Source organism: Lepisosteus oculatus, chromosome 12 (genome assembly GCF_040954835.1).
Source record: "Lepisosteus oculatus isolate fLepOcu1 chromosome 12, fLepOcu1.hap2, whole genome shotgun sequence".
Taxonomy (NCBI): Eukaryota; Metazoa; Chordata; class Actinopteri; order Semionotiformes; family Lepisosteidae; genus Lepisosteus; species Lepisosteus oculatus.
The window spans coordinates 18,707,272-18,851,450 of record NC_090707.1 but is presented as its reverse complement, the minus strand read 5'-3'; the positions used below and the strand labels follow the sequence as shown (position 1 = coordinate 18,851,450).

The 144,179-nt window shown below is 35.0% G+C and overlaps 3 protein-coding genes and 1 long non-coding RNA gene across 6 annotated transcripts in view; 1 reads left to right on the top strand and 3 right to left on the bottom strand.

The window, feature by feature from the left end:
* Positions 1 to 41,840: 41,840 nt before the first annotated feature.
* Positions 41,841 to 49,938, bottom strand: LOC107078784 (uncharacterized). Of its 2 annotated transcripts, none has more exons than XR_001479757.2 (3): positions 49,870 to 49,938; positions 48,447 to 48,558; positions 41,841 to 43,869 (listed from the first exon to the last, which is right to left on the bottom strand). It is a non-coding gene; the product is annotated as an uncharacterized lncRNA (long non-coding RNA). The 2 variants fall into 2 exon arrangements; XR_011191308.1 differs by lacking the exon at positions 49,870 to 49,938 and adding an exon at positions 48,992 to 49,328.
* Positions 49,939 to 50,028: 90 nt separating this feature from the next.
* Positions 50,029 to 88,126, top strand: itga4 (integrin alpha 4). The gene is made up of 28 exons (XM_015358987.2): positions 50,029 to 50,389; positions 50,738 to 50,853; positions 53,041 to 53,144; positions 53,965 to 54,094; positions 56,896 to 56,963; positions 57,082 to 57,211; positions 58,961 to 59,046; positions 62,902 to 62,967; positions 63,066 to 63,203; positions 64,045 to 64,153; positions 65,100 to 65,194; positions 65,642 to 65,732; positions 66,746 to 66,791; positions 67,183 to 67,337; positions 68,799 to 68,953; positions 74,146 to 74,298; positions 74,622 to 74,698; positions 77,628 to 77,778; positions 78,109 to 78,207; positions 78,975 to 79,051; positions 80,611 to 80,700; positions 82,374 to 82,455; positions 83,790 to 83,897; positions 84,190 to 84,318; positions 84,560 to 84,685; positions 85,314 to 85,409; positions 86,325 to 86,444; positions 88,034 to 88,126. Exons 1-28 carry the CDS (start codon positions 50,145 to 50,147, stop codon positions 88,124 to 88,126), a joined length of 3,135 nt encoding a protein of 1,044 aa, XP_015214473.2. The 5' UTR covers positions 50,029 to 50,144.
* Positions 88,127 to 90,256: 2,130 nt separating this feature from the next.
* On the bottom strand, positions 90,257 to 138,823 carry cerkl (ceramide kinase-like). 2 transcript variants are annotated; one of them, XM_015358989.2, is made up of 13 exons: positions 138,286 to 138,823; positions 124,536 to 124,775; positions 112,636 to 112,767; positions 109,096 to 109,159; positions 102,757 to 102,899; positions 97,464 to 97,538; positions 94,781 to 94,958; positions 94,446 to 94,514; positions 93,761 to 93,795; positions 93,563 to 93,671; positions 92,632 to 92,728; positions 91,283 to 91,479; positions 90,257 to 90,518 (listed from the first exon to the last, which is right to left on the bottom strand). In XM_015358989.2, the coding sequence occupies exons 1-13, from the start codon at positions 138,632 to 138,634 to the stop codon at positions 90,437 to 90,439; spliced, it is 1,770 nt and encodes a 589-aa protein (XP_015214475.1). In that variant the 5' UTR covers positions 138,635 to 138,823; the 3' UTR covers positions 90,257 to 90,436. The 2 variants fall into 2 exon arrangements, with proteins under 2 accessions (XP_015214475.1, XP_015214474.1); XM_015358988.2 differs by having other exon boundaries at positions 124,536 to 124,778; positions 138,286 to 138,822.
* Positions 138,824 to 144,054: 5,231 nt separating this feature from the next.
* neurod1 (neuronal differentiation 1) overlaps positions 144,055 to 144,179 on the bottom strand; it is a 3,466-nt gene continuing 3,341 nt past the window's right edge. Inside the window, exon 2 of the mRNA XM_015358864.2 lies at positions 144,055 to 144,179. This exon is cut by the window's right edge and continues 2,311 nt beyond it. The gene's annotated coding sequence lies outside the window, so the exon portion shown is untranslated.

Here is a 144,179-nt window from a genome sequence, read left to right as displayed (position 1 = left end):
TTTTCTGACACTTTCTTGCTTAAATGAACAATTTTTTGGACACTTACTTCAATTGTAAATTTGAGTTTGCAAAATTAATTGTGTTATGTTGCTAGAAACCAGCATTCTAGCATCTCTACTAAAGTGAGAAAACAGGGTGGAGGGTGAGAGATAGTATAAATACATTTGAGCATGTTATAACATTGTAGCATGCGAGATACAGATGCAGCCATTCAAAATGCGCGGGCGATACCGCATTATTTTCCGGTGCACTTTACACAGTCTACCGCGAGTTACCGGTAAATACCGCTAGTTACTGTAAATTCTCCTATAATACCGCAAGCAAAATAATAGTATCTGGAATTTCCGCAAGGTGGAGCTAATAAAGCTCAACCTCTCATGTTTTAGCTGTCGCCATCAAAGTCTTTAACGAAGATATTACTAATAGTATTAATAATGAATGACCTTGGACAAGCTGTAAACTCAAAGTATTGCCCTGGTCCACATTATTTTTTTCATTGACCGTCTTTGTAAAAGTAACACCACAGCATTTCGCAATCACGCATTTGTTTCCAATCATGCAAAGTACAGTGATTCACCATGCCTTTCACATGCTCATAAAAGAGATTGATTTAGGAACATAAACATATTACCGTATGCAAACTGTACTGTATACAGTATGTATATGTATATTTAATGTCTTAACTGTGCCCGTTTAAGTATTGAATATTTATATGGAATTTTACCACTGAAGAGAAATCTTTTGTACCTGAGCATAAAAAGAATAGGAGCATACTGTAACGCGTGTGAAGGCCATAAACGATATTAATTTTGGAACTTAAACATACAGTATATGGCTGGTCTCTGTACGTTAAAGAAAACATACACACCAGTATTCCATTTCTCCCTAAACATTTTAAGCATCGAAGTCTAACTAACGTGATACCGGAGTCAACAAGCATACTTTTAGAATTTGATTAAAAGGGAATATAATATGGAATCGCGTATCTAAAGAAATTAATAACGATATAATTCTATTCATGTACCGCAACACAAGAATAGTACACGCGATACATTGTCTGTTGATGATGTTTCTGTAGTACTATTTCAGCACTCTGCATGTGATCTTGTTGGTGGTGCTGTGGGTTAGGTTCCTGACTCCCATGTCACGTGGTCTGTGATTGAATCCCACTGTGGAACCATGACTTTTTTTTTAACAAACATTTCTTTGAAAAAATGAAACGTTTCTCTTATTCCCTTAAGTTTAGACTTATTTTAAACTGTATTGCAGCACAATGGACAATGCAACGTAAATTGCAAAAATGCACTTGGAATCTGTCCAAGCCCTACTTTGTCAGGCATTTTCTTTTACTGCAACGGACATAAAAACTCCCTTGCTTTTAACAGAGCGTTTCATAATTTCTAACTCCGAAAATTATTTAAACTGCGACACTTATCATTCATTCCATTCCATTCCATTATCAGTCTTCCATTTCTCCCTAAACATTTTTACTTTTAGAATTTGATTAAAAGGGAATATAATATGGAATCGCGTATCTAAAGAAATTAATAAATTATATAATTATATTCATGTTGCAAAAAAACTGCAATGGACATAAAAACTCCCTTGCTTTTAACAGAGAGTTCCATAATTTCTAACTACGAAAATTATTTAAACTGCGACACTTATCATTGGACCAGAGCTCGAAATATCACAAGGGTCCTCTAGAGCACAGCAAAGACTGTATTAAAAAAATCGCGTATCTAAAGAAATTAATAAGATATAATTATATTCGTGTACTGCGACAGGGCTGTGTAGGGCTGATTCACCTCTCTCTTCATGTGACTCAAAAGCCATTTAGCAAAGAGGGGATGAGAAGAGTGACAAACTAGTATACAGTACAGTACTTTAGATCTTTTTTTCTGAACCGGGGAAAATCTGATCATGTTTCTGTATAACAATAAAAAACATTGCCACACTGTTAAACCGGACTGTTAAACCAACACATTAGCACGTCAAAGCCCATTGAGGAGCCGGGCGCAATAACTGTTTTGTCCCTTGATTTACTGATCTGCGTTAATTACAGAGTTCCTGCTCTTTGCAGACGACCTGGTCCTGCTGTCACCCACAGAACAGAGGTTGTGGCAGAACCTGGCGCTGCTGGAGCAGCACTGTCAGACCTGAGCGCTGACAGTCAATCTGGACAAGACCAGAGTTATGGTTTTCCAGAAAAAAAGCCAGACCCCCATTAGTCTTCCTGAGATCGTCAGATTATGAACGGATAAAAGCATCTTATTTAAAACAGATATGCGTTTGTTTGGGAGCTATATTATGTATTTTTCATATGTAAGATATAATGATGTGTTCCTGCTTACACATCGCACGACTTTAAAAGCTAGAAAAACAGTTTTCGATTCACATTATCTGGTGAGCCTTGTTTTGTCAAAGGACAGCACAAAAAAACAGACAATACATGGGGGGGGGGGCAAGCGAGAGGGAGAGTTTTTTACCCTCTGTCAAAAAAACCCAAATCACCCGGGGCAGAGACTCTGGGGGGATCATTGTGTGGTACAGAACGGAGCTCAGTCAATTCAAACAAGTTCAGCGCTGCTTCAGTTTAAAAAAAACTGCAACGGACATAAAAACTCCCTTGCTTTTAGCAGAGCGTTTCATAATTGCCAACTACGAAATGTATTTAAACAGCAACACTTATCATTCAACCAGAGCTCGAAATATCACAAGGATCCTCTAGAGCACAGAAAAGACTGTATTAAAAGTATACTAGTGACAAACTAGTATACTTTAGATGTTTTTTTCTGAACCGGGGAAAATCTGATCATGTTTCTCTATAACAATAATAAAAACATTATTTTACATATCACCTTTATGTGATATCACCTTAAGGACAGCACATACAAGGGTTAATTGCACAATGGACCACGCAAAGAAATTTAAAATAGTCTTCTTTAGGTGTGAGGGCAGAAGTGGATCGCAGAAGGCATAATCAGCAAATTAGGAAAACAAAGAACAGGACAGGTGAGACGTTTATCCAGAGAGCGAGTGATCAGAAAAAGGAACAGCTGTTACGCCCAGGTTTTACGCTCTCTCTCTGCTGAATAAATTTGCATTTGTCTGGGTATTTACTTTGTAATCTGTGGTTTACATCTACTGTATTGCTTTGAGATGCCACTTTTAAAGGTGATATGTAAAATAAAGTTTTTTATCATTGTTATAGAGAAACATGATCAGATTTTACCTGGTTCAGAAAAAAGACAATTAAAATCTGTAATCTTTCCATTTGTATGTCATCGGAAAATACAAGAAGTTTCTGCTTTGTGTAAGGATGGTATCAAAAAGTAATCTAAGAGGTGAGAAAGCTGTGCTCCTCAAAGCGCTTAACAGGATAAAAACAACAGCAATAGTGTTAAGCTGGGCAAACGATTTTTTTTTATAGAAATAGAAAATGAGATATAATGATGTGTTCTGGCTAAGACATTAACGAGTACAACCCCCCTCTCTGCGGGAGTGCTGGCTGTGACGAATTAAACCGGTTTCACAGGTATTTTCAAAGTAGAAGGGGGCGAGATTTCCAGCGAAAGACACCTCCCCCCCAAAAAACCCAGTAAGTACAGTACAGTACTTACTAGTTAAGAACGTTAGGCTTCTTAATGAAATCGCTTTAACATGCTAATGCATTGGTGTAACAGTCCAGGCGTGGCAAGCTTCTAATGTCAACTTGAGTCGATTGGAAGACAATGAACATATTCTAGCCCTAAATGAATTAATAGCAAACATGGTTTACATAAAAGACATTTTTCCAAGAAAGTTTATAATAATACGATCTATAGTTGAAATCTGAGCCTAAATAAAAAGAAAAACCATTTTCAGAGAGCAATCACACTGTGTTTATATAGAAAAAGCAATTAGGTTTATGAGCAATCCAATTACTTATTCGTTTAAAACGCTATGTAAAATAAAGTTTATTATTAATTTGCTGGACAGAGCGGTGAACATTATTATGGATAAGACAAAGATAACGATCCTGATCAGTTTAGAAATCTGTGTACGCTGTAAGGTTTTTACTTCTTAAACTTTTAAAATACACATTTCGAATAGAAAGAAATCACCTTCCTGGTACAGTATGTATAGCAAACCAGCACGTCTTTTTTCTCCAATCAGAGGGGTTAGACGCTCGGTTAAAAGCAAAGGAGATTGTCTGTTATAGTGGACATAAAAACTAGAGTTCGCTGGCATTATATCCTAGAAGACACAGATCGGCGCCAGACCAGGAGAATGCCCGCGGCGTAAAAGAAAATGCCTGATGAACTAGGGATTGGACAGTTTCCAAGTGCTTGTACAATCTATGGAAATGTTCAAATAAATGTGCAAAAGAAATAAAATAATCATTTATTTCTTTATCATATTGGCTAGCTAATGTCCTCTCTTTGCTAGTTAGTGGCTGTGTTTCTGCGTTGGGTAGCAACGGGTGACTGTTCTTAGGCAGAAGATGTAAACAGCTTAATTTTCGTGTTAAATAATTTTTTTAAATTAAAATTAATTCCATACAGCAATTACATATTAGGGTACCTTTTCATTAAACTTTCATGCATAAAATGTTTAGGGAGAAATGGAAGACTGATAATGGAATGGAATGAATGATAAGTGTCGCAGTTTAAATAAGTTTTGTAGTTAGAAATTATGAAACGCTCTGTTAAAAGCAAGGGAGTTTTTATGTCCATTGCAGTACAAGAAAATGCCTGACAAAGTAAGGCTTGGACAGATTCCAAGTGCATTTTTGCAATTTACGTTGCATTGTCCATTGTGCTGCAATACAGTTTAAAATAAGTCTAAACTTAAGGGAATAAGGGAAACGTTTCATTTTTTCAAAGAAATGTTTGTTAAAAAAAAAGGTAATGGTTCCACAGTGGGATTCGATCACAGACCATGTGACATGGGAGTCAGGAACCTAACCCACAGCACCACCAGCAAGGTCACAGAAACATCATCAACAGACAATGTATCGCGTGTACTATTCTTGTGTTGCGGTACATGAATATAATTATATCGTTATTAATTTCTTTAGAAACGCGATTCCATATTATATTCCCTTTTAATCAAATTCTAAAAGTATGCTTGTTGACTCCGGTATCACGTTAGTTAAAGACTTCGATGCTTAAAATGTTTAGGGAGAAATGGAATACTGGTGTGTATGTTTTCTTTAAAGTACCGAGACCAGCCATATACTGTATGTTTATGTTCCAAAATTAATATCGTTTATGGCCTTCACACGCATTACAGTATGCTCCTATTCTTTTTATGCTCAGCTACTAAGATTTCCCTTCAGTGGTAAAATTCCATATAAATATTCAATACTACAACGGGCACAGTAAAGATGTTTACTGTAAATCTTTCTACGACAGACCAACGGACCACGAGTGCCCCTGTCGGTCAACCAATCACGTACCGCGGTACCGCGCATCATTGTGCGTCACAATGCGCGACGCCGTAGCCAATTACCTCCGGTACGTGTGTGTACCGCGCACTTTGAATGGCTGCATCTGTATAAAAGCTGGAGGAAACCAGAAACCCACAAAATGACTCACAAGTACAGCAGTTGTTTTTTCAATGTATTACCATGCTTATTCAGTATAACTCAAGTCTCAAAATAACACCTTTCCATTTTTTACCTTTTTGTTTCCTAAAGTTCTTGAAATTTGTATGCTTTGTTGAAGTTAAGTAAATAATAAAATTATATATAAAGAATTATAATGTTCATGGGTGTTGTGCATGTTGACATACTGAAATAAAGCTTTCAGAATGGTTTCATAATACATTAAAAGGAGGTCTTTAAATATACAGTGCTCGGAAATACTGTATTTTAAACTTGTGGTTGTGCAGTTATGAGAACTAAACCATTTCTCACCATTTATGTTCAATTTTTTTTTTCAAAGAGAAATTATCCAAAACGTGTTACTAAACTTCCCATATATTATTGGAACGGAACAAATTTAACATGGCTTTCAAGGTTTCATGTTCTGCACTTTATTGTGCAGTATATTGCACAGTATACTCAGAAAAACAACAGCACAGGAAAGTGACATGTTCTTAAAAACATATTGTTGAAGAACAGTACATACAGTATGTCAACAATAATTTAAAAACCGGAGGAAACTGCAACAGAGCATTTTCAGAGCTAATGAGTTTAGTCTGAGCTGTTCTGAGCTCATACGTCAACCGAGGAAGATTTCTGATGAGAAATGTGTAAGCTTCCCAAAATAGTCTAAATCTAACGCTTTATTAAGTCATTGCAATGCCATGGTTGGCAAAGGCTGAGAAGATTCAAATCCTCACATAGAGATGCACAGTTTCTGCTTATCTACAAGACAATTCTATTGTCCTTAATGGGTGGCATTTCACCATCTTGCATGACAATAATCCAGACTTTACTGTTAATGAAACCAAGGATTTTATCAGGACAAAAATGAGGAAAACCATTGAATGGCTCCAAACATAAAGGCAATTAATCACATATTTTACATGAAGAGAATAAATAATCAGGACACTTGAGTGAAGGGCTCTTCTTGAGGGAAGAACTCAAATTAGCTGCCTAAAAGCATCTCAATTGATAACACAAAGAGTTGATGAGCTCAGCAGATTGCAGACATCATGCATTATTGCCTCAAAGAGATACTGTTTGTAACAAAATCAACACCTTTACACTTTTAAATTTCCTTAAATTGAATGTGTGCCAATAACTAAGGCCACTTGAAATCTCTAGGTTGAACACAAAGTATTTTTTTGCTCTAATATCACCAAATCTATCAGCAGAATTTGGCATAAATTAAATATGATATTATGCTCATCATTCATATTAATCTCATGTTCACAAATGCAAATTTCCTGACTGTAATAAATGTTTTGACTGTGCTGTTCCAATGCAGCAAATTTTCCACTTCTAAAATTGTCATTCTTACACAATTTACACACTTACACAACTGTACAGTAAGTGACATATATTGTGAAGAAGAGTTATAGTATCTGTTGCTCATACTGAAATGTTGAAATTTCAGTAAAAATAAAACCTAAGGAGTGCTTCCCTAATGTAAATGACAATATATAATTATTTATCCAAGGTTATCTGGGTTGTATCTGCTGCTATGTGAACAGAAAGAAAATGTATCTAAAATTATATCATACCAAGTCATGATAAACCTCTATTTTTAAAATAGATGCAAGATTGTATAATCTGTTTGTCAGATCATGGCAGTGTATTATATCACATTGCTAATGTTGCTTGTCACAGTCACAGAGCAGAAGACATTGTGCTACTCTTTGATGTGTTCATTGCAGCACTAATTGAACTGGTCATATATAGTGATATTCCCTGGCAAGGTTGCAAATGTTTACAACCCAAGATAAAGCACAGGACTCTCTCATTCTAGGTCTGGTATGTGGTGAAAATCAAGACAAAGTCACTTTGATCCCAGCATCATATCTAATTTTCCACTTCGATTCCTTCCTCCAGAGGACAAAGCTGCGCCTCTGAACATCAGTAAACAAACAGCTGCAATTTTGCTCTCTTCAGGCTTGAATGAAGCCTCACATGCTCTGCTCTGCAAGTATGCTGTAATGCACATGCTGCACTGATTTAGAAATCAGCTTCTATTTGGAAAATGAACATTTTTAAATTACTGAGGTGAAACATGCTGCAACTGAAATGTACAAGGTCTTGTATAATATAGATCATTTACGCATATACTGTTATATTCTAGAATACACATTACACCTAATATCAGTTTACTGCTATTTATTTAAAAAGGATTTGATTGTTTCAAAACATGAAGCTGGTTTAATTCATTATGCATAGATTAAGCTTTTAATTTAGAAAAAAACACTCACTAGATCTAGACATTTTACAGATTTCTCTTTCACACTGTGTGAAATTACACAAAAGGAACCACAAAGAAGACGGATTTAATTTACAGTCAGAGATTGCATCACCAGGGAGGGACTGGGCTATCTAAAGTTTATCTAGGGTATAGTCACTGTGGTGCTTTACTGTATGCAACCCACCTTTTGCCAGGAAAAAAACAAAAACTGCAGTTTTCACATCTTTCAAATTATATTTTGCTAGTGTCATATTTTCTATGCCATGTCACAGTACAATCTCACAATGAATGTTAGACAAGGAAGAATTTATAAACTGCATGTTAACCTTGCAAATACTAGGCATATATTTTCAGAGCAGAAACACAAAAACCTTTACCGTTTATGGTCAAAACTGAGTGTCCATGTTCCTCCACGCTACGAGAAACAGAATTAGAAACACTTTTGTTGTGGAGAGCTGCCAAGCACACACTATATTAAAATAAATTTAACATAATTACGTCATTATGTTAGATGCTGTATCTAGAAAGCCAAAGTGAAAGTATTTGGTGTCCATTTAAGCCAAAAGTGAGATTTGATTGGGAGATTCATCTGATACTTATTTAAGACTTATTTAAGATGAACATGGGGTGGCATGGTGGAACAGTAGCTAGCATTGCAACACCCCTGGGTTCAAGTTCTGTAGTGCTATCTATATGGGGTTTGTATATTCCTCTAGGTACTCCAGTTTCCTTACATTTTATTGGTATGTTAATTGGCTTCTGGAAAAATTGGCCCTGGTGTGAATGTGTGGATGTCTGTGTCTGTGCTTTGCAATGGACCTGCATCCTATCAAGGCTTTATCCTGCCTTGCGCCCATTGCCTGATGAACATGCAGTAAATGTATTCACAGTGGATGTAAGGACATTCAGTTAATTAGTTCAGCTGTATTTTTATAGAATAATGTCATGATGTTGTTTTCTAAAGTAGGTAAAAAGAACCAATTCCAGGAACAGGAAGGGTGTATTTCTTTAGCTGCACAATAAATTAAACTTGACTTAAAATCTCATCTTTTCTTTACTACAGTACATTACATTTATCTTATTTAAAACACAATATATATTTAAGGACTAATGAAGGGTGTAGTAACCTGGGAGTTGGGTTAGCTCCTTATTTTCTATTTTTTTATAACAGTTTTGAAAAAGTGAAAAGATGGTCAACACTGAAACACAGCATACTTTGTATCGGTATTTCCAATTCAATATGCATTTATCTACATCTTTATTTGTTGAGATTCTGCTCTAGGTGTGTTTTGTGCATTTGCTTAGCATACATTAGAATACACAGTCATTCTGTGTGTTATATGCCATTGTAAATGCAGATATAGAGTGTCTTAAATTTAAATAAATATTTCAAAACATTTTTATTAAATCATATGCTGTCTATACTATACTGTAAATCAAATTGTTATGGCATTTTAAAAATAATACATACACCTGATGAGTAAGAAAAACATAACATGGAAAACATTAGTAAAAGAAGTGAGAGTTTGAGAATACTAAGTTCAAAAACAATAGCTGCATTTCTGAACATCTTTTTAATCTGGCATCATCTCCACAAAATGCAATGTTTTGCATCCTGTCTTGAATTTGGAGATCCTCTGAGATTAGATTCATGCAAAAAGGAAGGAACAAATTAAAAGAATTATAATCCAGTCCAGCGATATTTGAATGGCTACCCTAGTTTGGCAATGCTCTAAAGAGAGATCATTAAAGCAGTGCATTTAACTAAACGTCAGAGTCTGGGAACTTCCTGTCTGTGGTTTAAGCCTATCCTTTTAGAGCTTCTTCCTGTGGGGATTCTACTGTTTCATAATGGTAAAAGACCCAAAAATGTAGTGTAACATCACATTCACATTACAACAGCAGAGGTTTTTGATTTCTTGAGCCACAAATGTGTAATGTTTAAAATTGCGCCTAAGAAAAATAACATTATGTGAACACTCCTTTAGTTCCCATGGGAAGCATATTTCTGTGATGAGAAAAGCCTTTTGAAAAAAGCCTTCGAAATCATTACAATTATATGTTGTGTCTTTTTCATTCAAACTGTATGAGATCAGCACATAAACAGTACATCTTAATTTGATGTGCTCAACACACACAGCAGGCAACACACATTTTACAGCTCAGAACATTCAGGATATTCAGGCTTGCTGATGAGTGGGGAGATGGGGATCCTCATATCCCCTCTCCATGTTAATTATTTTCATGACCATGATAAACTCATACTTTCAGAGCATTACTTGTGGTACTGAAAGCCCAGTCAGGATTTACAGTATGCAGACGAAGGATCATATGTGTTGGAAGCTTTGGAAGCTTTCTGATATCATGGGATGATCTGTAACCAGGTTAGAGACATTAAAGAAAGAGAATCTGTGGGTAGACTAGAAAAAAATAAGATGACAGAGTCTTCTTTGCGTATACTGTATTCATGATTTAGGTATTTCTAAACTTGGTTGCATATAAACTCATTGCATTTTTAGTGTCTAATTTCATTAATCATCTTGTGCCATATAAAATCAGGCATAGGTATTAGACATGGAAAAGTCAAATTCAGAATACATTATGTTATGAATAAAGTGAATATTTCAAATTTATCGTCAATACCCAGAAGTTTCAGTGGCCACCAGTCCAATGTAATAAAAACATTAAAATTTTGATTTTGATCACTACTAACCTGGAAGTCTGTCATACTGAAATTAATGACACTATAAAATATATATAAGTTGTTACTTGGCAAGACATTTCCTAAACATAGCTGACTTACTGTATACTGTATGTCTCATATGTGAAACTTGGACCCTGAGACTTTTGGTGATTCATTGTTGTAGCTTGGACCCTAAGAAATATGTTAATGACTGATTACTCATAAATACCTCAGTGTTTAATAGTTGAACAGATAGAAATATTATAGTAGTACTTTTCCCAGAGTTGTACTTATTGGATATAAATATACTTTTAATGCTCCTCTCTCGACAGTTTACCTTAGTTAATATTCAATATGTTCTGTCAATTCTGTTGTGTGTTCTTTGTATATCTCAATTTTATGTTCTGTTTCTGTTCTATGTTTAAAAGGTGCACCTGGTATACTCATACAGATAGCACATCTTTACTATGAAAGTGCATTTGAGATTTTTTTATATTAAAAAAAAGAAACTGTGGTGGTAAACAGATTTTTAGATTTTTGATGCTATGTCTTTGCTTAAACTATATCCTGTACGGAAATCTGCCTAAGTTTGACATTTGCTAGAAAAAAACACAGATCCTTTGTGATTGCAACTAACCTTGTGGTTAAAATGCAGTGCACATAACAGTTTCTTTCTTTTCAGATCTAGAAACAAAAACACATTTAACAGTGTTACCCACTGGATAACTTTGTAAGCTTTCTTTAAAAGCTGAAAGGTCTTGAAAATAAAAATAAAATGATAAATGTAAAAGATCTATGTGATTATGTAAGAGACATATTTATACACGGAAAGACCATGTGTCAGGTAGGCAGTGCATTGTACTACACATTAAGCTTATTTAGTGATGTAGTGAAGTTTTAGTTATGTACTGTATAAGAATGTTTTATCTTTTTGAGTCCTGAAATGCTTACATAACAAATGTCAGAGGTAGACCTTTGGTTCAAGACAAAATTATTAATCGTAAAAAAATCCCCAATTTATTCTGAGTCAGTAATAGCTAACAATTACTGAGTGAATATTACCAACCAGGATATTGATTACTTATGGATACTTTCTCATCTCAGCCACTTAGTTTCCATTGGCCTTACAGTGGCACCCCTAACCAGTATCCCCCTTGCCTGACTGAACATATTGGATGGACATCCTAATCTAGACATTGTCTGGGTGCCTCTTACTTTTTAAGTCAACTTCATCCCTAAGGTGTTTTGAAAATTCCATGGTCTTCATTGTTAAATCCTTGCTTGAAATACTCTACCTCTCTAAGTGACCTTGCAGTGATAAGTGTATTTAATCTGAAATCATGTGAACCACTATTATTTTGCACAGACAGAAGCCACTCAACTAACTGTGTGGCTTGTGTGCACCTCATTTAATTTTCAGGTTTACCACAGCAAAGGGTTTTAATATTTACAGTTTACAGTTATTAGTTTTCCATTTCATTTCCTGCATGGTTGTGCATTGGTCAGTATTGCTGCCTCACAGTGTTGATTTAATTTCCACACAATGGGTGCTGTCTGTGTAGAATTTGTATGTTCTCCCCATGTTTAAGTGGGATTCCTCTGGGTGCTCTGGTTTCCTCCCACAGTCCAAAAACATTTCTGGTAGGTTAATAGGTTTCTGGGAAAATCAGCCCTCGTGTGAACATGCGTGTGTTCTCAGTTTGTGTCTGCCCTGTTGTGGACTGGTGTCCCATCTAGGTTGTTCCCTACCTTGCCCAATTAATTGCCAGGATAAGCTCTGGCTCCCCAGCAATTCTGAATTGGAAAAGTGGTTAGAAAAAGGATGGATGGATAGATCTTACTGATATTTCTATTTTCCACATTCTCTTGTACATTTCTGCACTAACCTTCATATCTAGTTGTCTGCTAAAATGAAATGTACCAAATAGTGCACATAAAAAACGTAATAGAACATTTTATAATAAAATAAACCAATTTCTATTTCTATTTCTATTATTTACCAATTAAAAATAGTAAATTGGAATGAATTGTGTCTTAGGCATCTTATGGGTATTTGGTTAGTAATATTTTGCCATAACTTAAAGTACTTTCTATGCTTCTAATATTGATTTTTTTTCCAATAATATAAGCACAGTGCAGCTACAGTGTACTTTCTCTGCCTTTCATGAAAAAGTTCAAAGTTTAGTTAAGAAATTCAATTATCACAAATTCTAGTAAAATAAGAATAAATGGAACATTTATCCTGCTGATTATTGCTTGTCTATTTTTGTTGTCTGTATAATGCTACTCTTTCATGTTGTGCATTTTTTAATGCTAACACAAGAATAAGAACTGCCAAGATCTCTGAAGTGTTTCATTAATTATCCTTAGAATACTTGAACAAAACTACAAAGAATAAGAGAAAGGAATTGAACATTCAATGCAGACACTTAGCATAAACAATTTACCAAAATTATAAATTCATTTCATAACTCTCCCACAAGCACGCAATAAAGCTTAGCATCCTTGGGTTAGAATATTATTTCCTAAAATATGTGTATTTCAGTGTGAACACTCCTAAATTTTGAATAACTATCACTCAGTTGCTAATTGAAATATGCCAATAGAATCTGCAGGATTCAGGTGGTTTGATTCTGGGCTTGCGTGGGTTTGAATTTTTTATTAGTCATTAGGCTTTTCTTAAATGGCAGCATGCTTAATGTCTTTTCCAAATGGTTAAAGAAAACCAAAATGGTATCATTTAAATTTTAACCAGATCGATCTTTACCAATGAGAAAATATTGTATATTGTGGCAAACCCAGGTCTGTCTAGGCAACATAGGGAATAACTGTCTGGAGATGACTGCTTCAGGCTCACTGGCAGTTTTATTGCCCTTCTCTTTACAGCGGAGCATGCTAATGGAGCAGGAAAGTACTTGGAAAGGCAGAGGGAGACAGAGAGATTAGACATCCGCTGGATGCACATGAGGAGAAAGAGACACAAATGGGACCTCACCCGTTTTTATAGAGGAAAAGGCGGGAAAGGTGAGCCTTTGAGGGGTAAAGGGCAAAGGTCATAAGGACAATTCAGTTCCTGGAGATGTGGAATTCTACAGTATCAACACAATAGACACTAGTCCATTGTATCAAGAAGTATTGCAGCACAATTTATACAAACATTTCAGTTTCTCAGTTATAGGAGTTGTCCTATAAATATAGGAGTTGTGAACATTGACAATTCCATTAAGGACTTAAATCCTACTAGTGTTCTAATTGAAACTTACTTATAGATTTGAAACTGCTTTGAAAATCCAAAAATTACTTACATCATTCAGAACTTAATGGAAAAAAAGATCTGCAATATCAGGAAAATACCAAGATTTCCTACCCCTATATAAGCAGTAATGAGCATCTTGTAATGTATCTGAAAACAAATGTTCTCTGTGTATGCCAAGAAATGCTCAATGTTATGACCATATTAAAGTTAATCAATGAAGCTGTACAGTACATGTAGAAGAGAGGTTATTCAATTCTGTAGCAGGCAAACAAACAATGAAATACTTACTATGTTCAAAGCATTCTACAAACATTAGATAAAGCTGCAGAGGTTAAACATAAACAAGAGAAGAATTTAATTACAGGGCTCTCTGTATGTGTGTGTGCTCAGTGTTAGAAACTTATCTGCTGAACTTCTTACAACTTCTCTTTGCCTCCAAGTGCTTTTGCCTGCTGTGACCTACATTCTATCACTCAGCACATTAAGTGATGTGATCACATTCTTCTGGATCTTTTCTCATTTCCTGTTAGTGTTTCATCCTGTCACAGTCTCATACTGACTTCAGCAGTCGTTCCCCACAATCAGTGTATTATGTTTGACTTCCTTTAGGTTTACAAGGATACTGACTAATCTTTGTTCTGTGACTTCAGCGTCACCCTTCTGAAGACTTCAGCCTGCTGCTTGCATGTTTCTTGAGTTTTCCCACTTTTTGTAAACTTGACATGACACAGAAACACACTTGATATACACATTCCTGTCATCCAGGTCGCATTGTAGGATTAAGGAAATGTCTTTCTTTTTAGTTGAGTTAAAACATGTTCTGTTAGTTCTCACAGTTTTGGAACGTTTTCATCCTCCATTTTACAAAATAAATATCTTTTAACATTTGCATTTGTAGTCTTTACTTGAACAACGTGACAAATGTTTAACCTTTTTTTGACATTATGTTCACTAATTATTATATGTTTGGAATGGGAAAATAAAAAAGGGAACATAAACTATACTGTAGAATTATAATTATTTACTCTTTTATTCTTAATAATCAGGGTCATAATAATGTAGACTCATGCAAATAAATTGTATTAAATAAATTATAGTAAATATGCACTTTACGTATAGCCAGTGGTGGCTGAATGGGCTTTGTTTTTTACCCTGTCTCCTGTCATACTTATGCAAAGAGACTAGAAACAACTCACAATTAATGTAAAAAGTCACTGATCATGTAGTTGTTTATTAAGAGTTTGGTATATTCCATTAGATGTACTACTGTTTTGCATTTGTCCCTCTTGTTATATTCTGTATCTGGGAAATTCCTGCTTTCAGGGTTAGGGTTAAAAAAAAAGCTGTAATATATTCTAACATAAAGGCCAATTGATTTCTTCTGAATACGTGTCTAATTCGTTTTTCATAGTTTGTGTAACAAAAAGAATGTTTTTGAAGTATGTTATCTCCTTGTACTTGAATATTCTGTAAGCCAATAGTTTCACTTGAGTCCTTGGTAGCTATTTTCTGGGGTGTATATCAAGACATCAGAATTAATTTAGAAAGATTCGTACAATTATTTAGGAAGGTAATCAAGATTTTATCAGTGATAAAGGCAGTACATTCCTTTTGAAATGAGTTTATTTAGAGGTTTGTTGGGACCAGTTAATTAGTTTCTCATGGTTCAGAGTTTTCTCTGAGTCTTGCGAAAATGAATTTTATTACAAATCAAAATTAGCAAAAGCTAATTAGCTAAAACATGTTGGATGTGGTGTTGACAAATAACATAGATGTGAAGGAATTGATCAAATACCGTTCAAAAACAATATTTTGTGTTTTTATCCCAAAAATAAAGTGGCATGCCAGTTATTATATGAAAATTCTTGTCCAAGTGCATCAGAGAAAAACTTTCAAGATAACAGATTACAAATTATATTTTTGTTACTAAATATCAATAATTATTATCCAAAGTATTGATATGTTGATATATATAAGGATATATTAACATGGCTAGTACAGTGGATTGTGCCCTTGCAATTTATATATTAAAGGACATGCTTCTATAGTTGTGATTTATGGTTTTATAGAATACAGAAAACTTTTGCTGTCTTGTTTGCTTTGTTCTTATAAACAGCATTTATCATTTGTAATTTTTTCTCGTGTCACAAACACTAAATATGATATGATTTGTGAATCCTGTTAAATTTACGCAAGATATGTGAAGATTTCACAGGGATAGAAAGGAAACATTTGGATAATTGTATATCCACTGATCGGGTCAGTTTTTGTCAGGCCTAGACACAGAAATACTGGATGTGAAGGTACAGCTGGCTCCATACATTCTTTGATTCTTTGACTGCGGTATACAAATAGATGACAATCTGCATGATGCCCTAATAATAATAAGTAATAATGAAAACACAATACAAGGTCTTATTAATTACTGAGGGTGATGAAGGACCATAATATGAGTTGTTAACATCATGTACAGACCAGATTTTCAGTTTCATTTTGGCACTCAGACAGAAACTGACCATTTATTTGAGATGTAAAGAGGCTGACTTTAGGTGGTGAAAAACAGGATGTTAACTGTTAATAGTAGATATGTTTATTTCCCTTTTGTGGTATCCACAGGTTAGGACAAACCTCTCTGAGTTGTATTTTGATGCATTCGTGCAAAAGGTTTCCTGTGTTTTAAACCTTTTAGAAGGATGGATTTACTGGACCTTTCTTTTACTAAATTTGTATCTCTTTCAAGTGGCCTTGGAATGTATTTGTCAACTGACGTGCCCATGTGGTTAAGTGTGGGCTCTGAGAATGGGTGGGCCCAGGTTCTCATGTTTCTTGCAAATATTTGCAAAAATAACCTGTGTGTTTCGTGTGTAGCTCATTAGTCCTATAATTAAATTTTGAGTCTTTTAAGTTGTCGCTTATTTATTTACTCTGAAACCATGCTGTGCCAAGGAACAAAGGAGCCATGTGACCATATTTGACATTTTCAGACTGTAGGAGGGAAGCGCTATTATCTGTTATAAATTTGCTTGTTAGGCATGATATCAGGACTCAGTCTCTCATTTTAATTTTACCTCATTTACACAATCACCCACCTAAATTAGTACTATATAAGCACAATAAAAACACAGTCATCCTAATTTAATTTTGTATTGTTCTTATTAGTACCACGATTGGTGTAATCATCGAGGAAAACAACTGCTTACATTGTTCAATGCCTCACCTTTAAATCTAAAGAAATTGCACTTGGGTAGGCACTCTCAATAGAGCTAGTGCACATTAGACAGACAGTTTTGCAGTCCACCTACAGTATCCATCCTCACTGCAGAACTGGGTAAGGAGTAATTTAGAGCTAAGAAAGGGCTCCATAAAATGCTATTAAAATTCCTACATCTCGCAAACTTAGTAAATAATACTCTGTTAACCGGGTCCTTAATAATAATAATAATAATAATCATCATCATCATCATCATCATAATCATTCTGCTTCCAAAGTACAATTCCCCCTTAATAGCTTTCTGTATATAAGCACTAAAAAGTGTAGTACAGTATGTAGATTTTAATTATTATCCACCTTAACTGAAACCAGCATTTTTTAACCTCATAATCCTTATCAGTTCTGTGATCACCTGAATGTGTAACACAGGAAAACATGTTAACATTCAAAGGAAATACAAAAAAACAATAGACAGATATGATGTCTTTTTTAAATACAAGAACAGAGAATGGTTCATTTCAAGGATCTGGTTTTTGTAAGTTGTACTGTGGATGTATGAGAAATAAATTTTATATGAGAATAAAAAATACAATTAATTTAAAACCAAATAAGCTTCACTCTACTGAACACAAGAGGACAGAAAGCAATGATGAAAATGCATTAACTAATTATGAAGAAAGTCAAGCAAACCTTTAAGATCCAAGTAAAGTGTAAACAAACTTGAAGTCTTATTAGCATGAGCGTTAAGTACACTTATTAAAAAAATTCTACATGCATGGATAAACACAAGGCAGATTGTGTCAACTGCAAGGTTTTATTACAGAATGGTAGTTTTTGCGTTGTGCAGTACTGAATAATTTGGTGATTAGTATACACTAATATAAATTAAATTGATTTAAATATTGTTTCAAATAAAATATTAAGGATATTGACGAGGTAGAGGAAATTTTGAATTTGATCATTTCTTTATTGAATTTATCTAACCAAAAGCAGAAATAATTAAGAATAAAAAAGTCAGATCTGGACATCTTTTGTAAAAGCTGCAATTTAATAGATCGAAATATTTTTTTAAATCTTTCCTTTTTTACATGCTTTAATAATGTATTGTAACGCTTACGGCCGACAAGCACTGTGTAAAGAGCCGGCGTACCAGAGCAGGTGACGTCACCGCCCTTCCCTGTGATAGCAGGACTACAGCTACTGGGCTGCAGAGAGATCTCTCTTTAGCTCACGGGGCTAGGTCTCTGCAGAGAGACGCGGAAGTCCCGGGTTCGAGCCCCCAGTCGGGATGGGGCCAACCAGATGCGGCAAGGGCGCCCGCCGGAGCCCCCGTTGCGTTACATTGGTGTCAGAAGCGGGGTGGGATAGCCCTTCGCCGGGGACGGCGATTTAAGCGGGGGAGAGTGTAACGCTTACGGCCGACAAGCACTGTGTAAAGAGCCGGCGTACCAGAGCAGGTGACGTCACCGCCCTTCCCTGTGATAGCAGGACTACAGCTACTGGGCTGCAGAGAGATCTCTCTTTAGCTCACGGGGCTAGGTCGCTGCAGAGAGACGCGGAAGTCCGGGTTCGAGCCCCCAGTCGGGATGGGGCCGACCAGATGCGGCAAGGGCGCCTGCCTGAGCCCCCGTTGCGTTACAGTATTATTACTTGCAGTTTTCATTTCCCATCACTGTTCTTTCAGTATTAAATACTCAGTTATTTTTAGGCCCGCAGCATAATACATTTTCATTTTAGGGCTTTTTCACATGTAGAAAAGTAAAAAGTAATTACATTAAGTTAATTACATGATAAAAAGCAAAAAGATAAAAACAGCCTGGAATGTTCCCCTTCTTGTTATTATATTTATATATTTTTCTATAATGAACTGTTTGAGTGGTTTACTGAGTTTTGTACTTAAAATAGAATAATAAAAACAAAATAATGTTGCAAAAGCAAATTAATTTTAAGGGAATTTAGCAATTATGTTAAGAACTTACCATCCATTTTCTAACTGCTTTATCCAGAACAGGGTTGCAGGGGAGCTGAACTGTATGTCTGCAAGCAATGGGCACAAGGTGAGATAAATCCTAGACAGGACAACATAGACTGTAGGTCATCAGAGGGCACACACAGACCCAGAAACCAGTTAATCTATAGAATCTTAAATCAAACTGGTAGAATCTGAAACCAGTAGAATCTAAAATACCTTTACATAGAGTAAATATGTCATTGTTGTCTTTTTAAAAATAACATCAATTACATATTAACTCTATGTTAAGGTATTTTAGATTCTACTGGTTACAAATGCACAATCAACATTTATCATCCTCCACAACCACAGAATTAACAAGAAATTGTAAATCGTTTGCATCCTTTATGGGTAAAAAATATATTTTTTAAATGTATTACATTCATTAAATTGTTTACTTCAGAAATGTCTTGGAAGCTGCAAGTGATGTCTCCAATTGATTATTATTATCCTTGGGCCACAGAATATACTACAGTATATTAAAAACTCTAGTAAGTGACATGATCCAGGCTCAAACTAGTGATGTTTTGATCATACATCTTAATTTACATTCCTGGCTGTGATACTTGGTAGCCCCCACATACTGTATGTACATTTTTGAATAAGAGAAAGACATGCTTCATTTTTTACTTTTTGAATGCTCACATAAAACTTTATGAAAAAGCTCATAAACAATACACTGGTACTTTTACAGCAGTTGAAACACTTTAAATTAAAATAAAACATCCCCTGTGCTATGGAGTCTCAAAGTTGTCAAGTTGGGATACATTTTCTGTGTCATTTGTAGATGGTCTCTCACTTAAAAATACTAATAAAAGTATACAGTAATGTGATCATAATAACATATAATGTGTAAGTAATTAGCATTGCACAGAGCACAATCGTGTTTGTTATAAATAATTTAATTGAATTCTAGAAAACAAGAAGGCCACATTTGTACATATATTAAATAAAATTAAACAAAAACAGAATTCAGCTCTTTGGAAGTGCAATGGAATCCTCCAGCACTATATAAATAATTCTGAAGGTTTCCTGTTTCCCTGGAGTATAAAAGGAAGTAGCAAACAGAAAACATTCAGTAGTAGCATGCATCATTATGCATCATTGTGGTCAAAGTTCAAGTTCAAGTTCGTTTGTCGTTCCAGCCATATAAAAGTATGGAACAAAATATCGTGCCTCCTGGTCCACGGTGCAATTACAGACAAGACACTTGACATAGACAATGTAGACAGGACTAATAATACTAATATTAATAAATTAAATCATGCAAACTAAGAACAGAGGCAGTATACACAGAATCTACTGTATACATAGTGCAATTTAACTGTTACAGAAAAGTACAAAAAATACATCATACAATATACACTAAACGCTGGGGGAGTTTAAACCTTGTTTCTGGAATTAGAGTGGGTGCAAGTAGGTACCGGGGTGTTGAGAAGCCTAACAGCCTGTGGGAAAAAGCTGTTACAGAATCTGGTGGAGCTAGCCTGTATACTGTACTATGATATCTTTTTCCAGATAGTAGGAGGGCAAAGAATTTATGGGAGGGGTGGGAGGGGTCATCTACTATACTTGAAGCCTAGTGCATACAGAGTTTGTGATAGATGACATGAATGGAAGGAAGGGATGCTCCAATAATGTTTTCAGCTATTTGCACAATTCGTTGCAGTGTCCTGCGGTCTAAGGTGTTGCAATTCCCAAACCAAACAGTGATACAGCTGGTCCCAGTGCTCTCAATGATACCTCTGTAGAATGTGATAAGAATGGGGGAGGGAAGGTTTTCCCTCCTCAGTCACCGCAGAACATTGAGACCCTGCTGTGCTTTCTTGACTAGGGAGGTGGTATTGAGGGACCAGGTGAAGTCATCTGTAATATGCACACCAAGAAACGTGGTGCTTCTAACTGTCTCCAAAGGGGAGCTGTTGATGTACAGTGGGGAGTGATCAGCATGGGCCCTTCTGAAGTCAATAATCATCTCTTTTGTCTTATCTACATTAAGAGACAAGTTGTCGTTTATGCACCAGTCCACTAATTGCTCCACCTCTCTGTACAGTGATTCATTGTTGTTATGAATGAGGCCCACCACCGTTGTGTCATCAGCAAACTTGATGATGTGATTTAAACTGTGCTTGGCAGTACAGTCATGAGTTCATCGATGTGAACAGCAGTGGGCTAAGCACACAGCCCTGCTCAGTATGATGGTGGTGGAGATGTTATTACCAATCTGAACTTTCTGAGGTCTCTCGTTCAGAGAGTCCAGGATCCAGTTACAGAGGGAGGTATTGAGATTCAGTAAGCTCAATTTTCCTATCAGCTTCTGGGGAATGATTGTATTAAATTCTGAGCTGAAGTCAATGAACAGCATTCTTACATACAGTAAGTGTCTTTCTTATCCAGGTGAGACAGGGCCAGGTGAAGGGCAAGAGATACAACATCATCAGTAGACCAGTTAGGGGGATATGCAAACTGGAGTGGGTCCAGAGAGGTAGAGAGTCTGGACTTTATGTGGCCCATGACTAGCCACCTGAAACAATTCATGATAATTGGTGCCACGGGGCGGTAATCATTGAGGCAGGACACAGCTGACTTCTTCGGCACTGGTATAATAGTGGTGGATTAGAAGCATATAGGGATAACTGCCTGGGAAAAGGACATATTAAAAATATCAGTAAGGATGTCCGCTAGCTGATCTGCACATTCCTTGAGCAAGTATATTGTCAGATCCTGCATCCTTACGTGTATTAACTTTGCCTAGTGTCCTCTTCACATCAGCTGTGGACAGGTAAAGCACCCAATCATCAGGAGGAGGTATAGTCTTCCTCGCAGGCACAACATTCAGTGCTTCGAACCGTGCATTAAAGTTATTCAGAACATCCGGGAGGGAAGCACCGCTGTCACTGGCACGTGGAGTAATCCTGTAGTCAGTAATGGCCTAGATGCCCTGCCGCATGCCTCTGGTGTCCAGGAAGTAGCCATGGATTTTCCGTGCACGGGTGTGTTTTGCCTCCCTGATGGCATGGGACAGGTTGGCCCTTACTGTCCTAAGGGGTGCCTTGTCACCTGATCTAAATGCAGCATCATGGGTTCTTAGCAGTCCACGGACCTAAAGACAGGAAGATCTTCAAAGACTGCAGATCATTGAACTCCGCAAGTTGGGGCATTTCGACAAAAGAATCCACAAAAAGCTGAATCAACCCCTTTCCACTTTAGTGTGCATTATTAAGAAATTAAAAGCTATTGGTAGAGTAGCTATCTTGCCTGGAATGGACACAAGTGTACCTCGTCAGCACAGACTTGGGATGCAACTGTAAATCCAAAGGCAACAGCTGGAGATCTTCAATAGAGACTGGAAATCTTCTGGAAACAAAGTGTCAAAATCTGCTGTCTGAAGGCACCTGCATGAATGTGGCCTTCATAGCTGGGATGCAAGGAAGTAGCCTCTTATGACAGCAAACCATCAAAACATTCACCTGAAGCTTGCCCAAAAATGGACATTCCAACATGTGCTGTATGTATATATATAAAACTATTTCTAAGTATGTATTCAAATCAACAAAGAAATGACTAATTGCATACAAAAACATATTCTTACCTGGCTGTATCAATTTAATTTGATTTGTTTCAATTTAAAACAATGTATTCATTTCCAATTTAAGAATTGTGAGAAGAATTTAGTGATAATTTAGTGCCATTTAAGGGTGCTATTTAAAAATTTAGTGATAAACCAATATCCTAACCTTGATCTAATTGAACATTTGTTGAACATTTGTGATTGTAACTAAAGATGGCAGTTCACTAATGGAAATTGAGGTGTCTGAATGACTTTACATGGAGTAGTATTTATTAATTTCCCCTCTGAAGTGCCAGAAAAACCCTACAGTGACATTTAAGTGTATACCCTGCCAGAGGAGGATTGATGAAATGTTAGCTACAGGGATGTGAATAAATGTGATCCTCATTTGTTCTATACTTAAATTATTTATGACAAATATGTCTATGCTCTGTGCAATGCTATTAACATTTTTGTAGAATTTCTTGAGCAAGAAACATTATCCAGTCAGTAAATCTTTCCGTTATTTGATGTTTAACATATGCAACTGTAAATCCAAAGGCAACAGCTGGAAACCTCCAATACAGACTGGAAATCATCTGGATACAACGTGTCAAAAGCTACATTTGGAGGGCACTGTATATAATAAATAAATATAAACCTGTTTTGTTTTTTACATTTTTCTCTTCAGTAAGTGTCTACTACAAAAAGATTTCAGCTGATTATATTGAAAAAGATAACAAGTCTCATAATGTCACAGTCTTTGTCTACTGCAGTCTCTGCACAGGTAAAAAAACAAAGCACCCTATTCAATTTTCACCCCAAAAAGACCAAAAAATACATAAACACTTTCAGAGCCTCTAAGGCTAAAAGGCCTGCTGACTGTCAACTGCTTGAGTTCTATTCACCAGGTGTTGGCATTTGCTGAAACTAATCGCATTTCCATTTTCTTTCACAATTATTCCATTGCATGTTTACTGTGTGATACTGAAAAAAGCAGATCACCATGAAAAGAATTAATTGTTAATGAATAATCATCAGTAGGAAGCCAATTTAATTATCTTCAAAGGCGTTTTCAGAGATTAACCATAGTGGTAACTCCCCTACATGATGTGCATAGCTGTAAAGTAATCACACCCTCTTAGTCTATCAATTATTTTCCATTACAGGGGGAATGATACCCCCATTTCCCTATGCCGTTTACTGGTAATGGAAGGATTCGTACTGGGGAGAGTTAATTGGAAGGTGTTAAGATTGGAAGGCTGTGGGTTATGTTTAGAGCATCTTCATTAGCACATTATTCTGTGAGTGAGATAGCATAGTGTGTGTGCTAGGAAGAGAATAGCTCTGTGAATTTTTATCAGCCCTTTGCTTGGAATGAATCTGTTTGGCTCCTAAAAAGTTTTTCTTTTCTATTTATAGTGAAAAATAAACTATTGGTAATTGTAGCACTGCATGTAGTTTAGCTGCTTTTACCTTCAATAGTAATTTTCTAAATTTCATTTACAACATTTTTAATATTTCTTCAAATTATTTTCTGTTTGCCTCTATATGTTTTTTATTGTGGGTAAATATTCTTTCACTTACTTCTCTGATAACATTTTATCTTTCTTAGAAAAAACAATTAAGTAAGTAATTAAGTAATAAATAGTTTTCTGGTGACGTGTTAGGAATAATGTATTCCTATACAGCATTAGAAATATGTTAACTGTGTTTTTGTTATATTTCAGAATATAACATAAATGCAGGAATTATAGTCAATCACACATGTGTTTAAGACATATAATTACAAGGGTTTGTCCACTGTAAGGCTTTTTTACTTTTGTTTTTGACTACTATATAAGCTAACTTACAGAAAAGATAGATATTGCACTCCTGCGTTGGTATGCAGTGAAACACGCATTCTATTCACTTCTGTGCATCCTTTCATCTTAGAAAGCTTCCTTCCTGTCTTACAGCCTTCTCCTGTGTATTTAAGTTTGTGCCTGCTTAGCTCTAGTGTTAGTGCCAGAAATGGTTACATTTACAAAAGTTAGTTTCAAAATGGTTTCCTTTGTTGAAATGCATGCTTATCAGTCATACGAAAAATGTAAAAAGTGAAATTTGTATAACAGCTGTTTAGCCCTCTTCTCATTGTAAAGACCTTGACTTGGCACCCTGCTCTAAGGCATTAAGTAATAATTAGTAAAAACTGATTAATGTAAATTTTAAAATGAAGAAGAAAGCTCTTCATTTTAGGACATTTCTATTCCAAACATGATGTCTTTGTTTTAATGTGTGGTGCATCTGTGGCTCATTCTTTTATGCTTTTGTGCTTTTAGGACTTGTAGGAAATCATTAATAGAAAGCTGGTGTAACATTACATTGGATCATTCCACAAATTGTACCAGCTTACACAAATAAAATAAAATACTCCTTGTGTGTACTAAAAGATTCTGTTAATGAAGCAAAGGGAATTAATTTGACAACGGTTTTTAATTTGGTTTAGGAAAGACAAAAGACATTTTCAGCACACCATGCACAATTCTATTCTTTATATTAATGGTTTCATTAAACTTTAACTGCAAAACCCTTCTGGCTTAAAATCTGTTTAGTTTTGCCCCAAACCCTTCCCCCCTCCCGCATGGTCCGTACTGTGTCTACAACTCCACATGGAATTTATAGGTTCCATTTAAACATGGCCAAGTCACATAAACACATTTGCCCTAGAGAAGTTTCTTTCTTTTGACAGGCAACCCTTCACCAAGGCTCCTTTTTCATTAAGGTTTTCAATTTGGAGCTCTTCCAAATTGCCCCCTTCTTTTAGCTGAAACCACGCTAATTACATCGTCAGGATAAAAACTGGAAACACAATTAAATATCTTCCTTATGGTGTTTCAGCAAGGTTTGTAGGTCACAAGAATGGAATATGATGTCGTCACTTTGAAACATGCTCTGAATGGTTAACATGTAATGGGTAATAATTAATGTTGCTGTTCTTCTTCCAGTGTTGCTAATTATGCTAAATATTTATTTAAAAAAAAACTTATGCCTACGCATTTACAAACACATGGGACCATGATGATGATTTGATATAAACACTATTTAATAATAATATTGATAAAAACAACCTTCAAGGGGTTTTGAAGCCTTGTAACCAATCCCTATCCACTTACTTCAACATTGGAAATGAACTGCACAACAACTACGGGGAAATCTGAATCTAACACAGTTTTAAAGTTCTTTTAAAGTTCATTGGCTGAACAGGTTTTAAAGAAGAGCTGTTAGTGGTATTAGTTATGTCATGTCAAGCGAGTGATAAACCATTGTGGGCAGAATGTGAGAAAATAACATGAAGTGTAGGTCTGAAGCATACAGTACCTTAGTGTGATGAAACCTTCCAAATTTGAAGTCAATTAGTGTTTTAAGGCAACGGAATTTGGAGAACAAAACAGTAACAGTCAGGCAACCATTTTGATTTAAGCAGGAAACCCATTTTGATATGTGAATCATAATGACGAGTTTGGAGTTAACTGACTAATCAGCATTAGCTCAGGGGTGCAAAGAATGAGTTCCCATATGGAATGCATATGGGTATAAGAACACAGCCATCTTCCTGGCCTAGCAGGAACCATTGTGGTTCTGTACTGTGATTGCATTGTCTCTACTATGGTACTTAAAATGTTTGGAGTTGATGAAATAGTTTTAGGAAAAGCAAATAACATTAAGGGGCACGTTTTGTCATGTGTGTAATAACCCAGTGTGGGAGTATAAAATATTGCTGCAACCTGTGAAGTGTACTGTAGTTCTATACAGTAGAAGGTCTATGTAATGAAACATACTGTACCAAGTTGCAAGATTTGTACACTGGCTCCCAGAACATTGATAGTTTTAATTTTGTAAACAAAATAGCTGTTAGAGGCTAATGTGGTTTCTCTATTTTACCATATCTATCCTTGTTATCTTCTATTGTCACTAGAATGACACACTGCCTTGCAACTCTATTCAGCCCACTGTAAAGTTTTCACATTTTTTGCTGTTTGAGCTACAGTAGCAATCATGCTAAACTGATAAGGCCAGAATATTATAGCATGTAGTGTAAAGAAACTTAGAAGACTCTCAGTAGCATATATATTTAGTACTTTTATTACGGCAAAGAGAATTTCAACCAGGTTCTGACTTATAGGGCAAAATACAGTATGTCTGCAATCAGTAAATGTCACTTTGTATATCTTCCAGCCTCCTTGACATATACTGTAACATTGCTCAGTATGATCATTACAGTTTAGAAGAAACATCTTTAAAAAAATTATGCATTACTTACTCAGTACTTATTTGTAAGGGAAGAATACTTATGTAAGGAATGTGTGTACAACATTTAGCATTCGTTGACTGAACAGTCCTTCATAAGGATCTGTATGAGTACGAAGCTGTACTGATCCAAGCAGTTTGTATTCTAATAGAAACATATGTAAGAAAATTTGCAAACCAGAGCAGGCCATTCTACTTTTGTTTTGGTAACTAATTGATCCAAGGATCTCATCCAGCTGTTTCTTGACAACATGGCTGCAACATCGGCTGCAACAACCTGGATAGATAGATTGTTCAAGAGCCCAACAATCCTTTGCGAACATAGAACATAGAACAAGTGCCTCCTGTTCTAGGTAACAAATGAAACATTTAAAAACATTCAGGTGTTTCACTGCTGAATCTGGAGAGTGACCATTGAGCTAACACTATTAATGACTTTGAAATTTTAAATACTTGATGAGATTCACTATGCTGTATGTTCAGAAGTAAAAGTTTCAAAAGGCCATTCCTTAGAGCCCGAGAATGTACAAATTTGATCCTTTATGGACTAGTTCCAGAGCAGAAATATTTTCCTTCTGTTGTGGTGAACAATAGCGCACCTTACATTTTAATATTCTGCCATTTCACTTTCAGTTGCAGTTCAGACATTCTTGATAATTTCCACCTGTGTTAGGAAAATGAAAATCATCCAGAATAACCATACGTTGTACATCTACAGTACTGTACATCCCTTGTTTCATTATATAAGATGGCATTAATTGGGGCGGTGAGGTGGCTCTGTGGCTAAGGATCTGCGCCTGTGGCTGGAAGGTTGCCGGTTTGTATCTCAGCAAAGGAATCTTACTCTGTTGGGCCCCTGAGCAAGGCCCTTAACCCCAACTCCTCCAGGGGTGCTGTATAAATGACTGCCCCTGCTCTCTGACCCCAAGCTTCTCTCAATGACTGTGTGTCTCACAGAGAGCAAGTTGGGGTATGCAAAAAGACAAATTCCTAATGCAAGAAATTGTATATGGCCAATAAAGTGATCTTATCTTATTAAAATAAAAAATACTTCTAAAACAATGGTCTTTGAATTTGTTTTGATGTATAGTATATTGCCATAACTGCACCTCTTCTATCTTTCTTGTCTCTTTGGAATGCTCTGTATCTACAAGTACTAATGTTGCATTTACAGTATCACCATCACTCTTTGTTAATCATGTTTCAGTGATTTCAAGTAAAGTACATAAAGATCACCTGCTAATGCAGCAGCATCTATTTCTTTATTTTGTTCATCATAGTCCTAACATTTAGGTATGAGTTTTTAATTATCTGGTTCTTCGGCATTTCATTTTTCCCTGTGGTCTCTTTTTAGAGACCTCCCTGTGTACTGTATGTCTTTTGTAGATTTAGTTAATGTTTTCAAATTCCTCTGTAGAGCCTTGTTCAAAGCCAGTGGTGTGCTGGGTCTTTGAATTTCTTATCGAAAGCATGCTGTACTGTATATGCCAATGTCAGATGTTCCAACATGAATAACAACAACTGGGCCTTCCCCTGTGATTTCTAGGAACTTCTCTACTCTTAAGCAGGCAAAGGTACTGCATTGCTTTAAGATGGCTATTGTAATACTGGTACCAAAGAAATCTGTTTTGAGCTGCCTCAACCATTACAGACCAGTAGCTTCATCATCTGTTATTAGGGAAGTTTTCAGGCAACTCGTAACTAATTTCCTGTCTAATGTGCACTTGGGCCCATGCCAGCTTCCCCACAGAGTAAACAGGTCAGTGGATGATGCACTATCCCCGGGGCTTCATGATTTATTTCAAAATCTAGAAGCACCAAGCACGTATGCCCAGATCCTCTTTATTGACTATAGTTCTGCTTTTAACACAATTGTTAAACTTGTCTCAAGATTTTTGTTAAGCTAACAGAGATCAATATTAATCAAACTCTGTGATAAGGGCTACCAAATCTCCCTTCTGATATGAAGGAAGTGGTGAAGTTGAAGGATACCTTCTGTTAGCCTCTCAACCCTGAGCTCCCTAAGGATTGTGTCTTTTCACCTCTCCTTTACTTTCTGTACACAAATGATTGTATTTCACAATCCGATTCAACCAATAATACTACTCTTGTAGGGCTTATCAGAGTCAGAATAGAGGAATGAAGTAGATGAATTACTTGAATGGTGTAGCCTGAACAACCTTGAACTGAAAGTCATGAAAACAAAACAACTTGTGATGGAGCTTTCGCACCATTATACATAATGTTGTAGAGGTGGTGGAGAATTATATGTTTCTGGACATCACCATCTCCAAAAACTCAACACATCGATTACGGTTAAGAAAGCTCACCAGAGTTTGCACAACAGGCTGCAGTTTCTTGAAATGTTTTATGACTGTTATTTCAATTTCGGTTGTAAAAATGGTCATTGTAACTTTTCAGTTGAAAACTTTCAAAGGCTTTTTGTTGCTGTCAAAATTGCCAATTTTAAAAACAGTCAGTACAGTTCCTTGTAAGTCGATTTCGAAAGAGTTAGGCTGGCATTTATTGGTGTCGGGCCTCATTTTTTTTGTCACAAAATTAATGGCTCATCTCTCCAAGTGTACCTTCTGAGTTTGAATGTGTTAGGCTTCCTGGGCTTTGAATACAAGTTTCAAAAGCAGGAAGGAAAGGAAAAGAAGGTAAGAAGGAAAAGTAGAAAGAAAAAAACAAAGATAAATTCATTACCAACTTCTTACTTGAAAAGAATGGATAATCACTTCAAAGAACTAAAACATTTTCAGCATGAGAATAAGCTTTTATTGTCTTATAGAATAATATACTGCATGATGATAAGTCTAAAATAAATGCCCCTTTATTGTCAATGCTAACAGACAGTGTATTTGAAATGCTTTATTTAACCAGATAAGTGAATTTTGTACTACTCATTTATAACGACAACTTGGAAAGTCGGATTATATTTAATGCAGCACTATGAGTGCAGCACATTTCTCAAGTGTACAATAGTCACATCCCATTCAACCCATCCCATAATTCCAGCCTTATCTGGACTTTGCATTTGGACATGCATCTAATTAGTCAGCTGCAACTTCTTTGGATTTCCTTTTCTTTAGGTTAGATGGATATGATTTATTTCAATAATTTGGAATATCCTTATGGGCTACAAAGTTCCTGTTGTGAATCAAGTGGACTCATTTTCTGTAGTTTCTGCGTTTCCGGTGAAAAGGACTACATCCTGTGCTTTGTGTTTCAGTATGTGGTGGATATGAAAACAGCTTAGGAAAGGACTAATGTAGCTGATAACAGATGACAGATTAGGTGACTGGATCCAAAGGATTGTGAGACCACTGTGGGAGCAGATAAAACCTCAAGAAGATAATTAAGTAAGATATCTCCACTTGATAAAATGAAAGAAACTCAGTCTTATCAAAAAAGTTGAATCCAGAAGGGAAGTCAACAGTGATGTGGAATCTTTGAAGTTATATGGATATGTTTAAGAACTGGAAGAAGAGTCGGGTGACAGCTCTATCTTAGAACCTTAAAATTATTTTAAAAATTAATTAAAACCTTATAAAGACACTTCCTTATCTTCATGATAGGTAGTGTAATAATTTTGCACCAGATATTAGTAATAATACACTTTATTTTATAAAGCTTCCTTTAAAGGTGGCTTCTCAAACCACTTGAAATTGCTCTCTTGAAAGCACTATCAGAATTGCAAAGTAATTGCAAATATTGCTGTCAAACTGTTTTTTGAAAGGATAATATAATTACAGTTACATCTGCAAAGACAATACAACAGTAGATGCTCTATGTTTCCATTTCTGTTCTATTTCTTTGTATAACAGTATGTTTACTCAATTGTTCAGTATCATAATAAATGTAAGGGTCTTATTTTGAATAATGCAAGTTGTTTTCTAAGTTGATTAACAAAGGTATATTCTATGTTTAATAACACCACTAGTGTTTGTATAAACCCATTAAAGAAAAGACATATACTTAACAAACGGTATGTATAATAAAACCTTGTGCTGGTATGCATAAGAATACACCATCTCTTTCATGTATAATAAAACCTTGTGCTGGTATACGTTTGAATACACCATCTCTTTCATGTTCCTATGTGTTGTCTTTAAAGGGTAAATGTAGTCCCAATTTCTCAGGCTGGTTATTAAATTTTGGTAACAAAATAAATTCATTGACATTATAGAAAGCACAAAATTGTTAACTTTGTCAAAGTACTTTAAGTTGCCATATTGTCAGAAGTGTTCTCTGTTTTGGATATTTTTCCAGCTATGATTAAACTCAAGGTTCAACATGGTGATTCAAATTATTTCTCAATTTCTGTAACTGTTATGCTGATTTACTGAAAGTGTCACACTTTCACTCTCATCTTGAATCAGAAACAGTTAATGTGAAATGAAAGTGTATTTTATAATCAACTTCTAGTTCAACAGGCAAGAGGACAGAACTCCAGTAGGGACATTAAACTCCAGAGACATTAAAAAATTAAATATTTCTGTAACTTAAAAAAATGTTATTCATTTTTATTCATTATGTTTAAGGCTAGTGTTAACAATGGATGTTGCCTGCATGAACATATGTCTTTTATGATGACAAAATTGATATACAGTACGTGGCAAACTGATTCATTTTGAAACTGTTTTATAATCTTAATACTCTACAAGTGACCTTAATACATGATAGTGTTTCTTTAAAAATGCACTAGGGTATCTTATTAAATAATGTCACAAATATGAAGTTCATTATTATGCAAATAATGTCTTATGAACAGATTAGTTAATTGCAACTAATTTGCATAATCAATGAACTCTCAAATGAATAATGCCTTTGGAAATCTGTGCAGTGCTGTTTTAAAATAAACTATAAAACACTTGTCAAACCAAGAGATCCATTTATTCGCATTGCATTTTTTGAAAATCAATAAGGAAACATTAGTCCAACTGAAATGAGTTAGCAATTCATACAACATTACAGTATTTGTCAATGAATCAGTCCAACACCCTTGATTGTTGTTTTGTGCCCACTCATGGTATAAAATTGTCAGCTAAGTGGTATAAAAAAGATGCTAAGATTACTATATTTGGCTGATGCTTGCTGCATATTACTGTTCTTGCATTATATATTGCCAAAAGAAAGACAGTTCATGAAACAGTGTCTCCTCTTTGTTAATACATTTGTTATACACTTTCTCGAGAATATTTTGCATGTAGTTACCCATCCTTTTGTCAATTTGGATGTAACCTTGGATTGCCGTCACGCTTGAATGTTGATTTTCAGCTTGTGCTTCTAGGTAAGAAGAACCGAGTGTCTGGTCAAAATGTCCTGGTACATGTTGAAGTTCATGATTTCCTTTGTTTTGACAAGGATTCCAGGACCCACAGAAGAAAAACATCCCCAAAACTTAAAATAAAATATCCCCCCACAGTATTTCTCAGTGGGCATGAGTGCTGTCTCAGCATGATCTCTATCTTCCTACACAAAATTAGAAAAACTCCAATTTAATTTCATCTGACCATAAGAAATAATTTCAATTGTTATTCAAATATTGTTTGACAAGTTGGAGTTGCATCTTCTTGTAGTTCTCTCTCACAAGAAGCTCCTTCCTTGCAAACTAGCTATGATTTCCACAATAATGCAGGCAACTTCAAATGACAGTATCCTGTATCCCGAAGATGCCAGATCTCCAACTGTTAAGGATATTAGAAGGGATGAACCGTAGAGAGGCAGGAGAACTGAAAAAGACCAATATGCGTAGTAACGGAACGGAGGATTAGCCCAGGCTCAACAGTTCAGGAGTCGTATAGAAACCAATGCCCTCAGGCAGCAATGTGGGGCGACCTGGATGCTAGGCGGGTCTCAGGACATACGAACGTCAATGCTGAGCGAAGGTGAATGAGTGACCTGGAAATATGTGGCCCCAGAGAGAGAGACACTGGAAGGACAGCAAAGCACAGGAAACTAGGGACAGGATAGAGCAGGAGCATCCTCTGGCCACAGAGGGTGTGACAGTACCCCCCCCCTTCATGAGCGGCTCCTGACGCCCATACAAATAAGTGAGCTGTACAGCACTGGGGGGAGGAAAAACCTCATTTAACTAAAAGGAAACCTCTGTGAGTCCACGGATGATAGCTGCCCCCTCCTCCAGGGTATAAACCTTTATTAGGTAGAGGAAGGGGGGGTCAGGTAGAGCTCCGGCGACTTAATACAAAAAAGACACGTACACAAGCACAAACCGCAACAAAGATAAACCTGGGAGACCAGGGAAACAAACCACAAAAAACAGATAGGAACCAAATGTTCCAAGACACACCGGACAGGGGGACTAGAGAGAAGGGGAAACCAGGAAGTGAAATATCAAAACACCATGCAAAAAGAAATAAAAACACAAAAACCTGGGAAAAATACCGCAGACTGGGCAATAGGCACGTTCCCATTCTATCACTGATATAGACTGGACATCCCGAGGAAAGCCAGGCACACGGTACACTCATAGGCACAGATGACCAGAGTGATATCCAGCAATAAGAATGGAGGAACAGCAAAAAAGGTTCACCAGACTAATGGTGATATCTGCAGAAGACAACCCGAGGAAAGCCAGGCACTGATGATCGGAGTGATATCCAGCAATGAGGATAGGAGGGCCAACTCAACATTCAATCACGGATGCCGGAATGACAAAATGTGGAAAACCAGGCCACAACCGGCTCACAGGTACAGGAGTCTGAAAATTAGATTGGAATAGGTGAGCTGAGAGAAAAAAAAGCCCAGAGAAAAAAAACTGCGGAACAACAAAAAGCGACGCTCGCGGGGTCAGTAGGAGGCTCAGCATATTGTCAAGGATGTCGGACGGGACGAACCGTGGAGAGGCAGGAGAGCGGAAGAAGACCCAAAGACCCATATGCGTAGTGGAAGAAGGGGGATTAGCCAACGCTCAACAGTTCAATTCAACTCAACTCAACTCAACTCAACTTTATTGTCATTAAACTTACACAGGTGCATAGTATAATGAAAAGTGTTTCTCATTAGTCACTCAGGTGCAGTATATAAATAGGACAGAAGATAAGACAATAGACAGTTACACAATAGCAATAACAGTAACATGTAATAACATAACATAAATAACATGTAATCAATTAATCAAAACTGTGCAAAATTCCGCAAACAGAGAAAATTTAACAGGACAAAAACAGTGCAAGGTAATTCTTGGAACAGTGCAAAAAAATAGGATGGTTAAAAGTAGTATGGTTAATTAATAAATATTGAATATTATTATGCCTGTTACAATTTTACTGGGCTATCGAGGGGACAGTACAATTTTGGCTTACGTGTGTGTGGTGGTGTAAGAGTACAGTGGTTGTGGGTACAGGAGGATGTTAGGAGAGATCATAATAAGGTGGAAGGGAGTGGGGGCGACACCAACTTGACAGCTCTGGGGAAGAAGCTTTTACTTTTACACCTGATGAAGGCTCTACAGCCAAAACATTGTGTTTTCTTTCTTCTCTTTTCAGCATGGAATAAACCTATTACTTGTTCCTTATTACTTGTTCCAGCCTATGCATGCTGACGCAGCTACCCACCTGATGTGACTTAATATGACCCTCTTGTCTTCTGATTTAATTATTTGATAATGACAAATATGACTTGACTTTGTACAAAACTATTATGCATACAGTATGACATTAGACTTTCTTAAGTTATTTATATTATCTAACCTATAACTCATTGTGCTACATGATGTTTTTTCTTGTTTCAATGGGTGCATGAATAGAGGGCAAAGCAGAATACCTGTGAAGGTATTATTTAAACTCTTACACTAATTTTAAGTAATAGAAGGGGTGCAAATTAAATAAGGTGAAAGTAATGATATCATAAATATCAAGTCATGATGCCAGCTTGCCTAGCTAATAGATATATAAAAGTTTAATAAAACATTCCACTAGTCATGGAAAGTTGTAGCCACATGGCTTCTTTAATACTAGCACAAACTCAGATGACATAAAAGATACAAATAAATAGCAGACAAAACACTGCATAGGCCAAGCTAAGAATTGAGATTTAGCCCCACTGTCAGGGAACCAATACGTGGAATAGGAGGATCCTTATGCGTGACCGGAATCCCACAGGACACAGAGTAGCAAAGGGACAATCCAAAAGACAAAATCCAAAGGCAGGGTCGATAAGGGAGGCAAAGGGTCCGGTAACGAGAGATAGTCAAAACAATTCAAAGGCAAAATCCAGAAGGCGAGGTCAGGAGGCGGAAGCAGAAGATTCGTAACAGGAGATCAGTCAAAAGGTTAGGAAACACGCACTGGAGAATACTAAGATAGGCTTCTCATTCTGTAATGGACACGGACTGGAATCCGTGTCAGATCTTGTAGAAGACCCTATGCGATGCGGTAAGAGCTGGAGAAAATAGGAGGCGTGGTAAAAAGGAACACACAGGGGTTTAATAGTGCACAAAATAATAGTGACAGTCCGTAAGACAGTGTACGGGGAAGACAAAACGGCATCCAAATCCAAACGGGTCCAAGGGCAGGTCAAAGCACAGTCCGAAAGTCCATAAACTGGAAATCCATCCTGGAACGCGACAAAGTTAAAATCCCCGGGAGGGGGGAGCACACGGACAAACGAAACATGGAGGTCCAAGGGTGACGGGGCGAGATCCTCCAGACCCCGGGCTCAGGAAACGGGAGGTGTCGGGGATGAGGCCTATGCCCTCAGGAGACGGACGTAGGGTTTCCTGGTGCTAGGCGGGCCTCGCGACATCTTTCCCTAAAGATGAGCCCCGAGGACTGGAGGAGCTGGTCTTTAAATAATAACGCTAAAAGGGTACACCTGGAGAGCTAAATCACACGAACAATAATGAGAGCAGTGGAGCGCCCTCTAGGGAGGGATGTCGGGCGTGACACCCACTATCTCTGCAACAAACTGATCCCAACAACATCTGGCTTTGACACAAATTCAGTGTAAGGGAAAATCCTTAGAAAACTGAAAATGTTACTCAAAACTGCTCTCTTAATGAATGCTAAACTGGAGGGATTCCTTGTACTTGTAACAAATAAATGCAGCAAAATAAAGCAAAGAGTTTTCTTTTGCGTGCTAGATATAGAACCTCAAATTTTAAATCAATGTTTAAAATTTGAAACAGCCTCCTTTTCTGATTTTGGTCTTTCAGGTTTCAATTTCCCAGTAATCTTTCTGTCTTTCAGGGAGAATGTTCAAAGCATTTGAAGTGAGCTCGCACTGGATGCTGCTTCATTGTAAGATGTACAGAGAAAAAACTGCTGAATTTTTTAGGAACTGGTTTCCTATACCAGCCTTTCTCTGTTTAGTTTATGATTAGCTTGCAATTTTTTCATTATTATTACTGGAGAAGTGGTTTGGATCACTGTACAATATGTGGCTTACTAAATATCAATTCACTACTCTTTTGTTTCAATTGAAGGGAGTGGTGATTAGAATGTTCAGTGCTTATACAATAATCCTTACTGGTATACTCCTGCAAAAAAGCATTATAACTACAGTATACTGTGACATATCCAGGGATTGTGGCCCCAGGAAAACAGGCAAATGCAACCGTATGATATGAAAGTAGTGTTCTTTATTGATAATGTGACAGAAAACATAAAAATAAAAACAAAACCTTAAGTTCCTCTTCAAGCTTATGACTAAGCTTTCTCAACATCCCTCTCGATTAATAACTGGGCTACTAAGCTGCTTACCAGCTTCACTCAAAGTTCTTCTCAGAGACTATCCTTAAAACATGAATTCTCTAAAATGAGATCTCTTTTTGAGACTTCTTCCAAAACCTCATGTCTCTCTCACTCGCTGCAGTTTGGGAACGGGGGAGTTATTTTCCTGCCACTTTATAAGGCGCCTGCAATATGATATAAAAATGATGGTGAGTCACCACTAAACTGGTGGGAAGATACAGCACCAGGGCTTGACGGAGCAGCTGTAGAGCAACAGAGCAATACCAATACAGCCACCACGAAGCTTGACAGTAGGGATGGTAATTGTTGCACTGCGATCAGTCTGTGTCAGACGTACTGTAGCACAATTTTTTCCCACCTTTTCCCAAATGTTTGGAAGATTTACTAAATCAAATTCAGATCATTCAGATGTTTTGTTCCAAACTCCTTCTGGGGTATGAGATGGAAGTTTTCTGTAATGGCTTTTTTCTTGACACTGCCAAACAGTCCAGTCATGTGGAGTGACTAGAAAATGGTTGACTCATGCACATTTTCTGCAGTTTCAGCCATTTAACTCTATAACTGTTTTGAAGTCACCATTGGCTTCTCAGTTGCATTTCTCCTTGTCGGTCTGCTCATTTTGGAGGGACAGCAGGATTATAATAGTGCCTGAGTGGTATGATACACATTCCACTTCTTAATGTTCAGCTTCACAGTGCTAAAAGGGATTGTCAGTATTTCTGAATTTCATTTATACCTTTGTTCTGATAAGTACTTTTCCACAAGTTGTTTTGGCAGCTCCTTTGTCTTCAGGGTTGTATATTTGCTTAAACTTAAGGACCTTACAGACAGGCTGACAGATGAATTTATTATGAAATCATGTGAACTGCTATTATTGTGCATAGACAGAGGCCACAAAACCAATTATTTGGCTTATTAAAGTGATTCTGGGCACCTAAATTAATTTAGCTTTGAATACTTATGCAATTACTTTTTACTTTCTTGTTTTTCCCTTTAAATGTAGTGGATTTTGTATATCTCATGTATTAATTACTAGTTCAGTTTCATGGTTCCAAGCATTACAGCAACAAAATGTGAAGAATGTGCAAGGGTTTGAATACTTTCATGAGACAAAAACCTACTCACATATTTTTGCCTACCTACTTATAATTATCCTCTTTTTGCTTACTTACTTGCTTGCCTCCACTCAATTTTCAACCCTTGCAGCAGCTCCCTGTCTGATACTTCATTAAAAATGGGGTTAAGGGAGGTTTGTTCTCCTAAACTAGGTGTGTTACCCTAATAAAGTTAGCTATTCAGATTATACATCTTCTTTACCTTAATTAGGGTGTGACTAAATTACTGAATATTACTGAATGGGTATTTGAGAAAGGGGATCTTTCACATTTCACTATTGACTAACTGAAAAAAAAATGTTGCAATGAGCATTCAGGCTATTTGTGTTTGCATGTTTGTGGATGTTTGTGGTTTGAGATCCTGTCTTATGATACACAGGCATATCCCACAAATACATACCCCACAAATCCGAAAAGGTTATGCAATCATAGTGGGTGAGTTAGTTCTGGTAACCTACAGTATCTTTATAAAGTAGATTAGATTATCAGATATTTACAGGAAAATAATACATTTTGAAATGGATGCTTTATGTTCTAAAATATAACATGGAAATGTCTACATTAGAACAATATAAAAAGTGTAAATTCATGTTATATCATTTACCAGGCTGCATCTAATAGATTATGCTTTTTGTGGTTGAGTTGTGAAATCACATTACAGAAACACTGAATTGAAGGAATGGCATCTAATTTAGATGTTCATGTAAAAGTCACAGGCTGTTCATGGACTTGTGTCAGATGGTAGACAGCTGGAAATACTCAAATGTATCTTCAAATAAACTTCAGCAAAGATAAGTCTGTATGTTAGAGTTGCAAGTGTACCTAAACCTAGCCCAATTTTTGTGACTCTGGGCTAGCTTATGAGGCTTTAACAGCACAACCACCCTGAAATATATGGAGCTTGACAGCAACGTTTAAGCTCTCACAGGGGAGAACATTACTGTGAGATTGGTGGAACAATAAAGAGAGACATCTTCATCTTCTACAACAAGGTGTCAAATAAAAGCAGTCGTGTTTAAATACCGCTGAACTTATTCTTGTTTCTATGACTATATGAACAGTTAATTGTAACAGAACATCAAACACCAAGTCTCATTTCAGTGTGCCATGGCAGAGCTCCCACAGCAGATGTCAATGACAAATCATATTACTGATTCTCAATACCTTGGTTCTTCAAGGTACAGTATTTCCTATTGGCCATTGATTCGTCTACATCACTGCTGTAAATGTCATTCTGGACTCTAAATAAAAAAAATGTTGTAATACAAAACAACATTGGAATATTTTTTATCAACTATGAAGAAGCCAAGTGATTGATGGAAGCTAATGTCTGTACATTATTCAGTATTATTGAGTGGTTTTACTGTATATTATGCATAACACAAAATGACTAGAATCTTTATTGGCCACTTGGGAACTTACGAACATCAATAATATCAGTCATAGAAATCTGGCTTAATGGTGAATACTGTAAGTCAAAAATTAAATTTAGAAATGAAAATAGAACAATTTACATTTAATGATTGACGGATTAAAAGACAGGGCTATATTCACACTAAAAATTGTTGAAGAATTCCTTTTCTTAAAAGTTCCTTAGTCAGGTAGTGAATTTTAAACAAAAATGTAACCATGAAGACCAAGATGCTTTCTAAATAACTCAATGATAGTTGTACTGTATGTAGGCATATAATATTTATTTGTGCATGGTGAAGTCCATCACTAAGAAATTGTATTTTGTGGTCATACATGGTGGTGGCTTGATGGCATTGTTGTGTTATAGTTCTGCTTCTCAGCAGCAGGGACTGCGAATATTTTCAAGACAGATGAGAACACGGAGCAAAATGCTGGTAAATCTTAGAGGACAACCTCTTTCAGAACACATGATCGAATTTACACTTGATTGACACAAGAACAAGAAAATGCATGTCCTTCAGTGGCCTTGTCAATGTCCTGACTTAAATTCTGTTGAGACTCTACGGAAACACTTGTAAATGTTTGTCCATTAGTGATCCACAAGTAACCTGACAGAGCTTATGCAAATCATCAAGCAAATTGATCAGTTTCAGTTTTCAGGTTTTGTGCATGTACCCTGCTTTAATTTCACAAAACAAGACACCACAGAAAGGGTGTGAATACTATTGAAAGGCCCTGCAACTGTGTACTACCTCTAAAGTGTTCTTTTTGTCTTTACGGGAACATGATAACATCCTGTTTACCTTACCTTCGGAAACATTTCTGTACATCAGAAGACAGAAAAACACTTTGCGTGTAATGTGAAAACATGAAGTGTTACTTTCAGTAAGAGGATGTTAAGTCATAGCTCTCCTTAATTTAAATTATTTACAGAATAGTAACTAATTTTAGCACATTTTAAAACAAAACATTGTAGAGTTTGCATGATTCTTATAATGATGATCTTGTTTTTTTTCTTTACATTCATTTTTTTCAAATACATTCAGCTCCAAAGCAGCCCTGTATTGGTTAGAAAATGGATGGGTGGACTTTCTTCACTGTAAAGCATTGTTATTGTTGGCATTATTTGTATGCAGTATTGTTTGTCACACATTGTGAACATTCAATCTGGAGAGCTCCTTGAATAAAACCACAACAAAACAGTTATTTTTTCTGGCGTCATTATTTACATATAAATTTGTTATAAATTACATGAAAAATACAAAATACAAAATATCTCATTATTAGAATGGTATGCAATGATTAGTCAATTCACCAAATGTAATAGCATGGTGACACAATACAGGCATTCATTATCGGTATTTACTACTTGTGTCTTCTGATCAATATTTGATTTTTTTCTTATTAATTGTTATGTAGTTTGACCTGAATCAAAATGTCATTTCGAATTGGTGAAAAAAATCACAAATATCTATTTGTATGTCTGCCACATTTTTTCATGAAGTCTATTAAAAATCTACAGCCATAAAAAAATCGATGGTAGTGCTGTCTACACACTTTGGTTCATTTAAAGTAGATCTGAAGCTTTTGCTGAATTGAATTGCTTTCATATAACATTAACATTCTCTTATTGGCACTAGTTTAGACAAATCAATCTAAATCTCTGAGGTCAACAGGCCTTTTTAAATGACTCCATATATCCTTAGATCTTTTCCAAATGGCATTCCTTTCTTTAGTTTGTAAACATTTTTTTTGCTTTTGTTTTGTTTGTTAATTCGAATGCTTATTTAAGTGATAGTTTTCATGTGATGTCAGTCCCATCAATGTTACATTAATTACAAAAGTTTTACAGATTTCTCCAGCAGTTGACCAGAGTTCTCGGGTTAGTGCTTTTCTGACTGTTAATGGGCTTGGTTAACAGTGACAGCCATTACACCCCCTCCTGTGACTTTCTTTCTGTGTAATTTATGCATAGATTTTGCCAAGATTTGACAACTTTCAGGACATTAACATAAAATTAGACTGCATAACTGAACAATGGGTGGCATTAAAATTAGCTGCAGCTGAAACCAAAATAGTTCTAATTCTTTCCTTGTGTGTAATAAAAAAATGAAATACGAAGTCCAACACTTTAGTGCAACTAGACAAAAGAAAAGAGTCCTGAAGGAAAGATTTGAAAATGCGCCTACCAATTCTTGATTATCACATGTATTTCTTTGCAAATTAGTGTGGCAATTAATAAATTGCTTATCATGGGGAATGAAAGTTACATTTGAAAAGTTGTGCACTGAGACATGCATTTAAACGAGGCCCTGTTAGGTTTGTCAGTGTCTGCTCCACACAGATTGCCCGTAGAATGCCATTACAGAATGCGTTGGAAATGATGTGCGTGTTAATAAGCTGGGACATCTGGTAACCAGCTTTTTTTCTGATTCATTAACTGACGCTGCTGCTGTGGCCAGAGGGGGTGATAGCAGAATTCTGGAGGAGGGGGGCAGTTTTCAGCCCAGAAGATGGACCCTTATCTATGCCTCAGTGCCTCAGCCCTGCTTCAGCCCTCAAAGCATCCATGGATTCATACAGTTCAAGTGAGCAGCGTTACGAATGGTGAAATTCAGCTGAAAGGGCATCACGACCACTAGCCTTGAAGGAGCAACAATAAGAGAAATTCTGACATAAACTATCAGATGCACTCATACATTAATTAGGCACAAATTGAAATGACATTAAATGATATTGTTTATTCTTTTGCTCCATTCCTTAGTTTCATTGTACTGTTACTGCAAATAATCTGTTCAGCTTGGAAATACTTGTTCCCTAACTTCTCTTTTTGAAAAAATATGCAGAAAGGAAAACACAATTATGTGAAACCATTATAGTTATAATAGTAATAAACGAAACCAGGATCCTCAGAACTGAACAGTACTACAGTTTAAGCGAAAATGAGAAAAACAAAAAGCCACAGGAATTAATGAGCTCTGAAGGCAGATCCAGTAAATAAAATTATCATGCGACCCCATCAAGTGTTGTTTTTGCTCATCACACATAAATGAAACAGCTCCAAATGCTCCAGAGAGAATGATTGAGCAAAAGAAATGTGACTTGATAGTACATGTTGAGGGATGAAATGGACAATGAAGTTTCCATATGTTGTTGTTATGCAGTAATTAGAATCTGTCACACACTATTTCTTTCTCTTTCTCTTTTTTCCTTGGGCCTTATTTGCGTATGAGCTATTCAATGAGCACAATTATAAGCTTCAGATAGGCACCCATTCAGAATCTGAAGGAAGGACATGGGGCTGTATTAACTCTACTTCTTACTTGTTTTACTTGACCTCATGATGACCTGCAGAATTTATTTAGTAACATTTTGAAAGAAAGTACTATATGTGGACTCTGTCCAGGTCAGCTCTTAAGATTTACATTAAATTACCCATGTCCTCATCTTCCCTCGAAGTTACTGTGAATGTTTATGTTTAAAATACCTTTAATGACCTTTAACCAGACCAGGAAAGAATTCTAATGCCACACATTCACACTACTTAAGTATTTCTTTTGCATTACGAAGATACAATGGTACTAGAAATCATACGATTAACAATCCTCTATTCCTGGCTGTACTTAACCTCAGAAATATACGATGTTTCAAGACACTAAGCTGCACTCTCCTTTGGGTGTCACGCTTATCTCAACCTTACAATAATTCATTTTTTATTACGTAGGCTGAGAAAAAAATGCCACTCCCTTGTTTGTTGACACTGTCTTTTGTTTGTTGATTAAGTTTGTTGGTCTGCACCATAGCGACCTTTGAGATCTGACTCTAAAGAGTGAGGATGTCTCTCACTCATCACAGATGCTACTGATATGAATTAAATACATACAGTATATAAATGTCTTCATATTGTTGTTCACATTCTTGCTCTGTTACAAGTTTGGTAAGGCTTCATTATTGGGACATTCATTCATATTTTTGTCATTCAAATTTTGTAGTAGATTATGCAAGCTTTTTTAGTATTCTAGCCAAGCTAATATATCCTGCCACGAGACAAAAATCTATGCAGTATTTTTTTCTTATCTTGATTGAGCTCTAACCCCATGGAGAGAGTCAGTGGGCTGTGAGGCTGGCAGGAATATCATTGGCTGTTGAAACTGATTGGATGTCATTGGCTATAGCACAGCTGTTGGAGGAGACAGTGTTGGTATCTGCTGCATGTTGATGTGTGAAGTACAAAAATGAATCCTATTCCTCAGGAGAGCCCTGCATATGTCAAGTATATTGTCCCATTAAGCCAATCCATTTATCAACCCACTGAATGCCAATTAAATTGCACAGGATGGTGCAGGTATATGGTGAGTTGTTGGTGCCAAACTTTGCTACAGCTGAGCTTCCCTGGCTCAAAGCATTTTTGTACATGTGTTTAAAACAATTGAGACATGGACCTTTCTGCTCACCTTATGCAAGGGGCTGCTTATAGAAAATAATGTCTCTGTGAAAAAAAAATGAAACAGAGATTGGAAGCATCCACGCTGAAATATTGGTGCATTTCTTCTTCATTCAATTTGGCCTCCAATGAAGATGTCAGGGATGGGGTCCAAGTTGTGCCAAATGTCTTCACAGCGTGGAAATTAAATCAGTGTAATTTCATCAGAATGCTGAAACAGGCTGTGGTGCAGTTTCAGCTGGATTCTGTGCCGCTACTGACTGCTGATGCTGCTGACTGCTGAGGGCCACAGCTGAGCCAGACCTGCCATCCTTCAAGGGGGAAAAAAAGAGAGAGAAACAACATGACTCCCAATCATTCCCATTCTGCCATTGTTAAGCTTTTCTGGCAGTTGCATATCTGTAAAGAGGGCTGAATCAGGCTCATCCATCGATCATTTGGACGTTATTCATACTTTTCCTTTCTTTATTGTTTTCTCCTTTGTTCTTTAAGGTGCATTAATGTACTGTACAATTTGTCTTTTTTATAACAGTTACATTCTGGGAATAGGAACATAATGGAAGAAAAAACACAGACTAATTTCTTATTCAACACATTATTGTTGCAATAATTGTTCCATTTTCGTATAAAGAAAACATAATCAAAAATCTTACATTCTGAAATATGATTCATGATTCATTCATTTTTTCTATGACTAGAACCTGATTACCTTATACACAGAATTTTAGATAAACTGGGCAATGTGCTGGGTATACACTACTGTAATTCACAACCAATGTGAAAGTTTTCCTAATTATTGAAATGGGATGCTATTGTCCAGAATTTACTCACCTAACTTTTTAATTGTAATTCTATGTTCAATTTTACTGTACCATTCAAGAATCATTTTTATTATTTTTAAAAATGCATTTAAAGGCAATTCTAGATTGTTTAGAAGTTGCCTTTGTAAATAAGTTACCACAATTTTGGGACCATTTACTGTACATTCTTCTAGGTTTATACAACATGCAAATGTTGTTATTTTAATTATAATGCATATTGCTGGAGTAGGTATCCAACATGTCATCATACTGTACACCGTTTTAGAATGTAGACAAAATCTGGGAGATTTATCATTGATGATTTACCATTACCCTGACTTATACCTTGGATGATTTTAAAAAATGAAACAACTAAACATGACACATGTTTATTCATCACCCCTTTGTATATCTTTACATGTGTGCTTTTACCAAAACTGTACTGCATATAGCTGGCCAAATATGTGCCAAGACAAAGTTCTCTTAGCCTTTAAGAACAGATAAAACACTTACACTGAAGACAAATCCATCCAATTGGATAGGACAGAAATTCTTAACCTCTGTAAGGAATTTTATAAAGATTTTAATCTTCTACCATGTTAAGTAACTCATGTCAGATATTATTAGAGGGACAGTAGGTCTTTATTTTGCAATGTGGCTGTGGGCATTATTAGCATTTGCCTTTTTAAATATTGTTTTCCTGTTGATACAAAGCTGGTTATATGGCAGTTTAAACTTCTAAATCATTAATGTAGTTAGCATAGAATATTGGTTTAATAGGGATAATGAGTTCATCATTTTGTGCATGTTTGTAAAAAGTTCATTCATTAATCTCTCATTTCTGCATATACAGTATAAAAAGTATACTTTTTATGAAAATGCATAAAAACAATATCTGAATGATCTACAGTATATTATTAGTGATCTCTCTACATATTGACTTAATACCTTTTTATTGGTAGATATGTTATTGTAATGCTACGGGGTTCAGGCGGGCGCCCTTGCCGCATCAGGTCGGCCCCGCACCGTCGGGGGCTCGAACACAGGACTCCCATGTCACTCAACAGGGACCCAGCCTGGTGAGCTAAAGAGAGATCTCTCCCCAGCCTAGCGGCTGTGGTCCTGCTATTACAGGGAAGGGCGGTGACGTCACCGCTCTGGTAAGCCGGCTCTTACACAGTGCCTGTCGGCCGTATGCGTTATATTGTGTTATCATTTTTTGAGAATGAATATGTTATATTCCTTATTATTAAATTGTGATTCAGATATAATTCACAACTTGGCAAACACCTGGCAGATGATGATTAATGTAGACAGGTATGAAAACAAAACTGGAAACACTGAGCCTGAAGGAGCTTTTCATCTTCTAGCCCATGTGGGGAAGGAATAAAAAAGGCAAGCAAATGTTAGCATACATAGTTAAAACATGGAAGGTTATGTTAAAATTATACAATGCTTTAGTAAGACTTCTGTGACTGGTGTCCCATCCAGAGTTTATCCTGCCTTCTGCCTGTTGCTTGCTAGGATAGACTCTGGCTCTCCTGTGACCCTGAATTGGATGAAGTGGTAAGAAAATGGATGGACTAGTAAGACCTTATCTGAATACTATGCACAATTTCTGGCAGCATGTTATAAAAAAAGGTATTTCTGCTCTGGAGTCCAGTCCACAGCAAATTCTGAGACTTAAGGAAATGATCTGCACTGACAGGTTGAAGGAGCATAGTCTTTTTCGTAAGATCATTATTCCAGTACTGTATTCGAAATCCTCAATGGCATTAACAAAGTCAACCCAGTAGACTTAATCATTATGAACAGTGGAGCTGGAACCAGAGAATAAGGTAGCAAACTATATGGAAGTGCATTTAATATTGAGAACAGGAGGCTCTTCTTTACACAATATGCTGTGGGACTTTGGAACAAGCTGTTGAGTCATGATGTTAAAGATGATCCTCTGACTTCTTTTAAGAAATAACTGGATGAGATCCTTGAATCAATTGCCCATTACAGTACCCAAACAGACTAGATGGGCCAAATGGCCTAGTCTTCATTGTAACCTTTCTTATGTTCTTACAGTTTCCTGCATTGATTCTGCAATTTGACAGTATTTATACTATTTAATTTTCTATGCTTTCATGATTTGTCAAGAACATACGTATCCTTACTAGTCACCTCAATCTAGCAATTATGTATGAAAAAGACATTTGCATGTGAGAATATCAAGAAGAAAATCCTTAACATAACTGATATCTTTCTCTTTGTTAATTTTTGTGGCAGAATGAAACCTCAAGCCAATATTCATTCTCAATATTATTCTTTTACGCAAAGTTCTAGAATTTAATGTCTCTTTTTTAGGGAGAAGCACGTCATGTCATGGGCTTTAAAATAAAAGTGTGTAATACGAGAACCACACAAGCTGTATTGACCTTTTTTCTTAGCAACTAGAGGTTTTGTTGAGCTTTCAAAGATGCATAAACTTTCTCTAAAATCTTGGTTATTATGATTTTTAGGTGCATATACAGTATTTTGAAGAAAATAATGTTTTTCTTCTTCAGCACAAGTGTTAGATGGCATTTTTGTCTGTTTAAAGATAGAAAGGAACCTGTTTTGTTTCATTCTGTGTTGTGATCCTCTGCTTTTTTAAAGACCATCTTGATGATATGATACACTGTCCAGTAGCACAAAGTGTTAAAGCGGATATACTCTATAAAAGAGTAGAACACAGAATGAATGTGTTCTACAGTATGTACTGTACGTAACTTTTACATTCACAAACATGGCTTTTTAAGAATTTCTTTTAATTACTGGAGCTTATGTAAATGTGAGGGAGATAAATGGTTGTGACTGTGGGTGGCAATGAGGGTTAGCATAGGTAAACCACATCCTGTGGCACTCTGAGGTAAAAGGTTCAAATATTTACTTGACATATTTGTGGGGAAATTATTAACTGTACTGAATTTTCAGCCCCTGTGTTACCTCTTCTTTTAAAGTAATTTTAATTTAGGGTTTTCATTTATGGTTGCCTCTATGAAGGCAACCTTAAAATCGCAGTACCAGGGGCTAACATTTTATGACGGCATTAAAATTCTTAAGCCAATACTGAAGTCCATAAAAGAAAAAAAGTTTTTAGAATTCCATTTCTTTATGAGCTCAATGGTGGAGTATGTACAGATACACACATTCAGATGTGTACAGTTTTATATAGCCCCTGACCACTCAAACACCATTAAAATAAATAAAACGTACAATCAATATCATAATCAATGCTTGTGCACAACCTGTATCACTTCTAGAAATAATGAAAGAGAGCTTCTTTTGTGAAAAGGGTTTGCTTTGATGAAGAAAGTACGGTGTTCTTGAAGCAGCAGAAAAAGTAGGAAACTGCAGTTTATTTTTAGAGAAGGATGGTGTGGTCTTCTTTAGAGCAGGATGGCGTAAGTGTGGAGGCTTCAGCAAGGAAAACCAGCCTTCTGAAGGGAGAACAGTTTTCGAAAAATAAAACAAGTAGTTGTTCTTTTTTAATCATAAGGCCAGGTTTATGTCCATTTATGCTGAATATTCTACTCTCATATTTCTGTGCTCTTATCATTTTCTGACCTTTCGATAGCATTTACAGTATGTTCCTCTTCCTTACTGACAAAATAATAGTATCTGTGGCTAGTGGAAGGTAAAAGTATTTCTATTAACAGGCTTCTGGTTTCTTTTACCCACAGTAATACATGTATTTAACTTATAATGTTCCACATTTAATTTTCATAGACCTGTTCTGTATAGCAGCTAGAATAACACTAAAACTCCCATAATGGTAAAGTTAATAAGAAGTCAAAAGGTTCTACTGCAAAAAAGAGAAAACACAATCATACAGTACCAGTGCCTTGAATGATTTAAATACCAGGTATGTCCCACTTGATGAGTTTGTAATTATTTTTAATTTAATTTAAATTAATTTTTCAGAGTACATTTCATGTACAATGTTTGGTCATTTGGGCTTTTTAAAATAAAAGTATGATCAGAAACTTACAATTTCGTGCAGGTCATGAATAATGTCATTAATTATACTTTACAAATCCACTAAAAATACCCTCACCCACCTCCAAGAAATGGCAGCAACACTTCCTTTAGCTGTTTTGGCAGACTGCAGCATATCAGCTCAATTTGGATTTCAGCTCTGGCAAAAATCAGTTGGAGACGGTTCTTCAGGCACTGAGAAAATTAAAGACCGAAAAAGGAAATGTTATGCGTTAGTGCAAGGCTTTTACAAGGCACCCTCCAGTTTATCTCTGTAAGGGCAGTCATATAAATAAGAAAGTTTTGTAAATAAATTGTTGATAGGAAACCAAAGTTTAAAGTGAGTATAGGAAAATAAACATATTGACATTTTAGGTAATGTTAATAAAATATCCTGAGTTGTGAAGGGTTATAAATGTGCAGTTAAATGTTACTGTTTACAGGATAACAGTAAATTGATGTCTAAATTGCAAAGCAGATTTTTTTCACTTTTCAAGGCATTAATTAATAAAGAATGAAATTGAATAAAGAACAACCAAGGTACTTTACATTATTTTGTTTTGCCTCAAAAGTAATTAGAAATAAAACTCTAGCAATATTACACAAATGTTTACGTAACAATACTCACTTCAGATAATCACGCGAACAGAGATGCATACAGTAGTTCTCCAATTCGCTTATGTCACTGAAAGTCTTGAAAATGATTGAATACCTCAATCTTTTATTTTTGTTTTTTGCATCCCATAGGTTGAAGAAATAAGAAGACCTTAAAGTCTGACTTTACACATCACAATGCATTTCTGTTAAAGTCTCTCAGACATTACCATGAAATAACAGTAAAGATAAAAAAAGGTCTGGATTATACACCTTACTTGAATCTTATCATCTGTGATTTCTGATTTCCTTTTTTTTTCTACTTAAACTGCTTGCCTTTAAACTCAAGGAGAATGCAAAAACCTACAGTAGCTTTCATCAACAGCTCCACTTAAGATCAATGATCCAGTTTACTGTTACAGTATGTTGTTAAAAAAAAGAAAAGGAACCTTGTGGAATAGTAAAATATTACCAAATCACGAACTAGGTCATTTCTGAATGTAAAATGCATGATTGGAAATCAAAATGTGAATTGTCTCCAGGAAGGTCTAATTGTTTTTAACCCTTAAATCTGTGCTTGTTGTTAACGCTTAAATCAATCAAGGTGTGTGTTCCAACTGAATAATTATTTTTCAACTGAAATATTTGATAAAAGAACAATGTAAAATATAAGCAATTTTATTACAGACAATTATTTAATAACTAAAGTGTAATACTCACAGATGTCATCATTTTAATCTATTTGTACACTGTGCTACTTTATAGGTGACATACTGTACAGGGTATGTATTGTTCTTATATTATTATTGAGGTTTTGAGGATTGAAGTAATTTGGATTGGTTTGCCACAATGTATAGAATTGAGACAATGAAATGGAAATTCAAAATATAATTTTACCCTATTTTTATTTACCTAGACCGTCTGAAATATCGCAGTTCTTTTTAATCCGTGCATCTGGACGCCACAGCTGCAACATGTCTGGGTAAGGTTCAAAGCTCCCCCTAACGGATTGTTTTATAGAAATTAAAGCTTCGTTTTCACGTGACATGATTTGACCAGAGTGCTGTTGGAAAGACAACAGTAAAGATCAACAGTAGAGTAGTACCGTAACTTTTAAAAGCAAGTTTAACTCTTTCAGATTCTAATTAACATTTTTCTTTTTTTTCTTTTCATTTGTCTCATAATTTATGCAAAGCGAGTTTTTTAAGTGCATGTGCCTCTTAAATAGATATTTTCTTATAAGTATGGATCAAAAAAAGTTAGAAGAAGTTCATAGCTGGTTTATCGTATTGAAAGTGGCGTGCTTTTTTTATCTAGTCAGCAAAGCCGAATGCTACAATCTGGATATAGAGAATCATGTAATTTTCAATGGACCAAAGGGATCTCTGTTTGGATATTCAGTTTTGCTACACAGTCATGAAAATCAGAATTGGTAAGTGTAAAATAAATTTATTTTCTGACAATAATTTTATTTTAATACTTGACTTTTAAATGAACGTTGTTTTTCAGAGAAATTAGGATATTCGTTTGATGGTTTCTGTTTCATCCGTGGGTTAACGAACAAAGCTGTCATTAAGTCATTTCCAGAATGCAGTAAAATGCAGAGCATACAAATTAGCCTTCTATGGAAGTACAAAGCGCTGTTTAATTCTGTAAGAGGCGATTTTGTTCCTACTACTTTTATATCTGTAGATAACTGCACGTTTTTAACAAGCGGTATGCTAATTTTAAATTAATCGCCAATCTTGTTAGTGTAAAACATCATTTTTGTGTGTTCTAGGTTGTTAGTGGGAGCTCCAATTGCTAATTCAAGTAGTAACCAAGCCATCGTCAACCCTGGTGCAATTTTTAAGTGCAACATCAATGACATCAATCACTGTGAGCAGCTACCTGTCGGTTAGTATTGATTATTACAAAATGTTTTCAGTTAATGACTTATGTAATTGAATCTCTTGTTGCGTTCAAATCTGTTATTTCAGTAAAAATAATGAATTTACAAATGGCAAAGTATTTTTTTTAAACTGGTTGAAAGTAATTACTGAACATACTGTATAGTAATACTAGACAGGCTTTTCTGAGGTGTTAAAAACGTTTTTCTTGTTCAGTTTAGTCCTAACGTCCTGACAAAGAGAGGTTGCGTTTATCAGCCAAGTAGATTGGAACTGTTGAATCTTGTTTCTGAAGTTGAAATCTTCGATTACCATTAACATAATATCATATGTGCCTTTATATTGTATAGTCTATGTTAGGATTTTCAGCAGTGTTTCATAGCTGGGGCGTTTTTAAATTCTAAGCTGTTCCAGCACGTGGTAAGAATTTAATGAATCAGCTGTTGGGATATGACACGGCCATGCATAAAGTATGAGTTTGCAAACGAATAGCTTGACATATGAACTTTTCATAGTTGTATTTTAGTAATAATATAGTTATATTATCAGTTCCCATTATTACATTGAAATGTGTGCGAAGTTTACGGGGAGATATAAGGCTTTGATTCGCGCGGTGTGAACCTACAACGTTCACTTAAGCACTTTGGGATGTCAGCCAACGACATACACTGTGTATAAAAGGAGAAACTGAAAAATCAGCTAAATAAGGTATACCATTGTATTTATTATATTTATGTCTTTATGTGCTGTGTACTGTGTTTCTACAAAAACATCTGGAAAAGTTCAGTGTACCTATAGATGCTTAGAGTTGTTCCATTTCATGGAGAATAGCTTTTGAATATAACAGAGATGTGATTTCAAATTTTAAAAGTGCTTATTCTTGATCTATGATTGTACATAATCAAATCCACTGAAACTCCATAGGGTCTAATGTGTTAGCTTCCGTTACCCTGGCACAGGATCCACTTAATTCAATTACAGATTTACTTAATAAATTACTTATTTACTGTACATATTGAGACACATGCTGAAAGATGTCTTTCAAATACGCAAACACTGTAGATCTATTTTCTTCAAGCAGTTTTAGTGTGTCATAGATAACTGGTACTTCTTATCTCTCACATAAAAGATGGAATAACCGTTTTTCTCAGATGTATAGTAGGATGATCCTGTAGATCACGGCAGGACTTTTTTTGCAGGGAAAACCCAGCATCTCACAATGACTCAGCATTTCAGTGCTCATTTGGTGAGCCACCTATCATCTCCCTCTGCCTCTTCAGTAGATTGTAGGGTGACTGTGTTGGATGTTCTGAGATAACACATGGTTAGGCCAAAAGAAAAGGAATTGAATGCATTGCACTTACAAGGTGTTTTTCTTGACTGAAATACACCCAGAGAATTAACTTCCCCTTTTTTACAGGAAATTCTCTGTGACCCCTGCCAATATGTTTCAGCCTTGAGACCTTTAGTTGCCCCTGAGCCATAAATAACAAGTAAAAGTGAAATTAGCAATGCAAGTCTCTTTTAAGTGCTAAATATTTTAAGTCTGCATTTCAGATTTCAGAAGGGTTTAATGAGGTTTTTTAGCACCGCACAGTTCTGCTTAATTGATAAAATATGTTATTGGACACATAACTCTGAATCTAGTGTACATACAGTATGTTTATCTTGGCTAGCAGGTATATCACCCTGGAGCTCTCAACCTGGCTACCTACTGAAGTTAAGCAGGATTGAGCCTGGTCAGTACCTGGATGGGAGACCTCCTGGGAAGCTATGGTTGCTACTGGAAGTGGTGTTAGTGGGACCAGTGGGGGGGGGCGCCTACCCTGCAGTCAAGTGTGGTCCTAATGCCCCAGTATAGTGCCCCACACTACTGTATTGGGTGCCGTCTTTTGGATGAGACGTTAAACTGAGGTCCTGACTCAGTGGTCATTAAGATCCCTGGGCATTTCTCGATAAGAGTAGGGAGTTATCCCAGTGTCCAGGCAAAATTCTCCCCTCGGCCTTTACCATGGCCTCCAAATTGTCCCCATGTATGATTGGCTTGCACTTGCCCTGTGATGGACTGGCGCCCTGTCCAGGGTGTACCCTTCCATTGTGCTCGTTGCTTGCTGGGTAGGCTCTGGCTTCCTGTGACACCGTATGGTATAAAGCGGTTTGGCAAATGAAATGACATGTTTAACTTGTGTTTCAGGTATTGAAGAAGACAATTCTTGTGGAAGGCATTGCCTAGCTGAAAAAGATAATCAATGGCTTGGTGTTAGCTTATCCAGACAATCTGAAGAGGGATATATTGTGGTATGTAAAACACCATGATATTTCATTGGGGGAAGCTTCATCCACTCTTTAGAATAATGGAGTATGAGTTATATGGGGCAATACAATGACACAGGGGTTATAGCATTGCTCCTTCACATAGCTGAGACCCTGGGTTCAATTCCTGACTTGGCTATCTGTTGAGGTTGTATGTTCACCCATGCTCATGTGAGTTTCTTCTGGATGCTTTAGTGTCCTCTCACAGTACATTGGTTGATTAATTGGCCTATGGAAAAACTGGCCCTAGTGTGAGTGTATGCATATTTATATTTGTATCTGTGTGTGCCCTGCAATGGACTGGTATCCTATCCACTATGTCCACTAATGACACAGTGTATCCATGTAGTTATTACTTGCCAGGATTGGCTCTGTTTTCCCCTCTAACCTGAATTGGATAAAGTGGTTAGAAAATTAATGGATGATTTATATGAAGGCTTTAAATTTTAACTCAAATACCAAAAAAGGCTATCTTTCCACACCTGTGTTATCTTTCTTTGTTTTCATCCTTAATCTCTGTTTAAGAATTTTGTTCTTAAAAAGAAGTTTGAAAATAAATGTCTTTAATCTATAGCATTATTAGTGAGTTAAAGTCTATTACTCTAGGTGGTAATTTAGCTTTTTATTCTTTTGCAATGATCAACCATTCAAAAACATATAGTGAGGAACCATTACATTAATGCTTTAGAATGGAAAAAATGAAATTTTATAATAAACGGATATCTTAAATGTTTGCTATACTATATATTGTATATATGATGTGTTCTTTATTAAAAATAATTGAATCTGTCTGTTTTCTCTGCAGGCTTGTGGACATAGGTGGAAAAATGTATTTTATATGCATAAAGAAAATCAGCATAAGTTGCCTCATGGTATTTGCTACAAAATAAGCCCTGATTTAACTTTCCAACAGACATTGACTCCCTGCTACAAAGGTCAGATATAATTCTTTGTCTTTGTATACATATACAGTAAAAACTCTTGTTAAACAGTATGAAAAATGCAGTGGAGCAGGATTTAAACTTGAGGTAAAGCTTTTAAATGAGACATAAACAGAAAAGTCTTTTTTACAGCCTTAAACTCAGTTTTTCAGTTCAGAAAAGCTGTCCAAGATGAAAAGTAAACTTTAGACAATATAAAGCTATAAAAATTAAAGGAGTATTCTAGGGATTTTGGTCATGGCATCATTTCATCATTTGTAAACATGCTTCTCACAAGAAAGTTTGTTACATGTACCGTAGTACTGTATATTGTAGATCACATGACACATTGAAGTCATATACTGTACCACTCACATTTCTCCATTGTGTTGTTATACTGTAGATATGCAGTACAACGGGGTAATGCATGACATTATTAATCCCAGATGGATACTGTATAGAAACTCTTTGGTGATACTTGCATTGAGGGGACACTTATCATATTGAAATTAAAATTACAGAATTGGTGTAACAATGGGTGGAGCATAGATCTCAAATTATGGTGAAACTACCACTGTACATTAAGATCTCCATCGTCAACTCCTAAAGCTGACATTACTGACCTTTTAAACAACTACCTTACCACTACCAAAAGTTCCTTTTTTCCTCTGTGTGCTTTGCCTGACATTTCCTGTCTTTCTGTATCTCTGCTGAAGTCAGGTGGTTAAATGGACACTTTTTTGCTTTGGCAACTTTAGATTACAACATCCCCACAATTAATATTCAGTTGAGGTATTCTTTTTCTGTTTCACTGAGAGTAATGATTAATGAATCAACAAACTTGTCTGCACATTACCTTTGAACATGCAGATTCTCAGGCATGTGAACATTTTAATGTCTCCCTTGTGTTGTCAATACGTTTGCTATTTCAAACCCTGGAGGTAACCTGGTGCACAAAATTGTGATATAGGCTTTATATTGTTCTACTGGTATATCACAACCTTACATATTATTAGGGTCAAACAGATACATTGCTTATTGTTGTCTAATAAGCAATCTGAACATGTCTTGCACTTCCAAAGAGTGTCACAGTAAAACAGCCTAATGAGTATGCATGGTCTCACATGTGTGCAAACTGGGCATTTCTGGCTGCCTCTACAATAGACTCACTTGTCTTTATTGATGATGTGATGATTGTTGGCAGTAGAATGTACATTTCTGATTTCAGATACATTTTGTCTGCTTATGTCAAAGAAAATGCTTCCGTGTTGGTCATTGCATCATCATGGAGCAAGACAATGACTAAAAACCAGGCAATGCTACCAAAGAGTTCATCATAAGAAAAAAAACATGGAAAATCTTTGACTGGCTAGGTCAATTTCCAGATTTAAATTCAATTGTAGATGCATTTTATATGTTGAAGAAAAAAGTGAAGTCAGAAAACCCAAGAATAGACAATATCTTGAAGTGGCTATAGCAAAGGCTTGTGAAAGCATCTCACATCAAATGATTCTAAAAAGAGTTTGGTTAGCTCAGTGGGTCACAGACCGTATGCAGTGATTGTGTCAAAGTGATACACAACCAAATCCGGACCTCTAAACTCTGAAAAAGAAAATGTGACAGTATGGATGGTCTCTGGAAATCACTGGTTTAACATGTTCTGATATGATCAAATGTATGCATGGAAATATTCCCTCAAAAATTGTACTTTTCATTCATATTAATCTAACAAATATACAGTATACTTCTTGACTTCAAAGCAAAAATTTAAGTTTTGACTTAGCTGTCACAATACTTTCGGAGGGCTTATGAAATGAATACACTTAGAGAATGTCTGTTATAGTGCAGTAGACTTTTGGCCAATGCAGTGGTTATGATCCTACAGTACTAAGAAAACTTAGGAAAATAGGCATTGGAAACATGTTAAGATATCTTATGTAATAAATACAGGAGAAGTATGTGAAAGGGACTTTATACGAGTTTTAATCTCTTGCAAATTGTATTGCTTTTAAAGGGATTAACTGTAATAAAAATATGAAAACGGTCACAAAAGGCAATTGCATCTTCACTGAAATTTTCATGGTAACTGTAAAAAGGACTGAGAGAAAGGATGGTTTATGGTGGTGTGGGTGCGTTAAAGAGTTTCAAGAGCACACATTACTAAGAATTTTGGCGGACCACATATGACCACATGTAGTCAGATTTTTCTTGTCCGACAGACAGGTAATACCATTGATCTTTTCATGTAAAGTATAATCAAATCCAGTCTGGATAAGCCCAACACCTTTAGTTAACTGAGTGGTAATGGTTTTTTTTTGCATTAAGTTACAACAATGTAACAGAGGAAACAGTTTTTTTTTTACAAGTGAAAAAAGGAAAAACCTGAGAGCTGTTCATGATGAAGGTTCTTAGCTACAAGCAATTTTTCTTTTAAGTTTTGCTTTACTTTTCTGCAGCTCAGGGTTATAAATTTAGTTGCGAAGTGGTAAAATGCCTTTTGTCTAAAATACACAATACCTTATTATATTATTCAATACCTCATGGGCAGTTGAAACAAGATGTGACACAACTCAAGCATATAAATTAATATGGTTTTAGAAGGCCTTAGAATGCTGGGAAGGGAGCAGAATGCATCTTAAATGGGTAATAATTGCTGAAATGAAGAGTCTGTGCTTCTATCTTTTAATTCATAGATTTTGAAACAGATGTGTTACATCATACATAGTGTTTTAAATGGGTTGTGTTTGCTATTTGCTCAATATCTTTACTGAAACTATTGAAAGAAAATGCAGAATATTTTATATTTATTTTTTTAGATCATCAGCGGAAATTTGGTGAAAGCTATGGTTCCTGTCAAGCTGGAATATCTAATTATCTGACAAAGGTGCCCAGTTTTTTTTTCTCTGCTTGGTTCTTTATTAAGGGAACATGGAATAAAACCGCTATAAGTGAATATACACATGCTGCTTTATGGTATTTTAACACCAGTGTTTGTATTGCAGGATTTGATTATAATGGGAGCTCCTGGAACGTTTTACTGGACTGGATCTGTTTTAGTTTATAATATGTCAAGCCGTTCTTTATGGGCATATGTTGATAATGAAAACCATGTCCTTTTTGGAAGCTATTTAGGTAAGATACTTTGAAACCTGCATAATAAGTGAAACATCTTTACATATGCATCATCTCTTAAAAAAGTATCTAGGACATTTTCTTTTCTTTTTTTAAACTAGAATTATTTGTACCATTTATACCATTCTGTACCATGGAAATACAGAAAACAAATGTATCACCTTTGGCTTTTTCATTTCCTAAATTTTAACATCATGCCAGAGGAAAGTGAAGATTTTAGGTCTTGTGAGGAATAAGGCTTACTTTTCAGAACAGAATGTCAGCTGATTTACATTTATTAATGTTTGGTTTCCAAAGCACAGTTTTAGATTAATTATTGACACTTCATGCTGAATGATGGCTTAATCAGTATGTTAAAAGGTTGTAGTTTCTCTTGAAAAAGTAAACTGGGATCATTTCTGACCTCAGTTTTAATTAAATAGCATTTTACATTTTCAGAGATTATAAATTGCAGTGCCCATGTTTTAGTGTTATTTGCCGTTCTTATGATTTATAGTAAACTCATTTAAATAAATGCCATCCTACAGCACATTTAGTAGCATGTTATTATATTGTCTGGTAGATTACACATTTTAAAAGTTACAAATAGTTTTGTAATATGTCTTTTCTGTTCTTTAATTTTTAATTTAAATGTACAGTACATTGTAGTTTTGTGGGTGAAGTTTCACTCTAAAAATAGCAAGAGTGCTGAGTGATGAGACAGAAGAATGCTAGTCTGCTGTAGTTTGTTGTACTAACTTTTAAGATGGTGGAAAAGCCATCTTTTCTATCCAAGGATTCAATTGTTAAAATCAGTACATTAAAATGTATCAGTAGAATTATGTAAAGATTTAAAATTGGCTTTGCCAAACTCTATCTGACAATATTTTAACATACTAATACAATAAAAGTCTATTATTTGTATATACTTTTTATCTTTCTACATTTTTTTAAATGCCACACTTAAAGTAATTTTCTGCTTTATCCATGTCATTAATCAATTTCTTTTGGACTGTGCCTTTTATTTAAAACAAGTTTGAGAGAATAGGAAGGATAAAGCCTTTTTTATATTAGCTGGAAGTCCAAGTTGTTTTGCTTACATACATTAAGCCAGTTCTGCTGTTTTAAAATAGCTTTTATCCTAAATCTAAATGTGCCAAGAGTCCTTTATTATGGAAACAGCAGAATGTAAAGTTTGGTGTAGTGATTATAAAGTCTGTAAAGGAAATGTAAAAGCTGTGCTTGAGTCCTTCTATCTGCACATACGTTAATAACAGGAAGTTATGCAGGTGCATGTTTTGTTTTTGTGATTTGTGAAAATACAGCATGATTATATTGTTTTGATAATACTGACTGAAGTGCATACACAAAAACCCTATTTGTTCTGCTTTTAAGGTCAGCAATAATGGGACTAAATTGGCAATCTTCTGGTTATGGGTTTTTCATAAATGGGTACTAATATCTGAATCTGGCTAGATATTTCTTATTTGCAAAGGAACAGTAAATTAGAATTATTGGACAACAGAAATAGGTGAACCTTTTCTTGGTCTTTGAATACAAATACTCAATCTACCACTGTGTCGTATCTAATTTATAAGGAAACTGTTAAATATGGTGCCTGTTAACATTTTCACACCAAATACAATATATAGTGTAGCTGTTATGCTGATGAAAAAATGACATCAGTTAACTAAGGCTGGAATATGTGTGACAGTCTAAATTAAGAAACAGGTTTTCACATCTCTGTTTTCTTCATTTCCTCTCTGAAAGGCTATTCAGTAGGTGCTGGCCATTTTAGCCATCCAGATTCCACTGAATTTGTGGGAGGGGCTCCCCAGCATGGGCAGACTGGTAAAGTAAGAATTAATTCTTATCCATATTTCCTTTATTGTAGATTAAGGTTTTACCAACAGCAGAAAAACAGGAAATTATGAATTAGGAGAAATATGAATAAATATAGGATGTGAAACCATTCTTCTCTCTTAAAGGATTCTGTAACACCCCAGTGCCGCTATGAACCACCATGCTACTAAACATTGTTGTCTACTCTTTGGTGATATTCCTCCAATGCCATACTCATATAGATTATTTTTAGTATTTAGTATTCCCTGCAATATCCTATCAGACAGACCAAGCTTCCTTAATAACAAATCTGCTGTATGCTGTAGTTTGGAAAAGTATAACCAAAACTTTTATAGTACATAAACATTTTAACATAACTAATGGTGCCAACAGAGGGAATAGAGTACTTGCGTTGGCATTGAGTTAGAGGCTGTTTTCAAACATTCAGTCTAACTCTTTGGTTTGTTATAGAAATTCCAAGGCCTGAGTGGAAATAAAGTTTATTCAGTTTCATCACCATTGTACTGCTGATGCATGACAAAAGAATTTGTGAATTCTAATATCAAAACAGCTGATACAGTACATACAGTTCTTTAGTCAATGGTGGTTTAGTCAATGGAGGATGTTTTCTGTCATCGCAATGTATTTTTTTTACATTCACATTGCATGATCGAAATAAAGTATACAGTTGCATATAATGAATATTTATTTATTTCTGTATACAACCAGAGAAGATTTCATCAAGCAGTAATAGTGATCTAGATAACATAGGAAAGGTGGATATCCTTAGTTCAAATTAAGGGAAAAGGTACTCTCTCTCTTTCCTAGCGTTAATCCTGCATCAACAGGGTCTGCTTGTCGGTACACCAGTCTCCATTTGGTGGTTTGAACCAAATCTTTGAGCTGACGTTGCCTTTAACTGTGACCGAGAAATACTCCAACCGGCGCGTCATTCTGCCTGCTGTCGGAGTGGGGGGGAACAAAGTAATGTAGCTAATTCATAGAGAGGGATTATTAGGAGGCATGGGAAATTTTGGCCAGGACACCAGGGTTACACCTCTAATCTTTTCGAGAAACACCCTGGGATTTTTAATGACCACAGAGAGTCAGGACCTCAGTTTTACATCTCATCTGAAGGACGGCACTTATTTACAGTATAGTGTCCTGGGGCATTAGGACCCACCTGGACTACAGGGTGAGCATCCCCTGCTGGCCCCACTAACACCTCTTCTAGCAGCAACCTTAGTTTTTCCCAGGAGGTCTCCCATCCAGGTACTGACCAGGCTCACACCTGCTTAGCTTCAGTGGGTTGCCAGTTGTGAGTTGCAGGGTGATATGGCTGCTGGCTAGGGGAGAAGGTACTATATACATTTAATATAACTGGTGCAATGCCAATGCTGACTATAACAGTACCAAATTTTAGAAATGGGTAAATAAGATGGATATCACTTCTATTTAGTTTGTTCAAAAGCTTTTTTGGTAGAGCTTTATTTATGTAGTATAGTCTTGGGTGTGTCTGGATTTAATTTAGCGAATTAACTGACTTTTTTTGTCGGTGATTCTTCTAGTGTAGTGATCTTTCAAACAGCAAAGTTTAATTAATGAGTATACTGTAAGTCATTTTAGAAGGATTATCACAAACACAGATGAAGTGTCATGATGCCATTGTTAAATCTACAAATTTAGCTGAATTTGATCCTCACGGTGCTTATATTTGTTGTATCAGACTCTATACATGCCTCCTTAATGCCACATCTGAAGTTTCTTGGGAGAAACCTTTCCACCACTCAATCCCACCTTATTAAAAATCTTAATTGAAAGATTAGTTGCAAACAATCAAAGCAATCTGTCCTTTCTAGTTTTGCTGGATCTTTTCCAAAATCTTAACATAGACTTACTGAACATACAAAGATAAGAACATTGACAGATTGGACAGTTATCTTCATTTATGAGACCTAGAAAAAAGTAATAAAATACAGAACTTCAATAGTATTTACCACACTGAATTATTTTCATTCTTCATTTTGGTTAGATGTACTGTACAGTAGGGGAGAACATGCTACAGTTTAGCCTTTTGCTTAAGCTACTATTAAAACATGACTTGTATTGAAAGGAACTGAAAATTTTAGAATTATCTACTAGTCTTAAATCTAACAACCATCAGTAGACACAAACTGGAATGCTGTCTTTATTGCACTAATATTATGGAGAGAGTAAGAGTTTTGCTGAGAGGGATTGTTGCTATTTCTAGTATACAATCTAAATGGAAAGTAGATAAACTTTCTCATAATATGAATATGAATATAATAAGCCTGGTCCTGATATTCAAGAAAGGCAATAAGAGATGCTCACAGTATGATGCTGAAACAGGCAGATACAGTAAATGTTAAGTGAGATGCAGTGTCTGACAGATTTATTCTTACCCACAATGGAACTGGAGAAAAAACATCATAATTACATGTTGGATTGTGTCTCAATTAAAATAATCTCGTAATATTACACTGTAATGATGACAGCACTTGCACATAGGAAAGTCATATTGGAAATAAATAACTGAATTCCATAAAACAATTGTTACATTTATTCAGCATTCAGGACATGTGCTAAATAGGCAAATAAAATGATACAAGACAAAGTTTTATGAGAGTAGTAATGTTAAAACTGTGGAGATGTTTTTTTAGATTGCATCTGAGAGACAGAACACAGTCATAGTATTTTTATTATTAAAAGTCAAGAGAACCACCATAGTCACTCATGAATTGTAGAACATAAGCACAGCATGAACAACAAGTTTCATTAAATGTTGACTATGGGGTGGAGCTAATTATAGCAGAATGCATGAACATCAATGGAAATCTTCTAAAAGCAAATTCTGCATTTACAGTATACTGTCCTTCAGAAAGTGTCCTATTCCTGTTGACATTCATGTCAACCTGGAACCTAGTTTGAAAGTATTGGGTGAAAAGTAGTACTACAACCAGGACAGCTTAGCAGTTTACACAGACACCAATTGGTTTGCCAGTTAACTTAGCAAACATGTCTATAAGAGATGTCTTTGATGAAACGGAACAAGAGTACCTGGAGAAAACACACAGTAACCTGCAGACTCCACTAGACAGCACCCCAGTCTAGAATTAAACCCAGAACTCAAAAGCATGTAAGCACTACTGTGCTACGAGCACTCATGCTAGAAAACACTTTGTCACACAAAGACGGAGTTTGCCATTCTGGAAGCACTGATACCTTTCAAAAGGTCAATGCAGATTGACTAAGGCTTAATTTCAGATGACGAGATTCGGCAGATCTCTATGTACTGTATGTGCATACTTTAAATGATCACTTATAGCAAACTGATCATTAATAGCAATGCTTACCAATTAAGTATATAATTAGTTAAAACGTATAATTAAGATGCCAAAGGAGAAGAAAAAGCCACTCATATTATGAGTCTCAAGGACTGGATTTTGAAATACCACATAAGAGGAAAGTAATCTTAACTTTCTAATTAACTGAATATTCCACCCTAACCACAATTTTCTCATTTTCTCTTTTGAAAAGTATTTATGACAGTTGGCAGGAGGTGCATTTCTTTGAAGTGATGAACACTACATAGCTTTCCAATCTGATCTACAGTAGCCTTCTTGCTTTTTCTACTGCAAAGGCAGAATACTTCTGATTTTGATGTGCTTTGGGAAAAAAAGCACTTTCTATGAATGAAAGTGAATCTGTGAATCATGAAGCATGATCTTGGTTTGCACAAATACTGATGAATTAGTGATATTTGGTTTGCATTTCTCCAACCTATTAACATGTTCTGGAAAGCGTGATGTGAATCGGAACTACAGACTTTGTCATTTGTTCTGTTCCAGGCATACATATTAAGTTTTGGATCGACAAGTACTTTGGAAATTATCTTTGAATTAAGCGGCAAGATGGTAAGAGACTATTACTGTACATAACCATTTCCTTGTTAAGCTAATGATTTCATTCAAATAACATTTGATGGGAGTGAATGCATTTTCCTGTTTTGCAGCTTGGATCTTATTTTGGAGCTTCCGTCTGTGCTGTTGACCTCAATTCAGATGGACTCTCAGACTTGCTTGTTGGTGCACCAATGCACAGTACTGTTCGAGAGGAAGGGCGTGTTTACGTGTATATGAATTTGGGCAAAGTAAGTTTTTTTTTTAAGACAGTCAAATAAATTGTCCCCATAGCCGCCTTTTTATACCAAATACTTCATTACACATAACTGCACAAATATGCCCTTTATAGTATGTCATCGATTTATTTGGCAACTGATAATCAGGCTTCCAACAATCTGAAATAATGATTCACATGATCAACTACACAGTTTCTGCAATGCAGTACTTTAAGCATGTTTCTGTACTGTAATTTGTTTTTAAATATTCCATGTTTGTACAGTATACAAATTCAAAACACTAACAGACATACACAACAGCCTAAAACATAAATTGCAAAAATAAGCTCCTTTAAAATACTTTGAAATGATTATTGGGTATTTTTGAAAATCCAGCAGTTGCAAAATATATCCTTACTTCTGGCAAAAGGTTTTCACTTAACAATAGTGCATGATTATTAAACAAGAAGTATATATTTTCTCTGCAATAAAGATCTCACCCACGAATGCCATTACATTTCAGCATATGGGCCCAATTAAAATTTGTGTATCATCCTTTAAATATTATTGTTCAGTTCGAAGCGCTTCTTACAGTTGGAAAAATATGTTTCAGTACAGTGAATACTGGACAATTCAGTGTGTTTTTTTGACGCGTGACTTGCATTCATAGGATGTAATATACTGAAATGTAATATACTGAGATACTGAGTACTCAGATGAAAGCTGGAAAGGAATGGCAAAGCAAGAATGCTAGTGTACCATTGTTGTGCTGAGAAGAAACTCGTGTAAAGTGTAGATTTAAGGGACACTGAGTTATGCTGACTTTTCTGTCACAGAACATCTAAGACATTTTTCCATGTTTCTCTGTGTCTAGGCTAAACTGCAAGAATTGGAATTTGAATTAGTAGGAAGTGATATGTATTCTGCGAGGTTTGGCGAAACCATAACCAATCTTGGAGATATTGATGATGATGGATTTCCAGGTAAACTAATGAAATATTTTGCCTTATTCACTTCTCATTTTTGAATTTCTCTGATTGCTATGTGCTGTATTTGTTGAATGAAACATTCCTGAGCAATAATGCAATCTATAAACACTGGTCTATTAAGAAAATGTGGTATTGGAACTGAGATTATTTGTTGATGTGATTTGAAGAGTAAAACATTTTCAAAAGTTATGTACAGAGATAATTTCTGACACTAGTTCTGTATTAGTTTTACCATTAATTTGATTTCTATTTGAATTCTTTTATTATTTTTAACACAATTCATAATAGTCTTAAACCATTAAGCATATTGCAGCAATTTTTATAATGCAATAGACATCATTAAATTACAACAGAGGCAAGTTTGTGTTACCAAAATTACATGATAATCTGAGTAATTAAAACTGTTAACTATTTAGTTTTAACTAAGGTTTTATAAATAAATAGTGGTAGTTATTTCTATGTATGTGTAACTGTCCTTTGAAGCAAGTCTTGTAGATAAATGTGTGATATACTGTTCTATTACTTAGAATAAAAAGTAAAACTTGACAGTATTTCTTGACAGGATGACAAGGATGTTAATAGTAGATGCTTACTATCGTACTGGATCCATTCGGAAAGTAGTGACTGCTCTGTTTAAATTTTTAATGTTGCTGTTCAGATTAGACAGAATATATCCTAATAATGCCTTAAGTACAGATTAATTTATATTTTTGATAGAAAACTTGGGAGCCAAAGCAACAACAACGGTAGCACAATGAGGAAAGCTAATTATTCAATAATATAAACAGTATTTTATTGAATGTCTACATGCTTAATGTGAAAGCTCCTTTGCCTTTTTAAAATCACAAGCATTCCAGATATATAACTGAAAGGGTTGGGTGTATGGAGACCATAGCTAATTTTTTCTTTTTTTAAAATATAAAAAAAAATCCTTTTGCAGATGTGGCGATTGGAGCTCCGCAGGAAGAAGATCTTCAGGGAGCTATTTATATCTACAATGGAAGGAAGAGAGGGATATCACAGACCTTCTCTCAAGTAGGTTTACAGCTGGATTTTGTGCTGAGCAGAGGAGGCCTTGACACTGACAGGATCCTATAGTTTCTGAGCATCAGATTGTGAGGTCAGCATTTCCTCCTCCTGTCAAATGGTCTCCTCCATCCTGTGACAATGAGTTCATTGTTCTCACACATTGGTGATTCTGGACAACAGAGGAAAAACAGACTTGAGGAGAGAATGTCTGAATTGGTGTAATTTCCTAAAGCAGTTCAGAAGCATTCTTTACAGTGATTAGAAGCATCTTTTATGGTTTTAAGCAATTCTTGGGAGGGAAGGAGTAAAATCTGACTTTTGAAATCTTTAGCTTAGTGATGTAAACAATGCTACACATTTAAAACTTGTATTGTGATACAGATCACCCAACTTCTTGCATTTCTTTACAATATTATTTATCGTTTTCCCTGTTGTACCCTTTTTGTTTTTTAGAAAATAACAGGAAGTATAATCGGTAATGCCTTTAAGATGTTTGGCCAGTCTGTATCTGGACGCATTGATGTTGATGGAAATGGTTACCCAGGTAACATTTTTTTTAGCTCTAAATTTGACCATGCACATTGTAAGATGATGCTTGGAACAGCAGTGAATTACTGACTGATACCAATGTTGGTAGGATACCAGTAGCTAATAAAACTTTTCACTAATCTAGCTCTTGTCAGACTGAGGGAAGATGGTTTCCTTATGAAGCAGGCCAAATTTCTTATGTATTCAATTTTCAAAATCTCCTAGGATTTTCTTTTTTACAATTAACCTGTAAAAAGACAATTGTTGTGTTATATTGAGGTTGTGTTATAAACTGTTACATTGGGCTCTCTACAGCACTAGACCATGTCCCGCTGCATAAACATTAGATTAAGCCCTTCTCTTTTAAGCATCTTCCTTCGGTGTTTATGCAAACTCCCATCACATAAAAAGGTTTGCTTTTACTTATTGTTCTTTCATCACTGACAGATCTAATCCTTATTTCCAACTTCTCAGAGTATTTGTAATTTTAACATTGTAATTTTTTAACGAAAAAGGAACAGCCATAAACAAACAACATGCTTGTAGAAGCAGAGGAGAATTGTTAGATGGTATAATGTTGCTTTATAACAAGGAAGGAAAAGGAAGACACAATTGTGTAGATCTGTGTCTGTGTTTTTTCAAGGGTAAATGTATGAAAGAGATAAGGTGTTTTAGTGAAATACATTGTCATTTTTTTAATGGAAAATTAACCCCCTCTTTTACAGCACATCCAATATGATGGCAGCAGTAAACAGGCCAAACAGGCTTCATAGTGGTATGAAGGATATCAGTTTAACAGGTCTGGGGGAAGAGAAATAGGAGATCATGTTAAAAATATTCTAAGTATTAGTGACTTAACTGCCTCATATTAAGGCAAATGAGACTAATATTACAAGAGGCATTCTGCTGATAAAAAGACAGACAATACTGCTTTAATATTACTAAATGTTAGTTTCATATAGAGGGTACCACCAATGGAAACTGATGTCTTAAAACTAATTACATTTATTAACTGTCTGTTTTCTACAGATGTTGCAGTTGGTGCCTTCCTGTCTGATTCTGCCATAGTACTAAGGTGGGAACTGAGTATTCAGAGAATAAAAACAACAAATCTTAAATAATTAAAAGCGAACACAAAAACTTTGGTTAACCTCATACATGCACTAGTAAAATGCTTGCTTATGATGACTTTATGTAGCAAGTGTGAATCTTCTAACTGTAAAATCGCTACATTTTTCAGATTATTTTATTATATTAAAGCATTTGCACTCCATTTTCTAATTCCAGAATCAATTGCGGGTGTTATTTATATATTGTGTTTAAGTGAATACATTTATTTTTTACATATTCATATTGCCCCTCACAAGGTTTAAAGCATTAAAAAGGTTTGTATTGATCCTGTGTAAGGGTGAGAGTAAGAATCACTCATTTTCTGGCTTATTTGTGTTTTCCTTAACTCTTGACAGAACCCGTGCAGTGGTGATTGTAGAAGTCTCCATGATTCTCCCTCCATCTGTTAACCGTACAAAGCCGGCATGCACTGAGAATGGAAAACCTGCAGTCTGCATGAATGTCACACTGTGCTTTCAGATCAAAGGCAGATACATTCCAGGATATATAGGTAGTGCATTTTACTTTCATTGCCACCCAAAGATAGAGATTTTAATTAAGTTGTATTTACTCAGGTTTGTGTGCTTTTTCGATAAGTATGTAAATTATTCTCATTAAGTGTTATTACACTAATTGAGTGCTTTGTTTTTTTTTTTCTTAGAAAAAAAAAAGAAAGACAAAGGCTTCCTGTAGGTAATTAAAGGTGATAAACCAGTTTTCAGTCAGACGCCAGTTAATTATGGAGGTGTGTCAGTTTTATGGAGAAAGCCTTAACTGACACACTGAAAAAGACCAATAAAATGGTCTGGTCATTGTGGCATGCCGTCACAAGTAAACTATTTCAGGCTCAGGGCATGGAAAAATATTTAAAAGAAAGCAAAAATGACACTATTTCGCAACATGTAATAAACTGAAGACAATAGCTAAATATACTGTAAATGACAATTAAGAGGAGAACAGGCTAGCTAAACTAGAGCTATAAAATCAAATGAAGTTCACTGACAATATTTTAAAATGATTGAATAAACTTTCTTCTTATTATAGCAATGGTGTCCATTTACAGTATCCTAGTACTTAGTATTAATATCCTTAGTATACTAATTGTAGTCGATTTGCTTTTTTATATTCGTTTGAAAATGCATATTGGAGTATTGCTACTTTTACATTCATATTGCAAAACAGACTACAAAACTCTTCTTTTTTTAAAATTCTGCTCATGTTTTTACAGTTGTATGTGCACAGTATATATTAATGTACCATAAAGACAAAAACAGCTGTTATCTCTCATGACCATACCTCCTTGTGGAAAAATTCAGTTAAAATGTCTGGGGTGTTGTTGTTTTTTTATTAATCAATGGTGGTTTTGCTAAATACTCTGAAACCTACCTACAGAACAGAGTGGAAATATTTAGTCCTGTGCCTCAATACATAAAATGTATTTAATATTAAATACAGTAAGTACTGCACACAAAGACATTATCCCCTAAGAACAGTTTTGACTTAAGTGTGTTCAGCTGCTGAATTGTAATAGCTTGCTTCAAAAAGCCATTGCTCTTTTAATACCATTGATAGTTATAAGATAATGTCTAAAAAAAACTGCACATCTCTTGACTGGTTTTCACACTTAAGTTTTTGGATCAGTTATGCTATTTTTAACAGCAACCACATTTTGTTTGATAATTCAGTCATATGAAAAAATAGTATTGCTTTTTGATTCGTTAGACCAAAAGATGCAATATATGTTTTTTGAAAATGTAAAACAAAATTAATATAAAAAATAAATTTATTCAGTGTTATTTTTTTTCTTTAAACATTTAAACAAAATGATTTAAGTTTCAATTGGCATACACTGCAAGATCATGTATTCTTCTTTTTCTACTATCTTGTAGTGGCAGTTTTGTAGAGTCCCAATACTTTACAGAAGTACTAACCTTGTATTTTATGACCTGGAATTTCTGTTTTCTTTATTTAGGTCTCCTTTACAACCTAACTGCAGATGTCCTCCGAAAAGAAGGATTTCCTTACAGGTTTTATTTTATTGGAAATGGGACCTCCAATGGCACATCAGGAAAAATAAATGCTTTGCACAACCGCATGAGTTGTGTGACTCACCAAGCATACATGAGGGTAAGTGAATTTTTTTACAAGACAAATGCTTACTGGTAAAATCAATATACCAAGAAGCATGCTTTAGTTTCAAATCAATTTCCAACCATTTTCCAGGTTAAGCTTTTCTGGGCTTATGAGGCTAAAGGATTCATTGCAATATGTAGTCTTTGTAGGTCATATAACTTTTTCTCTTTCAGGAGGTTAAGATGGAGTTATGTTCTGGCTTTTCGGGCCTGTGATTATTTAACAAATCAATCAGGATACATATTGATTTGGCATAATCTAAAGGAAACCTTCGTAAATTAATGATGCCTCTATAATATGATACAGTTGTTGAGTTATGACATAACTAAAAGAAATGTATAAATAGGTTCATGTTTTAAATAATGTGTTAGCCTATACATTAGACAGACAACCCATTTCAAAATAATCCTTCTCGGACAAAAGAATTTGAGACAAAATAATTAATATCGAGGCACATTATTGACAAAGAGTTTATTTATCAAAATAACTAAAATATGTTTTGAGTTAATATTTCAGATGTAAGCTGACACCCGCATGACTTTCCAAAACTGCTCTTTTACCAGGGTTTCCTGGTTATTCTCATATTTCTAAAAGTAAATTATATATTGCTGCTGATAGTTCACAGAAAATTATAAAGATGTTTGAGATAAACAAGTATGATTATCTGTCAGGACTAATCCCTGCATGGCTGATGTACATTTTATATATTTTTAGAATTGAATAATTAATGGATAATTAGAGTAATGAATGTAATGCACAACAGATGCAGCAGAGACCTTGTGGAAAATTATAATGAATTAGATAACACACGATTTGGTCAAAGCTAGCTTGTCAATGTGAATTGAAGCACTGGACATGTGGAAGGACAATCAAGGGGCTGTCTATCTACCACACCTGGGGGAATTATTTAATCAAGTGTGCTATTGTAATCGTCAGGGCCTCAGGCTGTTCAGTTTTCACACACAGGCAACATGGGACTGGAGCTGGGATGCACAAGGATTCCTGCATAGTGTAGATATCTGTGTTAGCTCAGCCTTTTTTTACCTTTGCTTTCAGTCTGCTAGTCTGTCCATTGCAATTATTGTCACACTCGGGGCACTTCAACTTGTTTTGGTTGACCCCTTTTCATCAAATCACTCTCAGTAAGTACTCCTTAACTTAAGCGTCACATTAGATTGATCTACAGCTATTATAAATAATGCTGTAATGCTACTAACAACTGCGGAAGTAGAATTGCACATCAACTTATCCATCATAAACACAGTCAGAGCAGATCTGCTCCGGTATGTGAAAGTGCTGATTTTCCAGTCTATTAGACTTAAGGTGCAAAGCTCTTGCTTTTGGGGACACCATAAATACATTCTGAGGACCTCTGGGTGTGTCTATAGGTACTCCTGACTGCCAATACCTGGCCATCCTTGATTATTTCACAGTACTTAATCTCTTTCTTTGATATATCAGAAGTAGTAAAAGATTGGGAATATTTTTAGTTGAAGCCGAATGCTACCTTTTCTTGACATCTGAATTGTTACTTATGCCCACATATCCCATCTTTGTGGTGCCATTCCTGCATAGCTGGCTAGATTTCTTTATCTTTTGGAAACCATAAAATAACAGAAGATAATCACACAAAACATGTTTTAGATATTTAAACTGATCTTTTTTGCATAATGTTATTTCTCACCCAGGATAATATTGGAGCATATAACAATTTGAATTTTGTAGTGAGAAACTGAAAAGTTATGTGTTATAAAAAAGAGGCTATACTTATTGACTGTAATACTGAAGCAGAAAGTTGTCTTTTTCTTTTTCTTTTTTTATAACTATAACAAAACCTCAACATGGAGTTTTTGTATGAAAAAATATTTACATTACATTACACACAGAACATTACTTTATGCTGTGACATCTGGGCCTTCTCACTCTGAACATGCCAATGGGAAACAAATGTGTCCATTTTGTTTGGAGAGGGACCAGAGTTCTATACAAGTCACTGCTCATTTAGGAAGTGTTGGATCTTTTCCCTTTTCTGTGTAATATTCCAATAGATAAATACAATATGGCAAGTAAGTAGCATTTACTGTAGTCTTTTAGTAACTTAAAAAGATTCTTAAACTGTGTGTTTTATGTTGTGACTGAATATTCAGTCAAAAACAGAAGTGTACGCAATTTGAATCGCTATGACTAAGGTCAACATAGTCAAATGACATACTGTATGACGAAAACAAGAGGAAGACCAGAGAAAAATTGTTTCCTTTTGTTCCCATGATACTAAATATTCTATTGGAGTCACTTGTTGTTTACTTGTTGTTGTGAATGTCTAACATCAGTTGTAAGTGCCAGGTTTAGCAAAGTGCTCCATACCCACCCACAGGAGCTCACACTGAGGAAGTAGTCTGTCTCAGGAGTTCCATAAAAAGGAGGCCAGCCGAGGTCAAACACATTAAGAAGTTACACATCTATTAGACCTCTTTATTATATGTAAACTATTAAACATCTAGTACAAAAATAGGGGCAGCATGGTGGCACACTAGTTAGCATTGCTGCCTTGCAGGCCTGGAGTCTTTGGTTCAATTCCTGGGGCATTATCTGCATGGAGTTTATATGTTTTCCCTGTGTTAAAACACTGGTTTTCATCAGGTGCTTCAGTTCCCCCCCACAGTCAAAAGATATACTGGTAGATTAATTGGCTTCTGGAAAAATTGGCCTTGGTGTGAGTGTGTGTGTTTGTTTCTGTGTGTACACTGCAGTAACTGGCATCCCATGTAGGGTGTATCCTGCCTTGAGCCCATTACTTATAGACAGGCTTTGGCTCTCCCATGCCTTTGAAATGTGTGACACAAACAAAGATATGCATTCAATCACACGAGGGTCAATTTTCTGACAAGCCAGTTACCAGTACATTTTTGTATTGTAAAGCAGGAAATAAAAACTGTCACATTAATACGTGGTTATGATGTTGCTGGGGTGGCATGTTAAAGCTTATAATACACTCAAAAGACTTCTTTTAGAATATTGTGCACAATGTTTGGTCTCCACATCACAAAAACTGTGGCTGCAACCAAATACTGTACATTCTGGGTATAAAAGACAAAAATCCTTTAAGATTTTATACATTTAGATTGAATATTTTTTGGTCTTCTTTGATCTAAACTAAAAAAAAATCTCCCTTAACCTGTCTGCATATGACAATCCTCTGAGACCAGGAAGCATTCTTTTTGCTGTTATTAGAAGTTGTTTTAAGGCTATCGTTAATTAAATCCTTTATTTAGTATGAAAGCAATATTCTAAACAAGGTTTTATAGACACCTTGTAAGCATGAATCTAATGTACCTTATACAGTTCTTCTAAGGATTACTATTTTTTGATCACTTTGAACCTGTCATCATTAAATGTAGTTCAGGTGGGTAGCTGCGTCAGCATGCGTAGGCTGCAAAGGAACAAGTAATAGGTTTATTCCATGCTGAAAAAAAGAAGAAGAAAGAGAACACAACGTTTCGGCTGTGGAGCCTTCTTCACACCTGAAGAAGGCTCCACAGCCGAAACGTTGTGTTCTCTTTCTTCTTCTTTTTTTCAGCATGGAATAAACCTATTACTTGTTCCTTTGCATCATTAAATGTAACTTGCCAAGTATCTACTGTATATAAGCATGATTTTGTGTTTTTCTCATCCACATTATCATAGTTGATATAGGCTTCTTTCAAGAATGACTGGGTGAACTTTTTTAATTAACTAATAGCAACCTCAAGGGATAGGCTTAATGTTTTCACACTTTTCATGAGGTAAAATGATGAACAGCTTCTACATTTTGACAAAGCAGTCAAAGTACCACCCAACAATTTTCCATCTGTAACAATGAAAATAAAAAGATGTATAGCAATAACATTTTCTGGATCGATTTCGTGCAGGGGCATTGTTATTTATTTGGTAATGTCACGGTGTAGTCATTTTATTTACTTAAATTATTGGGAATACATAATAACATTAGAACATTGATTTCAAATTTGAAACAGAAGACCACATTCAATGAAAGTGGGTCACATTTATAGGGACAAGGTGGGTTTTCTTCCACCTTGGAATATAAATAATGTCCAGAATCCAGTTTGCTTTTTGAGACATTGGTTGCAGTATAATAGCATGCAGTTCAATGGGTTCTCTGTTGCTACTTATTATACAGTGCGTTATTCTGTGTATGATCATCTTCTAGTAATTAACAACAATAAGAAGAACAACACTAACCAGATAAGTCCATTAAAAACAAATTCACATCTGTAATGACGACTTGGCTAACACGCATGCATCACATTACACCAATGTGAACAGTGAAAAAATACAGAAAAAGACAGGAAAACAAATCTAATATAAATAGCATAACAAGACATAATATGGTACATGACAAGTGCATGCATCTGGCAGAAAAGATTTAATCATACGACTGAAAATGCCAGATATAAATCATGCCAATGCTCAGATACAAAGGTGGATAGTTTCAGCTTACTCGGCAGATAATTTCAGTCCAGCCTCAAATTGTAATGACTTGTACTTAGTCAGTTTCTCTTGGGAGGCTCAAATTGATCAAAGTACTACACCTTAAATTCTAGGATGACACAGAGAACCACTAAAATTATGAAGATTTGAAGGCTTTTTTCTCTGATCTGTTAGTTAACTTGAGCCAATGAAGCATTCGTCTAGTGTGAGGAGAGAATGGATCAGTCAAAGACTAGAGATCAAAGTGAATGTGATAGGAGACTCTAGAAATTTAGAAAGTGGTACCAGACGTTCATTAAACAAGATCAACTACAGAAACCATTTTGTAAACACCACTATAGTTGTTAAATGTGTAAAACAGGATTTATTAATATGAGATTTGGATGTCAAAGCACTGTGCAGGCAGATATTTGTACAGTATATGCAAAGTTCTTGGTTGTGTTTTTAGAATGTTCTTTACAAATATTTACATTAAGACTGGAGTGATTTTTTTACGTCTAAGCTTTCCCTGGGGCTAAAAGCAAGACATTGGAAGGCCTAGAAAATGTAATCTATCTACCGTTTGATACATACAGTACTAACAGTCTATGTCAGACACATTTGAATTTGTCACCATAAATGCAGTGGACATGTGAAACCATAGTGTAAGAATTCTGCTTACAGAATTTTCAATGATAATTTCTTTGTTTTTGTTATAGAAAGAAGTCAGAGATATTTTTACCCCAATTCAGTTTGAGGCAACCTACCAGCTGGGAGAACATAAGGTGAATAAAAGAGACTCCAGCCATCTCCAAGATCTCAAACCCATCCTTCAACAGAGGGAGGGAGACAACAATATTGTCAGTAATAAGGTCTGTGATCAATCTTACAGTTTTGCTTAGGCCTAATGTCAGTGATTAAAATCTGTCATAATATGTTTACTCAGGCATGCCTGCTTCACTGTATTTAAGAAATGATTGTTTTATTTCCTGCCAGAATGTGGTTTTAAGATAGGTTTTAGATTAATCTCCTGATGTCTTTTATTGCAACACTACAGAGGGAAAACAAAAAACTCTTTCATATTTAGTTAAGGACCACTTGTAGGCTAAGAGTTAATTCAGATATTAAGTGCATATAAAATATGTAGTATGAACACTCTATTCATTGCTCTTGTTTCTTTTTGATTTATGTACAGACCATGTTTGCACGATACTGTGTCTGGCCAAACTGTTCCACAAATCTGCGGGTTTCAGCAGGGCTTGTCTTACCACAGTAAGTGACTGTTTTAATGTTATTGTACTTAACTTTTCAGTTCTTTTCAAATGTTACATTTTGATCTAATTACTATACGTGATGTATATTAATATCAGAACAAAAGAACAATGTTATGCATCAACCATGATCCTTTATGCTTAGGTCAGTCTTATTGATTCCTTAAATTTGGAATAAAATTTTTTGCATGTTATGAATCCACAGATAAGATAAACTGAAACGTCATTATATTTTTTAAGATAAAAGGCTGATGTCTTTGAAGTATAGACAGTAACTCTGTATGCCTTACATACAGAAAATGAATAATCAAACCAAGCTTGTCTTCAAAGGGAAGATCAGATAACTAGACTGCACTGACACATACTTTGTAGTTTGTACGTTGTTTAAAGGTTTCACTTTACTGTAGGTCTTTTTGCATTATTTTGTCTCCATAAATGTCAAAATCCGTTGTTATTATAGATAGGGTTGGATATTTCTGACTTAAGCAAAGTCATTTTATTTTTTATCTGAGTATCACGTTGAGTATCATCGTCAGATCGAATGAAACAGTTGATTTTTTTGGCCATTATTTAAAAAGCTGAATGCTTTGGTAGATTAGTTTAGAGGACCGATTAAAGACGAATATATTTTACTTTCTGTTATTTTGCACTGTAACTAGTATAATGTAATTAGGCCTTTGTAACGGGAGCTGGTCCAGGCTCCCGTGAAACGTAGTTCTGGACCCTATGCAGATGGTATAATCTGGAAGTGAGCGGAGTAGGAATGGAGACGAGTAGGGCAAGTTGACAAACAGGGGGGCATGACGACAGTGAACTGGTGCTCGGGGGGCGTAGCCGTGGCAAACAAGTCCAAGGGAGTCCAGGGGGAAATCCGGGGGGAAGTCCAGGGTCCAAATCCGGGTGATCCAAATGAGACAAACAAGACGAGGTTAAAACCCAGAACGGGATCTGGTGCAGGGACAGGGAATAAAAATGGGATGACGAGGCCAGTCGCTCTGAGGCCCGGATTCAGCTGGGTCAAGACGCCGATAGGAGGCCTGTGCCCTCAAGCCACAAATGTGGGTGGGCCTCCAGGCGTCCGTTTTCCAGTGCAGAACCGGGAGTAACAAGAGCGCCCGGCTAAAATAAGGAGGGGCAGGATTGGAGGCAGGTGCACATAATCAACTAAAATGTGAAAGAGCCGGAGCACCCTTAAGAGGAGGGATTACGATCATGACAGCCTTCATACTGATGAAATCAAAGTGTTCTGCGGCATTCTCTGTATTTATCACCAAATTATGAAGGAAATAAAAAGTTCAATTCAGTGAACAGCGCTCAGATATAACTTCAACAAAAAACCCCACAAAGCATTTACAGAACTTCCTTTAGTATCTGCTGGGCTTCTTCAAGTTTCCATTAGTTTAGAATGTGTGAAACTACAGTACCACAGAAAGCTAGCAGTAATACCTAGCATCTGTCTGTAATTCATTTATTATATTAATAGTTTTCCTGTCTGCATTACCTTTAAGTCATTCTCTACAATGCCTATAGATTATAATATACACCCTTTCCAGATTAACATTTATGACCAAACAGCCTGAAATCAAGACACATTAAACCAGAATGTATTTTACCTTTATGTAGTCAGTGTAATACTCAACCTCCAAGTAAAAAAAAATCAAACATTCTGAAAAGTAAATGAATACCTAGAAAAATGTGTTGGATAAGTGTACACATCCCTAAGTTAGTCCTTTATGGAATCACCTTTTGCTTAATGGGCTTGATTTCAAGCTGTTAGGCTACAAAATGGAAATGGTATGTAGAATATATATGGATGATGTGTCACAGTGTGAAGATTGCTCTGAAATATAACATATTTTCCATAAAGAAAATTTTAACTGAAATAAAATTTGTTGCAGCAACTTTGCAAGTTTTTAATTTCAGTTAAGCCAGTTCATTAGCAGCATTAAGTTACTTTACTTTTTCACCATCGTATCCATTTGCATTAAACTTTTAAAGATATAATGCAAGTTTTTTCTTCATGTTCTGATTTCCTGGTGGGAAAAAAAAAATTAACAACCAACTGTGTTCCCCTGATCTGCAAACAATATTTTCTATAATGAATGAGCACAAGTGTGAAATACCTCCCACCAACAGAGAAAAAAAGCACGGCATGCATGCTGAAATGAAAGGAGCTAATACAGTAGCCAGTTTTTCCACCATTTCATTTTAAATGTGTGTGAGTTTATTTTTCTACCATTCATAGATTTTTTTTTATTTTTTTTGTTTTTATGTTGGCCACTGTTGTTCAAAAATAAAATCTGCCTATTTATAAGAAAGAAGTGTCATTGGTGGAGTCTTGTCACACACCCAGATGCGCACCTGGTGCTCTGCTCTCACAGACGCTCCAAGCTGCTGAGCTGCTCATCAGCAGCACCATGGAAACATCACCATCAGCCAGAAAGAAGCAAAGGCGTTGGAGTATGAAGTGATAGAAAAATGTGACCAAAATCTAAACAAAACAAAAAAATAATTTGCACTAGAATAGATAAAGTGGCAAGGAAGACTTTCCTCAGTGCAATTCAAATCCTGAAATCTGAAATCTTTTTTCAGCTACAGGAACATTTTTATTGTAGTTTGTTTTTGTTCACCATTACCTTGAAAACCCCTATATGCCATCTTTTTTTCACCTTCTGCCGCTTGTCGATGAGCCAGCTTCCTTCCCAAAGGTGTTCCGTGACTAATGTTTTGGATAAAAGCCAGAATTTTATATACAGTACATGTCAGTTTTCAAAGTAGGACATCCTGTGATGTTATCAGATATAGCATAGGAAGTATTTGTTGATAAATAAAGCAAACAATGCCGTTTTGGTTTTTAAAATATATATATGAGATGTTATACAAATTGCTGTGTATTGTGACACCAATATACCTGTTTGTATCTCTTCCAGGTCCCATAAAGGCAAGTCGTATTTTGCATTAGGGAATGGGAAGACTATAATGTTGAACGTGAGTCTGTTTAATGCAGGAGATGATGCCTTCCAAGCTGCCCTCCATATAAGATTCCCGAATATGCTGTATTTTATTAAAGTCTTAGATTCGGTAAGATCCACAATGCGCTTGCATCTTGACACAGTTAAGTGTATAATTGATGAAGATACTGTATAGACAGTATCAGCTTTTACACATGGCCGATTTGCACACTTTGTTCTCAGTCTGTGCTTGATGATTTTATAATTATGTATAGTATATTGTTCCCTGATTATACATGTATAAGGATTTTATTTTGAAGTTCTTAACATTTGTGAGTTACTGAGATTGGTTTTTGAATTCTTACCCTTTATGAGTTACACTAAGGTTTTACATGCCTTTCATATCATAAAGCATATCCATAAAGATAATGAATGTGGATAAATATGCATTTGATTTCAGGAAGAGAAGCATATCAGCTGTGAAATCACTGAACAAGAACAGCCAACAGTTGGACTGGACTGCAGTGTGGGGAATCTGTACATTAACTCTCTTACAAGGGTACAGTAGATGTTTTCAATGATAGATTATGGAGTGCATTACTAAAATCAAATGGTTATACAAACATACAGTATCAGTTGTCAAAACATATGTTCCCTTATGTTGTGTCTGTGATGATAATCTTGGGAACCAGTACATGCTTTAAAAGTTTTTGCACAGTAGCCATAATATTTTATATTTAATGATGGACGGCATGGGATTACATTCAATAGTATGAATGAGTTAGGAATATTTTTTTCCTAGTGGTTTAGAAGAGGTTTTGATTAACACTGTGTTGTTCACAGCCCAAAACTGGTGATTCCACACAAACCTACTGTACAGTACATTGCCCTACTTTGAATGCTGCATTCAGCATGTGTCATAACACATCAGTAAAAGTGCAGTACAAGAGGAATGCTTTTTTCTTGGTTGGGAGAGGTTGTACTCAGAAGCCTAATTTATGAGAGTGGCAAATGTTTTGGAGTATACAGTTATTATACAGTGACCTAATACTTTCTTAATTGCAGTGTGGGAAATATGTGGGAGTTTGAGTTTTGCTTTACACCAGAATTCGTGCCAGAGCCTTATCACTTATTCCCCTTTAAATACTTTAACCGCAGTGTGGGATCATTGTAGGCAGTTTGAACAGAGTGGGAAAACCTATACCAGCACAAGAAAAAAATTGTATTATCACTTTTGTTTCCTTATGATGAACATAATGTTCGAATTTCAGTTTTTAAAGTGCCATTCCAACAGAAAATACATTGATGATTGCAAATCCATTTCAGGTCAATGTCAGTTTCTTATTGGATGTGAACAGAAACAGTAGTGCAGGGGACCTCACCATCACAGTTAATGCAACCAGGTAAATCCTCTTCTTTTTGATTAAGGGGGGAAAAAGCAACGGTGGAGCCTGGACTGCAAACTAGAGGGCAGTGGAGGGCAAATTCTGCTTGTGTACCCTTGAGCAAGATACTTCACTCAGATTGCTCCAGTATTTGCCCTGCTGTAGAAATGGGTCTCTGGGTCATCATTGTATGAATTCCTCAGTTTCTTTTTACTTGGTAAAATAAAGGAATGAAACAGGAAAAAAGAAGATCCGTAGATGTTTTAAAGCTAGGAAAAATGAGAATGCATAGTTCTAAAACAACACATTTATCACACAATCTCTAAAGTTATTGAAGCACAAGATATGGAGCTACTGTAACTGCTTAAATAATGAGAGGTGTTGTTTTTATAGACAGTTTTTTTTTATAGATGGCGTCTTGGTACTGCATGCACAGCTCTATAAAATGCTATTTAAACAATCCACTAGGCAAATGTAGACATGTAATTACTTACCTGAAAGATAAATGCGCTGTGTTTTAGTCAGAGTTAAGGGAACTGATAAACAAAAAATTTAATGAGTCAAGTCATTAGCTATCTGACCTTGAGATGCCTTTTAGGTTAGTGGCATTTTTTTTAATGGTCTCAAGAGCAGATGATGTGAATAGCCCTGCACACTTTGATTCTGGGGTCAGTCACTTAAAGGCATGGTTACATTTACTGTACCATACATTCCGTAACACTGTAACAGTTAGGTTTAAAGAGGAACTAATTTAACATTTAGACATCCTCACTCTAATTAAAGAGCCACCGAACTTTCTACAGTGACACATTTTGTCAAATTAAAAAAATAATGCATACACGTTTTGACAAATTAACATTGTTCTCCAAACCTGAATGCACAAACTGAAGACTTACAAGTTTCATCCTTGCCCAGCTGCTCAGTTTGAAGGAACAGCCTGATCTAGGCAGGAAGGAACCTTACAGAGACAGGTGTATTTATTGCAAAATCATGTGAACCACATAAACAAAAGCCACTCCAGTAGTTGTGTGGCTTGTTAAGGTATTTTTTTACATTTTCTAATTTTGTTTTGCCAAACAGCAAAAAGGTTTGAATACTTTATGCAAATATGAGTTTTACATTTTCTTTCACCTTAACTGTTTACTGTTTTGTTTTTTTATTTGAATGTATGAAGTAGATTGTGTATTTAACAAAACTTCAGTGCAACTTTAAAGAGTCATGACTGAAGGCTTTAAAGAAACAGTGTGATAACTGTGTACTTTTTACAAGGCATTGTATACATATTCTCATTTTATGTGAGATATAACACATAAAATGTGTCTCACATCATATCTCACATATCTCACATTTTATGTGAGATATAACATAAAGATAGATATATGCTTTAAAAGGGAAGATTCTCCATAATGACACACTTTCCATCTGAAAAATCATTTTTGCAGTGCAGGCTAAATATTTGATAGTTGAAAAATTATTAGTATTTCTAATAAATGATAATGTCCCTTAGTTTGGCTTGATCTTTTTGCACCAAAACCAGTTTCTGCTTATAAAAAATTGTGAAATGTTTTCTTTTGCAGTGACAATGCAGAAGATACAAACCTTCAACATGACAACTTTGCGAGTCTAGTCTTACCATTGAGATATGGAGTTGACTTAAATGTCCATGGGTAAGCTTATTCTTTTAGAAGCATTTTGAATGTTCTCACCTCTCTTTTTAACAGTGGTTTCTGGTGAACCACATCTCATGCCTATTTTGAAGCTGGGGTTATGTATCTTAGCAGCCTCACTGGAAAGGCGTTATATTGGCAAAGCCATTGTGTGTAAAAAACAACTGAACAAATGCCTAATTCTGTGAAACATTTTAGTATACATCATGCCCAGTGAAAATAGTTGTTCAGCTTTCAGAGGTTACAATGATATTCTTCTGTATGTTGCAAACACATAAGAAATGAGCCAATTATAAAGATCTAGCAGTTTTATTTGTCTTTGAAATACTGTTTTTGCTATCTGTTGTTTTTTAAAGCTTTCTGTTTACTGCAGCACAATTGCAGGTGAAAATGTATAACTCTCGATCATGGATCTTTTCAGCTGATTAAGATGGGGTGGGAAAAAAAGCTTATAGTACCAGAAAACCCTGGAGCAAGTGTATTAATCATTAGCAAAAGATAAAAGCAAATAATTGAATGCAATACATTCAGGCCAGCAATGATCTAAGCTGGATTCTGTGCAATTCTGAGGACAATGTTGAGGAGAATATCCTTGAATTTGCATGGTGGTGGTCATTAATAGCCGTTTCAAAAGAAAAAGTTCCACAATACACAAAATATTTGTGCCTCACTGGGAAAATACACATACTGAAAATAACTGCTTAGTCAACGTGCAACCTTGCAGTCTGTTGAAAATTGATCGCCTCTCCTCCCCTCGTGATAACGATCACCAGGACCTTGGGTCCCATCAGTGAATGCAGCCGATCTGAGCCATCCTTTTCCACGGGTGTATAATATTTCTGAAGTTCCCTAATGAAATTCCTGGGTGGGAGGTGGGGGCAGCAGAACAGAAAAAGATCAGCTGATGGTCAAGGTGAGGTGAAATGGCAACTGGGTATATCAAACTGCAGTGAAAGCAAGAGTGTTACAATCTCCTGTTATGTATGCTGTGCAAACAACATTAGAACAACATTACTAAGAAATGAAAACCATTTTGTTTTAATGTCACTCTTAATCCTGATAAATCTGTATTAGCCATTTAGCTTTATATCTGCAAACAATATTAATGACAAGGAGCACGTGACAGTGGGGCGAATAGATTGGCAACTGCAACACTTCGTATCAGTTGCTGGTGTAGTTCTTGAGGCTTCTGTTTAATGTGAAACAAAGATTGCTAAATGACAAGGTTGATTTCTTCTTCCATAAACTAAAACCATGTTGATAACAAAGTTTTAAATGTAGAGGACACTGTTGGTGGTTTTGAGTAAATGGTGATGCTTGTAACATACTGTACATGTATTGTAAAGTCTTCTTCATGGTATTTTATTTACAATATATACCGTATTATTGTTTAGTCAGTGACTATTAATGGAATGAATATGCAGTAAATACTATTAAAGTACATCTCTTAAATTTGGAAGAGTGCTGAAAAACACATGGAAGCTGCATGATACCTAGTGTATGTTAAGAAATTATTTTGTACACAAGCACAACAGTCATTTTTGTTGGTTTTAGAAATAGAATATTTAACCTACTCTTCATTGGAGAGTTGAGTTGAACAAATGCACTGGAAAAAAAATGAACCATGGGTTATGTAAGTAGTATTTATTCTCATGTGTCTCCTACAAATGCAGGTTTGTTTCACCATCCTTATTTGTGTTCGGAGAGGAGAAGGAGGGTCCTTGCTATTCTGAGAAGTTTAATTACACGTTCAGTGTAAGTAGCTTGGAAACAATTTAAACTTGATTAGGAATGGAATACAACCCCTGGCTCTTTGCAGCATGTTTAAAAGTTTGTTTAGAGTAGGTTTTTGATTGTTAAAGATGTGGGGCTTCCCAGACTCCAGTGACTTCTGGTGTTTCATTCCAGCTGAGCCTTCATTTACTTAATTGAACTCTTAACTGAATGAACAATTTACTTAATTAGACCTTTTTGTAATTATTTTCATCTCCTATGAAGTTGCAGATTTCAAGTTGCTTACAAAATGTTACAGTTAACATGAAAGCTGAAAACAATTAAAAAGGTCTAATTAAGACAATTATTAGTTCAATTAAGGGTTGAATTAGGTAATTGAGAGCTCAGCTGGAAAACTACAAGATAGCTAACTTTCTAGAAGATCATGTTAGAAATATAGAGAGTGTGAGGAAATGATTTTATTTCTAACAAACAAAATGTTTATTCTCTCCTTTTCTATTTTTTGTAAGAAAGTGAGGAAATCTATAACTGGAGGAAATTGTGGGCAGTAAATTGATTAGATGATTTTAAATACAGTGCCTTGCATAATTATTCAGATCCTTCTTATTGTGTTCTATTTTGTGAAATTACAAAATGTTACATACACATTTCTTTAACTTAATATTTTATTCAAAACCTGAAAACTCAAACTGAAGACTTATCAGCATAATTTAATTTATGGTCATAATACATAATGAATTTTGATTTGTCTGAGCACAAAATATTTTCCCCATTTTTGCAATATCACTTATGTGCTTTACTTCAAACACCATGTGTGCTGATTTGAGGTTTTTGAGTTTTTTTCAAGTTCCGTTAGTGGAGTGACTAGTACTGTATATTATTGACACATCAGCATTTTCTTGACTCTTCCATGTGTTATATTATTGATTTCTTTTTTATTTTTGCTTTGAATAGGTGTAGTAGATTGTGAATGGAACAAATATCAATTGCTACTTCAAAGTCTCATAACTACAAGATTAAAAGCAAAAAAATGTGCAAAGTTCTAAATAATTTTGCCAGGCATAAAATATAACAAAAATTATACTATATCCTTCCAAACAAGTGTATGTTTCTGTTGTTTTTTTATTTCTAATATTTTTATTATCTCAAATGTGGTATTTTTGTGCTTTTCTGAGACGTTACAACTGTAAATTGTTTTTAAAGGAAATTACCATATAGAGTGTACATACTCCTTTTGTTAAAAATAATTTGAAAGGAACTGAAGTATTTTAGTTCTAGTACAAAGCAAATGACAGATTTAATCGATCTCCATTCAATATCATCACTTCATTTTTACCATTCTGTTTTAATTCTAGGTAATTAATGTTGGTCTGAGCAAATCTCCAGATACTAAGTTTAAAATCAGTTTACCTAATTCCTTGGCACCTCATCCATACCAATTGTTCAACGCTTTGGATATCAGGGTAGGTAAATAAATGTTAATTATGTTGGATAACACCGTAATGTACTAAATAGATACCTGTTTTTTAATATAAGCCATGAAGCTGGAAATATTCAAAATTGTTAGATATGTATTATACATGCGATGTACTGTAGATTTAGATCTATTCATTCATCATAACAGGAACAATCCATTAATATAGGACTAATTTAGGACTATCTGGAATGAACAGATGAGCCAAATTGAGAGTTACTGTAACTAATCAGGTTTTGCATTTTACATAACATTTTATAGATCTATTTTTTCTTTTCAAGAGCTCCCTTGGACAGTGTCATCTCCTAAATGTTATTAACAAGACAGACGACGACAAGTGTGATTTACCGAAGGCAACCTTTTTAGAGGATGTGGTGTTCTTCTTTTCGAAAACAGGAAAAAGATTTATGGTAAACTAACATGTTCTGCAGCTTTGCACAAAATCTTTCAACAAGCAGTAATTCTTAATCACAAGTGCCTAACTGTCATGACATTGTTACAAAACACATTAATAGAGGTTGTGTATTTGATAAGAAATTCACTTTTTCTCAACACAAGATATATATATATACAGTATATTTCCTTTCACTTGTTGGTTTTAGACATAAAAGAAAACTCTGTTTAATGTGTGTTTTGTTTTTTCTTTACCAGTACTGTATGGAAGAAGATGATTTATGTTTAAATATTATTTGTGAGTTTGGAGAAATGGACATTGGAAAGGAGGCTATTGTTTACCTGGAAGTGGAGCTTAATCCTTCTGTTTTAGAACTTTCTCCGGTGAGAACATGATCTACATAATCCTATTATTTTCTTGATTGATAGATAGATACTTTATTGATCCCCTGAGGGAAATTGCAGTGCAACAGCAGCTTAACACAGACAACACAGCCACAGTGTAAAGAATGATACAATAAGAATAATACCAATACATACAATACAATCAGTACAGTGTGAAGTGCACTAAGAAGAGTTACTCACAGTCCAGAACACACAAAGAACACACCAGAACAGAACAGTACACAAAAAAGTCGTATTGCACAATATGAATATAAATATAAATGTATTGCACATTTTGATATGTAGTCTTACATTATACCTCATTTTCTGTTTTGTATTATTCAAGTTTTAATCAAAGCATTTGTGTACTTGAATGCTTAATTACAGTTATATGGTATCTTTTAGTATTTCTATTATTTTGTTTTTCAGTAGTTCATGTAGATGCAGTACATGAAATGGCTAGTTATACAGTGTATTAGGTGGGCTGACCCATTAGGGACCATCTCACACTTTCACATCTGTGAGCCAAAAGCATTAAGGGTCACAATGTCTACATAGATTTGTTTCTAAATTGATCTCAAATGTTCTTTCTCATTTTGTTTTTCAACATCGTTTCATTTTTAATTAGGGAAGGGCGCCCGTAATGCGGATTCAAACAACAGCTACAGCTTTTCCTAAAAATGATCCTTATATCATTAAATTACAGGACAACCCTTTTACAACTGTAAGTATTCATAAATAAATGGTATTCCTATGCTTCCGTTCACTCAAAAGCCTAAAATGAACAATAACCATTCTTGAGGCTCTATGAACACTGACTTTCTTTTTCATTCTTTAACCTTTAGTGTTCTCATTTAAGCCAATCCCACTACCACCACCACTACCGGCAACAACGATGGTAATTGTTGTTTCTGGAAAAAAAAAATATCCCAAAGAATTTCTATTACAAACTTATAATTGTAATACACAACCGACCTCCATGGATCACTGAGAGCTGAGAGAGCCCATTCTCTAATCTAATCCCATTCGACCCTTGGCAGCACTTGGGGAATCCTGGTTACAATAAACTTGAACCTCTGATCATGGAGCTAAGCCTCAACAAAGATGTTTACATATACACATACAAGGGGATCTTCCACCACTGAAGCTCAGCACCCATCTAGCACATGAGGCAGCAATAATGAGCCCACGAAACCCCATTGCATAGCAGATTGTGCAAGTTCAGAGTAGAATTTAGTGTGGACACTAAGCTTAACACCCCTACTGTTACAATCGGTGAATTGTGATCCTTAATTACCTAGTATTCGAAGCTTTGGAAGTCAAAAGAAGGCATCTCCAAGAGCACAGTGTCCCCATAAATGTACTGGGGCATTACTTTGGCAGTTGTGTTCTATATAGAAGAATGGTCACTAACACCACTGTAGAAACCTGTTTTTTTATGCAGTGTATTTGAATACCTGACATTTTTTAGCTTAGATAAGATTTGACAAGGTCGGGGCACCAGACAGTAATGCTCTTCTCATGATAGATACAGCTTTACCAATCTTTTGTCTGTCTACTTGGTGAATTAAGAAACTAGATATTATCAGTATGGCTTAAATCAATGTCCAACTTGAGGTTTTTAATGTATTTATTACAGATTGTGTTGGAAGCACACCATGACTACAAGCCAAGACATGGTGTAGGACTGTTCATTATTTCAGGAAGCCTTCTTATTGGGCTAGTGATACTTGGACTGCTAACATACATTCTTTGGAAAGTAAGTGTGAAATTATTTATTACACTCATTTATTCATAATCATCTGCTACATATACTGTAGCATTTAGAATGCATTTTTATTTATTTTTGGTGCATCTCCTGTAAATGTCAAATAAGAAATATTTAATATACTATATTTCAGTGTAGGTAGTTGTTTACCTTTACCCAAACTTAAAATAGAAAGTTTCAATTGCAAATCCAATATTTCCCCAAATCAGTTGTTGAAATGTCATTATTTCTAGCATATTAATGAGTTTAGATTTTAATCCTATCGTACATTGTAATAAGTAAAAATAACAGTAAAATAAAATATAGCATTTTTTTTGTAGTGTTACAAGACTACCATTACATTTTAGTAAAACCCATTTCAGGTTTTGTGAGCTACAAATTATCCACATGAAGCACTCAACAATATTTCTTAACTTTTAACTCCCTGCAGATCTCTTGTATGCAGATTTACTCAATATAATGTTATAGTCTTGAACTAGTCTTCTGACTTACAGTATTGCTTAATGTTATCTTGTTACATTGTTGAATACAGTACATGGCTACTGGCTAAGCATCCAATTTGAAATCCTATTAAAGTTTTACACATTAATATTTTAATTCATATAGACCTTTTTGCAAAATCATGAACATAGTAACTTACACTTGTGGTACTAGTTAATGGCTGTGAAACTGGATGCTGAATACAGCAAAGTTACAAAAACTACTGATAACACAGAGAGGCATTGAATAAACAAGCACAAAATAAAAGTAGATGGAGTAACTGTGAGTGCCAAAAATAAAATGACAATGGGGACCAAGAATTTAGCTAAAGGGACCCCAAGAAAGAAAAATCTTCAAAGGAGAAGGCATTCTGTAAGATGGCACCACAAGACCAGAAAAGTACAATATAAGCACAAGTAGGATCAAGACAGCCAGCAGTTTTTAAGTGAATGCTGACAATGATGATACTTTAGTTCTGTACAGTATGTGTAGATGAATACATATTTTTGACACCAGGTTGCCATTGTCTATAAAACTCTTACCTGTCTTCTTGAATTCTGTGGATTTGGTACAGCTCACAACTAAGAAAGCAGAGTAGGTTAAAAAGCACTGTTGCTAAATAAAACGTATAAAAGATGGCTTAGTTTTAAGCCTGAAAGTTCTAAAAGTATTTGCCATCCTGGTGACAAATTTCAAACATTTCTATGTAAATTAGAAAAAATGCCTAAAGCTACTGAGTATAGTAGAAGCTGTAAAGTTATGACACTCTAGAGGTGCCAAAATTGATTTTTATAATTTAAACAAGTCACATTTTAATATGAAGATAAAAACCCTTTAAAATTATACATTGCATTTTTATGGAAAACATTTTTATAGATCTATTCCTTAATTTATATGAATGGTTTTAATGATGTACAATACTACTTTATCAACTTTATCTATTAAAGCAATACATTTTATTAGGTCACAAAGTACCTAAGGCTTAGTTGTAATGTTTCATGCTGAAAGAAATAATTTTTATGTATTTTTATGTTTATGGAGATTCACATTAAAACATTCATCTTAAGCTTTGACCGGTAAAGTTAAATATTTTTTCATAGGTGGGTTTCTTTAAGAGAAAATTTACAACAGAGAAAGAACAGCAACGTCGAGAAAGCTGGGACTACGTAGACAAGATTAAAGATGATTATTGACACAACGAGATTTTTAAATGGTAGCGAACACCTGGATAGGAAGAAGCAAATCAAGCTACAATGAAGAAAATAAGCAAAAACCTTCACATCAACAAAAAAGGAGAACAAATAAATTTGCTGCCATAGGATCTTTTTTTTAATAGGACTAGGATTTCAAGCAAACCCATTTATCTTCAAATTCCAGGAATACAGTATGTTCACTGTCGAATAAACCATCATATTCCACAAAAATAAACGACATAATAATATGGTGAGACCAACAAAGACAAGGAAAAATAATTATACATAGCTTGTGAAATCAAATTTATGTTTTTGTCAGCAGGACAAATTAAATGCACTTTAGCTCTTATATACGTTAGAATATATTCACTATACATCATCAAAAGATCATACAATTATACTATACCTCATGAGATGAAAATCTAAAATGGAATATGTGAAAATAACATTTCAGTTTAATAAGTGGTAATAAATTTAATTGTGCCTGCTGTATAAAAATGCACTGCTGTTGAACCTGTTTATAAAAGTGTTTCCTACACATATTTTATATTTATATATATATATTTGATGATAGATAAGTCAGGTTTTTTAAAAGATTGACCCTTTCATTTCTTCTTGATAATTTCTTTAAATTGAACTGTAAGGTTTTAAATCTGAAAAAATGGTGCCTTTTAGTCTTGCAGATGCATTGTAGGAAAAAATAAAGAGGTACTCACTCAATTGAAATGATCAAATTAGTTATGAAAAACATGCAATTACAAAATAATGTTCACTTTTAAACTTTGATCATTTAATTAAAAAAAAATTACAGTAATTGCTTTAAGAGATTAAAGCCATTGTCCTCATATACATAATTATTAAAGGTAAGATAGCCACAATTAATTACATTTCAAACTTATTTTCAGGAATTAAAAATTCAGCATTAAACTCTATTACTTAGACAATTGTTTGTTTATGTAGTTATACAAGGTTAATCCAGAAGACACTAACAGATTGATAGACTCGATGTGCATGCACAATAATGGCAAACTATATGAACTGGATTAAAAACATAACAGATATTTGTTCCAGTCTGTTCAAAAAGTGGCAAGTGTTTTGCAATGCAAAGTTTTATCAAGATAAATATCACACACATGACAGTCTCTCGTTTAATAACATTTAAAAAGAAATCTAAGTTCCCAGAAATGCTCCAGTAAATGAAGGTAAAGAACATTTTCCCTTTTGTATCTTATAAGGATCCTAAAGTATACCATGGTTTAATGGGGTAAAAACAGACAAGTTATAGACCTGGTAAAATATTTAAATTATAGTTTAATCATTAATCGGGGTCAATAGAATTCAATTAGGCAAACAATTATTGTACAGTATACCAAAATCAAATAAAGGTATTTTGTTTTGTAATGTACTGTACAGAACTATTTGACTTGAATAATGTACTATAGTAATCTAGTGTGCACAACTACAGTTGAATTATAGTTTACTACAGGTTCACCATGCCTTAGTACATGTTGCTGAATGCTGCAGAAAAGGAGATAACAGAAAAAATGAACTGTATAACAGCATGAATATTTTAAAAATGTATTTGTTTAGAATCAAAATTATGAAGTGATATCCAAAGTATAGGAATTTGTAAAAGATGAAGTAAAGCATTTTTTGTGCAGTGACCATAATTGACCACAGTTTATCATTACCCTAGTAATGAATTCAACATTAATGTTTTATAATTATCTTTGCTTATATACTGTAGGTTTTGTTTTATGGGATATTATTCTTAAACAAACTCAGGTTACAATGAACAGGCAGTTGGACTAGTGTGAAACTAAATAACAACTTCTCAGTATTTTACAGTTCAGGACATGTTCTACTACAAGTATAGTTAACATTATTGTTTAAAAAAAGTCAGTAACAAAGCTCAGTTTGAGAACAACTTATCCTTAAATGAATTCCTTTATTTGTTTTCTTAATAAAAGCCTTTGACGCTATGAAATGTTTATAAGTATAATGAGTGTAAAACAATCATAGTAAGTATAACAGTTTTTGGTTTATACTTTTCCTTTGGTTTTATTTAAAATTTAAATATTGACATCTGCACTGGAATATTAAAATAAATTACTGTATATTTTTTACAGTTTGTTTTGAATAAATCTCCTTTTATATAAAATGTGTGTATTTTTCGTATCTTTAAATGGCTACTAGAAGTAAAATGCAACTTTACAAGTAGGGAAAAAGAATGCTTGTGCTACATGCAGTACAATGTAGAACGTCTTTCAGCAAAAGTGACAAGTCCTTTATTGCTTTAGACTGCAGCATTTAAATACAGCTGCATTTCACAGTGGATTCATCAACTTCTTCTGTGTTCACCCCAAAGAGTGTGATAAGCTGAGGATGCACTCTGTCAAAAAAAAACAGAAATATCACATATACAGTATACTTTCTGTACAAGAAAGGATGTATTTTGAGGTGTAGTTTGCTCTGTCTTCATAAAGACGTGGCTGACAGTCATCTTATTTTATATTGAAACAGAATTCTTGAGATATGCATTTCAGAATGTCATGTAATTATGCAGAGTTCCATTGTCTGAATTCTATTGTTTATATACAATAGGATACCAGCCAAGTTCTAAGTAATTGGCTAGACACTTATGAACAAAAGCAGTTTAGAAAGTGGAACACATTTCATTTACTAACATTTTCAAGCTAGGGAATTGGCTGAAGATGATGTAAGCTAAATTTTGAACCAATTGCTTTACAACTTCCCAGAATGAAGATTTTTAAAGGTATTTTTTAATGGTTGCCAGGACGCCATCTTGGTTGGCATAGGAGTCAAATTTCACACTTAAATTGTACTGTTCCCTGCCGTGATACTTGCCCAGTTTAGAATTAATTGGACACAATATTCAACCAAGGACAGGTTTAAAAATGGGAAAGAAACAGAAAAAATCAGGCTTGGATGCCTAACAGTGAATGTAAATGCATTATAGCTTGGAAAATAAAAGGGCCAACAAAGAAAAGAGCTATACAATTTCCTTTTCTTCAATTTCTAAATGTACCTAACTCAGATACATGAAAATTTAAGCTGTTTTTCTTTTGTCAAAAACGCGTAAATAAGTGTTTGACTCAACAGTAGTGATAGTAAGGTTAGTCACGGTTGTTTTACCTGATACACACTTCTGAAGCCTCCATAAGGTCTCCATCGATGTTCCAAGGGTAGCTTCCCTCGGAGGATATCATAGGTGTGTTTTTAGAATCAATCTCCACGTTCTCCTCTAAGGTGTCATCACCCCAACCACTCCAGGGCCGTGGTCTGACTTTCACAGCCTGGACTGTGTAGGTCTCCACAAACGAAAAGCTGAACTGTGGGGGAAAAGTGTAAGAGACAGATTGTGATCTTTCAAAGTCAAATGTTTCGAGTCACTTCTGTAATCTGAGCCCAGTGCTGCCTAGTTAACTTCAGAACATGTCTCCTCGATTATATTTAGGTTTACAGTTGAAACTTGACTTTATGAAATGGGTATAGAATATATGTTTAGAAAATGAATACAAATATCCATAGGTATTATGTACAATAAATGATAAAATGTTTCACTATTTAAATCATTGCTTTACTTACCTTAGAAACCTGTGTGTCAAGTGCTTAAGAGAATGTCAGTCATTTTGGTGTTTGCTTCAGAATCAAAACTTGCTATATGTGATACTTTAGAAACACAAATGCTGCAAAGGAGCATGTTCAAAATTATTACTTTAATTATGCAGCAATTAATACTGCATCTCTAATTCATCATTCATTTATGAACAGCTGTAAATTTCATTAGTGAACACTTGAGAAAATGAACTTTTTCTGGTAGCATAATATATACATTTTAGACTATAAGCAAAATTAGAAGAAAAACAGAATATAATTTGTATAAAAAGTAAAGTATCACACAGCACAATATGTACAACTTTAAATTAATAAGATATTGATTTGTTTTAATGGTTTAAAGCAAGTTTTGTTTCATAGTTTTAACAGTTTAATAATACCATCATTTAGATAGTTGAAATGATTCATCACCCAGCAATCTTTTGAACTCTTTTAATCTCTATCTGTTCACACAAAAACACTTTTCAATTCAAGTTAGATGTTAAAATTGCAAATACGTATTATAGTAACCACTACTGATCTGTTTTATTACTCATCCTATATTATACTAAAAATGATACCAGTATTTTAAATCAAACAGCACAGTGCAGTATATCCTCTGTGTAGTCTATAAATGGGATGTAGGTTAATAAATAGATGCTTAAGAAAAGAGTAGACAGACTGTACAGAAAAAAGCTAATCTGCATTAGTCTGAAAAGTGTTTGAGTAAAACCTGACAATCGGTGACTAATTTGTCCTGACAGGATGCTAATTCTCCTTAAGCAGGAAATGTTGTTCACTATATTCATGGCTACAGGATTTCCTTCCCCAACAAGCTTTTCTAGTTCAATAGGTCTTGCTCCACTTTGGAGAGATATCCCCCTTACTTGGTTCTTTAAGCTGCCATATCTCTTCAGATGTTTTATGAAATCTGCCCTAGAAGTATTCCGCACTACAATGAGGGCCATACTTCCATTGTCCAACCTAAAGAAAAAGCATGAACAAATCAGTTTTTGTTTTAGAAAAGTGTTTATGGTGCAACTATGAGTTATCGCGTTCGTATACAGGATAATTTAAAAAATCTGTTTCTACAGGTCTGTTCACTCATCCACCTTCAGTTCCCTTGTTCTGCTGAGGATTGTGGAGCTCTGTACATTTTGTCAGAAAAATAATATTGGCAACAATTATAAGAATAACAACATCCTATTAAAACCTCAAACTTAATTAACCATTGGCTATTTTGGCCTGAGGTCCAGAAAGAAAACCATTCTGATGCACCAATATAAGAACATACTGTATATGTTCTGGTATTATTTTTTTGGAATAAAATTAATAAATACAGTATCTACAGTAGCAGTAATATAATGCAATGAGGTGTGTTTCAGATCCCTTTTTACTTTCATCAATATTTTTAGTTTCTTTCTGTGACATATCTAACAGAACTAGTTCTGTGTTTGCTCTGGGGAGACACTGAAATTTAAACATCATTCTAGGGAGGTACAGGTGTATATATTTACAAAGAAGAATCAAAGCTAAGTGACACCCTTGAGGACTGTGGACAGATGTTCTGCTCTTAAATCTGACTTGCCACCCAATTTAATCAGAGTAATTATCTAACGATTATTCCAGTCAGACGCCTTGACCTCGGCAGTCTGATCCAGCTACTGATTCCAATCCCTGAGATTACCGAGTCCACCACAGTCCTCATCCTCAGAAGCTTCAGACTGCCCTGGGCCAATGATGGATCTCTGGGACTCAGGCCAAAATCTCAAAGAAGATTTTTAGACTTTAAACTAATTCCTCACGCAACACACTGACCTAGTATTAGGTGCCAGACCTCTTGGTGCCATGGAACACAGGCAAGGGATAGCCATGATGCTGATATTTAGAAAAAGGCCCTTTATTTTCTGCCATTCCTCTTCATCATCTAATCCAAGTCACAGAGAAAAATATTTAATTAAAAGGAAAACATTTTAAGTGATACGATAAACTAACAGTTTAAAAATGTGTACATACCAGTATTTGGGGGACTATCCTTTGTAGAGTCATTTCTGTAAAACAATTACAAAGACTCAAGAATGTTAGCTTTTTCCAGGAAGGAGCCCTCTGGAATGTAACATGAGCACTCACCACAGCTACTGTAGGTATGTCTCAATGATTTAGATTTCTTCATTGCAATTTACAGTGTCTAAGGTCTGAGTGATTTACTCAGAAATATGAGATGGCACATGGTATTCCACCATGGTCCTGAAAAATGGCATTCAAACTTTGAACATATCAATGACTTTAACAACTTTTGTTTAAAAACATAAAGACATGTTATAACAGGAGCATTTACATGTAAATATGATTAAAATAAGCACCTGGTAAAACAAAGGCAGTGTTGTATGGGTTTAAAATTACATTTAATTTATTACATGCCCAAACAATTTCTGAAAAATTGTGTATCTCCCATTGCTGTTAGACTATAATAATGTTTTTCCATATGCAGCAATAAACAAACCAATTTAAAGGCAATGCTTATTTTAGGCAATTGTATTAATTGAGTAACATACTGCATTCTACCTGTTTTGATTGCTTCACTGCAGGCAATTAAACTAGGAGATGGGTTTCCTTTAGTGATTAAATAATTACATTTCAGTTTATAGCAGGCTTTCAATCAAGATTATAAAGATGTGCAAGTCCTTGTTTGGTCACCTACCTACTTTTTCCTTCAGTTACTTTCTGGGACTGTGTCAGAGGTAAAAAAGATAATTCACAATCTTCAGGCCTAAAAATAAATATAAAAAAAGAGGAAGAGATGAAAATTAACACATCAAAGATATTTCTTTGGAAAGTTGTTTGCCCCGGGAGGGATTAATCTATGTGTGATAAACGAGATCTTCTGTAGCTATACCAAATTTTTGATAGCAAATGGGTAAAATTCCCTTGTAGGCAGAGCCAGATTTTCAGATAAAGGGTAGAAGATTTCCATCTGTGTCACTGTACTTTCAGAAAGAGGGTGACAGACCTTATGGATGAAACAATCCTGCTTACTTTAGATTTGCCAGTGTTTTGATTACAGCAAATTCCCTTCTCTGGTTGGAAGGCATCCAGCGGTGCTTTTCTGCCAAGGCCAAAGTCCTCCCACCAAAGCCAAACATAGCTGAGAAGCCAAAGCGGAGCAGCCTGCTGTGGGAACTAAACGTACAAACATCCACCGACTGGAGATGTCCTGCAGATTGAAAGAAAACTTCCAATTAGGGTGATGGTGACTACTTTAATAGCTCTAAACATCAGTACAGTATATGTATCATACAGCTACTTAGGTGATAGGACATTCTGACATTTTCACATCTTTCAAAACAAGCCCTCCACAATGACACCACATCCATATGCAGCAATCAGTTGTTCACTAATTCTTCTTATAATGTAACCAACTTTGATATTGCGTGTAAACCTGATGTTTCCCAGTAAATATGTTCAATACTGTTAATTTGAAGGGAAATCTGTTCCATTTTTCCAAAGCTGTACAGCGCCAATGGATCTGGTGACACTATCAGTTGGCCATTTTAAAATCATTAGGTTGCTGACCTTGTTTTGCCTCCCATATATATGGGAGACACTGTGCTTCGTTAATTATTAATGTGCTGAAAATCACAGCAGTTGTCTTTTTTCACATGCATAAAGTTTCCTTAATTAAATATTCAAAAGCCCGTGATTGGCCCTAAATTAAAATTCCATTCCTATTCCTTCAAGGTGTCCATTTGTGCAATAGTTATTTTAGAGACAAAACCAGTTTTTCTGCAGCATTCTTATGTCCAAGAAGAAAGTGGACTCAGGAATAAAGACTGATAGTGCTGCATAGATAAAGAGAAAAAAACATCTAAGCGATAGATGAAGCATGAAATCCATATACAGTACATCAACAGGCATTAATACTATCAGTTAAGTAGTTTTCACCCAAATAGCTATAACTGTATGAGTTTCACTCTAAAGTCATGTTTTTGCACTACTGTTGTAACCTACTGTAGATGTAAACTTTTACAAAATAAGGAACACATACAGTAGTATGACACTACACCCAAGGATGAACATTCATACTGAGTCTACTTTGGGGCTAAAATACTGATACTAATAATTATTTAAGATCAGCATTTTTGCTATCTGGGTATTATTTGTTTTAATTTTTAATTTTGATTTTTAACTTTTCAGATTTTTCTTCCTTACGCTTCCAAAAACACACTAACGATATATAATCCACTTGCTTTGTAGCTCTTTTAAAAGCAGATATTTCCGGTGTTTTTTTTTTCAGGGTCTTTCCAAAATATGCTTTTTTGAACTTGATTCAGAGCAAGCAGTAGCACTGTCCAAACAGCAAATCCTTGTACTCTGGATCACCCCGGTTAAAGATTATTAATGAAGAGTCTATGTGAAAGAAAACATTAAACAGAAGACTAAACAAAAAACGAAAAAAGAAACTCTCTTGAGCATATACTGTACAGCAGGTCATTATTGGGTTGATTGCTGGGCTATAAACGGTTGATGGCTCGTAAATGTAAATATTTTTAAGCATTCAACAGAAACATTAATTTGTCATTTGTTGGTTTTTTTGGTCATGTAAGTAATACTTTGCAACACTAGGCTGCAAATAGTCTCTACTTGCCTTTCAATATTGTGCTGTTCTGTCCTATTAAGCCTTGCTGTGTCTTTTGTCCAAGATGTTAAAGGTAATAAGACAATGTCCACTAGGGGTTGCTGTTCAGCACAAAACTGTTTCACTACTCTTTCATGAGAAGAATGTCGAAAAAGAAATGGGAATGAAATTATTTGCTAATATATACCTATATCAAACATATACCAAATAAAAAGTAATATATAAAGTAGTAAAAAGTTCCAATTAGTGTTTTCAATGATAGAAAGTGGATAATGGAAAATAAACCTATAAGATTGGTGTATACACAATGCAAAATTATTTTTTAATTTATTCTATGATAAATTAAAGCACAGCCTTTTCTGTCCATTGTTCTGTCATTTAAGCTTTCATTCCATGGGAATTATATTTAAACCCCTAGTTTGGTGATGGTACATATGTAATTTCATGCCAAACGTGAAAGTCAAAGCTGGAGCAAGCGGTCAACTGTCTTTCATAGCAAGGCCTGGAATACCAGCACAGTGGAGAATCCTAGGCAGGACAGAACTAAAAGTGGCAAATATAACCAGAAGTATATTATAATTTTGCATGGAATATCAGGCTCTGGAACCAAATGCATGGTTAAGAACTGAAAAAGGACAACCGTATGGCAATACATGCAGTATGCAAATTAAAGCATGATCCTTTCAATGAAACAATTTTCTGGGAGATACATCTGACACATGGCCCCTGGGGATTATTTATATGTAACAGCTCAGTTTCATGTGACCTGCTACCACATCTAGCAGTCAGAACACAAGAAAGAGAGGAAAAAAGCTTTGTGAATTGACAAAAAGAAATCATGCTTGCATTAAGCAGCACATTGTTCTAGATAAATCTTGCTTGAATGTCATTCATGGTTACAAAGATGGAAACTGTTTCTGATTCTACAGATTGCCAAAATAGCTAAAAAAATTTTAAACAATTTCATTTTGTATACAGTACATTGAATATTGATACACTTAGTGTTGTGTACGATACAGGGCTAGACATTTAAGTGACATACAGTAGCACATCTATGTATATATTAAATAAAGGAAATTATACCCATGATGATGTGCATGGCAGCAGTAACTGGATGTCTTATTCCATGAACAGAACATGCAACTACATCGGTGGAACCTGTAAAGACATAAAGAGAGCCTGCTAAGTTATATCCTCTAAAAGTATCTAAAAGTAATATTCTCTAAAGTAATAAGGACTATGAAGATTAAAACTGGCTGCTTTACTTAATGTGTTCTTTGTATTCTGCAAAACATTAATATTATGTTTTAAATAATAAAGCTGTGAAGACAGACTTTGTGAACCATTTACTATGCTACATACTGTCCCTTATATACTGTATCCATTTATACCCATCCATACATTTAGCCCATTTTCTAACCATTTCTTCCAGTTCAAGGTCGCAGGGTAGCCAAAGCCTATCTTGCCAAGAAACAGGTGCAAGATACTCACACCTAGGACCAGTTTTCCCAGAAGCCAATTAAACTACCAGAATGTCTTTGGACTGGCAAAAACCAATGCAAACATACAATACAAACTCATGCAGATAGCACCTAAGGTCCAGAATTGAACCCAGGGCCCCAGCACTGCAAGGCAGCAATGCTAACCACTGGACCAGAATGCTGCCCTCAATCATAGAAAGACTTGCCCTCAATTAACAGCAACATATTTGACTTTTTTCCTTCATGCATATATTTGTACAGTTACTGATTCAAAATCAGTACTGGCTTATTTTTTATTAATGTACTTCAAAAATATGACACAGTACTCTGAAAGCTTACATCACATTTTATAGCCAATTTAGTTGTATTTTACAGCCAGAAATGGAAAAACATAATTTCATAAAGTTTAAGGTTAACCTTATAAATAATGCAAATTCAATCAGGCAAATACAGCTTTACAACAGGCGATCCAAGTATCTATCCATTATTAGAGAGATGCTTATCCTGGTGGGGATGTCAGTTCACAACAGGGCCATGGAACATGGGACAATTTGAAACAGCCAATTAATTCTACACAGCATGTCTTTGGGAGATGGCAAGAAACTGGAGAATATGTCTAAAACCAATGTCCAATATGGCAAAAACGCGCACACTTCACACAGACAGATGCCTAAGGCCAGAATCAAACCCAGGACCCCATAGCTGTAAGCCTGCAGCAGTAACTGCCATGACACCATGCAGCTATAGGTAGTGATCTCTTTTCCATTCGGACAAATTTCAAGCGATAAAAGCAGCAGAAGATGAACACTGAATAGCTGTACACCAACACAGCTTATATAGAGACAGACATATTAAACAACATCGAATGAGTCTTAAATTCATTAACATTTGTTACATTTTTAATGTTCCTCTGTATATTTATTCTAAATAGATCAATCATGTGCTAATTAATTTCCCGCAAGGGGCCCCACAAACAGTGGTTACTTTTTATTTTGCAAACTCCCATGATAAACTGATGATGACAAATTTTCTGCTAGCATCTTTTTGCATTTAATCTTCACCCTAAATTGGGAAATAAATTGGATTTTTAGTAGTTTAAATAATAATAGCTTTTTCAAACTAGAATATCATGTGCCTGATAGCACAGTTTCCTTAAATACTCTATGAAAGCATGTAATATAATATACAGTATATAAAGATCGGCATTATTATTAATTGCATTACAAATTCTACTGATGAGCAGTTAAAAAACCCTATCTGAGTAACTCCAAATTAACTGGCATCAGTTAAACTCATTTACCATTCTGGCTGTAGTAACTAAAGAACAGGTGTCGGTATTTGGTCTGATTACAAGGGAGAAACAAACAGGAAAGCAGTGTGTCCTTGCTGGGTGAGTAGACATTTCCTTTCATATGGTTATCTTGCAGTTCTGGCTTAAATTCAATAGGCTATAAAAATGATCCGTATTAAACAATTAAAAAATGGTTGTTGTTTTAACAATTTTGGCACGATGTGTCCTGCACAGACACCTACATAGTAGGTTGCAATAGTGAGTGTGATGTACAACTGATGTGACCTCCCAGGCTGCAGAAATTCAGAGCCCAAATGAAACAGCTCTGCAGATACCTGTCAATTACTTCCTTCTCTGGGAGTTTCCATATGCCAGGTTAATCACTGAAACTGAAAACTAAACCCAACCCCTGCATACACATCATCTCAGCTTCATGGAGAGAGCAGCTTGGGCATGAGAGGAGAGGAGTAATGGCTTGCTGTTCTTTGCACTTAATATCCACTTTGAAGGCCCTTTGCTTCATATTTTAGAATATGGAAAATAGCTGATAAAATGGCATACTGTACTGTAGGTTTTGAGCATGGTTTGCATGTATTTTTTACAATCAATCCTGAAACAATAGAAGGAATACCATAATTGTATGTATTGTGGACAAGCACTTTATAAAAAATAATAATACATTTGACTAAGACCACTGAACAATTATTGTTGTAAATTTGCAATTTAGTTTTGTAGTCAAAATTTAAACACCCAAGTAAGAGCTTTTCGTGAAACATAACATTTTATTGAAAAGCACTTCATTGGCTGCATATCATCTCAGGGTACAATAACATCTTAAGAAGAACATTAAATAGATACAATTAAAAGTATGACAATTACATCACTGGTAATCTGCATCAGTAATCTCACCCTGTTTCTCTAAGAGATTTTGGGGGAATCCAGAAGTTACCATTTTGTTCAACACTCACCTGCTTCAATGGGTTGACAATACAAAAAATGCTCACGCTAACCCTCACATTTAACATAGGAAATGTGGTACCTTCAGGATTCAACAAGACTAACCCAGATTTTATCCTAAAATAACCTTTTGAGAAGTGGTTATCTTTCAATCTGACCACAATCTAGATTTTCCAGAGCTCTGACTTCTGACTTCTCCCTGACTTACTTAATGTTTACTTGCATGCCTTTAATGACAGATATTTCAGCAAAAGGCATATTGAACTTATTAATATTAGAATTAATGGGAATGACTGTGGTGCAAATAATGAAAAAAAATGTTTTGTGTTGTGCATTGGCCATTTACAACAATGGTCAATACAAACTATTGTATCTGTTTATCAGTTAATTTTGTATCTTTTCAATCTCTTCCTTGACAGGCTTAATATTAACACATATATGTACACATTTAAAGATTCATATGATTAATGTGATCCCAAATATTTTCACATATTTACAACTAACAATTTAAATGTTCAGCTCAAAGTTCATATCTTGGGAAAAACTGACAGAATAAATAGTGACCTGTATGTGCTATATTATATATTGAGCATAATGATCAATTATACATACATGTACCTGTACTGTACAGTATGAGCTGTATATATACTACTCTCTACTCAAGAAAATGTTTTAGATGAAAGAAGAAATGTATCTGAATTCTATCACTTACGAACCTCCAAATTATTTATTCACTGAACCTGCCTGTCTATGCTGCTTATTGCCTTTATTATTTGTTGAGCATATTTTTACCCAGAATGGTAATTTTACAATTTGCCCAATTCATTTTCCTGCCAAATGCCACCCTTTTCTTAACTGTGCCAACAGCACTAGAGTGAGGACAAAAGTATTAGCAGTTCCTGTAAAGCATGACTGATGAAGGTACCATGCAGAAATTGTGAAAAAAAAATGTCCTTGGAAGTGCAAGCACTTCTGCAGAACAATTAACTTAATTAACCAGACTGCATGAATATTCATAAGGCTGTTAATGTCTCCCACATTCAAGCAGATAAATGTGATGCAATGAATTGCTACTGAAGCATATCTGAAACTCTCATGAAAACTGCACCAACATTTTGGTCCTTTGCCTGAAATATCAAAGAAATTAACAGTCCCCATGAAACATTTTAGACCTGGCAAATTAATTAGAAGCCAAGAGTTTATATGCTTGATATTAAATATGGTAGTGTATGTAGGAATTATCTTCATTAACGGCTACAAAAGGCGGTAAAATTAATTCAGTATGTTTATTTTCTGCGAATTATGGAAGAGACCGTTTTAAATTTTGCAGTCTTAGGGCAGATTCGTGTAATCTGTTTTTTTTTTAATGCAATCATTCGGCCTTTCAACAGCACAGCTATTTGCTTTTGGTTTGTACATCAACATTCTATGACAGTCAGAATTAAGCTCCCACTGCACTCGTTTATCAGTAATTATCTTACTTAAAACATTTACTTGAACTAGTAATCACTTTAACTCGTTATTATTTTTTTACATTTTCAGCCCTTACAATATAAAATCTGAAAATCAAATACCCCCAAAAAATATAGGAGGAGGTAAATCCTAATGCATTCTAATACAAGTTTCAATTAAAATATATTTGTAATTGTATATTTGTGTACTTTGCCACTCCAAATTAGGAACTAACAAAAAATCACAAAAAAATGTATGTTAAACAATACATTCACTGCATGTTTAATAATTAATATTTTGGAAGATGTACTACATTTAATTAACAATTGATATTTATAACCCATCAAGAAGGTATTGCTATTTTTAACAAAATAGCTAAATAAGCCCTCTCATTATAAAAATTCTACTTCTTTAAGAAAAATGTTAATTGTCAAAGCCTGCCCTGCTGATTGACCTAATACCAGTATTATAAATATATTCCTTGGGGTGCACCTATCTTTCTTGTTTGTGACGAACAACTGTTTACAAATAATCCCTGGGGAGGGAGTACTAATGAAGAGAAACAGTGACCTAAGCACGTCCAATTTGCATGGAGTGCAGTGTTGGAGAGCTTCCATCTCACATAACAACAACACTCCATTTACAGCAACTAAAATGACAAGTGAAGGTCAAACTGTTGGCCGAAAATGTAGTCCCTGCTTCTGTATCCTGACACATGATTCTTTTGGCTCATGTATATGCTCTGCCAAATCTGTTCTACTGTATGTGCATGGCTTCACTTTTAAAAGAGTGTTTGACTGATCAGTATCCTGTCGCTTGCACAACATACTGTAGGGAGTGATTCCTGACATAAAATGTTTGTTGCCCATTTCTAAGGAAGTAAGGAGGCTGTTAAAAAAAAAATCTGCCTCAAAGCATGATTCCCTCTATACAGACAGGCAGATGGGATCCTTCTTAAACTTTAGTGGCAATTATAACCTAACAGACAAGGTCACTTTTTTTGAGTTTAGAAAACCTTTTGGAATTTAGTAAAAGACTGTTATATCCAATGAGCAAAAATCTGAAGAGATATACTTTAACCCCTTCCCCAACATACACACAAATTTCAAACAAGGTAAAACTTTTAAAAGGAGGATAAAAGATAAAGATTTGGGACAGCTGCAAAACTAAGTGAGTCAGCATACTCTCCACTCACCTGCTGGTATTATGCCGAGAGGAAGTGGTGCTCTGACAGGCGTGAAGATAGAATCTGTATCCCTCCCAGCATCCATCTGGGCCCGAAGAAGTAAACCATAGGCTACCTCACTGGCAGTGCCATCCCCACCAACACAGACCACACTGTGGGACAGCACAGGAAACCTTGTGAGCCCGGTTCAATAACAAAACATGAGTAATGACTGTACTCGCAAGAAATAGAAGGTAAACCGATAATAACATTATAAATGTGTGTCCAATTAATCATTTAACTAAACACGTAATCCTAAAAAGTGCACAAAAAAGGTTAATTCTCTTTTTAATTACATTTTTAAGGTCTAAAAAGGTAGCAATGAAATTTGATACAAAAAACTAAGCAAAAGAACCTGCTTCTTAGTAGTCTGCTTTCAGTTTAATTTTGGCTAACCTTACAGTATTTAAACACACATCATATTTCACATGAAAAAAGAGTATATTGAGCAATCAGTATGTAACACAAAATTAGAACACAATGCATATCAGAGGAAGCTTTGGAATATTTTATATAGGCTATATATTTTTCTTTTATGTAAGGCAGAAAAGTTTAAAATTTCCATTGCAAAATAAATCATTAAAAGGCTGATCCTACTAATCTGTTTAAAGCACATTACCGATAAATGAACACTGAAGAGAAAAGAAGATTATTCTAATTTTAGAAATTATTTTTAACAATACCTAACCAATTGGCTGCTGGATTAGTTTAGCTTCAATGGCCTATAGGAATTAATGGATTACTGGTATTTTGTAGGGATGAAACTGTGTAACCTCAAAGGTCCCAAATCTGAGACCAATACTCTTAACACAATTCACTGTTGCAACCTCCCTGAGAATTTCATTAATGTTTAAAAAGATTTAAACTATGACATCAATATACAGGCCGACTTTGTAATACATGAATAACATCTGGAACATTCACTAGCAGCTACTGAAATGCATACTGTACTCTATATACCTTGTTTAATATAAATATCGACTTAATGAACATATTACAATCATCATAGCCTGAACAAATTACAGTCATAACAGTCAAGTCTGAATACAGATTCATATTTTAACAGTGTTGCACTAAGTCACATTCCAACTACATTTTCAAAATTATTAAACTCTAATATTTTTACCTGGTCAGTTCTACTCTATTTTTTTCTGTTTTAGTTAGTACATGTACAATAAATAGCATTGCGGGCTGTGTACACAGATTACTGGATAAAGTGTGTTTTATGTTTGTATACCCTTTAAAGATGCTCAAAAATGTAAAACCTAATAGCTTTTTTCTTTGGCATTTTACTGCAAATCAATCAAAATCATAATAATGCCTACTGTATATAACCTATTAATCATGAGCAATTGGAAGACTAAAACAAGGGTTTGACCTACACAAGCTTAGTGTCATGTTCTAGTAATGGCAAGAAGCATATAATTCTAATTTGGCCTAGGCTAATGTTCTGTCACTTGAAATACATCCTACTAACAAGAACCAAAGCCATAAAATAATGCTAATTTGCCATATATCATCAGGAGCTCAGAAGGCAGTAAAAATCATGTATAAATAAGAGGTCTTAATTTGAGGTGCTGATAATTAACAGTAATGTGTGACTGCAGTAATTGCTACCAAAGCAGTGGTGCCACCTCTTTAACATTCTTTTTATATTACACATTTTATTACTGTGAAAATTCTTTGTCACTAGCAAGTGCTACTTTATTCAAAGATTAAAAATCTACTCATTTTATAATCAGGAGAATATAAAAGATATGGGACTAATTCAAACCTGTAAAGATCCATCAATGAAGAAATGCTTGGGACATTTTTCTTTTAGAAAGTGTTTTCTTTTTCCCCAGGGAAAAGCCCTGACTAAAAGCCACCTTTAGGAGCGGTTTACTTCAGGTTCTGCATAACAAGAAGACCTCGATTGTACAGTCTCTGATGTCTTCACTTGTCTGTAATGCAGAAGGGCATGGTTCTGCTTTGTATTTCAGTAGTTTGGTTAAACCCTAATAAAGATGGATTAGAGGCGTGATTTGAATTAGTATGTTTTACCGGCTTAACTTTCATGGCTGAGAGAAAGACAACCTGTTTGTGAGCACGTTACTGTTGGAACCCCCTTCACTCAATGATTTCATGAGGTGTGTTCCAGGGAACTGCAGCAAGGGGAAAGATAGGAGGGTATGAAGGGAGGGATGTGAAATGAAATGGGTAAACTAGAATTGTGATGCAGTAAGTGGACTTCAGATTTAACAGACAAAATCTACTAAAGGAGAATGTTTTCTGTAAAATCAGAAATGCTGGACCTTCCCCACAGTAACAGGGAAATGCACAAAGAATAAAACAATGTAAAAATAAAGGTACAAATAAATATTAAATAGGTTTAGGTATAGGAAAGGTGCCTTATAGGGGTAGTTCAGCTGCTCAAGATGGGTGTGGATTGTGCTCCATATGCTTTTGTAAGTTTTATACAGTTTGCAAGTTTTATATACTATATTTATGATACATGAAATAAATAGTTTGTACATTCAGGATAAAATGCAGTAGGGAGAGGAGCAAGTTTCATTGACTGTGTTGTTTGCGATTGTTAAAAAATAGACCAAAGGATCTAGAAAGCATATTTAAGTATATTAAGTATACAGTATATTAAGTATATATTTGTCTCCTGTTATAGTGTGTTTTTACCTGAAACAAAATGTTATTTGTGATTTAACGGACATTAAGCAATTGCAGATACCCTTTACCCCATCAGTCCATTAAACTGAGGGTTTTTCTGTATTTATACGAAGGTAGGAAGTGGTTGATATTGGGGTTTGTCTCTCAAACTCTCAATCTTTGTGTTTACATTTAAGTAACTAATTTTGTTAAACCAAAGTAGAGATGTGATTTTTATTAGTTTGCTTTATTGGCATGACTTGAGAAGCAAGAAGCAAGTAGGAGCCCATAATGCTGTTACAGAATTCTAAAGTATAAAATAGAATATGAACCAAGATATAGTTTAGATTGAATAAAGAACAGGAGATATCAAAGCTCCGATGGACTCCTTCACAACTTTTCCAAACCAGCTAGTGAGAGTGAAGGTTTGAAGTATGGTGCTCTGAAGAATATGTAGTGCAGTTGCTAGCAGTGACAAATGCTGTGAATAAGGAGCAAGGAGCTGTTTTGTTCTGATCCTGGGAGTAAACAGGGAATAATAGGGAGCATATATTAGCACCCGGGCAGATTCCTGGAAAGGAAAGAGGAGGAAAGAGGTGGATGGGGAAAGGGAAAGAGATGAAAATGTGTACAATATTGTTGTAGTCAAAGTCATGGTGAGTTAGGATGCTCAACAATGTATATGGGGACAAAAATGAAAGAGAAAGCCAAGCATAGCAGAGTTCTGGGTTCTGGGGAGATTTGACTTCCAAATTGGGATGGAGTTCTAAGGCTTCCTAAGATGGTGGGAGTGCTGGGGTTTGGTTTCCTTCCAGCAGTTGAAAGAAGATGATATCCATGTAGAGTTGTAATGTCTCTCTCTTGCTAAAATGAGCACTTAGTAGTCGTGTCATTAACCTACTGTAACTGCTTTATACCATACGGTGTCACAGGAAGCCAGAGCCTACCTGGCAAGCAACAAGCGCGAGGCAGGGCACACCCTGGACGGGGCGCCAGTCCATCGCTAGGCAAGTGCAAGCCAATCATACATGGGGACAATTTGAAGGCCACAGTAAAGGACGAGGGGGGAAATCTGGCCTGGACACCGAGATAACCTTATTAAGAAATGCCCAGGGATCTTTAATGACCACTGAGAGTCAGGACCTTGGTTTAACATCTCATCCGAAAGACAGCACCCACTACAGTATAGTGTCCCTGCTACTATACCGGGGCATTAGGACCCACACAGACCGTCGGGTGGGCACCTCCCGCTGGTCCCATTAACACCACTTCCAGTGCAACAACAGCTTCCCAGGAGGTCTCTCATCCAGGTACTGACCAGGCTCAACCCTTCTTAGCTTCAGTGGCTAGCCAGTTGACAGCTGCAGGGTGATATGGCTACTGGCCACTTAGTAGTATAATGTGAAATAAAATGCAAAAGGAACTAAGGTAGACATTTGTTACTTGTACATAGGTAAGCATATAACGGTTCAAGATTAGGGTTTGACCTCCCTCTAAACATTCATTTAAAACTCCATTAAAAAAAACAACCAGTGCAATAGAGCACTACTCAGTACATTTTGTATTATATATTTTCATTCTCTTATCTTATTCGAGAACTGATTATCCTCATGAATATGCTAACATTTCAGATAGTTATGATGTTATGATTGTCAAAATGTTCATGTTAGTGACATCACAGTCTCATTGGCTTTCTTAATAAATTTTAAAATACTGGTACGGTTTAATAAAGCTGACAATCATTTTATAGTGGAAATTAAGGATTGTTTGCTAATATCTGCTAATAATTGAATCTAATAAAAAATCTCATTACATACATATTGACATGGATTTTACTGCTTACAGTTTATCCTGGTTTGTAAACAATAGAAAGAGAATATTTTGGGATAAGCAGCTTCTGTGTCCTAACAAGACATAAATATGATATCTGGCAACAGATTGATAGATTAAATGTTTTATCTTAATTACTTATATTCAGCGTAACAACAAAACAAAATAATTTCAGCTGCATTACCATTTGTCTTGACTGCACAGATCAGACCTCAGAGGCTAAGCAAGGTTGAGCCCTGTTGGTACTGGGATGGGAGACGTCTAAGAAAAATCACTTTGCTGCTATAAGTGGTGTTGGTGGCTCTCTTCTCGGTGGACCAGAATCTCATTATTTCCCCAGTATTGTTAGTGGAGACACTATGCAGTAGGAGGTGTCATCTTATGGATGAAAAGGTAAATCAAGATCCTGTAGTAGTGTTTGTACCAGAAAGGGTATTAACAGTGTTGGCTAGACTAAACTCTACTTTGCTCTTGTTTAAAGAGACCATCCTAAAATATAACACTAATTTAATTGGTGAACTAAATTCTCCAATTGCTCTGATCTATCGTGAGGCTCCAGGATGATTATGGTATATCTACTACATACCGTATTACCTAAATGTGTACTGCAATATCAGTGGTAGTTGAACTGGGGTCCTCTCCTACACAGTATATTATAATGCACTTTGGAAAACAAATGCAAGGATTTTTTAAAATAAAATGACATTAGTGAGCTTTTAGGTAGCACTGGCAGTAACCTTAAACAATTAAAATTCTGAACATGCAGGATATGGATGTCTAAGTGAGTGATCAGAAACTGAGAAGTGAGACATCCCGGAATTGTTAAATATTATTGATGCTAAATTTGAATCCATACTTTATACATGCAAATTGTATGTACTGTATGCAATTGCCTAGGAAACTAACTAGATACTGTTTCCATTTAATTGTTTTGATTAACTAATGGGTTAATTAGTCCAACAGTTAAGCTTTGTTTTGACACATTTTGTGAGATTTTTTGTAGTGTGGGGTTTATGTAGTTATTATCTTATCCTTGTTTCTTTTTGCAGTTGCATCCTCCTTTTTAATCAAAGGCTGTGCTGGAGTGTGTGCATGCCAGGAGCCTGAGCCATGTCTACCCTGTGCTTCTTTCTTTAGTGGTGGGCAGGTTGTGTTTTATTGGCAGCCCCACTGCTGAGCACCATAGTGCCACAGCAACCCTCAGTAAACAAGGGCAGGAAATATTTAAGAAGAGCTAATTCTGACTTTAATGTAGACACATGGGAGCTATACCATGGCATAAAATTCTAATACCAGCAGTCCTTTGGATGAAGGTACTTTATCATTGCTTCCAAAATAGGTAATTAAAGTCCCACCCGCTGTGGTCATAGAAGAGAAGGCTTTTTTGTCAGAAACCGCACTGCTGTGGCAAACAGTTCAATATTTTAATCAAAGCATTTTGTTCATTTTTGTATACAGCAGTTCTCCCAAATACTGGTTTATTTATTATATTTAAAGTACTGCCTAGGAGAAAAGGCTATAAGAATAATGCCAGAATGCCATATCAACTAGAATAATGCTACAATGATGCATTTGTAAGATGGAAATTGTATTCTTTTTTAAATTTATTTTAATCATTTTTGTATTATCAGTAAAGTGCTCTGATACTTGCTTTTTCTGTGCTACACAATGGCTGAACAATCTACTTGAATTAGAGGTAATTAGTAGCCCAACTAGTACTTACCCAATGTGCAGTCATATAAATAAAGCATCAAATGATACCATTACAACACTGCTTTAGTAATCTTCAATTTCGCCTTAAATGCATGTTTTATATGTATAAATTTTTCAACATACCCATCATATTCATCCAGCTTGCATTCTTTCAGAATTGAAAGAGCTTGTCCCTTGTTCTCTGTAACTACAAAGCAGGGATTGTGCATAAGGAAAAAAGATCTCTGAAATGCAAAGACAGGCAATCACTGCCTTTAGCACCTTTAACTAGTGCTTGGCAAATAGCTAGAACGAACATATGGTACAGGCCGTAAAGCGGAATTTATACTTGGTTGTTTGCATTTTTAATCAACAAAAAAGAACTAGTACAAACAGTCTGCCTCCTGAGCTGAGTGGTTCCCCTCATTTATGCAAAACAAGGTCAGTAATGCCCTCAATTATGTTAATTATTTGGTTGTAACCCACATTTAGTCAGTTTATAATTTAAAATTAGTACTCTTGCCTTCACACATGTAAGTACCTTATTTTAGAGCCTAAGGAGCCATGCCGAAGAGGGTTTTTTGGAGGCTTCACCTATGAAAAATGTCAAGCCGCTCAGCTTTGGAAGTGAAGATCAAAAGGACTGTAGTTATGCGATCACCAAGTACAACAGCCAAAGGTGGATATTGGAAGAAAATAATTAAAAAGGCCACCGCATTCAGATACATGAAACGCAGCCAAACACCGGTGACAAAAGAGAAGGATGCGAGAGGGAGGGTGGCACGTCTACACACCAGAGTCAACATCCTCTAGAGGGTCTGGATCTGTCACTCTGCATTCCCATCTCGGGTGCTGTTTATGCCCTACATGGCATTATAAATGCCAGTGAAGATGGGATGAGCTGGCATGCTGCAGATGGCACAGAGCATCATAACCACATTTAGCATTTTCTAGGGCAGCTCTGCCAGAAGAGACGGCCCAGCTGCATCCACCCATCAAAGATTTCTGTTGACTGACGTGACACTTGCAGATGGATTTTTTGTGTAAGAATGTGCATCATTATCTGAAAGATTACATTAATTTTTCATGGTTGTCTGTCCTGGGTACCAGTGTGGTTCCAGAATTTTTCTAAAAATGATACAATATTCAAACTATTTTTTAAAAGAAAATGAACTAGGAAAACCACAGAATCACAATTAGAGGCGGACAAATGAAATGTCCTCTAAAGAAATTCCTCTACGTTACTACAATTGAGCATATTTGTTTAATGTCAGATTAAAGCATTTAAAATGTTCAGAAGGCCAGATTACTGCACTTATGTTTATTATTGTGCTTGCTTTTCAAACACCTAAAAATCTTGGCTGACATACGTTGTTTTAGAGTAAAACAGTTTCACTAATTAAGATTACAATACGAATGTATATGTTTAGAAAGTATCATGTTTAGATATATCCAATTCAACTGCATGTGTGTAAATTAAGTGGTAATTTCACAGCATTTTCAAGAACAGTTTGTTAATTACTAGGGAGAGAGAGCTTTACGTATAGGTAATACTTAGATGATTGAGAATAAATGTAAGTACATCTGTAAGTTTATACTGTAAGTACTGTATGAAGTTTTAATATTAAAAGGTTTAATACACATTTCTAATTTAAATAAATTAAAACATATTAAGTATAACCCAGCAAGGTTTTTTTTAATAGTTTGTAAACACAATTTTCCTCATTTAGCTGAGCTGGTAATAAGAAAAAGAAACAATGTGAATTATTGTTCAAAATGTTTGTGAAATATTATACATTACAGTCCTACAATAAAAATCATGTTAAAGGTTTTGATTCCAGATGACCATGTTTGAAGAACAGGACTGTATTTTAATGCCCCACCATTGAGGTGTATTATTATGTCACACTGCACATGTAGTTCTAACAGCTAACCTGTAGGAGGAGTGTTTGCTAACTAAAACAGAGACCAAACGACACTTTTCCCTTCTGGTATTCATTTGTCATGTACAAGAGTACAGCCTTTATATCCTTATTGTGCACACCCTATTCAATCTTCCCGATTTTCAGGTTATTGTATTCTTTTCTTCTGTTGTAAAATTTCATTTGTTAATTTGTAACATATGGTATAGTGTTATACAACTATAATTATTGTCTCTAAAAGTTTCATAACAATTAGAGATACTGTATATATACTGTATATTGCACCTTAACCCAGTTAATGATAATGTACATTAGCCTCGTAGTGAATGCTCCACAACAATTTGATGAAAGTACAACAATATTATTTGAAGGAAACATTTCAAATAAAATTTGAAAATATTTATTTTTATGAAATGTGATTAGTCATTGTTATTATTTAAACATTTTGAACCCTTTTAGCATAATTTATATGATTTTAAATGTATGTTTCCTTTGTGCTCTATTACATATAGGATAACTACACCACTTATTTTCTTTTTCAGTCTTTTTGTAGATATTAATTATTTGAACAGCAACAACTCACTGTTTGAAACTTTAAAAACCGTGTAGTTTCACAAATTTCAAGTTCACTAGGGCAAACCACTTCACTCAGCTTGCTCTGACTTGTACTGTACTGTGTAGATTTCTGATACTTCTGGTATTCCAAAAAAATGCAAACAAAAGGTAAAATTTCCCTTTGAAACCCAATGACGTAAGATATTTAATTTCTATTAGACAAAAATACCTTTGATTATTTTACCTGGACCATTCCCCATGTTGACATGGGAATGCATTATTAGAATGGATATTTTATTAGTGTTTAAATAGCTTTGGGGATCAAATACCAAAGTTCATTAGTTACCAAACTGTGGAATCTCCTTTACCATTTAAAATCTGTTCACATACATCAATATATTGCACCCCTCAATAACAGATGGGCAAAGCACCTCCCAGTGGGTCAGGTTTCTTGTTATTGAGAGATGTTCTGTGACTGTTTGTCTAAGGCACTTTACATCTCACACTCCAATCTTAACCAACCTCCATAGTGTAAAAACATATCCTACTCTAGGAGCTATATCAGAATGTTAAAAATATTAAGTCAATTTAGACCCCATTTGGAGAGATTAGGTTGATTTTTTTTTATTAATGTTTTATTGCTGTAATTTGAACCGCGTTTTTTTTCTTTGTCATTTCAACTTCATACTACTTTATAATCTGTATATTCAGGTAGGAATAAACTAATTTAAAATGTGACAAATTATGATGGCAGTGTTGACAAAGCATGGCACAAAACACGGAAGTCAAGAGTTAGAATGCTCCCCCAGTCTAAAAGTAAGGTTTAAAACTATGAATAATTACATTTCGGATTCATCTTTTTTTTTGTTGTTGTTCACTATGTTACTACAACAATACCTTTATTCTTTCCTGGTGTTTAACTATCATAAATTGTTAAATTTCATGAAAGCTAGGACAAGAGACCTACTGTAGGTTTTTTTTATTAAAATTAGGATATGTAATCAAGTGATTTGAGTGGGTTAAGCCTTAGGGTATAAATTACATTAGAGCAAATGTCTCTTGCTGAAATGTAAGATCTGGGGATAAAAAATTTGACATTTGAGCAAAGTCTGTTTTTCTGAACACAGAAACTGCTTTAAAGTTACCAATTTGTTGACATACAACACATTTGCCACTACAGTGCTTTAAGACTTCACAATTTACTTACTGGTGATGTCTGTCTTGATGTCAGCAAGCTTAAACAGAGGTTCAACCTGCTCTTTGTAGATCTGGTGAGCTTCTTTCTTATGGCTGTTTGGGTTCACAAACACTTTCAGTGATTTCGGCCTGTTCCGAAATCCTGTCAAATAAAGAATGGAAGTAAAATATTAAGGATTATTTTGGTTCAGTATTTTTCAATGGTGACCAGGCTCTTAAGCACTTTTTCTATTGTTGTAAACCATACAATCTTCTTTGTGCTTTTCCTGTTGAAAGGAACACAGCTGTTTTTCAAAGCAATAGAACCCTTACTGCATACTTATTTTATTTATTCATTAATTAATCTTTTATCCATACCACTTGCTGTAAAATTATTCTTGGCTTCACAATGAGAGGATTTAGTTTCACCCAGTGGAAAAGGTCAGATGTGCAGTGCTTGTTTATAAAACCTGAATTACTGCCAAGATTTTAGAAGTGTTATGAATAAAAAGGCCCTGCAGTCCTCTTTTCTGTGCACTCTTACACTGCTGTTCATAGATTAACATTTTTAATGCCAATGCTAGTGGTTAAAATCCAATAATTAGCAAAATGTAAGATAGCTCTGTTATTCCTCATGTTTTAGTTAGGGAGATATTCTTTCTCAGAGTTCAACCAATGAAAGGGGCATTCTACAATATTACCTCCACTATTAATTCTCTAATTATTTGAATATGACACCTAGATGACCCATTGAGAGGGCAACTCTGGTCTGTTAACGAGTCTGTACAGAGCACTGATGCACCAGAACCACCTCATCTACTTCACAGCACTGAACTAACGAGAAAGGCCTTAGGTCATAGTTCAAAAGGAAGCAGGAACCAGGGAAGAACTGGAAACTCTCTGGGGAACTTCGACAGGGGAACAGCTCTCAGCAGGGATTTGACAATGGTGCTGGCTCACAGTTGGCACTGAGATTTGATACTACAATTTTCTCCATTCATAGGCTGCCTAATGCTTAGGCCACAGCAGGAGCAGGTGCAAAGGAGGTTCACTGCTGTTACTTAGGGTCAGGAGGCAAAGACATAAGAAAAGAAAACAGAAAATGTATTAAATCCTTTCAAAAGATATGTTATATGCTATCATAGTCTTTATCTGGATCAGGTGGTCCAGAAAAAATTCCATTCACTGCAAATATAAAATTATTTGGGTAATTTGTAATCCAAAATATGATAAATGTGCTGTATTTATATTTTGTAATGATTTATTCCCTTTAACATTTAAAGTACAAATAACCTAATTTTCTACCTCACATAAAACAATTCCAATTACACAAATATGGACTTCAAGAATCCATAAACAGTGGTAACCATAACATTTATAAAACTAGAGATTTGTTTTTACAATGGCAGATCTTTGTCATACTATACTGCTTATTATAAAATAATACTGCTTAATTTAATAAATTAAACTTTTAGTTAACTTTTAACAGAATTTAGCTCTGAAAGTTACAGTACATCAATTACAGTATGATAATTTCTGTATTATATTTTCTTTTAGGTACATACTAGGAAGAGGCATTTTTATGATTTTCATATTAAACTCTCAGTTTAAGTGAACATCCAAAGTTTAATGAAACATTATTTTAAGTTTCCAAATTACATTATCCTTAACAGATATCCACTTATTTTTTAACTATATTAGAGTGCTGACTATAATGTAAATAATAACAATACTGCTCAGATTTTGAAACAGAGTTTAGAATTAGTGTATTATTCCTCTAGGGACCTACAGTGGTTTCTGTGTCTGGGGTATAAGAAAAACAATTTTAATATTATATAATAACTGCCTTTAAGGACATTAGAGACTCAAGAAAAAATGTACCATAATAAGTCATTGCAGTATGTTAGCAGAAAAGAACTTTCTGTATAACTCCTCTAGTCTTATACTGCACAAAACTTCTATTATGTTATGGTAAGAAAACTGTGGTTAAAAATGTGTCAGAACACTTCAAATTGTCAACAGTGTTCGTAATATAAGACGTTAATGTGCTGTGTGTCTATGATTAATCAATCTTCCTGTGGCTTTAAAAGAAAAAAATATGTATTATTAACCATTGGATTCAATCTGTAAATCCACATAGAATTATCATGTTTAAATTCCAATATTGGTAAGCTCAAATCAGAATAGAGAGGGGAATTCAAAACCCGTGATACAGAAAGATTCGCATCAGCAAACCTATGTTACTATGGCACATAATCCTGCATTCGTCTTCAGAGAAATCTCCTTCTGCTCACTGACACTGAGGACTGATGAAACTGATGAAAAGCGAGATGGGAAGGAATATCAAATTACGAGAAAGGCTTCAAAACTTTGTTGTGGGTACAGAATAGGTCAGAATCAGGAGCAGTTAATGTGCAAGTTAATTTTGAATTTCCATTCAATGTAACCCGACATATTCACACTTCTATTTTGCTAAAGTAAAGAATCAAGATTTAGATTTAGGTTTATTCATTTGAAAAAAACCCCCATCACAATTCATCTACATCTACAGCATACTAACAAATATGTTTTGGCCATACAAGGCAGAAAGTATTCTTAACTCAAATACATTTTTTTCAAAGAAAACTAGGATTATTTTTTAAAACCATACTGACATATCTCTCTTCTTAATTCCAAAATATACCGAAAATACATATAGATTCTTATGGTTTTTCTTGGTTATGATGACATGACTCCAGTTCCTTTGAGTGTGGGAAGCTCTTCTTTTGAGAAGAATTGCGGGGACACTCTATCTCTCCTTGCTTTTATTGTCTACATAAACGTTTGCTCATGTACTGTAGATCATTGGGATAGTTTGAAGTTATTCTGGGCAGTAAATTAATCTGTTTTTGGCAGAGTGTCTTTTTACAGAATCACCACAATTAGAACTAACTTGTTTCACTTAGAAAATTATTACTTTTCACTAAGGGACAGGAAAATAATTTCCTTCTCACCACTACTCAAGCAAAATTAACAATAAGTTAACAACAATTTACAAAAAAATATCAATTGACAGTCAATCTACATGCTGTATTTTTTGTTTTATTCCCCTTCATGTTGTGTGCAAAGAGCTTTTTTGCTTTTCCAGAATGTTTTTACCATTTCAAAGTGCAGAATATTTTTAACTGCAGTAAAACAAATTAAGGAGGTGACATATTACTTCTGAAAAGCATTAATTACCTTTCAGTCTGTGGTTAAGAATAAAACAGTTACAAAGAAAATATGGGTGCAATGTCATTTTTCAGACAGCCGTTAATTACCTGCACATTATCTGTCATTGGAATCCACTGAGGGTAAATGGCTTTTAATCTTTATTTGTGTCTCTGAAATGAAGATACTCTATCTGAATTCAATAATACGAATATATAATTAATTATATACATTAATATATGTAGCCATAGAAGTATAGTAGCCATAGTAAGGGCATAGTAATGGCCATAGTAAGGGCTTTTTAAAAAGTAATGTTTGACTATTTATGAGAGATTTGGAAGGCCAGAGTGTATATTTGGTAATCCTTGGAACAGATGTCTTCGTTTTCCATAAATATCCCTAGTTTGTTGGCTCCATTAGCTCAAACTGTCGAGTGAATTTAGAAAGTAGGCCAAGGACAACTGTGTGGGAAAGGTCAGGGCAATGATGAGCAGGGTTCAGGAGGGTCATGAAAAGAAGGGAATTAAAGACATACATGAGATAAAGAAAATGTCTAGGCTAATGGCAGGGTGTCTATTTCTTCAGCAATACTTTAGTGGTTGTATGCCCTCCATAAGGAGGTGAAAACTGAGAAATTTTCTTAGATCTTCTGCCAACAAGTGCATCTGGCTTTATATCATAAATTGGCATTAGCATGCATTAGCTGTGGGGGAGCCAAAAGCTTCTCAATTTCTGTCCCCTCAAGCAGGGGACACTGTAGGATCTGGTAGATAGGACAAGGGATGATCAAGGATAAATCAGAAGAATGATGAAAAATGATTCTATTAACCAATATTTTGTTTGTGTGTACAGTATATTCACTGTTTAAACATAACCGAAAAAGAATCATTCATAGAAGAAAATTAAGATGGTTGTTTAAAGTTTAGAAGTTATTATCAGGTTATAGATCAGAGAAAAAAAAACCTATTAATATTGATAACCATCATTTTATTTAAATTATAACTGCCGTGCATGTGCACATACAGTAGACACTGGGTAGCCCTTTCATTGTTGCTGGTCAGACTAATGAAGTGGAACCTTAAACAGCTGATGTTCAACTCTGTAATTAAATTCTGTAATTAAACAGAATTTAGCTTTCACTGTTGTGCTCATGTACTGTGTATATTTTATCTTTATTTATAAATGGTGCCAGAGATGGCAGCAATTTTTCTATCCAAATGGACTATTATCAGTATGAACAATAATTATATATTGTATGCAGGCTTAAAATAAGGGTGGATTGTTATGTGGTTGACATCATAATTCTGATTTTGTGCACCAAAACTGACAGAAAATGATTTAAGAAACATAAAAAGAATGTGAAAAAAAACATTTGCTTTGCTCTAGAAAAGAGATACATGCAATATTCCAAAAAAAGTAACTGAATTCATAATTACATAGTAAATCTATGGTTTCTTAAAAATGACCTGTAAACAAATCATCTTAGTGTTTGAAATGTAAAGCACAAAACTAGGAACTAGCATAATCAATGTTTCCAAATGAGTGTACTATAACTGTAAGCAATTATGATTTTGGTTGTGTTCTATACAGTATATAGTATACAGGACTACAGTACATGCATCACCCAAAAGTAATAACCTGTTGCCAGAAATAGTGAAATGCCTCTTTATGGGGACAAATAGAAGTCCAGTCATGTGAAAAAGAGAACATTAGTGAATGTTTTTTTTTGCTATTTAGAAATATGTTCCTTGAAATGGTATAGTGTTAATCCACCACATTCATAAACCACAAGATGCTATAATTCTGAATCATTCTGTTCTTGCATAATGGCATTGAACATTAGAACTAAAAGGCTTTTCATGACAGACAGAAAAATGAGGTATGTCTCCTGGGAATATGAGAAGCACAAATGCTCCCCATCCAGTGAAAGTGGTATTGCAATGATGCTGCGCGGACACACATCTGCCAAGCTGTGCTTCCCTTCTGCCGAGAGGCATTTCATCAGTTTCAGGCCTCCCCTGTTTATTAATTTTGTCTCGCAAGTGGACGGCACTGGTTATCGACATTGTTGCTCATAGCTGGAATAAATAGTCTTAGAGTTGCGGTTACTGACTTTGGGGCTTTAAAAGCAGATTCACCTGAAGTTCTCTTACCGAATTCTCCTGTCTCATCGTCAAGCTACAGATAATAGCCAACTGTTCCTCTACCAGTAACAAATGTGCTAATATGCAGCAGTTTAAACTTGATCTATCACAAAGCCAGTGAAGCATGAAAAGGAAAGGTTAGTCAGGCTGTGCAGCACACAAAGGTTTAAGAGATGAAGAGAGTACACTTTCAGATTCACATCTGTGCAAGGTTTCCTGTTTCTACTGCAGCACATTACCAGTTAAGTGATAATACAGAGGAACCTCACACTCAAATATATTGTAAATCCTAACCATGTTAAATAGTACTGCTGCAATACATTGACTTAATTGAAATGTCTTATAGAAGGCAATAAGAAACGATCACCATGGATACGTCCCATGACTTAATGGAAAACCAGCCTGTTAATGTGTAACATAATGCATTCAAACACTTAAGCAATAATATATCTCTCAGAAACAAATGTGTGGGTGTACAGTTGCTACTTATTTATGTTGTGAAATATATGGAGAACAATTCTGATGACATGGAAACCACATGAAGCTAATTTTTTTTTCAAATTGCATATTACTTTTGTTAAAGATGGAACCTAAGCTCCAATAAAATTATAATCTGCTTCTTGCCCTTACTTCACAAGGGTCACATATAATATAATTGTTTAGTCTTAAAGTTATTTAAATAGAAAAACTATATAGAGAGACAGAAAAAGAAAAATCTTGTTAGTGATGTTAGTAATGAAGTTTTATGAGGCAGGTAAAAACTATTCAGAAACTGAAATTGTTTTTTTAAGAACAAGGCTGCAAGAATTTTAGTCATCTTTTACCCAAACCTTGACATACCGTAGGTATGGTATGTTCATTCTGGTATTTATTAACTTTTATCCTGAATTTCAATGCTTAAGATTTTTAGCTCTGGACCTTTTAACACAACTGTACAATGTTTTATAAAGTACATGCATGTGCAATCAAAATACAGTCAACATCTACCCCTGTAACTTAATGGGCACATACTGTACATGATGTTCTTATATTTTAAGTAGTGAACAGAGAGGTTACTGATGTTTTAGAAGCTTAACCATGAGCTAAGTATTGATATTTCAGCTGAGCTTCCATTTGCCAAAATGAGTTGAATAATAATCTATAGCAATTTAAAAAGACATGATTTCCAGTAATGAAGATCACCTGGATGCTATAGAGCTGTTTGTGAAAGAAGTTAACCTGATAATGAAACATTCTGTTTCAACAATCAGCAGTCCAGAGAAGCCAGGGAAATTGACTACCCACATCCTGGATAGCATAGTGTCAATACATGCCAGGACCATCACATCCGTCTAATCCATCTGCTTGATTGTTTTCAGACTGCGGGGGATACAACATGAGAATATCCAAGGAAGAAATGACTTAAGCATCAGCAGAATGACTACAGCTCGCTGTCTACATGAAAATAATTTTCAACCTGAAAGGTGAAAACTCTGTCTTCTATGGGCAAGAGTACATTTGAGATGTGAATAGACAGAGACATGATGGATGAAAACATCTGAAGAGATTGTGGGGATGTTTAAGACAAAAACTGGGACAGTAACAGTACAGTCTTCTGAGATGTAATCTATTTTAGCACAAGTACAAATCTGGTGCAAACAGAGAGCAATCTAACAACTCAGTGATACACTGACAATAATGGACAGTAACAATGTCTTCAGCCAATAGTTATGTCATTATTGCAAGCTAAATTATAAAGTGTCCATTTTTCAGTAAGACAAAACTTCACAGTGCTAGGATTACAATGGCACACATTCTGGAAAATAATGTCAAAGTCATTGCCAGATTCTTTGATCTATATTTTGTTAACATTTACTGTCATTATGCTTGATATCTCTGTTTACAGTACATGTCAGCAAAAACTAAAAAGAAAATATTGAAATGTGTTGATTGCATCACCATATCATGCCCATGAACTTAATATCTGGTGGAAGCAACTTTGGCTGCAGTTACAACTACATGTTTTGTTATGGCTGCCATATCACCTTTGTACACTGGCTTGATACAATCTTTTTCTCAGTAGATTTGCTCAGTTGCTTATAGACAAATGTTTTCAAAAGGATTAAAGTGACATTTTTGACTGGGTTCCTCAAGGACATCCACTTTCATATTCTTAAGCCACTCCAGTGTACCTGTGGCCTTGTGCTTTGGTCATTGTCTTGACGAAAGGTGAATTTTCGTCCCAGTCTAATGTTCGTCCCAGTCAGATTTTCTTCTACAATTAGCCAGGATTTTGTTCCATATACTATATGTTCCCAGCAGTCTTAATATGCTTTCCCATTCCCTTTGCTGAGGAACAGAGCTATAACTCAACCACTGAACTCTATAACTTGTTTTTGGTCTTACATCTGTTACCATTTTCATCGTTACTTGGCTGCTCAGCTTGGAGCGACTGCCTGATCTAGGCAGTGTGTAGCATAAAATTTGAACTTCCCACTTCTTTATGATCAAGCTCACCATGCTCAAAGATATTAAAGGTCTTTGAAATATTTTTCCTCCCTTCTCCTGATCTGTGCATTTATACAAGTTTAATCCCTTAATTGTTTTGGAAGTTCCTTGGTCTTCACAGTTAAATCTTTGCTTGAAATTCACTACATGACAAAGGTTGACTACAGCGATACTATAGGTATAATTATTGTGAAATCAAGTGAACCACTAATATTGTACACTAGTATTGTCCACTCAACTAATTTTATGCATCTAAATTAGTTTAGGTTGGCCTAAACAGGAAAGGGTTTGAATGCAATTGTGACTTCTGTATTTTCTGATCATATTAATTATCTATTTACCTTGGGTTTTTTTTTGCTTTGAATGTGTGGTGTATGATACAGTATGTATAAAAAAATACGAATTGCTGCTTCAAAGAATCATGACTGCAACTTTTAAAACAATAAAATGTGCAAACTGTGCAAGGGTATAAAATACTTCTGAAAGAAGTAAATTTATGATATATATAAAAATAACATTTCATAGCATTTCTGAGATTCATATTTACATAAAATCACGTAAACTATGGATATGAACAAATCGACTATATGGCTTTTTTATCTTAGTATTTTACAGTATGTTGGTTACAGTATCCACGGCTACTGATGGTACATATAACCTGAGTGTAACTGGTAACCAAAGTAATGAAAAAATTTAAGAGCTATTTTCGTAGCTACATTATTGCACAAGAGATAAACAGTAGATATACAGTACAGTAAACAAGCTAGTGGGGCTCAAAGGCAGATAGCTTGTCAATGTAGAGATAATTATGAACCTTTAAATTCAGCAGTGAAGTGATCAGTCAGTATTGGTTTGCATTTTCTTTTCCATGTATTTTATAGTATGACTAATGTTGACATTGCTTACATTTGTAATTTATTTGTAAATCTGTTCTAAGAAGAATAAAACATGATGTACAACTATAATTGATCATACTTTAAAAGAAAAGAAAAAACTACAAATGTAATAAAAATACTAAATTCTGTTTTACATTCTCTTATTTCTTAGTGAATATGAATTCAATTGCATAATAATATTCTGCCATGGATGTACATACAGCAACAACTGTTCCCCTATGGATGAACTGACACATTGTGTGTTTTTTCTTGTTATTGTGTCTGATATAATCGCAAAAAGGATCAACTTGATCCTAAAGTATAAATATAAGCACTGGCAAGAATACCAATGAAGACTTTTTTTCTCAGGAAATAAGTCAATGGCTATCATGAGGGATATGAAGTAGCTTGATTGACCTGCCCCACAGAAACTGCATTCATAATCTTTGAAAGGGGTTTAGAAAACTCTTAGGCAATCTACATACTGTCATTGGAGGATATCAGAAGACGTCCTGATTTGCACAGGTGTCACTATTGTGGAAAAGGTTCTGTAAACTTTTTTTTCCCTCATAGTACAGCTCCAGTTTTGCCAGTGAGCAGGTTTAATCTCAGTGTTGTGTACCTCAGCTGGACCTCTGCATCTCATGTGTCATAGCACATCACATGGCTTGTCAGTGCATTTAAAAGCAGTATAATTTTGTTTCCTGCATTCAGAATTCATCTTAAAAGGAAGGTTTTTAAGGCTCACCTTTTGTCCTGGGTGTCAGATAGACACACCCTCTATTGTGTCAAATTATTTAGGGTTCCTTGGGAACAGTCTGTGTTGTAGAACTGTGATGTACTCGGCAGAGTTAAGCAATGGAAATACAACTGCCGTAACAGGTGAGGAGTGATTTAGCTTCTATAATCCAATGCTCAGAGTTTCCCCTTAGGGAGCATGAATCAGCAGCAGTGACTTAATAGTCTATAAAACAACAAAGATAATCCTGCTATAGAAATAAAGCAATCTTTTATTTACTATTGTGAGAGGCTATCAAGGTATAATTTCGGCGATCAGTCATGCACACCAACATGTGGCACAGCCGATGTGTTTTCCAGATCTGCTAATGTGGGAACCTAATGTACTGCAAGATACCAGTATGTCTTTGTTAATCAGTGCCTGATTTTTTTTTGCAGTTTCAAGAAAACGGCCAAATAATTACAGGAAAGGTTACTGAAAGGGAAATTGCCTAGTGCCACCCACTACAGACTAATTTGCTGTCATTGTTGATCTAACCTCAAACTCCAATGCTTTATTTCTGAGACCTTTTCAGCAATTTATTTTTAGCAGCTGCAGAAGTGATAAGTTAAATGGCATTTCAAACCATCATCTAGTACAGGATTGGTCATTTGCAGTGGTTAGGTATGCATCTTATTACCCTTTTTTTATTACTACCATACAAAGTCTGTTATTCCTTGGTGCTGGTTTCGCAGATTACAAAATAAGACTGTGCCATGTCCTATAGCTTCCCTCAAGGCATGTTATGATAATTATGGTAATGAATTCTCTGTTCACAACAAAGTAAAATACACCTTTCTTCTGCAATTTTCAAACAACAAATAGCAATATTCCTTTAATCCATAGAAGGCAAGGAGGATTTCCACCTAAAAATAAAGTTTTGTCAGTCTTTGTTTACTAATAGGAAGAAAGGATGGAAAGTGAAACAGAATGAACCAACTAATTATAGATGGGATTAACAAGAGATGAGTGAAGCAAACTGATCACTTTTTATTTCCACCTAGTAAGTAAAAAGCAATTCGTCTGAGTAAGAGCTGGAAGGTTACATCATGCAGCATTAGCCGTTGTAACTCTGAAACTCTAATTCAAAGGATTAAGCAGTCCAGTAATAATGCCACAGTTGTATTATCTCCAGACTTCGTCTGCCTCATCAGACCCAAAGGATTTCAAAACCATTCATTTCTAAACTACATTAATTTATGTAAGTCTTCAAGGTTTTATGAGAGAATTGGGTTTAATCTTACTATTTCTCTAAATTATTATCATTACATGAGTACTTTATAACTATATATATATAGATTGCCATGGAGATACAGTGAGTCTAAAGGTGGAACAGGGATGTCTTAATACCTACCTACAGTAGATTGAAATGAAGCTAAAGTATTTGCAAATTGTAATACAGTAGTGTCTCATGACAGTTTGTATTTTAGTACCAAATCTACTAATAACACAATGTACTGAAAGTGTAAAGACATTATTCTAAAAACAGAAATGAAGTCCTATTATGAAAATGATTAAATCTAAGAATTTCGGGAAATGCTTCTACTACTAAATACTCTACTTTGCTAACGACAGAAATGGCTGTTTCTTCCATTAGGCTCCAGGATCACTAAGTAGCTAACTACTACTAACTACTTCACAACAGAATCCTTTAAAAAATGGCAACAGCAATTTAAAACAAACTATATACTTTATCAAGATATATTTATAGGAGTCCCAGATTTCTTTTTGCCACAGCGCCAGAATTTTAAGTATAAGAAAAAGAGACGGCTGGAGTAAAGGAATCTGTCACAGGCTCTTAAGATTTTAGTTTCCTCTTTCATGAATTAATTTGGTTTCAAAAACTTTTGCTTATGAGCAAGCAAAAGCCTTATCATAAAGTTGAAAATAATCTGATACTCACTGACAAGGTTTTCTTCAGCATACTTTTTACATTGTATGAAAATTAATTAAATGTGTCTGCAATCAGCCTTACATGTCATATACTACTCTACAATACAGCTAAGTCAAAATACCTCATAGAGCACTCTCTTCTTAAAACAAATACAGTGTGTTAGGTTACACAATACAGATATGAAGTTCAGTTTGATCTGTAAATATAGTCAAAGTGGCAGGAAACTGTTTACAATGACAACCTTATCTCTTGTACTGTAGGTAGGTCTGCACAAAGAAATGCTACACACAAGAAAATGAAATGCAGGAATTAAATTGAGAAGAGCTTGAGTGTTGGAAATGATTTCCACAAGCTTTTAAACATCGTTTCTTCCTTTGTGCAAGATTGTCAAATTAGGAATCCTCTCTTTATGTTTCCAAAAAATTTACAGCAGATCAACAGTTATTAAATAAATGTAAAATCAATCCTTCACTTGCTTTATAATACAAGTGCAAATCTTCATTTTAGAGAAATTAACTGCTTTCATACAGTAACTCCAAGCAATGGTATATGGCAAATACATACCATTTAATAAGTCCTTCAGATGTTTGAACCAGACTTCACAGTGGTCCACACTGAGGTTGCTGAGATGGATGGCATGGTCCTTCAGTTTTTTTCCTTTTCTGACACATTGGAAGAGCGTTATTCCTAAAAGAGTCCCGCCTGTCTGCTGGCCCACAGAACGGCGCCGTTTTAACTTGACAGCAAAAATGTCCTTCAGCTCCACATATTCGTCTTGATTTGTTTCACTTGCTTTGATGTCTCCTGCTGAAATGTACAAAGAACATGGCAGGACAATTACCAATTTTCTACGCATACACATTTATATAGTACATATAAAAAAAATCAGGTATCTGAATAATCATACCATTTTTAAATGTGCCCTCCATTTGTTTTTTAACCTAGATGCCCCTAGAAAGGTCTGCAAACATGTTTTTTAACCGATACATCCAGTTGCTCTGCAATATTATCTGGAGAGTCTGATAAATTAAGTTATTGTCTATCTACTAATATGTTTAGCATTCTATCTTGTGAGTTCTGGAATTTAACATTTAGAATTTAACTTTTTATCTATGATGCCTCAAGGTGTCCTCTGAAGTAACTTCTAAAATAGGCATTTAACTATGAGAAAACACAAGGGGAGCACTTTTTGTTTAAAAAAAGGAAAACATAAAAATGCCAGAAACTCTTTCTGTATTTATTCACAAAAACATTCTCTTTAATATTCAAATGCATTTCTTATTACTCAGTTCTACATCTGTCAGTTTGTGCTTTTTATTTTTAAAAATATTCAATTTTATTGTGCCGTTTGTTATGTTAAAAACTTCCATTTTAAATTGTATTATATTGCTGCAGTGATACTGTGAATGTGCTTATGCTTCTGTATTCCCTGTCACCTCCAACTGAACATTCTAATTATTTGATAAAGTCTGCCAATTAAGCCACATTTAGAAATGTTTCAAAACTGCAATAAACATTAAGTCGATGTACAATCATATCTCTAAATATGTCTGTATCTTCCCATTTAGAACTCTTGCTTCATTAGGAGGATGTTGTCCGTAACTGCGTGTTTCAGAACATTAACTGCCCTCTCACATTACTTAGTAAGATACTGGGCACCATCTGTTCATGCGCGGGATTTAGGTAGACATCTCTTGGATATCATGCTATTTATTTAACTTCACAGCCTCTTCCTATTGTGCCATCTACAAAAAGATTAAATTAAATAAAGATAATCTCTCCTGACAGAGCATTCTGTCAGCAGGAGAAAGGACAAACTGCCCTACATTCAATACTTGAATTTACAAGGAAACATCGTCATTTTGTAGTGCTTAAACAGAAAGAGGAATAGTCCAGAGCACTTTTTTTTCTTAAACATTACAGTAAGCCGAGGCCTTGTCTAAATCAATCTTGGCACATCTGCCTGACGTAAACCGTAAACAGGATTAGAGTTGGATTTATCTGCTTGATGCTAATTGTGTTCACAGTTTCTGCACATGTCCACTTTTTTTAAATACGGCCTTTAAAATAAGCTTTCCTGATATAGGAACCTCTGACAGCCATTTTTAAATGCATATGTAAGTTAGGTCTGTCTATATTTCATAGAATTGATGATATTCTGTCTTGGCACTTGCAACTACTTATTAGCTAATTCCCCAATTAAGAATAATACAATTCTGTTTGAATATGCCACACACTGTGCAAAACCAGTAGGATGCAGACAGCAATAAATCTGAATACTCTTTAATATTGAACTACAGACCTGTTATTTATATCTTTAGAATTGAATTAACGTCCTATTGAAAAACAAACACTGGCAAAAATGTTTACGGTTGGCAGAAAGAAAAGCCAACAGGAAACATGGTTCCGTCTTTAAATTTCCTTCTTTAATTTAATACAGGTTATGTCAAAATATAACTGCAGTAAATATGTTTAGACGGAATTTAAATTGATATTTCATTAATTCTGTGGAATTTAGAAGGCGGAAACCATACTGCATACAGTATCATATATTTAACATGTTTCACTTTAATTGAACTCATGCTCAACATGAGTTCAATATTTACATGAAAAGTATTTTCAAAACACTTTTGTGTTCCAAAAGTTTTACAAAAATTATTCTGAATGGGGTTGTTGTGTACAACTGGTATTTAATATTCCTAATTTAATCTGCATTTACATACTGTACAAACAAGAATTATCAAGAAAAATGCTATAAAGAATATACAGTACAACATTACCTAACATTTCAGAAAGATCACTTTAGTTTATAATGGGAGCTACCCCTCATTTCTAAATTTATAGTGCTCATCCACATAGGAGAATACTTAGATATGTTGATTTCAATAAAATATTTTTGCTTTAAATTATACCTACAGTAAGTCATCCACATTAAGCTTTTATTTTTAGGTAAGCAATTACCTATGAACGTTTTTCTCTCTATCAATATAAATAATTATAATGCACAGTCTAATTAAATAAACGTTTGCAATCACTGTGATGAAGTGAGCTGAGAAAGGATTTATTATGATTGCTAATAATAACTTTTATCAATATGCTGTATTATACGGAGTGTTCTGAGAATTCAGAGTGATTAAGACATACCAGATATACTGTAGAGAGAAAAAGGGTTATTTTTTTCTTTATGGGAGCTATTATTTATGTCTAAGTCAGTGGGTTTTCTGTGTGTTTAAGTTGCAGTCCATTGTCAACAAAATGTAAGTTTAAAGGCAGAATTTCATTTCTCAACAATTATCTTTTATGTACAAGAAAAAACTTTCTTCAAACCCCTTTACCTTCTTCAGTACCAACCTCTTGGCTCAACAAATCATAAAATCCCTCTTCCAGTGCCTTTAGCCATCAAAATGGTACATTATGTCTTTATATATTCTAAGAAAGGAAGACCTTTTTAGGCCAAAAAGCACAAGTTGCTTTCAACCAGATTAAAAGTAATGCAGAAAATTCACCAAGATGGTTCTAGCTAACATCACTCCGAAAGGGTATTGTGTTTGGGGGGGGGAGGTAAATTCATCCATCCATTTTCTAACTGCTTTATCTAATACACATGGGAGAGCTGGAGCCTCTCCCAGCAGGCAATGGGTACAAGGCAGGATATACCCTGGATGGGATGCCAGTCCATCACAGGACACACACAGACACAGAAATAAACACACACACACACATTAACACCAGGGCCAGTTTTCCCAGAAGCCAATTAACCTACAAATACTGTATGTCTTTGTACTGTTCGAGTAAACCAGAGCACCCGGGGAAAACACAGGCAGAACATACAAACTCCATGCAGACAGCACCCAAGGCCCGAAATTGAACCCAGCACCCAGCAAATTGAACCCAGCAAAATCCTCAACTGCACAATGACACTGTGTGACTGATCTGCTGTTTCATGTTACTTGATAGACGTAAACGCACATTGGCACCCCCTTAGTAGGCATGCGCAGAGGTAACAAAGGTGATTATTCATATGGTGTCTAAATAATCAAATACGTAAATATATATACAAGATAGTTTCATCAGAGTATTCATAGTCATATTGCTGCAGACATGTATTTTTGTGACTGATTTACATATTCTTAGTGCTGAGTATCCCAGCTAATAACAGAATATTATGTAAAGCACAACATCTTTTTTAAGAGTATGAACTTAAGTACTGTAGGTAAAATATTAGATGAAATTACATATGATAAACAAAAGAAGAGAATACATAATGATTATTCAAATAGGTACTGTATAATAATATGGCTTCATTTTGTTAACTCTTGTATCCGTTTCATTATCTAACTGCCTATAATGTGTTAACAGCATTAAATATTTAAATGTAAGGTAAATATAGCCCTGGTAGGCTTCAACAGTCTGTACAGCATAGATCCAGATTCTTCTGCATAATGTTTTTTAATAACTATTTTTACTACATAACTTTTTAATATTAAAATGTTGATGCTAAATTACAGTATATGCACAGAATAGCTAGCAAAGCTTATTTCATCCTTAAATACTGTATTTCAAATAGTACCTTAAAAATAATTCAGGTGGGTAGCTGAGTCAACATGTGTAAACTGCAAAGGAACAAGTAAAGGTTTATTCCATGCTGAAAAGAGAAAAAATGTTTCAGCCATGGAGCCTTCTTCGGGTGTCACATGTGAGTATTGGATTGATAGGGTAGCCTAACATAATACTGCCCATGCAGACCTCTAGTGTTCCAAAGCATCCTTTATATGTCACGGAATACAAAACTGATGCATGGAAAATAAGATCACCTTATAAAATCCAGGACTGATTACATTTATATCAAGTTCAGCCAGATTAGTAGTAATGCAGGCCTCTCGGTAAACTGCTAACACTGCTCTGAAGAGATGCTGTGGCTGGGAAATAAGAGTAAATCCACCATCCAAACTCCTCCACTGTACAGCTTAGACTGCTCAGAGCTTAACTCCTTAGATTCTCATTCTTATAATCTACAGTATAATTCTCAAGATACAGACTCTAGCTTGTGGTCATCGAATATTTTGAATATTATTTGTACCATTCTTGCTTATACTGTTGTACTTATTTAATTGGCACTGTTTTTCCATTGATGTGATCAAAATATTACATAAAAGTTTCACTTACTGTAGCTATAGAAAGAACTATAAAAGTACATTAAGAATGATAAAAGTAAGAGGGATTAAAAAATAATGCACATATGTTCATTCTTTATAAAGTAAAAAGTACGTAACCTAAGCTTTCAACCAGACAATTAACGTACATTATAACAAAATGTGGCAAATAATGTGAAATAGAGGCTTCTTAATTTACAGTTTGCAAGACAGTGTGACATACTCCAGAAACTTCTGAGCAAATGTAAATTAAAGGGCTAATAATCTGATGAATCAAATGCAGTATATGTCTGTTGTTTTTAGACACCAGTTCTCACATAAACAGCAGTTTAAGACTCTTTGTTATTTTGCTGGTGATTTTCATGTCTCTTTTAAACAGGGCTGCTTCTGATTTAGTTCTCTGTGGCATAAGATTGTCCTTATGTTCAAGGTCATTTTTTAATGGGAGATATAAGAGTCAGGATCAATAGGACATGCCTGGTGAATATGTCTACACAGGAACACATACTATTCTGCTTTGTCTTCCTGTTGATTTGCTTTGTTCTTTTGTACTTGCAGATTGTTCTTTAATCAATGTAGATATTAGACTTGTACTATATATAATAATGGTGCATTTATTCGCAATCTATGATTAAATCAGTTTACTCCAATGTTAGGACAATTAAAACTTACAAATTAATCCTGTGTACAACAAGTTGAAACATTTTTATTGTATTAAATGTATAATACAGGTCCCATATTATAATTTTACAAATTTCTGAATTGTAAATTTTAAATTTCTGAATCTGTTTAATTGTTCAGCTTAGAATTGGGTCAGGTTTATAGTACTGTATATTTATCATGCCAAACATGCTGTATATGATACATACTGTATCTATTTTAACAGTTTCCCAAGCTACTATTTTCAATGTATTGAGTAGGAAATCTTTATTACCTATATTTAAATTGAATTTATTAAATATTTAAATTTAAAACTGAATGCACACATTTCTGCGCTGGTATTTGAAATTTATGAAGAGATATGATTGCTTGAAGCAAACTGTGGTTTACAACCTTGCCACTGTCATTTTTTGGCAAATATGAGGCTGATTTAAAATGACATGATCGGAACAGCCCTTAATTTCAGTCACAGTAAGAAGTCCAAAGATTAAATAAAACTGTGCAGTCTTCTAGAAAACTTTATTGCTTCCAGATGGATACATGCTTCCTCCCAGCACTGATCGTGCTCACTGTGTACATGGGGTGCCATTTTCATATCATCATGCAATTAATGATTTGACAAAACACATCAATTTTAAACAGGATTTAAAACATTAGAATAATCTAATATAACCAGTAGAATGATTGGCATTCATTCACTATAGAAAATAAAAAGGACAATATCTCAAATATTCTAAACAAATTTCAATCTCAAATACAATATTACCATAGTGTGACAGTTTGTGACCTTTTGTGAACTTTACTTGGCTGAATCCTCTGCAAGAATATGTGTATTGCATGTTCTGAAACAAATATTCGAGGTTTCTTAAAGCTAAAACAAACAGGCACTCAAAAGTAATAGAAATTCAATGTTTTTTTGTAACCCAGCTGCACTTTTAAGTTTTCTTCCCAGATGACAGAAATATTTAAGCAAATATGTTTGCCTTTTATAGAAGTATAAAATAAGTTTTATTTTCCAATATTATAACGTGATTAATGCATAGTGTTTTTGCAAACCAAACTAATATTGTATACTGAAAACTGTCCAAGCAAAAAAAGGCTTTGCCAGGTCAGATTGCATGCTCTTTGCCCCATGTTGTGTTGTGCCATGTGTTGCCCTGCATGCTGTCTAATACCATATTTTCCACCTGTGCCTGTAGAGTTCTGTGTGCCCAAACTGACACAACAAATTCAATATTTACATTTTTATATTACTGTTTTCCAGCACGCAGGAAGCAAACAAAGAAGTCAAACGTCTGTTCCTTTTGTTAAATTATTTTTATGGTGTACTTTGTATTCGTAATACCAAGGAGCAGCAAATTAAACTTCAATAGTTGAGACACATAAAATGCAACTAATTACCTTATTCAGTAAAAACATTAAAATACAGCAGGAAGATAAAAAAGAGTCTTTCGTTGTTCCATTCCTGAGAGATACAAAATCTTTTTCTGAACATATACTGTATAAACCTTCAAGGATTCTTCCTTCTACTGTCAAAATGCCTTCTATGTGGATGTTCGTTATCAGTATAAATATGTTGCAACTGAAAATAACTTAAGAGACTCCAGTTCTAACTGGTGACTCATAACTTTAATTGTACTTTAATTGTACTTTCACACACAAAAGAACTATGAAGTGCATCTGGAAGTACATTTTGTGCAAGAATGTATTGTCTTACACAATATATTTGCATTAATTATAGTAAGGCTAATGTGCTTACCAAATTTGTGCTTTTCTACAAATTGGTCTTTATGCCATCAAGATCTGTTTCTAAGAGACAACTAATTGAATGGTTTAACATCTGTTGCTTTGAGATTTCTACAGCTAGCTGTCACTTTAAGGCACCTAAATAAACTATACCAAAGAAGAAAATCTCTGGAATACCAATCATGATTTTTCCCCAGTGTCAACAAATCATGTTTAAGAAAATATCTAAGAATGAAATTGAGATTATCAGTCATAATTTAGCCTACACTGTATTTAAACTAACACAATACAAGCATACTAAAAAGATGAGAGGAGAGGTAAACAAATGAAATAACCAAGGTTAGATATGCTACAGTATATTGGTGTACTAAAACTAAATCACTTTTACTTAAAAAGGAAGTTAAATCGTTTTTTAAAAAACATATTTGCTACAATATCTAACATTATAAAGCTACAACATGATCTATTTAAACACCCATGACATAAGGTAGGAACAGCTTCTGGTATCATTATAGTCATTCTACCTCAGAGACATAGTGAGTCACAGAAAAGATATTAAAGCAGACTCAGTGTTTATTAGACAGTGGGATGTAAACTAAGCCCATAATGATTGAAAAATGTTTGTCACTTTGTCTTCTCCCTGGACAGCACAAAAGAGGATCAAGTAACCTCAGTGGTACAATTAATTTCTGAAATTTGAGGAAAGGCAGGTCTTAAGAGTCATAGAATCATGAAAATAAATGTATAAAGAAGTTGTCTTGCTGGTCAATTAAATTCCTCAAAGCCACAATAAAAAAGGGATAGAATCAGGGTCTTCCTAAGCCTGAAAACAACAATAAAACAACTATTCTTTGAAACACGACCTAACACAGGGATTATAATAAGTGATCAATCTCATAAACAGTTGACCTTTATTATGTTTTATGTAATAATTCCATTAATAGAAGCAATAAGCTATCATGAACTCAATAAAATTGACTTAATCAAAACTTAATTTACATTTTGTGTTCTTTAATAAATAAATAGGTTTGTAACATTGATGATGGAGTGAAGAAAGTGATGTCTGTCTGATCTGAGGTCACAGAATAAAAATAACAGGATAATATGGATACAAGATGGAGCAACAACAGACTTAAAGGGTATGAAACCATACAGAAATCCACTGCTGTATGCTGTCTGTTGCATTTTTTGTCCACTGAAGCTTTTTGTTTCCATCAGCTTGGCAGGATTTGAGACCACAGAGTGGACCATTTTGTACCATTCGCTTTGGTTATTAAATCACTGCTATAAATCGTAACTTTGTTCTGCAAACTACATGTGATTGTTATGTTCCAGTAATTAAAGTACTACAGTACTTACAGTAACACCTGAATTGGGAGTGAATAAGAGAGTCTTTCGCTTGTAAAGCAACATCTGATATGAAATAGAAAAAAAATAGTAAGCAAAATCAATATGAAAAGCATTTCATGTAATTGGTAAAGGAGATAAACAGAAACAAAATCCATCAAAAGATTATAGCCTTGACGTAAAAAGAACATATAATCCAGCTCAATATATTTTTTTGTTTTAGGATTATACTGCCTTGCCCTAGTGACTGTGTTCTCCAGATGAACTCTGTAGCAATTACGGACAAACATTTGGACACAGTTTTGACATGTAAGGAAAAAAATATTCTGTTATATAAATAAGATCCTTTTATCACTATTCAAATGTTTCAAACAGTCTTTACACAGTAGAGTTGATTCTCCCCTTGAACCTCAGGTCAGAAAATATTTAAGACAATTGACAAAAAATATCCAGACTAACCAATTTACAAATGTATGCTCACCAATGTGGAATACAAGATATACAGTAAGAGTCACTTCATATAGCCAAAATGTTTGAGTGTGCTCCCAGTTACACAAAGGACACAACACTAACACTGGATCACTGGTTTACTAAGCATCAGGTAGGTAGTCCATGAAGATCAGTATCGGTGTACTGTACATAACGTTTGATTATTTTTAAGTAAAACATACTGTAAGTGTATGCTTGTTGATTACCTATAGACTCCAAATCACAGATCATAATCATTACAGCTGCAACAAAACTGTGTGAGATAATAAAATTATTGTATACAAATTGATCTGTTGCCCCCATTGATCCTATTGTTTATCTTATGGAACACTAGTAAATATTCCCATTTAACTAAATTACCAAGCTTTATTTGTAGAAATCCAAAAAGGAATTAATTATCCATTCGCTTTTCATGTTAGCTCATTCCTCAATTATCATATGGACTGTATTTGTAACTCTGACATTAAAATGTATTGTCGTGTTCTGTAACACAGTGTTCAGGCTGCATCTGTGGAACCTTTAGCTGATGATAAAGTAATACTGTTGTTTATCATTTTAATAGATCATTAATTTTTAACAACAGGGATAACAGCATTAACAAATGCATTAACTAACATTTCAAGACTGAAATGGAGCATTTAATTTGATTGTTGTTTGTGCTGCATAGAGTACAACCAATCTTTGACTATGGTGAAATAAAACAGTGGTAGTGATCAACATGAAATTTTATCACTATATCTTCCTAATTTACTTTTCTTATGTTCAATTGTTCTGAATTCCTAATGGATAGAATGTGCAGAAATGATCAAAGGATTAGTCAGATCTTCATAGTGTTTTGTTTTTATAGTGGTTGAATAAGCTTGCTTTGTGTGTTAGTGCACCACTAGAAATAAGCGTAAGAAATTCTGTAAATTAAATAGTAGACGATTGTATGAAGAAATACATCAGTTGTTGAGCAAAACAAGATTTAAAAATCTTCCATGAAAATCTGACAAGCTCACTGTGTTTGACATGGTAAATTTACTTCAGCATTGACTAATGATTCTTCAGTCAATCATCAAAAATTAAGTATTGTATGGTTTATGTACCTACCAACTGTGTTTCCTCTACTTCAATTACAGCAAGCTTCTTTGAACATACACCTTTTCCCCAAAAAACATTGCATTTTTCTGGAAATTCAACCCAGACATGATTTTCATTTTTCTACAAAACCAACATGTCAGCTGATTCACAGCAATGAAGTAGATCATTTTTGAAGTTGAATAAAGCATCTACAAAAGGTTATACTGCTAAAAATTGAAACAAATATATTTGGCTCTGAAGTCCTATGTACAAAATAATGAGATATGAATAATCCCTTGCCTAGATTATTCTAAAATTGTTTCTAAGTATTTAAGGAAAGAATAAAATTATAATGGAAAAGTATTATGCTTATGTTGTTTTCAAGGTTCATATTTAATCATACTATATGGCATGAACTGTACTTACCACTAGGATTAATCTGTTCAAATATGCCAAACCTTCCACTAAATCTGGAGGACAGAGGACACTATTAGGATAAAACATCCCCAGGCAGAAAAGAATCACATAACCATCAAATAGAGAAACACAGCATATTAGTGCTTCCCTGTCATTTTTTGGCAGTTTTGTGATAGCATTTGGTAAAGGCCATAGGGGGTGATTAGATGGATGCTTTCTTTGTAATGAGAGTTCTGGCTTAATAACATTGGCTTGCATCACAGACAAAAAACACTGTCTATTCAGCTTAAACAAAATAAAATGAAAGCTTTACTATTTCTAAACTGGATTGTAAATGCTTTCAGAAACTCTACTATACAGTAAAACACAACAAAAACAAGGCCACTTTAATGTTACCAATGCTACCAATGTAGGACACATTTAAGATTTGTTGTGTTTGGTTTTATTAAAACACTCATATAATTGTATTACTGAACTCCTAAATAATAACATTTACTTTCCTTATGACTGAGACAACATGTAGATAAAAAGAAATATACTTAAATTACCCTTGGCTACATAAAATATTAAATAGGCAAATGTTGTAGACATTTTTAATAAGAACCAAGAAGGTGAAGTAAATTTACAACTGAAATAATAACCATTTGTTCCTCATGTTTAAGGAGAAAAAAAATATTAATTTAAGTTATTAAATTATTTATAACTCATATAAATGAATGTTACATTTACAGCTAAATTAATAAAGATTGATTAAACTATTTAATATAGTAAAAACAGTGCAAAATATGCAGATTTGTAAAGTAATATCAGACAGGAGGTGCATTTTTTGAGTATCATTTACTTGGACATTTGCTAACTGTCCACAAGACTGACAGATGCCTTACTTTAGGTGGTCATAACAAACGGCTGGTGTCTATTACAAGCACATCTGTTCCACATGACTTTTTTGGCATCATATCCCTTGTCATATTTTGTCTATTTTCTGTGTTTGCTTTCTATTCCTGCAGTATTGTACTATCACATTTTCACTATTCCATATAGATATACATTTATAAATGAAAAAGATATGGACTTGAATATTAGATACACCATTTGCAAATCACACATGCATACGGACTTACTGATAAAATATTATTGTTATACTGTATAGATTTAGCAGACAGACCATCTGACACATTAAGCCACTGCTTTGAACACAAGATACTAGAACAGTGAAGAACATGAATGGGGTAATATTCATGCAAGGTAAAATACAGTTCTCATCAAAAATACACAATGTATGTATTCAGATTTTTTCTTGTAGGGACATAGCATCTTGAGGTTCTACAGCAACAAGAAAACTTTTTTTGAGACTATAATAGCTCAAAATGTTTCTTTTACTATCCATTGACCCATCTATCCTAATATAATCAATTTATTAGGATTTAGGTAAAACAGAGAGGAAGGCAGTTTTCTTAACAATGTTTAAAATTCTGAAACTCACTTGGAAGTGTTGATAATAAAACATCAGATGCCATTCAAGATTGATATTAATTTGAATCTTCCAAAATTTTAATATGATGTATTTGTAGAGCTGTGTGTTCAAGTGTGACTGAGTACACCTTAAGGTATGTGTATGCGGATCTAAAAATTCCATTTGTCCCAGCAATGAGGATTTCTAAAGGCTCATTTAATTACTTTGTGGTGCAGCCCCTGTACAGTATATGCATTATTTTCACAATAAAAATAGATCAAACGTGGGCAGAGAAAAAAAAACATGTGAAATTCTACAAACTAATCTCTTTACAAGTTGGATCAGGATAAGATGAAAAACAAACAACAGTTGCCCATGATACAGATACATTAACAAAATATAATGCATCCAACAAAGAATCTTGATAAAAAATAGAAGTATTAAAAATAATTTAATGGCATGACTTTCAAGTGAACACTGAGATGGAGTGGTGGGATGTACTGTAGGATATTTTTGAAGTTTGACATTACATCGATTTATTTAAAAAATGTATTGGTGAATATTAAACAAGTGCTTAGAGTTCAAATAGTGGATCTCCTAGCGTACAGATCTGGTCAGTAGAAATTCCTTTTGCCTTGTATAAAGTGCGAGGCCAAATGCATGCACTAGCTAGAGCCTTTCATTTCCATTCACCCCCTATCAGTTAACAGATGTTTCACACTGCACTCAGACAAAGCCATAATTGTGAAGTACATACTAGGATATGTTCACCCACTATCGTGTATCTTCCTAACTCTTCTTAGTGCTGTCACCTCAGCTTTTAATCACTCGGCCGTCTGTTAAACACATTCATGCAAATTAAATTACATTTTTACTGCACCTTCTTTTTCATCATTTGGTAATATTCTATATCACCAGTTGTATCACTTTCAAGTAGGAAAATAACTGTTTGTGGGGCCCTAAAAATGAAAATAAACATGGATTTTTAAAATGGTCTTTCTCCATTTTAAATGGTCCTGTTCTGTCTAATGGACCATTGAACTGAACAAGACACTTTAAAATGAACAAAAGCAATTGAAAAATTACAAATTTACTGTATTTCTTATGTTCGAACTTTCTTTACTACAAACTTGAGCGGTGCTTTCAGTGGAATTGTTTTAAACATAAAAAGTTCACAAATGTTTGGAATAATTAAAACAGACTAAATAAACACATTATATACCAGGATAATTACATATATTGAACAAATAGAATGTATCTTTTGTAAGCTTCTAAATCACCTTATGTTTGTGCACTTTTTCTCAGAACAGAGATTTGGGATCATACCAGTTTGATAGCGTTCTAGGCCTACTGTGGCTTACCTAAGGTATTTGCTTAGAAAATTAACTTAATTTTATTGTTTGGATACTTTAACCTACACTGTGTACATGTTATATATATATATTTCCACACACAACTACATAAGACCCCACAGACCCCTCAAAATGTTGTGCGATTGATTCATTTTAATTTTCATCATGGAATTAACCTCTATGTGTTCTTGGTATCTCGAGCGCTGATGCAGCTGTCCAGTCGCACCTCTAGAGAGCATTTACTGCATTATAGTTAACTTTCTAAAACTGCGAAAACACAAACACACCCTTCATCATACTTTGGTGTGCTTTGGAATACAAAGCTTTAAAACTCACTCAATCGATGTTCCTAAAAAAACAAAAGTGATATTACTAAGTATTATGAACTAAAGATTTAACTAAAGAGTGTTTAGCCTGTTGTTTGCAATTTTGAGCGCCGAATGTTTTGGATTGTGTACAGGTTTTAAGAATACAAAAAATAAATAAAAGCGCAACATATCGAGGGTTTTCATTTTCAGGACCTTCTCCCTTTATTATAATTCTGCCTTCTCGCATATTTTATTGCATGAATAAAATGAAAAATAGCAGTGCCGCTCGTATTGCCATGGAAACAGAGCAAACACTGCACAACCCACCTGTAGGGGTCTCGGGTTGGATCTGAGTCCATATCACCCTGGTCGCTGTCAACACTACGTCGCAGCTTCTTTTTTCTATCTGAAATATCCCTCTGACAATCGGCTCCTCGGTTTCAGCTCTTTGATCTGTATCTCCTCGATTTCGCTCTTCTGGATCTGAAGCTACGGAAGCGGCTGTGAAGAGCTGCGGGACCGAGAACGATCGCTGTTGTTCTCGTTTCTTTTTCTTTCTCTTCTTGCCTGGATTGTCTGTGCTGACTGGAGACACCGGTTGCGTCTCCTGTAACTCTTCTAAGCTCTCCGACCAGGCATTTAGGATGTTACCGCATCTGCGAGGGGACTCAAACATAACTTACTTATTCCTGGAGCATAAAAATGAATAACTAGCACCTTTCTGTGGGAATATTTTAACAGGTCAGCGCGCCCCCCTGATGCTGCTGTGAAACTTCCTGCTTGGTGTCTGTTTGGTTTCAGTCAATGCGCGCTCCCGTCGGGCGTCTGCAGTTCTGGTTACGCGCCTGGTCAGCCACTGTTCCCTCTCTTGTCCCTCCACAGGTATACAATAACTGGATTGTGTAACGTTTTTTGCGGTCTGCAGTCTAATATTACATATTATACATCCGTATCAAACACACGCATCCCACTATCAATTGAGATATAGAAACTGAATTTTTACAATTCATCCCAAGAGAATGCAGTCCATAAAAAAAGAATAAATCAAGAAAAATATATGATTTCATTGGACATTGTTTACTCATACAATTACACACTTCCTATAAAATAACTAAGTCCAATTTAAAGTTGAACTAACCAGACCTTAGCAATTACCCTGCATAGTATAGCAAATATGGACATCTGAGGCTATTTTGCAGGCTGAAATTAAGTACAACTATAATCTTCAGCTTGAAAATGGTTTAAATCATATAAGTATAATTGGTTTTAAGTATAGGCATGCCATTAAAAGAGAATTTAATCTTACAGACCTATCGATTTGTTAACTTTTTCCTTGTATTTTACTGTTGTCTGAAACCACAGTACAGTAAAGACGCATCATGGGATCTCCTGTTTCTGTTTCAAAAGAACCTTCACTTCCTTGTCATTCCATTATGTAGGATCATGGTATGGGGTAGAAACATTTATTTCCATGCCTCTTCTGCACGGATATGCACGGTACGTCTGTAACCCATATACAGGCTTATGATTGTTTTGTTAATGATGGTGGAAAACATTATGACAGCAAACAGTTTTGAAACATTTTTGTTTCTGTTTTAAACTATTAATAGCCCATGACAGAGTGATTGTTTTTTCTTTCTTTTGATGACTATGAAATACTCCAATATTTCCCACTACTCTTATGGTATGTTTGTGAGTGTGTATGTGATATGAATGAAGTGTGAATGATACTTACCTTTTTTGTTTCCCTAAAATCACTGCAGTGTTTTCCCCAGTGGAGTATTGTATTGTGTTAATCAAGATGGCCACCAGTCACCTTTCCTGTTTGTAGTATCCCTATTTTGATGGCAATAAATCTAGTTTTGTTTGTATTTGGAGACTGCTGTTTGGGAGTTTCTTTTCTTTTGAGACAAACCTGGTCGCTTGGCAGGTGGCATAGCCCTAGTCCCTGGTACAATTCAGAAGGACTAGGATTTGAAATGTGCAAGGTGATTAAACATTTTTAAACTGGTTTGTTTTACACAGTAGGTCCCACTCAGTGTATTTCACTTCTATGAACTCTAGCTCCAGAAAGGCTAAACAAGGTATAGAGAAACAGAAATTGAATAAGGTATATCTTTACTCTCCTGGAATGTTTGTGCCACAAATAGACCTGAAATAGACACATATGTGACTAGTGCATGCACAGATGACTAAAGAAGAATCCATGTTATCATTAAACTTAAATGACATTTGAATGAGAAAAAAATGTTTTGACGTGTCTTCTATCATGATTATAGGATAATAATTCTTTGCTATGTTTTTGAAGTCATTCAAGGTATCTGGTATAAAGAAATGTTATGTTCTCTTAAAGACATCTTCTGTATCTAACAAATAAATCAAAATAACATTTTTATTGTTTTTAAAATATATATTACAGCATAGCCTGTGTACAGTAGTTCTAATGTCTTCCAATGTAGAGAAAGACATTTACAGTTGTTGAAATAATCATAAATTGCCATGTATCTTAAAACCATCCATCCAATTCTGATTCAGAGTCACAGGGCGGTCTGAGTCTGTCCTGGCAAGCTGCATGTTAACTATATTTATATTTTATATAATACATTTTCATGCGTTTGATTAACAGGAAACTATCGTTTAAATAATCTTAGATTGTGTTTAATATACCCTTATATGAAGGCTATCTGTTAAAAAATAGGACATTCTAAATTTTAAGAAAGTTGTATGCGTATTTTTTAAGATTTTAAGATATATTTAACTAATTTTATATGAAAGAGGGTATATTCAGAATATTCTCACTAATATTAATCCATTGTTTATACATCCTTTAAAATAGTTCATTTTAAAATATAGAAAAAGAGATCAGACACATCTAGAGAGATCCCCTTAAAATGATCAGTTGTGATAAGGGCATCAAAAACACTTAAAACAACTTGAGAAAATGCTTCTAACCATTTAATCAGATTTCTGTTTGAGATCAGCAATTTTGTATCCAAGACGTTCAAACAAAAGTTCAGCACCATGGACAGCTCTCAGAATTAAGGCACGTAAGCACACGTTTATTATTAGCTCAATACGTCTTGATAGAAAGCATGTTAGATTTAAAATGAATTCAGTTGTAGGCCTACGTCAAATACTGTATATAATCATTCACAGACTTCAGTCGAAAACATTAGAAGTAAGCGCAGCAACAGTTGAGATGTGTCCTTCGCGGCATCCCTTATCCCGCATTACAACTAAATGAATATCAATTTGGCACTACCTGTGCCAAGCTCAGGAACAAAAGGTTGGAAGTGCATCACTTTTGATAATCTGTTTATTTTCTCTCGTTAAATCTAAGTAGAAGTTTTATTTACATTGGCTTTGAAGGAATACGTTACAAACGTCAACGTATTTTATTACTTGCTGCATGACTAACCTGTCCTTTTTGTGTCGTTTTCTATTCTTGCTTGTAGTTTATATGCTGCGTAATTTCCCGTTGTGTAAGCCAAAAGAGTTATACAACGTCCTGTAATGTACGCGTATTGTACAGCAATCCATCGTGGAATCAGTGTAACACTAAACAGGCCTATGCCCCCATTACATTTCCCCAGATAACCATTGTAACATTGCCAACAATACTGTATGTATGCTACAGTCTAAGTAAATTAAAAATTTCGGTAATACAATAAACAACTATAATACAGCTGTATATGACAGTCCTTTGTTATTTCAACACAACATGTGTTGGTCATAGAAAAACTAAAGCAACCGATATCATACTCAGTATATTTATATTATCGCCATTACAAAAATGTCTCACTTGTAAAAGAATATTAGGGTGTTATCTGAATACACGTTTATAGTTAAATCACTGAAACAACTGAATGTACTACTGTATTTCTATGGTAGCATACTGTACATAAGCGTTTAGTTTAGTTAAACTAATTACAATTCCTAATAATATGTTCATTATTTTAGCATTTCAAAATTCTAAGTAATGTTTGAATGGATACAGTATGCATTTTTGCATTTGTTACGCAGTGTGTTATGTAACTTTTTAAAAGACGTAGTAATCTTTTGTACGACAAATTCTGGTCAAATATATCCTTCAGCTTATAAAATAAATCTTACCCAGTGAAGAGTCAAAGCGGTCCGTACCATAACTTTTCAAATTGGAAAAGGTGAAACTGGAACCTTCACCTGTTAATGAATAAAGGTGTGATTTCTGAGGACTCAATAGTACTGTACTATCAGAGCGCAATTTATACTGTAAAAATGTGTCATTAAATTCTTGCTGTACCAGTCTCGGGAACAGAAAAAATGCGGACTTGGACTGTGGATAAAGTTTATAATCTTCATTGCCAAGGAAAAATTGATTTTTATACAGTTTGGGTGACGTCAATAGATGTTAAACTGCACAGTATAAGGTACTATATATAAAAACGTTAGAGCACAGGGTACTTTCATCCGGACCTTGAGTGTCGAAGTTTTAAAACCTAAATTGAAAATGTTGATTTGATTCTGTTGCATATTGTTATTTCATACACCGCTATTTGATTTGTATTATGTTAATTTATGCGATAGAAGACTGACAGGTGGCAATGCGTATGATGAGCTCTCTATGAAAGAAGTCAGGTAATTGAAAAGGTTTGTTGTCGTGAAAAAAAGATGTCCAGATAGTCATTAAACTTTAAGGGGAATAAATCTGCAGAATATGTTTCTGACATTGGCACTGGTTCTGTGGTATTTTTTCCCATCAGATGAAAGTACTGTGTTATGCAGTGTGCATTCATGCATAAACAATATAATTTTCATAAATTAAAACCTCCCCTGCAGAAGGAACATCTGTGCCTGCCTTGGCTTGAATAAAAGATGGTGGCATGTGAAATGCCCCTTGACTCACTAAGAAATCCGTGTGTTTTTGCTGTGGCACAAAGCCTTTCGTTTTGTCCTTTAGCGATTATTATCATAAACTTTCATGTTGGTGAAGTATGCTTACGTTAGTTAATTTGATTTCATATAACGCACTAGTCTGTATGAATAGAGAACGTACTGTATAATATATTATACTGATATTTCTGATTTTTTTTTCTGTGGTTAACTGATGATATTTTCCTTGTTTCTTTTCTTTGATTTTGCATTAATGATTCCTAACTCGTGTTATTGAATGCTTTACTTCAAACCTAATTTGACAAGTTGAGATCCAGCTCTTCAGAGAATGCTCGTTTTGGAAAAGGACAGAATTAATAATGTAAGAATTACCCTATTATTCTGGACGTAAGAATATGACATATCTGAGGTAGAGAAAGAGAGACCAGAATATGCTAATATGATTTAAACTACTGCCGAGGGGGAAACAAATGTTGCCAAGTATACAGTCACAGGATACCTAATTCACAGCCACCGTGTATATGGCGCCTGCGATCTTCACAGTGTGTTGGAGTGAGCTGGACTGAAAGTGTCTCAGTGGGTTTTGCCTTGGGGGCAAACTGGGCTGAGACACGGGCGAAGGTCGTAAAGAGGACCTGACGAATTCCTGTCAAGGTACTGCAATGGTCTGCCGGAAAAAGTGCTACTCCCGATGCAATGGTTCACAACTAGCCTAAGGTACTTTTTACGTTTACTTTTAAGGAAGAGGCAATCAAAACACATAGAATTACCTGAATTATTATTATATTCAAATATTAACAGAAAAGGCAACTAAAACGATAAAGTCCGGCATTTGTTAGTTATATTCATGATTTAAATACAATTTGTTTTTTTCGTGTATTTTAATATTATGATTTTGTTTGTTCTTTTATCTTCCATTATATGCTTGCGAATTAGCATTGATCGACTGTTGCTCTGTAAAGTATATTCTTCCATTAGGTCTTCACTAATATTTTAAAGAAATGGATTTAGTTCTTTGTCGCTTTGGGAGAAAGCAACCATCAACAAAGCACTCCTCACACATTTTTCCTATTCTTAAAAGATGTATAAATTTGTTTTTTTCCCCTGCACATCCCTGTCATCTACAGTGTGAAACATTTCGTAACATTTCTCCTAACTTTTAACTGGTTCGTTACCTGTTGAACCATTTCTCTTTTAGACAGATCCACACATTGGTCGCAAAAATGTCATCATTAACTTTATTCTACAAATAATAATTTGCACCTTTCATGAGCTATCAAAATAAAACAATAATCCCATAGGAATTACATACACTAAGAAATCACATTGAAGGAGAAATGCAACCTTTT

What these genes read in the sequence shown, in the direction of transcription:
- itga4 (XM_015358987.2), top strand. Translation starts at nt 50,145, where the DNA reads ATGCAAAGCGAGTTTTTTAAGTGCATGTGCCTCTTAAATAGATATTTT. An exon ending in AGTCATGAAAATCAGAATTG is followed by an intron (nt 50,390 to 50,737) that starts GTAAGTGTAAAA and finishes TGTGTGTTCTAG; the next exon opens with GTTGTTAGTGGGAGCTCCAA. An exon ending in TGATGATGATGGATTTCCAG is followed by an intron (nt 64,154 to 65,099) that starts GTAAACTAATGA and finishes ATCCTTTTGCAG; the next exon opens with ATGTGGCGATTGGAGCTCCG.
- cerkl (XM_015358988.2), bottom strand. Translation starts at nt 138,634, where the DNA reads ATGTTTGAGTCCCCTCGCAGATGCGGTAACATCCTAAATGCCTGGTCG. An exon ending in CCAACCCGAGACCCCTACAG is followed by an intron (nt 124,779 to 138,285) that starts GTGGGTTGTGCA and finishes TGTACATTTCAG; the next exon opens with CAGGAGACATCAAAGCAAGT. An exon ending in ATGGCAGCTTAAAGAACCAA is followed by an intron (nt 91,480 to 92,631) that starts GTAAGGGGGATA and finishes TTTCCCCCACAG; the next exon opens with TTCAGCTTTTCGTTTGTGGA.